The following is a 144,179-nucleotide window of genomic DNA, read 5'->3' on the forward strand; positions in this document are numbered from 1 at the left end:
TCATTTGCTCTCTTTCTCTCTCGCTCACTCTTTCACACACACTCACACACACACACAGACCATGAGTCTCTGAAAGCTGAGCGGTGATAATAGAGGCATTCAGACGTACTGAATGGGGTGAAGGGGAGGAGAAAAGGGGCTGTAAACTGGCTGTAATGTGCAGAGTTCAAGGCTGTTCTCAACTTTCCCCGACTCACGTGTGAGAGTTAGTGGAGGTGTGTGTGTGTGTGTGTGTGTGTGTGTGTGTGTGTGTGTTGTGTGTGTGTGTGTGTGTGTGTGTGTGTGTGTGTGTGTGTGTGTGTGTGTGTGTGTGTGTGTGTGTGTGTGTGTGTATGTGTATGTGTATGTGGTCCTCATACATGCACACTGACGCACGTGAACTCCATGTACTCATGTGGCTTCGCACTGAAACAGATCAGGTCAGCCGCTCTCACTGCTCCGGTTTATTTTGGTGATCTACACAGTTACTACTACTCTCTCTTTGTCATGTAACTTCACACACACATTATATTCATAAAGACAAGTGCATGAGACACATTTAACACCCAATATGGTTTTATCGAACAAAGTGAAACTTGACTTTACTGCCAGTAACCTTTAACACTGATTTCAGATGGACAGCGTTGAGCGAAATGACCTTCCTCACTACAGGCAGCCTTATCTTGCTATTGCCCTGGACGAGGTCCAGCTGGATGTCCTCGGACAGCGGGTAGAAAAGAAGTCCCTTTCATTTCTGGAGAGAGTGAAGGCACAATGTTGGTAAGTCAATGGGCAGGTTAAGTTTTTGGCTTTTTGTGTACCAATGTGGGCCTTCAGATAGTTTTTTTTTATGTCTAACAGATAATCAAGGCCCTTTATCTAAAGCTCTATTACTGTGTTTGTGTGTGTGTGTGTGTGTGTGTGTGTGTGTGTCTGTGTGTGTGTGTGTGTGTGTGTGTGTGTGTGTGTTGTGTGTGTGTGTGTTTTTTTTTTTTTCCCCAGGTGTTCTGGTCCCAGGTTGAAGAGCTTCCTGCTGGGCTTTTTTCCTGTCCTGTCATGGCTGCCTTGCTACTCCATCAGAGAAAACGCCATTGGAGACTGGTGTCTGGAGTCAGTGTCGGCATCATGCAGCTGCCACAGGGTGAGGATGCTGCAAAAGATTATAATCACATCTTACAGGTTCCATAGTGTCTTTATTAAACTTTTGTATGAGGTGAGGTGGTAGTTTTTCTTCTTAACAGGTTTTAAACAACTCCACACCAACTTTAACTTAAAATTTAACTGCGGGTTAGAGGGTCCAAGGTGGGAATGCAGTCATAAATTAAGGTCTACTTCTGGATAAATACATTATTCAGGTTACAACTTCAGCTGCAAAGATGATAATGATGATAATTAGCAACTCTCCAAGTGATAGTTTTATTTAGTCCTTTAACACCTGGATCCACATCACTTTTCTTGTGCTGCATTCAGATGCATTTTACAAGCACGCAAACCTCTAAAACTTGAGAAAACTGCTTATATTTCTTTCAAAAACATGGGACAAAAAACATAAGAGGCAAATTGGCAAGAAATGTCCTGCAAATGTTCTGCAAAAAATAGTAAAAGGTGACAAGGATTTTTATGACTGTCTTAATTATATACTTATATATACATATATATATATATATATGTAATGTAATGTATATATGTAAGAAGAGAAAGGTTTGCAAAAAACTAGTTTTCTCAAAATTCTGTCTCAGTAATTCAAAATAATGAATAAGTATAGTTGTTATATGTTTTCTCAAAATACTTAGTATCTTGAAATAATGACTTGCTATCTGAAAACAATAACTTTGTATTGGGAAAAAAAAGAGTTTTCTCAAGTGAATTATCTCAAAATGATGGCATATAATCTGTATCTCCCTCCTCTTACCACGTCCTTTATGTGGCAGTTTCTGTGACGCTTGGTTGGAAGAAAATGTTTCATGAGTGTAGAGACCCTGGAAAAACCCATTGATAAAGAGGCTTTCTTAACATTCAAGTTTTTATTGGTTCTTGGTTTTCCTCCTACACTAGCTGCTCAAAACTGTTCTGTTCTTCTTTACCAGGTATGGCCAACGCCATGTTGGTGGGAGTTCCTCCAGCCTTTGGTCTCTATAACCTCTCTCTATCCTCTGATCATCTACTTCATCTTCGGCACCTCCAGACACCTCTCCATTGGTGACTGTCAACTTTTATTTTCTGGAAAGGCATTCTCTTTCTCAAAACTGCCTGCTGCACTAATATGGCACAAAACCTCTGTCTCTCTTTAGTTCTATCATTCGTCCCCTTTTTACTGTAACAGTTAAACCAAAGTTAAAATCTTCTGAAGTACTCACTGTAAAAGTTCATGTGATTACTCAATACTCTTAAACCTAACACTCTAGTGCTAAGGGAGTTAAGGTTTGTGTGTCTGCTTATGTGTGACAGGTACTTTTGCCGTCCTGGCCATCATGATCGGGTCTGTGACAGCCAACGTGGAGTTGCTTAGCAACAGTGTTGAAGGGAGTCAGATTGATGTGGAAGCGGCCAAAGTGAACGTGGCTGTACAAGTCACCTTCCTCTGTGGCCTCATACAGGTAAACACACACACACACACACACACACACACACACACATTTAGAAATACGTGGACAAATAGGCTTACACTGACCCCTGATCTCTGGCCCATTAAGGAGATGAGCAGGAGAAAAGAGAATTTCCCTGCAGACATCAGCCAAAATATCAAATTGTTTTTGTCATTTTATCTTTTGTTTCATATACACAACCTGCTGCATTCTCTGAAACCCACTTTTCATTACAGGTCAAATCAGATATTACAGGAAATATCTCCCCCGAACTTTTAAAGCAGTAAAAATGTTGTGTAATTCTCTTTAAATCACAGAGGAAGCATTTTACGCAGATATTCAGCAATTTATTGAGATGATGGAGGAGATATAAAGTCAAAACTAATGCTGTGTGTATGTCTGTCTGTGTGTATGTGTGTGTGTTTCCCTCAGCTCCTGGTGTACCTGCTGCGTGGAGGCGGTGTGTGTCGCTGGCTTTCTGATCCTGTAATCAGAGGCTACACCACAGCAGCAGGTCTGCATGTGATTGTCCTGCAGCTGCCACTGATGACTGGAATATCTGCACAGAGATATACAGGACTGCTGGCTTCAGCTTGGGTCAGTTAAAACACACACACACACACACACACACGCGCACACACACACACACACACACACACACACACACACACACTCACTCACTGATGTTGGCAAGCTCAGCACAGTTGACGTAGCTTGAGGCGAGACTTTGAAGCCGTGCGAGGTCCTGTAATGCTGTTATACGACTGATCCCTGACCTCTGATGTCCTCCCTTAGCTGGTCTCTGTGGGTTTTTTTCATTTGTGTTTAACCCTTTGAAACCTGGAGCGACATCACCTTTCTTTTGCTGCTTTAGGACACCTTTCAAAAGTATTTAAACCTTTGAACCTTGGCAAATTGGTGCGATTTCTTTCAAAACCATGGGAAAAAAGGCAATAAGCAACTTAGTAAAATGGTTACAAAAATTGCGAGAAATTGTTAGACTTGGAAGATGATTTTTCTTTTCAAATAGCTATGGGAAAAATGTCTAGGGATGAAAAAAGAAAAAATAGGGGGAAAAACATTTTTTTATTATTATTAGAGTATTACATATATAAATTTATGTTACATAATATTAGAAATTTCTGAGCACTTTCTCTGAGTCTTGTTGTGTGTGTGTATTACTTTATTTTTCTTTATGTTTCATTCTCATGGGGGGGTGTTTTGTTTTGTTTTATTTATTTATTCATTGCTTTGGTTTGGGGTTTTTTTAACAAATTTTCAGGTAATACATACATTTATTATTATTAATTTCTTGTTACTGTCTGCATCATTTCCTCTTTTGTTATTCATTGCCTTCTTACAATATTTTCTGAAAGAAATCAAGCCAATTTGCTCATGTTTCATAGAGTTAATTCATTAGTTTGCCCATAAAGCTGGATCATGGTCCTACAAGCTACATGCACATTGCAGGCCAGAGGTTGACCATAATGATGACTTGTGTTGTGGCGTCCGACTGGAGGTCATATCCTACCTCCTGCACCGGTCCTGGCAGACCCTAACCGTGTCTCTACACCTCACCTTAACCTCAGAGAACCTGAATAATTTAATCATCTTGGCACAGTGTTGTCTTGGCAGGAAAAATGCTTCTGACTGCTCCAGGCGCTGCTGCTGTGAGTGAGTGATAGTGTTGTTTTTATTTTTGGCACTACAGAGGGCAAATTCAAGGTTGGCTTCAACCTCCTCCAAGGATGCACCCTGTCACCTCTACATAGGCAAGATTTCAAGGTGTAGGCTGAGTTTGGCTGCTTATCAGCTGCTTGCAGGTGCTGGTTTTCCTCAGGCTTTGCTGGACCGTAACTACCAGTATGCACTGGAGCAGTTTACCCCCAAGAAAATCTCGCTGTCTAAGGTGATAGGTCTCCTCCTAAAAAATAATGATAAAAAGAAATATCCACGTAGAAATCAGTATCTGCAAAGTAGTAGTTATTTTGTTTAAGGCGAGGCAGCTTTATTTATATTGCTCATTTCATACAACAGGGCAATACAAAGTGCTTTGCAGAACAAAAAAATTAAAAAAAACATTAAGGGATAATAAAAAGCAAAAAAATTATTTAAACAATCATTCAAACATTTGATAGATGAGTTAGCTTTTGTCATATGTTTGTTTTATAAAGGTCCAGTGTGTAGGATTTAGAAGGATATATTGCCAGAAATTGAATATAATACCTGAAACTAAGAATTGTTGTGTTTTCGTCACATCGATGCATTTTTGCAAAAAATACCGTAGTCACCAGCACCTCTGTGAAGAGCATTATCCAAAAAAATATAGATAATTTTACCCAGAACTGCTTTATTTAGTGTTTTTACCGGTTTTAATTACCTGATCTATTTGTTTGAGAGGACACCTCTGCGAATAATTCAGGTCTCAGTAAAAACGTCCTGAACAATGAACAATCAAGGATTTCTAACCGGGATTTTACCCTGTGTGTGTGTGTGTGTCTGCTTCCAGACGTTAAAGGATGTTCTGCTTGGAGTGACCAGTGCTGTACCAGGAGTGCTGTCAGTCTCAGCGGTTTCCATGACGATACTCATCACAGGCAAGATGCTGAATGAGCGCTTTAAGAACAAGCTGCCTGTCGCCATACCGTGGGAACTTATACTGGTGAGGGATAGACACACACACACACACACACGCACACACACACACACACACACACACACAGAGTCTCTCACACACACGCTCTCTCAGTAGAGTCATGCCCAGATGGACACATGCCACAGTGATGAACTGATGAATGACTCACAGTTATATAAAAAATCAGTTTTTATCACCAAAACCACAAATCCCCACATACAATACATTTCTGCACCTGGCCGCTAATAAGTCATCATTCTGTCTTCTGATGGTGCTTTGTTTTATTTAAATGTTTTTTAAAACCTATGTTTAAGCTTAACATTGATTTTAGTCGGTGCAACTTATTAATATTCACAGCATACTGTTGTAACTAAAACCCTAAAACGTAAATGTAATGTCACAATGAAAACTAAAAATATTTAGGTAAGTTAAAAAAAAAATAACAGTCAAAAAAACTTTTATCATGTTGAAATTTGATGACTCTCATTTAACGTTAAGGTTTGGTAAACTGTATCAGTGGACTGACAGTATCTCATCGTAACACTGTGTGTGCTGGTATACCTCAGTGTGCATGTGTGTTAACAGACTGATTGATTTGACATTTAGATGTAGAATACTGTATATTGTTGTTTTCCAAACGGGACATTTTGTGCAGAAAATGTCACGTCCATTGTTTCTCTCCCACAGATTGTCCTGGGCACCATCCTGTCAGTGCAGATGGATCTGGTTGGACAGCACACAGTCCAGGTGGTGGGACACATACCCAGTGGGTCAGTAGAACTGTGTCATGTTTTTCCTTGTCCTTCAATTTGTTATATTTTTTAAGACTTGTGTTGATTTTTCTCTTTGTAGAGGACTTCAAGCAATATATCTTTACCAATATGCTATAACAAATATATCTGTTAGTTAATATACCTCTACTATAATATAATTTAAAACTCTATGATGCTTTTCTTTTCGCCTTTCTGATACTGTGACCTTCTTCTAGCCTCCCACTCTTCATACTTCTGTTGTCATCATACAAAATAAGCCGGTTAGCTTCATTGTGGGTTATTATTGTGTTATCCTCGATCACTTTAAGAGAATCATTGCAATTCATGAGGTGACTCATCTTAAACTGGTGATCATAATTCTTTATACTACTGTGTATGTCTTTTTTCTGTGAAGAATGAATTAGTCATACAGTTGATCAAGCAGCCATCTCTTTTCCTCCCCCTCCTCTTCCTCCTCCTCTTCTCTAGCCTGTCTTTCCCGGTCCTCCCGTCTCTCTCTCAGGCCAGAGAGCTGTTCATTCCAGCACTGTCTGTAGCTCTGGTCGGCTTCAGTTTCCTCTCAGCCATGGGCTCAGTGTTCGCCCACAAACACGGCTACCGTGTGGACTCCAGTCAGGTATACTCTTGCCAGTTGTAACTCTTACATATTTAAGATTTTTTTTGTAGGTCTGCATTTTAGAAAATTGCAAAACAAACACACACACAAAAAATAACAGGCTACATAGTCATGCATAATCACAAAGAAATCACTTGATGGCCAATTCCGATCATGTGTAGAGAAATGGAGAGAAACTTTTTAAAGTTTAGGGGTTTTTTTCCACACAAGAAGAATTGGTCTTGTACCTTTTTTAATATTAAGAAGTAATATTGTGTGCTGATGTTGTAAGACACTCCCGAGGCCCTGGTGAAATTACAGTTAACTTTTCAGGACAATAAACTGTTAGCTTACAGTGTTGCTAGTGTAATATATAATAGATGTCAAAATTCAAGTTAAAGTTGATTCACAAAGCATGCCTCAAAGGGCTGTGCAGATCATTTTTAAAAAGTGGCTTGATCTGCAGCCAAAATTGTAAGGCAGCAAACTTAAAGTGTTTTGCAGATTTGTCCTTTCACCGGACTCCTATCTTGAATCCATACTCCAAGTATCCAGCTTACTCATGTCTTATTAGCTAAAGGGCACTGAAGCTCAAGGGAATTAAAAAGTGAGCTCTATTGAGGTTATCTCAGTTCTTATTGATTACCAATACAGATTAAAGTGGTGTCTGCAGATTTCTGCAAAGGAAGACATGCAGGAAGACACACAGTTCAGAAATAACGTGAAGCAGGAGCATTACTTGGTGCCCAGCAGTGATTTTGACTGATGCAAAGCCTCATGGTTTGAAGCAGGTCTGACTCTCCTCACTAAAGCTTCTTTAATCCAAATACAGCTAACATCATGCACATACTCCCTGGCCTTTAGTGTAATGAGCAACAAATTCACCAGTGCACCATCAGATCTGTAAACTTCTCATTATACCTTAAAGGACAACCCTCAAACCATGAAACAATGTTTTTTTTGAAGGATTATCCCAGCACAAGATATTAATTCAGGGTCTGGACAGAACCAGTAGGGAGTTCTCTCCAGCAGTATCCCTGAGATGTGCTGCAGACTCTCAAATGTGCGTACTTCTCAAATTGCTGTCTCTACCTCAGGACCTGCTGGCTCTGGGTCTGTGCAACACCATCGGAGGAATCTTTCAGTGCTTCGCGGTGAGCTGCTCCTTTTCTCGCAGTATGGTCCAGGACAGCATTGGAGTCAAATCACAGGTAATTCTATTCCAAAAGACATAACTAGAGTTACTGCCACACAGTTGTATGCCTCTGCACATCAGTCTAGTTTACACTGATGTCTTTTAAAACGTGGATGCTTCAGACACATCTTAACCCCGTCAGCACAGAAAACCATATGACAGTACAGTGTCAGGGTGGGCACCAAAAGGTTCTTTAGTTATGGCCAAAATCGTGTTTTGTGAGGTCACCATGACCTTGACCTTTGACCTTTAACCCTCAGTTCACTCTTGAGTCCAAGTGGACATTTGTGCCAAATTTGAGAAAACTCCCTTGAGGCCATCTTCAGATATTGCATTTGTGAAAATGAGGCAGATTCCATTCACAGTGACCTTGACCTTTGAACACATAATTCTAATTAGCTCATAGTTGAGTGAATGTTTGTGTCAAATCTGAAGACATTTCCCAAAGGTAATCTTGAGATATTGCTTTCACAAGCATGAGATGCATGCAAGGTTACCGTGACCTTGACCTTTGATCACCAAAATTGAATCAGTTCATCCTTGAGTCCAAATGAACATTTGTGTCAAATTTGAAAAAAAAAAACCCTCAAAGTTTCTTGAGGTATTGTGTTGAAAAGAACGAGACAAACAAGGCCACAGGGACCTTGACCTTTGACATATGACCACCAAAAACTAATCAGCTCTTTGTAGAGTCCAAGTGAATGTTTGTGTCAAATTTAAAGAAATTCACTCAGGGTCTTCTTGATATATCACTTTCACGAGAATGTGCTGGATGGACAACCAAAAAACATAATGCATCCAACCTCAGCTATCACCCATGTGGAGGCATAAAAACCACACCCACCTTTGTCTTTTGTGTTAAAAATGGGGGAGCATCTCTTTTTATAGAGAGTTTATAGAGAGTTTTATAGAGAGTTATACGTTGTATAACTCTTTGTCTAATTCCTTTTCATTTCGAGTTTGGTTTACTGTTGTGTTTTAATTTCATATCTTAGATGGCTGGTTTGGTATCAGCTCTGGTGATTCTAACCATCCTGTTGAAGATTGGTCACCTCTTTGAGCAGCTGCCAAAGGTAAAGTGCATATGAGATAACACATATCATATATGTTACTAAGCAAGTGCACAAAAAGTTTGTTTTGACAGTTTTCTCCAGCCAGCATGGCTTCCCATAAACCATCACAGAATAATGATAGAATAATAGAGCATATCAGTGAAGATGTTTTAAGAAATGTCAAGTCATGCTCCATCTGGATAAGACTCACTGTCAGGATGACTCACTCATCTCAGGCAGAGTTCAGTAATGCCTTGCTGTGTGTTCCAGGCGGTGTTGGCAGTGATCATCGTGGTGAACCTGCAAGGGATACTGGCTCAGTTCAAAGATGTGTGTGTGCTCTGGAAATCTGACAGACTAGACCTGGTGGGCTACATAAACATCCATACCTACAAACATACACAGACACACATACACACACATATCATTATTCAAGCTCATAGCATAGAAGTATGATTACAAGCAGTACTGATCCCGCTCTGATCCTGGTTCTCTCTTCACTCTCCTCTCCTTCAGCTTGTGTGGGTCGCATCGCTGATTTCCACGCTGGTCTTTAACCTGGATCTTGGTCTGGCTGTGGCTGTCATCTTTTCTCTGCTCACACTAATCTACAGGACACAACAGTCAGTAAATATCATTTTACAGGCACTGCATGGAGGAGTTTACATCAATTAAACTTAACTTAATGTGTGCGCACCTTTTTTTCTGATCCGGACGTTCATGAGGTTTTTTACCAGGAGCTGAATTATCCGCAGAGGTCTCTCCTTAACAAACAGACCCAGTAATTTAAACCAGTGAAACAGTTTAACATTGAATGTAACAAACCCAGTGTTTTTACAAATTGATTGCTAACTACAGTGGCCAATGCAATAACACAAATGCCACATGTACAGCCAGTTTTTGGTTTGACCACTCTGGGCTCCTGTAGAAAAATGGCAGTGCAACATGGTGGACTCCATTGACAAGGACCCACTCTCTACGTAGATATAAAGAACTCATTCTAAGGTAACAAAAACACAGTGACTCTTATTTTCAGGTGAAAATATATTAAAGAAACCATACTTATTATATTACATAGCTTCTCTGCTAATATTTCCCCCTAAATCTCCTTAAATATCACAATAACATAGGAGGAAGTGTGTTTTTGACATTTTATCATTGTGATATGAATCTTGTCTTCACTCATTTATTCATTTGACTCATTTCATAATTTTCACATACATCTTAAAAGTTTTGTATTCCTTCCCTCCCCTCTCGTCTCCCAGTCAGACGCACTCTCTCATTAATATTCCCGTTTCTCTCCTGTCTTTCATCTTGTCCTCGTCCTCCAGCTCTTCCACTGTTGTTTTAGGTCGTATTCCTGGTACAGACTGTTACAGGGACGTGGGACTCTACACTGAGGTAAGCTCAATCTGTCTCACAGGTCCCACGACAATAAGCTTTAAAAAAAAAAAACACATAGTTTGAAAAAAAAAACTGTTTGATTAAAGTTTCTATGTTGTTCAAGATAAGTTAAGTAAAGTTAAGCCCATGGGTAATTAGAAAAGGACATGAAACATGAAAACACAGTGCTTTGAATGTCTTCTCTGTATTGTCACATGCTGTTATTTCCCTGTTCTGTGTTATGCTTTGGGTGAGGAACATGGTCTTACAGCTTTTGAAATGCTTTTAAAACTCTTCCTAGCATTCAGAAGATGCATGACATTACACCTGCCAGCAGCTATTTTTTCTCACTCAATTGATTACAATTAATAACTCCATAGGGCTCAATAAGTTTTATCAGTACTAATCTCTGACTTTCCTTGTTCCTCCCCAAACTTTATTTGGAGTTCATCCCAATCACTTTTTCAAAGTGATGGACCCCCAGTGCTGCCACAGAAGGGTACATTATGTCATATTCATAGAGCAAATGATACAATCATCTACAGACATTGGAGTTTACTGCTTGTTGTGATCTTTGTTAGTTATTAAAGCATGGAAATCCATATTTGGGCAGTGTGCTAGAAAGTAGATATAGCTGAGCTGACTGACACCTGTCAACTGAGGAATCCATCCCTTTTTTAGACTAACCTTTTCATCAGGAAAGGATACATTTTAAAAACAGCAAACAAAACACACCTACCCAAGAGGTGAAATCGCTTTTTCTCCAAAATAATGATTGACTCTGTAGCTCTGGTGCCATTTTTACTGACCTAAACAGACTTGGTGTTTTGTTGGAGCCAGCATCTAGTGGTCACCAGAGGAACTGCAGCTCAAAGCACTTTTTCTTGTACGTACTGTATATTTACAGCTCATATTTAAAGTACAGAAGAGTGGTGTAGATCCTCAAACTCTTGGGGGAAAAAAAGCCAAGAATCGCCTTTTTCAAAATGTCGCAGTATTCCTTCTCACTTTGTTAAACCTTTTATTTCATAGTGAGTTGTTAAGACTTCATCTTTGTCACAAATCCAAAACACCCACTTTCCTACTTGAATCCATTTGTTATATATATATGGTCCTTAAAATAAACACCATAGTCAACACAAAAACAAAAATAAATTCTTGGATAAAACCAGTCTGTTGGTTCGATTTTTTTCTCCTATATCACTATGAACCTTTACTGTTTCTACTCAGCTGAGTCACAAAAACATTTTACCAAACCTGTTTTGTACCAAATGAAGTCAGCATTCAGTTTCACAGAAGTTGATCTAGATATTTCACATTTTATTAAGTGTCCTCTACAGTGCCCTTCTAGTTGAGTTGTGGAGAAAATGTGAGAAAGTGCCCATCGGGGCATCCCTCAAGTAGAGAATATGTGCTAAAGTGTCCCTTAGAGTGTCCTTGCAGTAAAGAAAACATGATGCAGTGCTATATTGCTGCCCTACATGAAAACGTTTTGCAAACTGATGCCCCACTTGCAAATGAAACACACCCCGTATTTCTACTGGATCACAGCATCTGTGATGCAAATATACACCAACACATCAAGCATTTGATGGCTAAAAATGAGCAGGATATACATCAACATCAGTCTGAATGAATGTCAGTCTTTAAAAAAAAAATGTTTATGTTAAATTGGATGCTAAAACATTTTTGGTAATTAGTTATAGAAGTATTTATGTAGCAGATCATTAAATGAAGGTGTCCCCAATGTGTTAAATTACACCAAAAAACACTCAAAATCCTTCAGTGAAGGTCAGTCTTTTATAAAGTTAATGAAGCACTCTGACTATGCGACTGTCACACAGCCAAAACACACTAAAAATATGTCCCTGGCTGAAACCACCATCTGTCACACATCAAAACACCAAACTGTCACCAAAGGCAATCTGTCTGCGCTCTGAGCATCAGTGGATTTCTGTCAACTTCTCGTTCTCTGTTCGCTCTACTTGATTCTCTCCTCAATCTGTTACACTGCTGGCTGCTGCACCGCTCTCCTCTGTGTACTTTGTCAAGTATCTATCATGCATTAGTGATGGTGTGTGCAGTGGCTGTCTTTGTACAAGTTCCCCTTCATGAATTCACTCTGTACATATTCTTTTTTCTTTTTTTGGATCCTTCTCTGAGCCACAATAGTTAAATAGAAGATCTGTTGTGTCTCTGAACTAGATGTTTGTCAAGCTGGGCCAAACATTTAAACCTTTTTTGTTTGCCAAATGCAGTGAGTCATTTTAGGGTTTGTGCCAATCAAAAGGCATATACATTCTTAACTTTCCTGAAAAAGAAAAAGCATATACATTCTTAACTTTACTGAAAAACATAGTTAAAAAGCTGATTATTAATTACCTATTTTTTAAAAATCTACTTTGAAAGTGTTTTATAAGTCTCAAGAATACACACATTGCATTTAGATAATTAACTCTTAACATTTACCTTTAAATAGCTGTAATAAATCTGAATGAAGTATTGGGCAACATCTCAGAGACTTTTTTTTTTTTGCATGGATGGAGTTTGGCCTAATTTATTGTCTCCAGAGTGAAGGTCTTACTGCATCCAGGTCATTGTTCGAAGAAAAGTTGGGGGAAAAAGTACTTATTGAAACAATAAAACACATTGACACAGACATCTGGAACCAAGAGCATATTTATACAGACAGGACCAATGAAAATACTGTTTTTCAACTATATATTTGCCTCTAATTCTCTTATGATCATTATGTCCAAATAAATATGATAAAAAAAGACCCTGAAAAGGATAAGCAGTTACAGATAAGCGGTTATCTTGTTGTACATACTGTGTCTGTTGGTTTATTTCTTATGTCCTGTCATGTAGAACTGTCATATTTTCACATGCATGTTTTCATTCATGCTTTTAATTGTTTGCATGCCCGTCTTTCTATTTTAGTGGTTATCTTAATACTTGGCCCAGGGACAACAGTTGAAAGTTTGCTTTTGGTTAACACAGCACATTTACAGCAATGTTTTTAATGTGCACTGTCCCTGTAAAAATGAAAACATAAATAGATAATGAACAAATAATATGGCCTTTAGGTTCCATCCAAGACAAAGGAAATACAACCACAGGCAAAGGGAAAGTGTCCCTTCAAAATAGCATCCCATCTTGAGACCTCTGATAATGTTTTCGTTTCAGAATGTGATGAAATTGTTTAATAAAATACTGTAATAATTACTGTTACACTAAAAATATTGTTATAAAATATAGCCACAAAAATAAGAAAGAAACTGTAAATGGTACATCTTTTAAGATTCAACACTTTGAAACTGGAGCAAATACGCTTGATTTCTCTCAAAAACATAGGAGGACAGCTATGAAAAATGAAACAAGAAAATTACCTTAGAATTAAAATAATAATACTAATAATGCAAACAAACAAGCAAAACAGTTTCAGCAAAACGCGCTTAAAATATATAATTCTGTAAGATCATTTTAAATATGGAATTATGATAACTATAAATGTAGTTTTTTTTGCCCTAGCTTTTTTCTTGATCCACCATGAACTGCAAGCTCACACATTTGCCAGTCTAATGTCAGTTACAATAAGCCACAAGATTGGTGTTGAAAATTCTGACCAAAGGTATTACACAATGTTTAATGTGTGTGTGTGTGTGTGTGTGTGTGTGTGTGTGTGTGTGTGTGTGTTTTGTTGTTGTTGTTTTTTTTAAACAGGCAAAGCAAATCCCCGGGGTGACTATACTCTCCTATTCCAGTCCTATTTACTTCGCCAATTCTGAAGTGGTCTTCACACAGATCAGACAGGTGGCAACACACACACACACACACACACACACACACACACACACACACACACACACAAAGCAGAATGAATATGGCAGGAAAAAGAGAAAGAAGAGGGGAGCATTAGCATCAGTAAAATAAGACCAGATGTTGAGTGAAAGTGTTATAGATTGAGTGATGGGGTCATAATTGTAATTAGGAGAATGAATGAATCCAGATGAGCATCGGTCCCACAGCTCATCTTCTCCACATGTAGGCGGAAGCATTCCCACCTCATGAAAACCATCAATATGTGGACATTACTTCACAAGATTCAGTACCAGCACCAGCTCGAGGCAGTATAAGAGATGTGTGTATGCAGCTGGAGTGTGTGCGCGCTCGTCTTTGAACCCTCTGGTTGGAATTTTAAAAACTGCATAATTATATTTGAAGAAATTCTCCAATACACCACGGGTTACACAGCAACGAAAACGTTACGAACCGATTTTCCACATGTAACTTTTCCTCACCACATCCAGACAGTGAGTCGTGATCAGAAGGAGAACCCAGCTGGAGTCCACACCTCCTCTTCCTCCTCCTCCTCAGCCCAGACGTCAACACACACTCACTGGTTGCTTCTGGATCTCAGCTCAGTCACCTTTATGGATTCTGTGGCCGTGCCAGCACTTTGCAAGGTGAGGAAAGAAACCTGACTAGAGTGTAATGTTTAAACTCAGCTTCAGTTTCATTTTCTAATAAATGATTGATTTTCTTTTATTACTTTGCTGCATGACACTTGTGTTGGCAGTTCTGCAATAAACTGCCCAAAGACCATCTGTGAGTCAAACAGTGTGTGTGGCGCTGTGGCATCTTTACCTGGAATTAACTTTGAGTTTCTGTAGGTGGTGCTCTTTTCTTTGTCTAAGATGTCTGTCACTCACTACTCACACTGACTCTTTGTTTTTAACACACACAATAGCTCATGCAACATTGAAAACATACTATGGAAGTCCTTTTTACTGGGAAAAAAGAGTAAAATGTATGTTGAATTTAGATAAAAACATTACTTAATATCCACAAGTAGTTCTATTTTTATGAAGCCTACTTTTTCAGATTTTTTTATGCATTCATGTTTAGGGCAAAAAATGAAGAAGCCTCCATTACCTGACACCAGAAAGTAGCAAAGCAGATGTTTATTTATTTTAAGTAATAGGTTATTGCTTTGTATACTGGCTCTAGTGCATGTGCAGATTCTAAAGATTTAAAGTTCTGTATTAGAAATGTGCATATTCTTTAGTAATATTAAATATACTGTAATCTGCTTTTATGTGTATAGCACAGAGCCTGAAAAAAGCAATGCAGCACGCTAGTTGTAAATTAATTTTAGCCTTTGCTGAATGTTGCAGCATAATTTGATCTGTTAAGATGGGGACATCAGCGTAGGTTGGTTTGGATATCAATCCTCTGCTGCCAGCTTTGAACCTGCCAATTCTGCACTTTTTTCTAATCAGTAAAACTGCTGTAGTGGTTGGCTGTTCTTCTTCCTGCTGATCAAAGACATTCACTAGAAATTATTAATTAAGGCGAGACTACATGTTTAGTAATTGCATGTTAGATAACGAAAATTTGAGGCACACCCTCCTGGTTGCACACACACCTCATTCATATCCTTTGACTAAAAGATAAGTTACAAGTTGTACTGATAAGAATTTGTTATCTCATCCTCCTCTTTGACCTTAATGATAAAAGAAAATTTATTCATCAGCCGCACAGAGTAACACGTGCTTAAATATGACTATATGTTAAGACGATGTTTTCATGACGTATGTGTGTGTGTGTGTGTGTGTGTGTGTGTGTGTGTGTGTGTATTGACCAGGTTGTAGAAGACTTAGAGGTCCAAGGTGTCTCTGTGTTTCTGGCGGCGTGTCCAGGTCAGCTTCATGTTTTATACTCACTTATCTTCTTATGTTAAAATTCTATTTCTTTCTCACACATTCACTCACTCACATTCACACACACACACACACACACACACACACACACAAACACAGCCAAATGTAGCTACCCTGGTCTTTTGTTAATATTTCTCTGAATTGTAGAATTGCTTATTGTGCAGCGTGCTTTTAAAAAATACTTTAAACTTTAAAATGAAAACATAAAGTGTGCTTTCCTAATGCTGTCTGTATGTCAACAGAGAGAGTTTTATCCCAGCTCCAGACTCACGGTTGCGTACCAGACTGCCTGCCCAGCTCATGTCTTTTCCCTTCAGTCCATCATGCTGTCCAGCGCTGCCTCAGCATCCTGCCCAAACCTCTGGAGGTACACATGGTCTCACTTCCAAGTTCATGTGTAGACATACTGAAAAAAAACAACAAAATCAGATTTAGCAATGGAGATGTATTTCCTACAAGACGGTCTGTAGAATATTTTTAATGCATCTGTTTTGCTGAACTGGTCAAAGAGTTTTCTGGTGTTTCTGGAGGCCAAGGAGAACTCCACCAATTTTACTCACCAAAGTATTCTTAGGTGTTGGAGAATACTAATGCATAAGAAAAACAAAGGTGTGTAAAGCCTATTGTTGCTCCTAAGGGAGCTGCCCAAAATCTAAATATCCTCAGGGGATGTCAGTTAAGTCGCTGTCGGTTGGAGCTGAAGACTACATGTTTGAAAATGACACACATTTGGAGGTGTGGAGTTAAAAAGGCATGATCTCACCAGACAACTGTGGCATATCTCTGCTTGAGGCTTGCAGCTAGTAGAATAACACACATGAATCCCTGACCGAACTGACTTGCATTGTGGGTAATGTGAGCACATGGTTTTATCAAGGGAGCAAAAACTGTGGAATAAAAAGACAGTATCTCTGGCTCTGCCTTATCGAGTTTGATGCTCCTTTTAAATGGTCTGTCATTAGTTCAACAGGGTCATAGGAGTGCTGTGCAAAATCAATACGTTCCTCCACTGATGCTTTTATCTGATATCCTGTTGAAAAGCATGTTGAGATGTTGTATAATAATGTTTGTTTGTTTCTGTTTCTTCTAAGGAAATCAATCCAGATGCAAGTGAATGTTGAACCTACATGACTGCTGCTTTTGAATGTGCTACAGGACAGTGAAGTCATCTGACTGTAATGGAGACGGAAAGAAAAATCCTGGGGTCATAGTTTCAGGGCTTAAAGATGACAGAAACAACATAAAAAAAACCAAACTTCTTCTTTATTTTGAAAAAGAGCCATTAACACCTTTCACAATATGTATATGTGTACACTTCTCAACCATTTCTAGACAATAAATGTTACTATTTCTCAATTTCCATTGACCTCTTTGTCATGAAGTATTTGAAATACACTGATGACTATATAGTTGCTCAAACAGGAGGGGAAATGTAAACAACCGTATCTCTGTAAGCAAGCACAGGATAATACAAGACAAATATTTCCAAATTAATTCACCCCCTCTCCCACTATAGTAATACAGATAAATCTGTGTTGTGTAATAACTTTGTAAATATACAATAACTTTGAATCTGAAACACTTTATGTTTTGCTTAGTCTCCAGAGCAACAGCTGCTTACAGTTACAACATAGCAAAACACACAACAAAATATATCCACGCACCTGTAGCTACATACCAAAGATGGGAGTTAACTTTGTTTTCATAGGTGTGTCAGTCTCCCACTTTCCTGTTCTGTAGTGAACTGTGTTCTGGATGATGAGACGGTGCCAATGTTGGTTTACTTTAGGTCATAGAGGCAGACAGTGACAATGACAGAAAATTTGCAGTGGATTTATTGGGGAAATTTCATCAGTATGAATCAGCAACACCTTATCTCTTTCAGTTACAATCCATGATAAAACACCAGCTGGGTCACCAGCGGGTCAGTCCTTACAAGGTCATGGTGTGCAGCCAAATTTTGTTCAAACTGTAACACATAACTTTATTTTACATTCCATAGGTGATCTCAAAGTTCCAGTTAATCCATTTGAGGAAATCTGATTAAATGATCTAGCCATAACAATATGGGGTCTGTGGTTTGTCACACAGTGCAACACATAGTGCAACATAATGGAGCAGCAATTTATAATAGTGATACTGTCAGTGGGGAATAACTTTAACAAAAGGGAAACAAAAGGGGAAAACGTATTTATGTTAAAAGGTTTATGTGTATGACCTGTAATATAATACAAACCAAACAATAACTTCAACAAATCAAACAGTTCTCCATTTGTGTCATTTGTTGGGATGGACAGTGTAGTTTCAAGCATATTTATGAAGGCTGATCAACCACTGTGATTTGTTGTGAGTTATTTTCTTACAATAATAGGAAGTGGGAATTGAAAATGTTTTAATGCAAAATTTTAGTTTTACTGCAAACTTGTAATTTCAGTTTCAATTTTAAATGTCTTTTCTGTTTCCTCTGTTTCTTTTATTCATGTATTTCAATGCGCTATATGTTTTCCTTCTTTCCTCAGTATTGTTCCCTCAGCAGGCTCAAACATAACCGTGCTCTCATCTATGTCGGAAATGTTTGACAGATTTAGATATCAAGGAAACAATAGGGTTAAGTAAATGTTGAAAAAAAGAAGAAAAAAGAAAGGATAATTTAATGCACAATAAATCTTTTAAAAATGTATTGGGTACTGTATGTTCTAGAAATTCAATATTGCAACAGAGTCATTACTGATAAGAGGGATTTGGAGACTAATTAAATGAATATTAAAGATTCATAATTGATTCCTCTCTCTCACTGATAAGACACAATCATAAATAATAGATGGTTATATGATGCCAGCCGTCTGTGTCATTGTACGAACGCGACGTTCAAAGTTCATAAAAGTCCACTGCCTGTCCACTGCTTATAATCTGTCCTTTTTAATAGAAGTTTTGTTTCACTGGCAGGAAGCTGCCTCCCCCTAGTTAAAACACACAGAAAAAGTACTATGAAGAACTTTAGAGGTTAAGAGGCTTTTTTTTGTGACTTCAGAAAATACTGAAAACAAGTGCCCATCTTAAATTAAAAAAATATCTATATTTACTAATTAAAAACAAAAGCTAGAAGGAAAAAAACATGTTGGATGTTGTGTTGAAAAGTTTCTGTGAAATAAGAAAATGTACGTCCATTACATAGTAAAGTGTCAGATCTGTACATGAAGTACACATATAAAGGGACTATTTTACATGTATTTTTTAAACCTTTCTTATTCAGATTAGTTACAGACATTGCATTACTTATTTTGATGCTTCTAACAAACAACTTGTGAAAAGGTATGGTCTTTTAATTTCATTTCATTTTATTTATTCGCACCACTGAAAACAGGAACAGAAAAGAGGTCAAAAAGAAAACAGAAGAAAAAAGGTGCCAGAGGGGTGATAAACCCAGACAGGCTTAAAAAATACCTCACCAGAGGTAATACAATAAATGACAAGTAATACAATACATTACAATACATTGATAAAAACAATAAACAGTGGGGTCAGCAATAAATAACAAAAAAATCAAAACAAATTGAGCGTGAGTGTGTGTGAAATACTGTGTTCCTTGATTGCAAAACGGGATCTTTTCCTAAATATAATGCCCAAAAAATTCTGTCTGTTTGATTTTAAATTAATAAATCCAGAGTGTTTGGTTCCAAACCCAATGTTCGTTTAGTTTTTGTTTAAGCTATGTGATACTTTCTCTTTAACTAAAATGACTTCTAGCAACAACAACAAAAAAGTAATTTTAACATAAAGTGACCGGCTTGAGTAGAGTGCTTGAACTGCTGACCATAGAGACACTTGGTTCACTCATTTAGAGACCTTCCTAAGCAACGAAGACTATTCGGTCACAGCCCGAGGCTAGTTCAAAAGCAGTCGGAGAAATTACCCCGAAGTACGAAAACCTTAGCAGAGGATGGTTTCGATCCATCGACCTCTGGGTTATGGGCCCAGCACGCTTCCGCTGCGCCACTCTGCTCATATAAGTCTTTGATGTTACGCGTTATTATATACTTTCTTTCTCTAAACATATTATTTGTGGTTTTGATGATTAGCTTGTTAATTTTTGTACCCTAAATTACGGATGCCCCCTGAACGCCACGCAGGCACAAACGGCGACGGCGTCCAACCACAGTGTCCACCGTAACCGGGCCAGGTGTGAGACAGAAGCTAAATTTGGTGTAGAAAAATGAGGTTTCTCATGTAAATTAAGCTTTACAACAAGTGTAACTGCATGGAGCTGTCAGTATTTCCCGGGCAGAGAAAACTAATTAACTGCTGAGTTAAAGTGACCGTCGAAAGAGAAGTTATATCAACAGGAGGAACTCCCTCTGGCCTTTCTGTGCAATTAACAAGTGGCTAATCCTGGTGAGTTAACGTTAGCTACCGAAAGTTGCATGGTTAGCATACACATTTCATCGTAGTGCAGTGGAGTTGTGTTTTATCTTTGTTATCCATTTGGCAAAGTGAATAGCGTTAGTGCGTAGAATTTTTAGTGTGATGTGTTGCAAATATGGTTGTTTGCAATGGGTTGTTAAGCCGCTCACCCCTACAAGCTAACGTGCTAACTTAAGCTAAGTCCAACATGTTGTGTTAGCTAACGAGGGAATTTGTGTGTCTGAAGTTTAAGCCAGTGTCTTACATGCTGAAAAAAATGTAAAAGGCGAAAATTTGTGTTGTTTTCAAAATGAGATTATTATAAAACAGATAATTTATCGCAGAAATATTTGTGATAATTACTTTAAATGACAGTTTATGTAAATATAAAGCACAGGGAATCAAAAATCTGTTGTTTTTTTCTGTAAAGGGGGAATTGTTCTGTTAACCATGTGGAGCTGCTTCGTCTGCTGTCTGAATTGTCCTGTCTTCTTATGGAGGTCCTCATCTTGTCTGGAGACTGACATCTGGATGTTGTGCTGTTTGAAGAGGGGCGGTAAGAACCAAAGCAAAGAAAAAAAATGTCACTGTAGAGGATTATATGTTATTAGATATTTTTTGGGCCCAAGACTAACTGAAAAACTTTAAAGTAAAATTCATAGCAAAAAAACTCAACTCAAGAGTCATTTAAAACTAATACCTAACCGAACCAATTTGGTCACACAGGGGAGACATGTAACTGAATCACAAAAGCGGTACACTATTGATACTTGAGTTATACAAGGAAGTGTACCAGAGAAATTAAGCTGGATAGAAGACCTTTATTAATGTATATTTTATGTATAGTATACATAAAATATACATTGACATGTATTTAGTGGTCATGTGTGTGTTTGTCAGCTGGAGGTCTCTTATATTTATTATCTTGAGTCTGTTGTTGGCACTATCCTTGCCAAGCCTAAATTAATTTAGTGAGCATGGGGAACCAAGTAAGCTTGTAGCCAAACAAAACTGTAAGAACTTGGATGTTAGGAGAACCCCAGATATTGATACCTTTGATACTCAGGCTTAGAGCAGGGCCATGTGGCTTTAAAATAATATCACAATATCTTTAGGCTATGTCCCAATATTTTGAAATCTCTTCTAAACTACTGTAAACTACTAAAATACAAATTGATTAACTGAACTCCTTTTACAAAAATAAAGTACCCAATGCAGTGTTTCCCCTGCCATTATATTGCATGCATGTCTATGGTTCACAGTCCTAACCATCAGGTCCTTTGTGTTATACTGAACATCAAACATGCAGGAGCAGGTTAAAGAGTTAATCCTGAAAATGCTCGAAATTGTTAGGCTATTGTTTTGTTTTTATGAAACTTGCCTGAATACAGACTATGTGCCAGGTGTGTGTGCAGTTGGATGATAGAGTGCGGGCCGCACTTCGCCCAAGAGATTAATTTTATTATTTTCAACCACTGGCAAAAATGTGTTGGCACAACACATTTTGCTGATCACACAGCTGATCGATAGATCACAGCAATGTGACAGAGCAGCGCAGTGACAAAGGCAGACAAACAGCAGAGTGTCTCCTCACAGCGAGTGAACACTGAAATATTCAGCAGTGGAAAGTGACTTCTTCAGACTACTACAGCTCTGCTGCTTTCGTTCTCATCAGGGACGGATTTAGTAATTTGGGGGCCTGGCGCCCCAGACTAACTGCCCTACGTTGATCTACATCCTCAGTGTAACTAAGTTAGACTAGTGCAGGTGAGTTAAAAAAAATTAAATTACATTTAAACACAGGACACACCATAGGATAACAGACTTTAATCCAACTTGGCAGTCGAAGAGGAATTACTCTTCCTGGCTCCACAAGACTTAACTTGTTAAATAAATAAACAAAATAAATGTATAAATGAATAAGCTATAGATGAAAAAAGTACATGAAAAAATGAATGGGAAATTATTTAAGTTTTAGTAGTAGTAGTAGTAATAGTCAGTGACTTGTGCTGAGTCCGCATGTTGAGTATAGCGTTCCAGCTCCAACATGTTTGTTTGTTTTGGTGCCATGCATTGTGTAGACGCCCCCTCAGCCACGCGAATCGACAAAAAGCATTATCAGATGACGTAAAAGATATAGATATAGCATGAAATGAAGCAATGGACGTTTTTTTATCATCAGACAATATACTTTGTCATATCACACAGCCCTAGTCGCTGTTAAAAGGTGTAAAACCTTGCCCTGAAATAATGCTGTTTTCCTGACATGTACATTAGTGGGCTTATATCCCTAATTCATGTGACTAAGTGACTGAGTTTTGAGTGATGCATTTCCAGCACTAAATAGATAAGTAATATGTATCAAAAACGAGACCACAACAAGCAAGCTGTCTTTAGGCTATGTTCAGTCTTACAGTCTCACTCTTAACTGGTTTAGATCACTGTGTTTACCTATTCTGCATAGCTAACCTGGCTAACCTGGCTAACCTAGTGACATGACCTGAAAGTAATAGTTCCTACAGGATCTTAAACACAATTAGCAGAGGATGGTTTCGATCCATCGACCTCTGGGTTATGGGCCCAGCACGCTTCCGCTGCGCCACTCTGCTGTTAATCACTCTCTATGAGACTTGAATGTACAATCCCTGGCTTAGGTGGCCAGTGCCTTATCGATTAGGCCACTGGGGCTTTGCCAGTTAACATTATGACCAGTTCTATTGTCAAACAGTGAGTTCCACTTATTAAGCATTAACACATATGGGAAAATTAAGATAAAAATGGCCCATGATGCTACTGCTTCAATAACGTAGAGAAAACAAAGACAGAAAGAGAAACAAATAGGAGGGAGAGACACAGTAAATCTCTGACAGGATAGAGAAAAGAAGAACAGGGGAAAACTAGAACTATAAAATAGTTTCTGAAGAAATCTTTAGTCATCTCATTTAAGCTCAAAGATGATACTTCAGTACATCCCTGAGGGGACCACATTAATGACTCGCACACTGGTACCAGTTTTTCAGCCATGTCCTGAACTTATGCTGTTTTTCCGACACATCTAATAAGTGGCTAATTTCCCAAATTCGTAGGAGTGGAGAGTGACTGTATTGCATTTCAGTCATTTTTTACAATTTTTTCACTTGAAGTTTCTGTATATATATTCATATTCATATTTGGTTTATTTGCTCATGTCAGTGTATGATTTCCAAAACAAAAACAAAATAATAATAATGATGCTGAAAGTTTCAGTTTTGATTAAACATTTACAAAAGGCATTTAAACAAAGTTTTGTGTTGGAGTTTGTTATATTCCAAATTTTAGATATTGAAAGAAAGATTTTCATCTTTATTGTAAATGCATATTGGTTCTAATTAACAGTTATTGGTCTCATTAACTACTAATTATCGGTATCGGCCCTGAAAAACCAATATCTTCCGATCACTAAAGAGAGCCAGACTTACCCGAACTCTCTTAGTGATTTCTTTCCGATTATTAAGTTTGGTTGAATTACACCGTTGTGTTGACAAATTCAGAGAGACCTAGATAATAGACCTAGATAATCCAAATAACAGTGGCATCATGCCACTGCAGTGTAAGATTTTAGATAGCTTACTGGCATCCTGGAAGCAAAAGATGATAGGTGTGACATGTAACACAACAACGTAGGCATCTGGTGTGACATATAACATATCTGTCGGAAGCGATTTATAAGCAAAAACAATGGCATAAGGTGGCAATAACAATCATTTACCATCACTAAAACATGGTGGCTTTTGGAGGGTAAGGAGCTCCTGAACCTTTTTGTTTTCCCAAATTGCGGACATTTTTGGCTGCTGATTTTCTTCTTTAAATTACTGCTAACTGGTGTTTGGCGCTTTTTAAATCTCCTGGCGGTGAGTTGCACACAACAAAATGTCACACACAACAAATGTCACACCCATCCCATCTCTCTTCCCATCTCGCTGGCAGTCCCTTGTAAACAGACACTAAATTGACGCTAAAACCGGCTTATAAACAAGACAACTCCATTTCCCCATTCTAGGTACCTTTTGTGTGTTGTGCCTTATCTTTCATATGTTTTATACCGAACAGAGTGGCAGCCTAACAGGGTATTGATCCCTCTTTGAACAGGCAGTGTTTAAGGAGCGTGGGTCACACAGAATGCACTGGAAGAACTTTCTCTATGTAAAACTCTGTTAGCAGAGGATGGTTTCGATCCATCGACCTCTGGGTTATGGGCCCAGCACGCTTCCGCTGCGCCACTCTGCTCACTGTCATAAGTTAGACTCAAAATGAGAACACCTGGCGTAGGCATAAGGTCTTATCCATCAGGCCACTGAGAGAAACACAATGCAAGGTTTAAATTTAAATAATGATGATGATGAATAAGAAAGCATCTTTTTTTGTACTCACCCAGTTCCTCAGTGTGTGGATTACAGTCCCAGCACACAAAAGGAAATCCATGGAGATGTGTCATCGGGTTTAAGTTTGAGGGATTTGACCGCGTGAGTGCTCTGATTCACAGGGAGGAAAGAAACATGGAACTAAGTTGTGACTAAGCAATGAAAAGATCAGTGCCTGTTACCTATAAAACAGAAGAAAGCAAATTGTTGCCCTGCTTAGTTAAACAGTACCTGTTCTTCCAGTGATTAAACAAGCCATCCCATTCACTCTCCTGTGGTGCAATCATAAATTAACAACAACAACCCTGACTGAGCTGAAATGGCTGACTGATCTTATCACACACAGACACAAGATAAGCCAAAACACACACAAGACAGCATCTAAGACGTACCAAAGAACGTCTAGTGTGAAGTGAAGATATTATTGTATGTTTTGCAATTCTGTCTATACTCATCTAAAATCTCATTTGTTTAGTTTTCTTTGGTATGTTTAATATGCTGTATATACCTCTTAGTCAAATTCAAACAAATTTCTTTATTGGCAAAAGGTGATTGACACAATAAATTAAAAAGCCATGATTCTAACTACAACTAACTCTACTCTATAACTCTATAACTCTATAAATGATCATACATGAATTGACATCTCTATTTTCTACCGCTCTTCACAACAGCTGACCATACAGCTCGGAACTTTGCCCTCCCCTTTCAAAACATTGTCCAATTTAGATTAGATCTACGTATCTTCAAGGTCTCAAGGCAAAGCAGCAGAGCCACGACACTGACAGACTGTCTCGACCTCAGACAGGTCAGGAGACAGAGAAGGAAGAGGAAAATAATATCTGCAACGGTTTATCTCTTTATTTATTTGGCCAGAGAATCCTCTCTGTCGTGGATTTTAAAATAAAACCTTCCCTTCATCTGTTGTCGGCAACAAAAAGCAATCACAACTTGTCGTTTGGTACCACTTGGAGCCACTTTGATCTGATGGAAAACTCTACAGCAGATTCAATTTGAAGCCTGGGGACCACCACACACAGGGAGGATTAATTCTTCATAAAAGGGGATGTGCCGTCTTTTGATTGAAGAAGCCTTTTTTTAATGTCAGGTGGAAGATTTTCATTACAGCACTGACCAGAAACACATTTGGAGTTTGATCTGTTTCCTTTGAACTGGAAAAACGGATAAAAGACATTAGCATAAAAGACATAACAGTGCAACACTCCTCTGAAAACTCTTGCATGGTTCATCTCAGGGCATCAGCAGGTTCTGGGCTTTTGTAGAAGAAACATTTTTTTCTGATACAGCTATAACGCACAAGGTAATTAATATCAAACATTTCAAAAGGTTACAAAAGGATCTTGAACAAGACTTGAATGAAGATAAAACTAACAAATTGGATTTTTTTCCCAGCTGTCACTGCACCAAAATGATACTTAGATTAACATGTTACGGATGTGATAATATGGGATGCATTTTATTTTGTAGTTTTCGTGTCCTTTTCGTTAGAAACATAGAAAACATATCTGGAGCTTTTTGTGCATTAATGATTGAAAAACAGATTTTCTGCCAAAACAAACCCGGCATTTGGAAAGAAAGATGTTATTGTTTTGTTTATGTTTCAGCTAGTTTCAGCCATGGCAGAGAGGAGACGTATGGGCTACAGCGTGCAAAGGGAGATCCTGGACGAAGGAGCGGTGGATGAGATTGCCGAAAAGTCTTACTCAAAACCATCTCTGTCTGAGAAGGTCAAAAAGTCATTGAGGTAAATTTCCCCACATCTTATCTGCTGTGCATCACAACTAATCTCTCTCTAAATCTCAACTTGCTTTGCCCAGGGGCCTGTTTTGCAAAAGTATTTTATAGACACTGATATATTTGTCAGTATATATAATAAATTAATTGCCCAACGTCTACTGTCCTAACTCTTCTTTGCCACGGGGCAAATCCAGTTGCAGCAGCCCCGCACAGGTCAGACGTACGCAGAGTATTTCTCGGACCTCTGTCAGGCGGTCGGACAGACTGTCCCTGGCGCTTTTTGTGGTATTTTAATTAACAAGCTCTATTTTGATGAATTCTGGTAATTTATTTCCATTCAAAAAAATCCCAGTGTGAATCCACTAGTTTTCATTTTGAATTAGAAAGTAGCCTTTGGGCCACCATGCACCTTATTGCTGCTTGACAGATTCAGACATTTTCTCTCCCGTATGTTTTTGTTTTGTATAAAAGCATGTCGCAATTACACTAAATTACAATAAACTCATCTTCATATACCACATTTCTCAACAAATAAAATTGAATCCTTGAACTTTCATGACAGAAAACAAATGAAAAGAGTAAGAACAATTTTCACTCATAATTTTACAGCCAGCAATGTGAGCAGTAAGTCCAGCTTAATCTACTTGTTCTTACCCTCCTGCAAAAGCAGTACGGGGTTGAATGTCAAAACGTCTCTGGCCAGGGAGATAGATAAACATGCAATTAAATGAGGATACACTGCAGATACAAAATACCTGGAAATGACCCTAAAAGTGCATCTTGTAACAATAAAATTGTATTTCTCTATGACCCAAAATAATCACACTTAAAGATACATGCCGTAACTTGGCAAGTAAGTAAGTAAGCACTTCTTATAAATTCAAAAAATGTTAAAATATGTAGAGAGATAAAAACAGAGCTGCTCAAATAGAGTCAGAACCACCCAGTGAGACCAAAAGCAGCAAGTCATGTCTTTCCAAATGTCAGAATACTGTTTTGTGAGGCATTTAATGATTACAGGAGGAAACATGTAAACAAACGGTTGAAAGACAGTGAGGATGAAATATAATTTATTAACTTTTTGGTAGTTAGATATGAGATACAGTAAGTTAACATCGGATGTGTCAAAATTAGGGTCAAAAGGACACATCAGCCAAATGGAGTTCAGACGTGACATGTAAGCTGATACCACCCCCCCTTACTCTTCTTTTTCTTTGTCTGTCTCTCTCACAAACTCAGGTGTTCTGGTCCCAGGTTGAAGAGCTGCCTGCTGGGTAGCGTTCCTGTTATATCGTGGCTGCCTCGTTACTCCATCAGAGAAAATGCCCTGGGTGACCTGATCTCTGGGATCAGTGTTGGGATCATGCAGTTGCCGCAGGGTGAGGATGGAGGTTCAGGAGATCAGTTCAGTAGAGATGCAGTGAAGGGCGGATAGGTAGAAGAGATATTATAATAAGTTTATTTGAAATGTCAGTCTGCTTGTTGTGCATTACCATACTAATCGATATCTTCCTTATTATAGCTGTTTTCTAGTTATTACTGCTTTGTAGAAAATCATACTTCTTCTCTGCTCTTTCTGCAGGTATGGCATATGCCCTGTTAGCATCGGTTCCTCCAGTCTTTGGCCTTTACTCCTCCTTCTACCCAGTCCTTATCTACTTCATCTTCGGCACGTCCAAGCACATCTCAGTCGGTTTGTACTTCAACATTTCTGTATCTGCACATCTGTGGGTTGATCCACTGTGAAGTCCTGGTAATAATAATTTAAGGAAGAACAAGTGATATAGCAGGATTACTCACATTTCTTTCTAATCAGCAAGGTTCAGGTTTTTAAGTATAGACATTAAGTATAAGACCTTTAGTTGGAGCTCTGGGCTTTAAGGAAGCTACACTTCCTTATATTGTTTCCTAAAGGGAAGTCATTTTGTGATCAGTTCAAGACCTTTGACGTGCTTGTTTTTTAGGCATTTGAAAACTGTTCTCAAACCTTAAATATTTCTCTATAGTAAAAAACAAAACAACCTTTCCATTCAAAAACACAGCGCAGCTAATCTGATCTGTAAAGACTGTGGGAGTTTGGTCTTATCAGATTTGATTAACAGAGGCATTGCTCTGTCACCATGAGCTAAAAACCTGACGAGGAGCTGCAGGGTTGTAAAGTGTTTTCCCTGTTTTGCATTACCGTACAACGATCTATACGCTCATGCTGTGGCCACCAGTTTTTATTATTTGAACATAACTGAGCAGTTGTGTTTTTTCATTAGTTTTGTGTGGCAGATTGGTCGAAATACTACATACCCCTGAGCCTCTGCTGCTAGAGCCATAGAGAAGAAACCAGTCAAAATGGTAATGAGAGTGGTAGCATATTTAAAACACTTTGAATTTGTAAGCAACACAGCACTGTACTGAATAATCATCTTCTATGAATTTATTTTAAAAAATACCCAGTATCCAGAAGTAAAGAAATTTAAGATGCAAATTTGTTTTCAGTTTTATCAACATGGAAATCTTAAGCTTCCACGTGCTGCTAACAGAGCTGGATTTTAAGATAGTGATTTGATGTTTCTTTGTTGTTCCTTCTTAAAGTTTTTATCTACACAGACTTGTAGCTTTGTTTCTTTTTCATTAAAGAAGCAGTTATGTTCTAACACAGATGCTTATTTTATTTGTTGATGATTAATCAATAAAAAAAAGTTGCATGCCAGTTTAAGCCATACAAGTGCTCTAAGAGTGATTAATCTAACATTATCTATGGGAAAATAAAGGGCATGCTTAGTCCTGGAACCAGGATCGCCTAAAAAGAACTTGTGAAAGGAGCATTGACAAAACAATAATGTAAACTAATTCCAAAATGGTTATAAATATTTTCACTTTGGCAGAAAATAATGTATTCACGTAGGACCCCATCAGCCATTGCAAGAAGCTGAGGGGAATGGGTGGAAGGACAAAATATATCCAATATGTTGTTATATGGCCAACAAAAACATATGTATGTCTCGCTTATTCAGGAACATATGCTGTGATGAGTGTGATGATAGGCGGGGTGATAGAGCGAGTAGCACCTGACTCCAACTTCATGATGTGGGACAATGTGACCAACTCCAGTATAGTTGATGTCATCTCCCGGGATGCAGAGAGGGTCCGAGTCGCTGCAGCTGTCACCTTCATGTCGGGATTATTTCAGGTAATCGAGAGTTGCTGGATTATGTGATCTGGAAGTCAAATATTATTTTTTTTATTTTTTATAATTTAATTTTTAATTTGATTTATTTATTTAATTATTTATATTTATTTATTTATTTTTAAGGAGGTATTGAGGATGTATGCAGTGCGCATCACTTTCACTGGAGGTTACGCCCGGGCCACACTGCATGCATGAGCAGTTTGCGTGCACATTGGCAGCCTTTGTTGTTGCGGCACAGCTGCAGAGCTGCCTGCTGTTGTAACTACTGTATTTCCAAAGCAGATACTCCACTCATTTATGAAGCTATGCAAGCTCCTGCTTTGTCAACACCAAAGTCCTGCAAAAGTTTCACAGTAAAATGCCTTGTGTCAACAGCTGAAGGGATTTTGTTGACAGAGCCGTTGTCAGAGGGCTTTCACTTGAAACAGAAACAGGAAATCATGAGTGTGACAGATTTAGACATTGAAACTGTAGTAAAAGGCGATACAGAATCAATGTAATTATCAGAAGTCCTTGTCACTTTCTATTTTTTCTGTGGAAAAAAATTGACAAGACTGTGTTAGATGAGCTGCAGCTGAGCAGCGCTGCTCACGCCGGCAATGTGGCTGCTCTAACCTGCTAACATGTGGGCTGGAAAAAAAAAAAACAACAGGTTGTGTGACGCAGAAGTCTTAGTTTCGGTTAAAGAGAGAGAAACGTGTGTGTTGTGTATTTAGTAGACTGAAAATGGCAACAAAGCCTGCAGAACACAGTGAACTCACGAGTTGGTGGCGCCGGGATATACTGATACTGACATATACAGTATAGATATGAAAAAATAGATACCCACTCATACAAATACTCCAGATATTCTTTTGAAGCTATGAGAGCATGGCTACATTGTTCTTGTATGTCCTTGTCAATGTGAAGGTTCATGTGTTTTTAATTCTGTGTTATACATATGTAGATTGTGCTCGGTCTAGTCCAGTTTGGTTTCGTTGTGACCTACCTGTCTGAGCCGCTGGTCCGAGGTTACACCACAGGAGCTGCCATCCATGTCATCGTGTCCCAGCTCAAATACACCTTTGGCATCAGTCCTGTGAGATACAATGGACCCTTTTCGTTGATATATGTAAGAACGAACACAGTCATTATCACCTGCTTACTTCTACTTAAAAACTTTAAAAATTTCAGTCAGTAATGCTGAAATTCCTAATTATTTCCAAACAAATAACCCTCTAATTTCTTCACATGAGAGAACGCCAATTGTTAACTCTAAAACTTTGTCAAGCATCTTGTGCTGCAAAATATCTCAATCCATCTTATGTGCATGCTTTTATCTCCACAACATAAAAGCCAAGGTTGAGACTTTTGCTGCTTCCACCTCATGATTAAAAGCCAGTAGAGCTGACTGTCTCCTCACTAATGGACAAGAAATTGAGCATTGTATATTCTTGTATAAATGAGTTGTGTGTTGGTTCTATTAGTTTCTTTCATGCTTCCTTATATAAGCATTTAAGATAATAAATATAATTATATTATGTCTTTCTTTTCAGACTGTGTTGGAGATATGCTCTCTCATCCCACAGACAAATGTTGGAACTCTTGTGGTCAGCATTGTAGCTATAGTTGGACTCATCCTCACTAAGGAGCTTAATGCATACTTGAGTAAAAAACTGCCTGTTCCCATACCTGTGGAGCTGCTTGGTGTGAGTATTAGGAATACATTTAATATACTTTATGGACAGTTTGTTCCTCATAAAGTTAAACACGCACACTATTACACTTAACACCCACAAATACATCTCTTATTATCTGTTTCTCCAGGTTATTATTGCAACATTGGTGTCTTGGCAAGTTAACTTGGAAGACAAATATGGAGTGGATGTGGTCGGACTGATTCCCTCAGGGTGAGAAAAACACCTACAATCGCACAGAAATGTGTCTTTGCACATATGAAAGTTGAAGTATTTGTAAAAGGACGATGTTTTCCTCTTTGTCCATGTCTACTAGTCTCCAGCCTCCTGTTTTCCCAGCAGCCTCTCTGTTTGGTCAGGTGATTGGGGATGCCTTTGCTCTGGCCGTGGTTGGCTATGGCATTGCCATCTCACTAGGACGAATCTTTGCCCTGAAATATGGATACAAGGTGGACAGCAACCAGGTAGGGAGGTGGTGGCTGGAATCAAGGATGGACTGCTCTTTTCTTGACATCTTGAATTAAATAGTGTTTTTTTCCTGGATTAGGAATTAATTGCCCTGGGTCTGAGTAACTCCATTGGAGGGATTTTCCAGTGTTTTGCCATCAGCTGCTCCATGTCTCGTACAATGGTTCAGGAGAGCACAGGCGGGAAGACTCAGGTTGGTATGAGTGGACATTATTCTGGTCTAGAGTAATACATTGTAAGAGTACTCATATCTCTCTTGACAGAAAGCTTTTAGTACGGAAAGCTTTTAGTACGGAAATCAACACATATGTTTTATTTTGTTTGTTTGACAGAGTCTCTTTTTAACTCTGTATCTGATAAGTCTGTTTTCCTTTTTTTGGTTGCTTTGCAGTAGACCAGTGCTGGCAAAGCACCTTTCTCTGCAGGACTTTCCACCATTGAATCAGGCTTTCACCGATGGGCATTTATAGAACAGCAAATAGGAACGCCCTCTTTTTGAAATTACCCGTGGTTGGCCCAAGTCTCCTGTCATTGGTTAGATTTTCTAAAGCTTGAAAACAGGGACAAGAGGAGATGCAGAACTCTACTTTTCTCTCAGTCCACTTGAATTACAATATGCTGAAAGTTTATTATGGGACTTTTGATGAATGATACCAAAAAACTGCCTCCCCAGTTTTAACCAAGGTGATCACTATATATAAAAATGTCTTTTCAGGGGAAGAGCTTGTTTATGTTACATAAATCACCACAGAAAAAAATAAAAAACATAAAGGCACAACATTAAAAACCCACCACTGTTAATTCTGATTTTGTATCTTTTGTAGTACTATTACAGGCTGGCAGTACTTTCCCTAAAAATCAAAATTAACACATATTACAAAGTCATTGTCAGCACACCTGACATTAAAGCAAATTCAGCTCATCCGCTAAGCTGCTTTTATTTTCAACATACTGTAGTGCGCTATTAGGCCATTACCTAGTATTCATCCTGCACCTGATGCACTTTCAAAAGCTGGGTTTTCTTTATTTAGTTTATTTTGTATTTGTTGCTTTTCCCGTGTTTATTGCACACAGCTAAAAATCATTTAAACAACATTTAGAAAAAATGCTTATTGGTTTATATGCCTGGCATTTTTTAGACTTGACAAGGACGTTTCATGAGATCATTTTTCAGATCAGTATTTTCATTCCAACTCTTCGCCCTGCCTGTAGCTACAAAACTGGGCTAACTCAAAGGTTAAACGGAGTGAAAAAAGGTCATAATTAACGTTACTCTGATAAGTGGCATCATTAAAAAACACTTAGGGAATCGATCTTTGCTCACATTGTTGAAGTCCACCTACGCAAACACAGATTTGCTAAGAGGCTAAACCGATTTACTCTGACAACACATTAATCAGCAAAGGCCCATTACTGAGGAGAGGAGAGAAGAGGTTTTAATGATGATGCCTTGACTCCTCTCATAATCATGTACCAATTCACTCTAATAACCACTACATCATTCATCTTTTCTTCTTCTTCTTAAACTCTCTTCCTCTGATCTCTCTCCCCTGATTTCCATTCATCATGCCACTATCTGCCCTGTGTCTCTTCACTGCAGGTCGCTGGGGCTCTTTCAGCAATAGTCATCCTTGTCATCACACTCTGGATTGGAACTCTTTTTGAAGATTTGCCGAAGGTAGTGTGTGTGTGTGTGTGTGTGTGTGCGTGTGCGTGCGTTTGTGTTGTTTTTGTTGTGGGGGGGTGGGGTTCAACCGAAGCACTCCATATAAACTGTACGGCATCTGAATGACTTTGCAGGCAGTGCTGGCCGCCATCATTTATGTCAACCTCCATGGCATGATGAAGCAATTCATGGATATCCCTGCACTGTGGAGGAGCAACAAAGTAGATATGGTGAGTGTATTAAAAGTAGACAGGATATCGTTAATGTTTTGCTACATTTAATGGTCACTAGACTTGTTTGGCTTTTGCACCCATTCTTACTCATCATCACTCTCTTTCTATTTCTCTATCTCCAGGTGATCTGGGTGGCCACCTTCATCTTCACTGTACTGTTTAACCCTGACCTGGGACTGGCTGCTTCCATTGGTTTCTCTATGCTCACTGTTATCTTCAGGACACAGCTGTAGGAATACACTCTCACACACACACATTATACACAATTATACATATATCACAGCAAACAAATTCATGCAATCCTTTCTTTGCAGACCATACCTAGACACAAAGTATTTTTCATATTTTTCCTAAAATTTTTTGTTTTGTGTGTATTCCAGACCTAAATACTCCATATTAGGGCAGGTCCCGGACACAGATATTTACAGGCCACTGGAGGACTACAATCAGGTATGACACATTATATTGATATATTATGTTTTTGTTTTGTATTTATTTTATATACAGAATGCCCACGGATCTTTAAAAAGTCCTAACATTTATGAATTAATTAATCTAAAAATGAGGCTTTAATTGGTATTAAAATGTCTTAAATAAATCTGTCAAAACTTTGGTTTGTAACCAACTGCAAAACATTCCCATCAGCATCAGCTGTATGGTAGGTTTAGGGCTAAAAAGCAAATGTAGCATGCTAAACACACCACAGCAAGCTGGTGAACATATCAGAAATTATACCTGCTTAAAATTAGCATGTTAGCACTGACATTGTTAGCATGCTCACAAAAAGACTATTAAACCTTCTAAAATCTGAGCATATTGGTCTGATTTCCTTTAAAAACATGGGAAGAGGGCAACAAGTATATGGCCCAACATTAGCAAGAAATTAGTAAAATAGTTACAAGAAAATTACCTGAAAATAAGGCAACAAAAAAAACAAAACAAGTAAATGACCTAAAAAGTGCTGAAAATTTAAAAAGCAATTATGTCTATCTGTCTGTCTATCTATATTATATATGTATATATCTATCTATGCATAGGTGTGTGTGTGTGTGTGTGTGTGTGTGTGTGTGTGTGTGTGTGTTTTTATATGTATATATCTATATAAATGTGTATATGTATGTTTGTGTGTCTATGTATGTATGTATGTATATATATATATATATATATATATTTCCTGGTTTCCTGTTTATATATTTTTTTGTATTTTTTTCCTAATAATTCTCCCCTCTTTTTTAAAATTAATTTTTAAGTAATTTTTTTTAATCACCTTTTTACTAATTTCTTGCAATTTGTGGAATGTTTTTGGCCAAATTGGTCATTGTCTTTCGTGGTCAGTATTTTAAAATCAAAACAGTTTGCTCAGGTTTTAAATTGGTCAAATAGCTTGTGAAAGGCATCTGAACGCAGCACACAAAAAGTGATGTTAATCCAGGTTTCACAGGGTAATCGATTAACTCATGAACTGATCGATTGATTTCAGGTGAGGCAGGTGCCAGGGATTTTGATCTTCCGCTCCTCTGCCACCCTCTACTTCGCCAATGCTGAGATGTGTACCAAGAAACCCTTGGAGAGAAGGTGGACACACACACACACACACACACACACACACACACACATACTTTACTGTTAACATTATCCTATCCATTAAACGAGGAACAACTCTTTAAAGGACTGGCAAAATGTCCTCACACACTTAAGCTCTAAAAATAAAATGTGTCCTCATAAAAGATAGTGTAGGCACCAGAACACAAACAAACACGGAAACATTAATATGTATTCACAGATTAATGTGGACGCCCACTAAAAAACAGTATCACATATACAAACACACCATGATGGACACACAAGCCCAGATTTATATGAGCAGACACACCACAGCTACACACACACACACACACACACACACACACACACACACAAACACAGAGGAAAGAAACCATCACCAGCAACAATCCCCCTTGTCACAATTTCCGTGCAATTAACTCCTCTCATACAAACGTTATTTCTGACAGACTAATAAGCGACCCGACATTTCACCAATTCACACATCACGACCGTGACAGACATTGTTGAAAATGTCATCCCACCATTTTCTCCTCTCCGTTCTTCCGTTAAACTTTTGTTTAAACACCCCCCCACCCCCCTTCTTCCTCCTCCTCTTCTGTCATGTCTCTTTAGGGCACACAGGAAGACAGATTGAAGGAAGGTAGAAAAAAGATGACAAAAGATGGAGGGAGGGTGAGAAGCAGAGACTGAATAAGGCAGGGAGATAATGGAACGTCTCATTCATTAAAATGTCAGCATGTCAAAGCCACAGGGTCGCCCTTTTCTTTCTAATCTTTGATGCACAAATAAGCTTTCATAGAGCTGTTGTGGACGGGCAAAGGGAGCACAGGTCAGAAATTGCCACCAGAGGAATTCTGGTCATTTTTGGAATTTGATGAGTGAGTGAGTTTACTCCACCGTTCACTGTGGTGTGCAGATGAAATGTGCAGGTGAAATTTGGGATCACTTACTGCTCTTACTGGCAGCAACTAAGCTGATAGAGTGCACCTGTGTAGGGGATTCTAATGTTGCAAGTGCATGAACTAGTTATGTCACATAACAAGAAAAATGTTCACAGGTAAATCATGCATTGTTTAGGCAAAATAATCTTTCCTGTCATACTATTACATTGTCTGGATGTGTTCAAATGTCCAACAAACCTTTTTTAGATGCTAATTGCTGTCAGTTTTGTATTAGGGAAGCAGTAAGGCTTGAATGGCTGTCACTGAATTCTGATCCACTTTGCAGTTGCCAGGCAGACATTTTAAAAATGGAACAAAAATCACAAAAACAACCAATGAAAATGTGATTGGCTGTTTATGACTGATTACGTGACGTTTTTTTCTTGTGATATCCATTTCCTGGTTGCCCATAAGTCGTTAACTCATTGCAAATAGTGTTTTCTGCAAACAAGGTACAGAAACTACTTTATGTGAAGACTGGTTTATTTCTACTGCATGTCTGCTTGTGGCAGCCAATTAGAAAATGAGAATATCAGCTGACTGATGCTCGTGGTATTTGCCTATGCCAACATGAAAACTGGTTTTTGCTTGCCATTGAGTATAGGTTCACAGTTTATCAAGTCTGTCATGAATCAACAGTCAGGTGCCCTGCCCATACGAACAGGTGAAACACAAAACAGGCCTTATTTGCTGTACTCATTCCTCCATTGGCCATTAAAAGATCACTTTCTGAGGTGATTTCGATGTGAGTGATGGGGAACAATGTCCAAACCCCCTCTTATGTGCAAAAATGTTTGCAAAAATTGAATTAATGTTTATATGAGTCTCTCTTAGGTTGCATCAAGTTTGCTGTAAGACAGACTAAATTTTTTTTTTTTTTTTTAGAGCTATACGTAATGATGTATTTGCATATTGTGGAGGAAATTTCACTGTGGATTACATCCTTTTAATAATTAAACACTTTGAAACTAAAAATACACAGAATTAACCTAACCAAGTTTCCATGCTGAACAGTACTGTAAAAAAGAAAATGATTTTTATTCTTTGGCTTAAGTTACGTACTTTGGGTGAACATTTGTGTCTTGCTTCAACAAAGGTAAATGGGTCATGACAACTTGGAGTCCGAGCAAGTTTTCTTCATTTGTGTTTTGTAGTGGTTGAATGCAAGTAAACCAACTGTCATGGTTCATTTAATATGTACAAACAAAAACACCAAGCTTTCTGAGCAAGTAAGACTTTACTTTAAGTTACTTTAGTTTTCTGCCATGCCCTGTTGTGTTTGTGTTTCATGTAGTTGAAAGTTGAATACACAAGCAAGACTTGCTCTGCTGGTTTATGATTGTTCAGTTCAGAGGATTAATTAGTTGTATAGGCTTAACTGGCTGAGATAGATAAACATTTGTCTTCCTATGAATGGTAATGGGCTTCATGTTATTAATGGCTTAATAACATTTTCCATGTTTCGCTCTTACAGGAGGTTGTCTGTTGTACTTTCTTTTTTCCAGAATGTTTTCAGAATAATTGATGGAAATGTTTGTGCACGTGAAAAGGAAATGCAATAGACAGTCCTCTTCTTGACTACTGATTAAACTTCTTCTTCTTTTTTTTTTAAGTAGTAAAAACAACTTTTATATATAAACACAGCCAGAAAGTTGGTTGAGGTCTCTTGGGAAGATAAAATATTAAAACAATCCCCATTACAGGATGCATTTACATAGTTTATTTTAATGAGCTTTAATGTTATTTGTTGCAGAGTAAGTACAGGACATCCTTTTATCCCAACTGAACTAAATGCTGTTGTTCTGAGGCGTTGGTGCAATATAAAGTATAGGGTGTTTTTGGCTTTAGATAAAAAATATAATAGTAAGAATGTTATGCATTGCAGTCATAATGAATACCTTGCTGGTAGCAAGATTTGAAAATGTATGTAAACTCAACTATCCCCATGTGTGACTTTCTTTTGCTTTTCCTTTTAGTCTGGCATTGACATTATCAAGATCCTGTCAGCAAAGAAGAAACTAGAGGACAAAAGAAAGAGACATGAAAAGAAAAATGCCAAGAAAGCTGCCAAGAAAAACACAGTGGACATGGTGAGCATGGCTATAGACATGACACTCAATTCAAATAAAGCAATGATTTGTTCCCCCTTTTTTTCTGCATCTTACCAAATAGCTGCTTAAATCTTGACATATAGCAAGAAGAACTGTCTTTTTATACAAATACTTTTTTTGTTAAATATAGAGAAATAAGTATTTCAAAACTTCTTGACCCCAAACCTTGATGTTCATTTAGGTTCCTCATGATACAATTGCCTTTTATGGTGATTTATCATCAAATGCACAACATTTTGCTTTGATGAACCTCTCATGAATACTTTTGCACTGTATCATGTCTCCTCCTGTACAGAAGGGGGAGCCAGAGAGCGAGGAGCAGAAGGACATGGCCATCATCGAGGTGGATTTTGTGCCCGACCCCTCACTGCCCAGAGCCATCGTCCTCGACCTCAGCCCTGTCAACTTCCTGGATACTGTGGGAGTCAAGGCGATACGCAGTGTACGAATATAGTTGTCACATTTACACATGCACACACACATATAACATACACAGACTCAACCAAGGTTTAAGTAACTTGTATATTTTACTACTACTACTACTACTTTTAAAAGCCTCCTCCTGTGGACAAGTGTTAGCGAATTAGCACATGTGCTAAAACTCTCACACAACACATCTTGTATTGTCCAATGTAGTTGTGATGTCCACATCAAATAAACAGAAATAATAATAATAATAATAATAATATATATGCTTTTTTTCATGCATTTTTTTAATTAACTGTTTGCAGAACATTTGGTATTAATATTTCATGAAGAACAGGTTACCATGAAGAACTGAAGTGTCAGTCTCAAAGATTTCCGGCCTGGTTGATGTGGCAACACCTGTGACAACAGAAAATGTGGTTCAATACTACAGGTCACAGAGGGCAGAAAAACAGCTATTGCCATTTTAATAGAAACGTCAGGCAATAGTCAGCCATTTCCCCATCATTTTTTTAGCAACTATGATCTGATTTTATGCTGCAGACATCATGAGTCTGCGGGCAGCAGGGCACAGGGAAAGGAGTTGGTTACCACGCTTAGCTGGAGGTGTGCAGCCTGTTGCCTGCAGCTCTTCATCTAACAGCTCATGTGGCTCCTCCTTGTTGTTCCATTACTCAGTGCAATATTTCAAACTGATCCACTGTCAAATATGACGGTTTTGTAGTCGCATTTTTGATAGTGGTAGTGCTAAGCTCACTGAAAAACACTTTATACTGTAACTCAATCTTGTGTTTTGCCAGTTGAATGCTTTTAATGTGGAGCTACAGCAGAAAGACATGCTCTGTTTGCATTAGCAGTAACTAATACGGCTTTTTTTTCCACACAATTGTCACCCTAGACACCCTTTTCAAAATACTGCAAATATATAAATACTGCCAAACTTTCATCATTGAGCTATAGGCTCAGTCACCTTTGTGTTACCTGATTCGGCGAGATATAGTGTCTTAGCGGACATTTGATAAGGAAATCACAAAGAAAGTCAATCAGGTGGCACGAGGAGAATAAGGCATATACTGATCCTTTTATGTTTGCCCTCATATTTCTTTCTGTTTAGCCAACTCTTGTAACTCTGCTTTTCTTATCTCTTCAACTAGAACTTTTCTCCATTCACACCCCCTCACCCCCCACCCCTTAACATTTAGCTCCTCGGGCATCACATTACTGTAAATTGAATTGTCGAGCTAATGAAATGATCCCCGGTTTGATGTTTGCTCTGTGCTTTTGTGTCTCTTTCAGATCCGGAGAGACTATGGGGAAATTGGTATAGAGGTGGTTCTCGCAGGCTGCCAAAGTAAGTCCCTCAACATCACTAGAAAAAAATAATAAGTAGAGACCAGCACTAGAGCAGCTCCACTACTGTCGACAGCTATTAGTATGACAGATCTGCTTTCTGTATGTATCAGTGATACAAAGAAAATATATTTTCTTTAATCTGTGCGTTGATTCTCTTAAAGCTCCATATCCCTTTCGATGATAAAAAATAGTAGATCCTTCATCATAGACATTGGTCAGTTTATCAAAAAAATACCAAAATCCCAGCACAATTTGTCCCACATGCTTTAACTCACACATGGATGTATTTTTACTTTCATGTTCAAGACCCGCTCACACAATTTAAATTCATTCAACAACACCAGATGTTATTTTAGCTGTTTGCTCATGTTATTGTAACATTTTTTGTGAAGGAAGTGGCTCAGCAAACACTTCCAAATTTGCTATGTCTGTTATGATGTGCAATACTGGGTCATGAGAAGATTATAATGAATCCTCGGGAAAACTAAAAAAAAAACTTGTGAAATCTGTTGGGGATGCTTGTGTTTTCACTGTATTAAAACATCCATTCGCTATGTTTGTTTTTAGTTCACAAATGTAGGTCTGACTTGCTGGATGGGGGGGGGAAAAAAGATCTTACAACCACAGTGTGAGGAGCCGTCTAATTTGTTTCAGAGCATCAGCAGCTCTAATAAGCCTGCGCTAAGTTTATAGCCTGTGATGAGGAAAATAGTCATTAAGTGTGTTAAGGCTTGTAAAGGGACTGCAAAGAATATTTATGTAGCCAGGAATCACAACGAGGTTCAGTTAAAACAAGGAACAACTCACCTCTGTCTCTCTCTATCTCTCTCTCACTTTTCATTTTGCTCAATTTTATCTCTCTTACACTGACATGCTCACTGTCTCCTTCTACCTTCCCAAAACTTTTCATTCATGACTCTGCCTGTGGGTCTATTATTAACTCAGTTTTTTTCTCTCTCTCTTACTAGCTGTTGTTGTGGATAACCTGCAGAGACTGGAGGTTTCTTTAACGACAAAGTGACAAAGTCCTGTCTCTTCTCTACTGTCCATGACGCCGTTTTGCACTTACAGTCTGCCAGAATGCACAGCCAAGATAAGGTAAAGTACTGTGTGAGCACACACACATGCACTCAAACAGACACATCATCATAAATCACACAAAATAGAGTGATGAAGCATGCAAAGACAGGTTGCATGTTTACTTTAAGGGATGACCTCAGCGTTACTTAACGCATTAGTTTGGAATGCACAAAATACAGCAGTACCCACGAGCATCATGACCTGTTACAATCCCGTTTCTGTTGTAGGAACAAAAGTAGTAAAAGTAGTAAATGTGGTGAGTGTCTTAAGTGAGTTATAAAAAGCCTGACCTTTAACTGGCCATTAATGGCGCAGAATTTTTAACTCAGTGATTTGTTGTTTCTTACTGCTGTGGAGCTCAAAGTTTACTTCTCTCCCTAAAATAAAAAAATTAAAGGGGCTTTTGGCCTCATGGGGACAGTGCAACAAGAGGGACACACAACACTGACATATTATCATCCTCTAAAGGTGATATGGTTAATGTGTTAGCAAATGTTTGCTTGTATACATATCAGATGGACACAGACTGCATTATCATTCATTTGAAGTTTTCAAGAGTTACAGTCCAATGTTCGCTCTCTTTTTAGCTGTTTGTGGTCTCTACCAACTCATGGCTTTTCAGCTTCTAAACGCTACACTATCTGGTTAGTTCTAACTAACTACTTTCCTGTCTGCCGTTTGCTGCTGGACAGGCAGTGTTCAGTTGTTTTTTATTGCTCTTCAAATGAAAACAGCTGCCTGCTGCAGAAATAAGAGCATTAGTGACTTGAAACAGTAAAAGCAAAGGTTGCAGTAATACCAAAACAAGGAGCTGAAAGATGTTTTAAAGGGTGTACAATGCAGGATGGGCTTGTAGCCCCCTGCCAAAATCAGCACGCAGGTGAGGTCAGGGACTTTATAAAAAGGTAGCAACCAGGTAGCAAGAACACACATCCAAAAGGAAAGCTGCAAAAATCACGGACACAGCACTAGAAACAGTCAAAGCTTGTATGAAAACAGGAGTGAATCTGGGGTGAGCTTTCACTTTGGCTGCAGAGCACTGAAGGAGAGGATGGGGATGATGGCGATGCAGAGTTGGCCTGTTTGCTGTTGGACAGACAGGTGGCAAGAGTTAGCTGACTTTAGTTAGCTTGCTAAAGTATCGGCTTTTTGATAACAACAAATGTAACGTTCCTACAATAGCAGCCCGCAGTGCACATATAAGCAGGTGAGACTGTGGTACACAAGGGGAATTGATTAAATCTTATTATATATATATAAAAAAAAGTAAATATCACATTTTAATGAACCCACCTCATCCCTGAAGAGACTGTAATAATGGCTTGGTTCGCTCAGCAGCCTGGACTGTGTGGGAATGACATATGAAGCTCTCAATACGTTAATGGACAGTGATTAAAATGTTTCCGGATGGTTCATTGATCATTACTATGCAGTGTGACCTGGACTGCAGACTGATTGCACACAATGAGATGGTGGTTGGAAATGTTATTTAAGGTATTACAGTAAAATACAAAATTACAAACATTTTAATATGTTTTAATGCAAAACCCCTATGTCTTTTTTATAGACTTTCTAAACAGAAATACCAGAAAACAGCATTTTGTATTTCTTATATGCATCATTTTAAACATGGACATTGTGTATGTGTGTGTGTTTTAATCTCCTTACATATACCTGTGCTTTCATGGATGTCTGCATATCGTTGGTGTGCTTTTGTTCCTGCCTGTTCTGTTTTAGTGTTTAGTTGGGTGCGTGACTTTATGTTTGCGCTCCCATAGGAGAAATCTAACAAGAACAAAGACGTGGCAGTGATCCATGAAATACAGTGCACAGGAGCAGAGGCTTTTCATGGAAGAGATAGAGTGCTCACACACGTAAATACAATCACTGGCACACACACAAACGGATACAAAAATACAGAGGATGTAAGCAAGTGGATGTAAGAGAAGCGTGAGGTTGGTCAAGGGAGGTGTGAAAGAAAAAGGACCCAGCAACATGCATGCAGGCATGTGCAAATTAATGAATACATGGATGCATAAGTATTCATATATGCAGTCTTTACTGTATGAATATATTTCGTATGGAAAGGATTTACCATAAGAGAAGCAAGAGGTTGCCTTGGAAATCCATCAGCCTGTAGTGTATCTCCACTCACAGAAGCATTTCATTGTGTCAGACAGCCATAAGAGCCTTGCATTCAGCTGGGACGCCCATCAGAAAAATAATACATGCAATTTAACATAATGCAGAAAATGCACGAGTCCACACGGTGCAAAGTGAAGACATCAGATTGAAAATAGCTCGACTCAAAACCATTTTTTCTGAGATTGCAGCATGCTGAGCGAATGTTTCAGGCAACATGTTCACAATCCTCTTCTGTTCTTCCTCATTAACCTCTACTGAGACTTTCATGCCACTGGAGAGCAAGGAAAGAAAAATCTGGAACATGTTTGGAAAATCTTCCCCCTTCGTCCCACTTGCTTCCTCTCTCCTTCACTCTGGTTCTTCTTCTCTGTTTTGATCTCCCCTGTACTTCTGTTTCACAGGTGATCATAGCGACACATTTTTGAGTCCTGAGAGAAACGGTGGAGGATAATATGAAGAAGTCCCAGACACTCTGTCTTTATGAGGATTTTATCTAGTGAGGGGATTCCTGTCTGTCACAAACACAGACACTCAAACCTGCAGAGACACACACATTGTAAGAAAACACAATACCTGAAGACAAAAACAGTGCAAATAAATCAAAGGTATGTGTAGTTAAAGCATATTAATATGGATTTACATTATTCTGCGATGTGTTTTTGGAAAACTTTGCTTGCCATTTTTAAAAATGAAGTCATGAGATTGCCTTTAATTAGAACAAATACAAAATAAATGCCTGCATGCATGGTTCATTAATGAAAATCTAAAACAAATCTGCCAATGTACATGCACTTACTTGAAAAATAAATATTGCACTTAGCCAAAAGCTTCTCATGAAATGGGACTGTTTATTTCCTGTCCAAAAACAGAAAGTTTTGATTTGAATTTTTCAAGAAAGAAATTTTGATTTGGTGACGCAACGTCAGGAAATCTCTAAATACTTCTGAAAAGACGACTGATGAAAACTGATGCCTGAAATGTGGATGCAGGGTGTTCTCCTTTCTTGTCTCACTGAGACTGTTTTATTCACACTCAGACTCCTGTCTAAACCTTGTTTATCCACAGATGTGTTCAGTGAATTTGTTTATACTGTGAGGAGGTGTTCTTCTGCCAGATGTTGCATGTTTATTATAGTTGCTCAAGCACAGAGAATGTAGCAGTAAGTAGAAATCAAACCCATAACCACAACACATGTTCCCATGTTGTAGCTTACAGTACATCATTTTTTCACCTGTTCTTAACCCTGTTTCACTTATGTAACAACATATATAAAGATACAGATACATTTGTCCCAGTTAAAAGTCAAAATATGAGTCATTTCAGTTAGTCACTTTCATGTTTGTTTTTTGTGTAATTTTTTGAGAAAGGAAATGCCTGTGAGCAGTCACAGAGGTGGGAAGACACTCATTTCCACCACAAAGAAAGATATGCAGCCACAGCATTCAACTGTTAACTAAAACAAGGTATAATGAGTCATTGTTTTTTGGAACAGGAACACTGAATCATATTTAGTCAAAATGAAACAAAGAAGAATTTCCCATAATGACTTGCCTTTTATTGTCCTTGGAACACAAACGGACTTTCCTCCATGAAAAACAAGAAAATTAAAATCTGTTCCCCAAAGACAGCATGCTGATTGCTCAAACACCTAAATGTACTTTTTCCTGACAAGGACCTCTTGTGGCCATGTGAAAAATATTGATGCACAAAAGCAATATTTCAAAGTTCTCTTGGGGCAAAAATTGAGTGTTGCTAATGTATCAACGACCAAAAGTGATGGTGAACTGACCATTTTCAGTAGTACACTTTTACTTAAGATGAGAAGTTAAACCACTAGAGGTCACCAAAAACAAGAATTTCATCTGCTGTGAAGATGCTCTTAAACCGTTATTGTCTCATCTACCACAGTAATTAGACTGAACTGCCATTTCCCCTCATTGTTCAGTGTGACATTGACATAGAGTAGCTTTTCTGGTCAGGTCTGCTACCAGGACAGCACCTTCCTTAACCTTACATTAAGCCGCATTTATCAATATTTTTATAAGCATAGTGCATCAAATGACTATGTAATGTGAAGTGGTTGTTCTTTGTGACAAATCAACAGAAATGAATCACCAACTCTGCAGTATAAGGTGCATTTTAGAGACTGTGGGTTCATTACTGTTTTGGTCCACTCTCTCATGAACCTCATTAACAGATGTGACTGAGTGTAGAAGCTCTGATGAACCAGAGGGCAAAACAGAGCCAAAGGGGTAAATACTGGATTTGTCAGTTCTCCAGAAGCACATGAATGCTAAAATTGTTCTGTCTTTGTGTAATTTGTAAAAAGGCAACTGTTTGCTAACAAGGTCACCACACCCACTTAAAGGTGCCCTGTGGATTATTTTTGAACAAACAATGAATGTGTTTACATTAACTGTTTATCACCAAAAGCATTTTGTGTATCTGTGTGCTCTAAAAAAACATTTTACACGTGGGACCAGAGCAGTGGTCTCCTGGGTTAAAGTCCTGTGTTTGTTTCACCCATTCATCAAAGGTTGGGCAGTGAACATGATAATACCACAAACTTGAAGTGCAAATAGTTACTACGTAAAGTAGTTCTATGTAAAAATGCCAAGAAGGCATGAAGAGGGGAAAGAGGGCTAGTACCTCTGTGTTTATTAGCCTGCAATACTTGTCTTATTCCCGTCCTTGGCTGTGTGTAAAGATAATTATAAAACACATTCACCATAAGGTCATATAATGTCAGTGTGGTGTTTACAGCTTTTTCTTCTGTCCCCAAGTGGCAAAAAAAAAAAAAAAAAATCAATGAGTGCTGCTTTAACCTAAACCTAACCAAACATGAATAGAGGTGGCAGATCACAAAAAGCAGTCATATTAATCATTTTTTTAGAGGTGGTTTGTGAGGATGAATAATGTCCTGCAATGACCTGTCAGAAGGACTGGATCATAAAAGATGGGTCAAGATAACAACATCATGTCCTTTAGGTTAGAGTAATGTAATCTGTCATCACATTAAATAAGGACAGAGAGAGTGACCGATCCCCACATGATACTATTAATACATAAGTATCAGTGGCTCTGGTGTGTGGGCTACAATACCTTTAAATTAAATTCTGTAAATTCTTTACATTAAATGAGGCTATACAGAGGGGGCGAAAGAGGAGCTGGATCTCCGCCTCTGGGGAAAATGTGTATGCTAGTGTGTGTGTGTGTGTGTGTGTGGGGGGGGGGGGGATACTTATTTAGTTTCAACCCAAACGTCGCTGACTGCATTCTTGTCTTGGCGGGTGGCGCGAGCAGAGCATCGGAGAAAGAGAGAGAGACATACGTGTGAAGAGAGAGAAAAGGGATATTAGAGAGTCGAGAGAAGAAGCTGAAACTTCACTGCAGACGCTCCTGCACAGGTCGGTTTGATCTCTGTAATATTCTTGTGATGTTTCTGCACTCACGGTGCGTCTTGGGCACTCCGTTTTGTCTAAATGCGTCTAATCTCCAGCATCAGCGTAATATTCCTGTCGCTTTTGGTATGAAATCAGTGCAACTTGTAGTTTTGTAGTGATGTTCGCACACAGGCTACCGCATCTTCTCTTCCCCCATTCATCTTTTTCACATCAAATCCGCACACCAAAATATTGATGTCAACGCGCGTATTCCACTACTACAGGCGCACTGACATGGGTATGAGCAGTCCAACCACAGGAATCGATTCTTCACAAGGCTACAATGTCAGCTTCATAAGAGACCCTTGCATTGCAATGGGTTTCTGGAAGCATGCAGGCAATAATCTTCCTACTGCCCAGTTCTGTAGTCTTCCCCATGTGCATGATGATTGCAGCAGAGATGAAAACAAAAGGGAGGTTTTGCGCACACGTCAAGAGAGCAGTTTCCAATTCTGAGGCACTCACATATAGAAGTTAAGTGATATCTATCATTTCCACATGCGCGACGGACACACTTTTCGCTGTTATTCATGTGTTTTGTTACTAAATTGTGTTCGCACTTTCAAGCAAGGCACATGACTTAAAGCTTACCAACAGGCAGCCACTTATTTTATCAATTGCTGTCTGTATTGACTAATTGCCACTGGCTATAACCTCTTAAATATTGAAGGTCAGGTTGGCAGGTGACTAAACCTGAAAGACGACACCCGATCACCTTAGAAAATAGCTTCACACCACAGGCTATTTTTAACTCCGGGCGGTACACACACTGTTCTCCTCATTGTAATGCTGCACATGCCATTAACATGATGCAGCTATATACCCAGACGGACCTGATGCCAGGCAGGCAAAATCATGTGCAGTTGTAGAGAGAGAGAGACTGGAGAAGGAGCTTCAGGGGGAAAAGAAGATTTCACAGAGATTGTGTGTGTCTGTGCAGCTTTGCGATGTCTGACAGAGGTAGAGAAATATTTGTTTATTTTCAATTCAAATGTGGTGATATCGTATTGTTAGTTAGTCAGCCAGTGGTGGTATGCAGCGGACAGGTGTTCGTGCACAGGTGTGGGAGAATATTTTTTTTTATAAAGAAATAGCTCGTGAAAATGAAAGAAAAATATATATATATATATATATATATATATATATATATATATATATATATATATATATATATATATATATAAAATTTTTAAAGATCTCGTTCAAATGAAATCTTCTCTTGGGCTAGTGGTTTATCTTTTTTTAATCTCTTTTATTGTTTCTAAATAGCATACGCTAAGTTGTTGAATCTTGTCTTATCATAAGTTAGGCAATGTTATGTTAATGTATCGTCATAATATTTTATTCTTTAGTAGTTTTATCATGTCTTTTCTTACAGTGTCGTAATGCGGTTGTAGTGTTGCATGGTGGATGTTGACATCTAATGTGCAAACTGTTGTTCTTTTCTTATTGTAAGCATCATAGGCGACAACATTTGGCAACAATGCACTTTTAAGTGTCGTTATTATAAGAATGGTGAAGTTGATAAAGATAATTTGAATGACAGAGAGAGAAAGAGGGAGAGAGAGAGAGGTTGAGAGCAGAGCATATGGTCTCGTGACGTAACGCCTGTCGTTGCGAACGCACTAACAACATTGCCTCACTATGTGTGTGTGTGTGTGTGCGCGCGCGTGTGTGCGTGCGTGTGTGTAGTGCAGCTCGGGCTTACATCCGGCAAAGCCTAACCCACAAACCGTGTCATCTCCGACGCGTGCCTAAAACACGCACTAAAAATAAATAAAGAGCGGGTTCAAACAATGAACGCTTTGACCGCCGCCACCTGCCTGCTTGTCGCCGTTTTCAGCTACCTCTACGGCAGCGATGTGTTATCGCTGCTCCGTGTCTCTCTTGCAGACCCCTCCATGCCCGAGCCGGGAGCTGCTCCGCGGCGGAGCCCGCAGGGAGTCCCCTACACCGACCTGAAGCACATCGTGAACGCCGACGGACTGCACCTGTTCTGCCGCTACTGGGAGCCCGCCGGCCCGCCAAGGTCAGTGAAACACGCAGCGGGAAAACTAGCGGCAAGTGTGTCTCTGCTGTTCTGTATCGTCCCCTCTGTAGGCTGTGTGTGTGCAGTGAGCTGTATGTGTGAGATGGAGTGACATACGACTTGGTTTATTTTAAGTGTTTTAAAGACAATTGAGACTCAGTTCACATGGTTGCTTTCAGTCCTGGAGTCACATGAGGGCTTTAACTTCCTTATGAGGTCCTGCCTGTTAATCTTTAGTGTGTGTGTCCAGTTGTAACAAAAGTGCACAGTTATGTAGTGAGTTGTGGTCTCTAACTCTGCCTTCTCAGTGCTAATGTTTGAGTTTTCAAACAGCCAGCCAGGAGTCATATCAGCTCTGTGACTGGTCACACTCCTCTCCAATCAGCACTCCTCATCTTCCATAGTCTGTCAGTAAAAATCAGCACCACAAAATGTGTTGTTTTAAGCAGTTACTCATTATTTTTATCTTTGTATGGGTTGCATAACAGGCTGTTTTACTGGATGGTTTGTCAAATGGACTGCTCAGGACTGCGGACAGCAGGAAAAAAATCATGGACTATGGTTACATGGACACGAATAACCTGTTTATGGGGCTTATCCTGGCTGTGATCATATTTTGGATATGGTGTGTACTCGAGCACAGAGAAATCAGGTCATTCACGTTCCATGTATACACCCTAGAGTGCTTTCTTATAAATGGAATATGCTGTTTACATGCTCAAATACATAAACAGAATATTCCCAAACCCTGATCCTAAATGGATTATTCATGTTTATGTAAATGCACTTCAGGCACAGACCTACCACAACATCATGACATCTCATTGCAAAAGAAAAGTCCAAAACATCATTAAGAACACCTGCCATTCTATTTATGCTCTGTTCTTGCTCCTTCCACTGAAGAAACCTGACCGGAGCATCAAATCGCACACCTGTCCTCTCAGCAGCATTCTCTTGTTTTTGGCAGTTAGATTGCTGAACCATTGACGCACCCATATACACTGCACATTGTTACTTATAGGTTAGCCGAATGTTGTGGGTCATGTTTATTTTTTGTTCTTGTCTGGGGATGTATGACCCTTGTGTAGAGGCAGAGAGTGCAAATGAGCACAGGCATTTCATTATCATTATTTTTTTCTTACACATGACATTAACCTTGATCTTGAACATTGCGAGCAGTAATACTGGCTGAAAAGTAGCCTCCTTGGTTGAGCAGTAACTCAACAGTAATTAATACAAATGTCAAAAGCTGTCCGAGCCCATGATGATAATAATACATCATCCCCACATCCTTATTCTAAGTCATATTGAAGATCAGTCTGGCCCCTTATTTAAGCATCCAGTTTACTTCTTAACCATATGCAACATAAAACATCCCCAGGTCAAAATGAGAAAACAAAATGACATCATAAAGAGAAAACCCAAGCTGACCCAAGCTCGTTAAAAACATTATAATTATGTTAATCTCCTCATAGAGGCCACTGACTACCAGATGCACCAGTGACTCATACTGGGCCATGACCCCGTTTTCTAAAAAAAGACCCAGGAGCAGTTACTGGTCTAACCACCTAAAAAAAAAGTTAACACATTCTGTTAATAAATCAAACATTTACCGTGGGTGGAGATCCACAGTACAAGTTGTCACTGTGAAATATTAATCAACTTTTGGAGGCATCTGTTAAAAAAGAACTAGCTTTGTTGGACTTTGTGGCTCACTTAGATCCATGAAATCATTGACACATCAACACACGTTTGGCTGGGTTTTAGAAAAACACAAAGGAAATAAATGAGGACAGGCTGTGGTTTTCACGCATGAGGAAGTTTTGGGCATGACATGGTTACACCTGTCACCTCTTCATACTAGTGTCTTTTGAAGTCTTTCTCTCCGCCCTGATGAACAGCATCAAAGTTTATTTAGCAAAAGTCATGAGATCCTGACTCATCAGGCATTCTGGTGAGTGAAAAAGTGTAAATGACAATGTAGTCTCTTAGCCAAAAAGATATCAAACAAAACAAATAGATGATTTATGAAACCAGTTTTTTTAAAAAGGACACGGTAGTGATATATAGCCTGCTCTTAAAGGGCCCCCTCACTGTGCATTCTCGGCTGCAGCGGTGCATGAAACAGGACACAGATGTCATGTTTAAGCTCACTCACAAACCACACATTTGCTTGCAGTGTGAGAGCACAGGAGGAAATGGATGTGACAGAAATGCCTACAAAACATCTGGAGTCAAGACATAACTGATCTCTCTGTCTCTCTCTCACACACTCACATACACAGGCGAGGCTTGCACATCTCAGTAGAGCAGTGACTCATTAACTCTGACACTTGTGTCTGTGCCTCTGCTGCATCATTGCTTCATAAAACGCAGCTCATAGTTTACAATTAGCATGCGTATATGCATGTGTGTTTACCTTGCTGCCATCCATGATTTATCTGTATTTGTACATGTGGGTGTTTGTATACCTGTGTGCGGATATCTTTGAATATTACTCCTCGGGACGATGTATTTGTGGTTGGGTTGTTGCCTGATGCGCTCTGGAAGCTCTCGTTAAAATGTAAATGTGCATGATTGTGTTCAGGCAGTGGGACAAATATATGACCTCACAATTGCCCGCAATTCCTCAGTGTACTGTGGCCGTACTGTGGTCACTCAGAAGACCTTTCCCAGACCCATGTCTACTCTAAAATACATCCATGATGCCTACACTACCACGTGAACAGAAATCTACTGCCTACTCTTAGATTTCAAGCTTGTCAGGAATCTTGGAAATGATTAACCAACTCTGAAAACATTTCCAGCCAAAAGCATCAATAAACCAAATAACAAATTTGATTGGCTTACCATAACAGCTTTATTTTTCTCCTGCAAATCATGTCCTTTGGAAGTAAAAATCAGAGTCACTGCAGGCTTAAAATAGCTGCAGATCTCTCTGCGTTGTAACTGTTTTAGAGCCGAGGCTTTGGATGGCTTACATAAGAGCTTTCTCACTGGAGGCCAGCCAGTGACCACGCTAAAAAGGCATGCAATCATGGTACAAAGAGACCTGTAAGACTCAGTGAAATGCTGTATATCATAGCGCTGTATGATTACGGCCAAAATGGTAATCACAATTATTTAGATCAAAATTGAGATCACAGTTATTCATCAAGATTATTCATTGTTTTTAGGGACTTAACATTTTTTTATGGCATGTTCACGTTTAAATGAACAGAGCACTGCTTTCACTTTCACTTTGTGTGACATTCTGATAATTAAAAAATCTTGGATCTATTGATACGTAACTATTTTTTAAAAAAAATATTATTTATATACAGCTGTCACAGTACTGTGACACGCTGCAGCATCACTGTTATAGATGTTTGAGTTGATGCTAGACAAGGACAGGGATTCAGTGAGGCTGAGTTAGCAGTGTGACTCTTCTACCACTTTTCCACCAAATTAGTTTTGGTTCTCGGTCATGGCTCCATCAGGATTCTTTGTGGAATCAAGTGAAGCAGTCTGCGTTTCCACCTGTTTTTTAGCTGGCTTAACAGGTTAGTTCTGTTACTTTCTGGCACAGACACAAGTTTCATGCTGTTTTTTTTGCGGATTATTTGCTCTCTCCTAAATCCAAAACTCTTCCAAACAACAAATGATGATGGTTGATGATGAAAGAATTTTATTTTGCCCGTCTACAGTTGCAACATTCAGGGTAATTTTTCACAGGCTGCAGCTGCAGGGTGCTTTTGTAGCGGCATGACAGCTCATCAAAAGTGGAGGCTGGGTGTTAGTTTAGGAAGTGCTTGATCTGACATGCAGCAGAGCTTTCTATGATCGAAGCACGCATTTTAAACGCGTGTCACAGCTGATCATGTTCATGTAACTGTCGAAAGCCAAAATTGTGATTAATATTCGATTACTGTGCAGCCCTAGTGCATCACGATGTGTATACCCATCGACAGGTGTTAATAGCTGATAGTAGCGGATATTTTGTGTCTGATTTGTGTGCATTTTACTCAAATTTGACAGTTTCATTCAAAAAAAGAAAAGTTTTTTCAATTCCTCAAAAATTGTACACATACTGCTGTGAAAAAGCTCTCAAGGCCGCATTTAAACTTTCACAGAACACTTAAATTCTTCGCTGAAGACCAGACTTATTAAATTATTTTAGCTGAGCTAGCAGCTCCTGGGAGCTGTGTCAGGTCGTTTTACGGCGCATTTTACAAGCTGACAAAACAGAAGCCATTTAGAAGACCACCCTCAGTGCACCCACATACTGATTTACTGGTCTTAATATGCTGCTGTGTGTGTGTTTATCTCAGTATAATCATTGGTAGTTGTGAGTGAAATCAGCATCTCCGGGACATGCCGGCATCTGAATCCCTTAATGCAGTTACACACAGGATGTCATCATTGAGTAAAACTGCTGAGCAAGTGTCACAAAACACTCCAGCCTGTTGTCTGTCGTGCAGCCTACACTTAACCATGAAAGAAATACTCTGATGCACACACCTCCTGTTTTAACACAAGCTGCCCCTGCACGCTGATGTTTCACAGTGAAGGAGCTCTCTGTGGTCTGACTGGATGGATGCAGCCTCCAGACTCACAGCAACCCACTCGCTGCAGCAGTCAGATTAGTAATTTAACACAACGTGACACAGTGTGTCAGAAACACATTCAGGAAATCTCTGTCGATGCAGCTTAGCCAGCAGCTAAGAGCATTTAGAAGTATTTAAGTTAAAAAGTGACTATAGCCATCGGCATGAATGGGGAAAAGGAATTAAAAGTTGTATGCATTCACTTTGGCTGCTTTTAAAATAAATGTTTTGTCATACAACTCGAAAATGGTATACTTTATGGAAGGATGGATGGTTTTCGGTTTGTGGATTATTCCTGAAAACAGCAAGAACATTTATCGTTTTTGTGTGTTAGACAAGAATATTTTGATATCAGCCACAGCAGCAGCTGGTGCAGTGATAAGCTTTGATGATGAAAGGAATTTCCCGACAACAGATTTGCTGTTTGACACTTTGTTCAAACAGCAGCCAAAAGTCTCTAAGACTTCATTGCAAAATGCTTCATAGTGTTGCATGATTTGGAGTTGAATTTATGCATGACTGTGGGAAAGTGTGATTATATAGAGACTTCTGATAATATGCTACTGTTGGCAATTAGTCTTCTGGTTTACTCAAAAACAAACCAATTATTTAATTTTTCATCTGTTTATCAGATGATTATTTCCTATTTTCACTGATTAATCTTTTCATCACTAAATGCCAGAAAAAGCAAAAAATAACAGTTTCCTAAAGTCCAAAGTGATGTCTTTTTAGTGCTTTATCAAAACCCAAAGATTTTCAGTTTTCTATCATTTTAAACAAAGAAAGGCAGCACGTCCTTACAGCTGAGATGCTAGAAGTTGGGAATAAATGCTTGAAAAAACTGCTTAACCCATGTATTGACTATTCAATGCATCGTCAGAAACATTAAAGTTGAGATGTCATGTGCTGTAACCATGGTGACACGCAGCAGTTTGAGAGGGCCATGCCTACTTTTATTAACTCAGCTATCTGGACCAATAAAAGGCCAGCCAGAGAGGTAATCACATGGAGTGTTTGTTTAGCAAAGAAGCGGAAATTAAGCAGACCCGTGCAACATGCGTCCTTTGTGTCAAGAGGCGGAGGTGGAGACACCTTAGTGAAGTTTGATGAACTGATTGTGAGCAAAAAATGTGTACAGATTAGGAGATAGTTATTTTGTTTGTTGACCATCAGCCAGCGAACTCGTTTGTTTCAGAAAGCATGTTTGCAGTTTAATAGGAAAATTGTCTGATTAATTTGGGAACCAATGAATGTGATGCTGCTGGACCAACATGTGGATGGCTGAATGAGAAAACGCTGCAGTAACAGCAGGTCAATGCAGGTGATGGCTTAAAAAACACATCACATGTTGTTCTTTGGCAGCAGTCATGAAGAAACAGTTTTTGGATTGAATATGGACTGGTTGTGAAAGGTTGTAAATGTGTTTCAAGGACAGTATTCATATCAACAAAGAGCAGTTTGTGAACATAGCTTAAACGGCTGAATGGAAAGAACATCAGCATAACATTCCTGATATTGATTTTTGTTGCTACACTCACTTTCTGTACAGTTAAGATCATTGATGGTTCTCTTTCACAGCCAAACTGTTCAAAGTTGTTTTGTTAAGCTTGTGCTTAAATTGAGAAGTTATTTATCGGAGATTGTGTTTTTCTGTGGTGATATTATTATTTTTTTGGATAGTAGCTGGGTATTACTGTCAAGCGGCTAATCTGTACAGCACAACTTTATTTTCTATAGTTTCTCTCATGTTTTTAAATTTTCTTAGTCGATTGTGAAACAAAATGAAGCCTTAAATAGATAAATGAGCATAAAACTGCAGGCAGGGAACTGGCTTTTCATGCCAGCAACATGCTGTATATTGTTTATGAATCACATGACAAAAAGATGATTGAAAAGTCTGAAAGATACAGCAATAAAACCTCCAAAAATATGCAGATCTTTATTTGAAATGTTTCTCGTTGGGATGTGAATGACATGGGGTCAAAGGTCATGAGCGCCTGAAAAGCCCTTTCACTAGAACCAGGAAGTAGGTGAAAGGTGAAGGGGAGGGGCATCTACAATATTTGACAAATCTGCAATAGACGTCCAACAGGGGCTTTGACTCCACATGGGGACCAACATACGTGCACTGCACACCTGTATTTTCACATAACAAACATCTTTGCATACCACAGTTTGTCATAAACACAAACACACACACACAAATTGTATAAATAGGTCAATCTGTAATCGAAGTTTTCGCTGATGGTGTCTGGATGAGTTTCCTTCCCTGTCTGCGTTTCTGCTTTCAGAACATTTCATTTTCCTGCTGCTCGCTGCCAATGTTACGCTCGTCAGCGGAGGATACTTCACAAAGATAAAAGCTCTATAATGATTCTCTTCATGTTTGTGCTCGGGGGCAAATTTTGGCTGAGTAATGCAGTGTATGAAATATTAGGGCCACTTGTATTCCCATAAAATTCAGCGTTGGTGATCAAAAGTGCCAGCTGTGATCATTTAGTGTAAATTAATTTGAAAAAGATACAGAGAAGAAGTCAATTTTTCAGTTTTCTTTCCACTGTTGCTCACATTCACAGTGACTTCATGATTTCATTTAGACCGTTACAGTGAATTAAAATTACTGCAACGGTAACATCACAGGATTTACCATTAAAGTAAGATGAAACATTAATTGTGCGAATATATAACTAGTTATCAAAGCATTCCACACAACTACTATGATTTCCATAAATAAGATTAGGTTCTGCTGCCATACAGATGTATTCATTATATATCTTTTATCATTTCTTATATATAAAATGCAATTTGATCATTGGGAAAGGGGAACTTTGAAACAGCAACTTGTGATAAGATACATCAAAGAATAATACAATTACATAAGAAGAAAGATAATCATCAATCATGAAACATGGGGGGGGGTTAAAGGAACATAGAAAGAAAGTTATTCAATCATAAACACAGGAGACAAACCAATTCATAAAAACACCATTCAAAAACTTTTTTTAATTCTGCTCCATCTCTGCAGGTACACAGTTTGGGTGTATTTGTCCATCTATCCATATGACAACATGTACGTTTAAATTGAAGTCGTTTGTTTGCAGCATCAGTCAGATTCATACAAATCCCCACAACACAGTTTGAACCTTCCACAGCAAGTAGGTGATTACATGTAATTATTACTGGAAACAGACAGTAACTGTTGAGCTTATAGGTCTTTTTTTTGCCCCTTAGCTCCACCATCTGCACTGTGCGAGAAGAGAGTTAGGCTGATAAAAAGAGAGAAGTCTTTAGCTGTGCAGTGGAATATATTTAATATCATGGTGGCCTCTCTGGTTTACCTCTTGTATCACTGGCGTAAAATCTCCTGCTGTCTGTCTGCCTTCATTTCTAACCATCACACAGCAGTTTCTCCGTCTCTCTCTCTGTTGTGTTTTTTTCTGTGCAGCACATGCGTGCATGCACACACACACACGCACACACACACGCACACTTTCTTTTCTGTACCGGTTTGTCACACTTCATCCCTTCTCATTTTCCACTTGTCTCGTTGTTCTTCTCTGTCATATCCATTTTGCTTTTGCTTCAGCTGCATTAAATGTCACTGTCACCTGGTAAACCATGGCTTAAAATGTCAGAAAAACTATTAAAACTTTTGAACTGAGCAGAATACAGTTACAGTGAAGCTACTACTTTCAGGGCTTTATGTTGAACCGCTGCTTCTAAAAATTGGCCATTTTATATATTGGTGTGACCTGACCTATAATTAAATATATACAGTCACTATACTTTACCTGGGAATTAGTGTATAATTTGGCAGGCTGGTCATGTGGTTTCTTTATTTTAGCTTTACTGTCCCAAAAACGTTCTAAGTTTGGCTTTTCAAAAGCTGATGATGTCCTGTTTCCTCCCTGTCTCACATATATCTTCTCTTTTTCTCTCTGATCCTCTCGTCTTTCTCTTTTCCTTTAATCTTTGCCTCTAAATTTCAATACACACCCCTAAAACTGTACATTTACAGAGTCTGCATTTAACAGCACTGATGTGGTCTCACACACACACACACACCCACACACACACACACACACAGACACACACGCACACACACACGCTGTACATCATTTCCTTTGGGCAGCTCTTCAAAGAAAGCTCAGCAATTTGTGGTTCTCTTTCTAACATTCACACTGTGGTACACACAAGATTAGAGTAAAGGGACACACACACACACACACACACATACACACACATACACACACACACACACCATTAGGTTCTGAGCAGTCTAAGTCTATTAATCGTATTAACATGCCAGTGTTCGGTCGTTACGTCTCGTCCTCTGGCTCCTGTCCAGTCTGGACACACAGACGCCAAAACATTCAGCGTTAATTTAACACCACAGTATGTTTACATAAGAGCACACCAGCAAAAGCAAATTCAACACATTAACATGATGTTGGACTGTCGCCCCAGAGACATGTCACACTCAACATTTTTAATCTCAGATATGTCTGTGAACTTATTCTGCCTGATTAAACTTGGTCTTGCACAATCAGGTGCAAAGCAACAGGATAGTCAGGGTGGTATAACCCTTTTTCCTGCATTTTGAGTTGACATACTCAGAAAAATGATTGCTCCTTTCTATTCAAGTAAGTCATGGCAGTGTGACCGTGAGCCAGAGCACACTACTGGGATCCTGAAACTAAAGTATCTAAATGAAATTCAGCTTTCACTCATTTTGTTTACACCTGTTATTTACCTGTAGACACATGGCAAAATAGTTTTGCTGAAAAAGGCTTATTATTTTAGCCTGCACATGCTAACACATTCTAATGCTGCGTTCACTTCAGTCAACGCTCAGTAGACATTTCGTGATCCAGATTACTAAATTTGTGCTCTTTGGCATTGTGTCAGAGGTACCAGCAGAGCTGAAATGTACAGGTTTTATATGATGGTGAAGAGTTGTAAGTAAAATAAAGAATGTAAGCACAATAGTGTAGCTATAATGAGTGACTGTCCCCTGTGTTGGCTAGCCCAGAGAAATAGAAGACATTTCCCATCTCTCTCCCAAGTCTTTGCCTCATTGCTCCCTATCACCAAGTAAATGAAATGATATAAACATAATAACTGTACCTTGAGTGTAATTTACTCCCTGAATGAGTGGTTATCTGCTGCTATGAGTCACCAGAGTACCATTACGTCTGTTAATTTAATTGTAGTATACTCAGCTACACGTTAGGGAGACTTTAACTGATGTCAGACACATTTCCCACTATTTAGCTTCCATACTATTTTTCTTTTAAATAATGAAACTCCTCATTATTGGTTTCTTGTAAGTCTTGTGATTAAAGACAGGACATTTAGTGTGTCTCCTTGCAGCGGAATGAACTTTCACAGCTCTCCTTGTTTACTGCTCTGAATGGTGGTTATAATTTCTCATTAGTGAACTGTGGTGAGAACCAGATTGTTTTTTTCTTATAGAAAATAGATCAACAAATTACATTAGAACAAGATGTTAAGATATTTTGAGTACATGCTCTATATTGTGGAAAATTATGGAAAAGTCACAGAATTTCATAACACGGCATTCGTAGAAACCCGGCATGATTTTGTCATTCCTTCTTGTAACTGTCAGCCTCTGTGAGCATCAGATGCCTAAAATGCCTAAGATTTTTGCTTTTTGGTGTTAAAATTATGGTTAAAGGGTGGAGAAGGGTTTGAGTTGGACGGTTTGTGAGTTCCTAAATAATCTTGGAGCAGCCAGTCAGCATCGCATTAAGGGGATTAGGGTCTTGGCTTTGTTTTGGGCCTGTGGTTGTTTGGAGTAGCTCTGAGTCGAGCCAGGGGGAGGACTAAACTCTCTCTCTCACTCTCTCTGAGTGTTTTAATAAAGCTGGTTATAAGCCATGTTGGTCCAGCAACTAAAACTGGTGTGGGAGACAAGTCGGTCTCCAGTTCCCATGAGACATGACAGGGCAAGACAGAGAGGGTGAAGAGAGATAAAGAGAGAGAACTAAAAGCTCCTTTCTTGTTACTGGGAGATTAACGTACTTAAGCTACACACAAAAGAATCAAAACATTTCTAATCAGAGAATAATCAGGCAGGTGATAATACACAGTTAGATTTAAAGTTTAGTGCTGATGTGAAGCCGCTCCCACTTTCAGGTTTCAAGGCAACAACATCTGAATATCATTGTGTGAGGCGGGTTACAAATTAGAGATTTATCGATATTTGAAATAATCGTTATTTGTCTAAATATATAACATCCCTGTACAATCAAAGGCAAAGACACTTTGTGTTAGTTGAAATATCATCTTTAAATGTTTCCCCAAAAAGTCCTACCCCTGCTTAATCATGATCGGTCCTTCCTACCCCACCTTTAAATGGAAGTTAGCATTAGCTTCACAATACTCGGGGCTGTATTCACAAAACATCCAAAGCCTTAAAGTTTCTCCTAAATCTCTGAGTTCAGAGGAACTCCTAATAATAAGAGGCATTTCAGTCCAACGTTTGTTTGTTTGTTGTTTTCTCCTGTTCATATTGTTGTTTGCTTCATCTGTTATGGTATTTTGTTCCCAGTCAGCTCTTTGGTCAACTGCAGTTTTTAACTATGCTCCAAAAATAAAATCAACTTGACTTAGTAGCCTGCCCTTACCCAAAATAACAACCCAGAAGTTAATTGGTGGGCCGAAAGCTCGAGTGGCCGCAGTAATTGTAACGGGAGCGAAGGAGGAACTCGGGCAATGTAGTGTAGGGAGAGACACAGTCTCGGTAGGGACGAAGGTCAGGGTAGATGGCCGGGTCAAACAAACACAGGATTTTCACCCAAGAGACAAGGACAAGTGTGTGTCCTGTGTGAAACCAAAAGTCAACGAAACAAATGTACTTATTTTAACCCAAGCCATGATCTTTTTTTTTTTTTTGGAAACTCAACTAAGCATTTTTGTTACCTAAACCTTACCATTTCATTTTGGTTTAGGTGATAAAAACTATGCTGGCTTCACAATGTTAACCACATGTTTAACTGTGGCTGTTGCAGAGACTCCCCAACAGTCGTATATCGTTTTAGAAGTCATTGGCAAGCAACCTATTCTTTTGTTTAGATTTGACGATGTGTTGAACTTAGTGTTAAAAGCAGTCAGAGGTCCCCTAAATCACTAAAACCTAATCTCAATCAGTTGAATGCTGCTGGTAATTTGCCTGAGCATTTATTTAAAGTACCTTAGGTATCCAATATACAAAGTAAAGCACAATCCTGCAACAGTGTGGCCAATTTCTAGCCTAAAATGTATCCAGAAACACATTTTGTTGCTGTCATGTTGATAAGTATTTTTACACAACTGGGCAACTGAGAGCCTTGTGGTGCATTTGTCCACCCAGGTGAAGAGAGGATTCAGGTTGATGTCTAAGTAAAGAAGTACAATACCAAAATGTCACAGCATTTTGAAATAACACTTGTCCCTAGTGAATGCCTCTTGAGTTTTGCCAGACCACTTTTAGCAAAGTGGAAACAGTGATCTGCTCTGCACGGCTGAACGACACACTGATGATGCCTGAATATTGTCACTTGTCTGCAGATGCCTGGGTCTGAATGAATGCAGACATCTGTTAAGATTCTGGGTAATTAAATCCTTCAAGAAAAAGCAGACTTTACATCTCCCACTGTTAGCTGTCACCAGACATATTGCTTTTATTTGATTTTTTTCCTGGCAACTCAGGCGTACTTAAAACTGAAATTGACGAAGAAGAAGCAAAGATGGAGAAAAAAAGTTAGACGGAAGAAGAAAGAAAGATTAAGGCAGACCAAAGAGGGTTTTTAAAGATTGATGGATGGAGAGCATGGTGGAAAAAGAAAGAGCAAATTAAAAATGTCACATTACAGCTGAGGTTTTCAGTGGAGTGTGCAGTGTGTTGTTCACTGTACAGTCGTCTTTACAATGAACCCAGATTAGCCCCATTAATCCCCGCTGCCCCTCAGCATGTGTGTTACAGAACATTGTGCCCATACAAAGCCCCTCATTCACACACATGCTCACCAAAGCACACACACATGCATGTATACACACACTCGCTCTGAGCCAGAAAGTGCAGAGGAAGTCTCAGCCCGAGGCAATGGCTTTTCTAAAAGAAGGGAAGGAGCAGCAAGTGGAATCAGAGTGATTTTGCTAATGAAGCCTGATGAACAGCTACTCTTATTCCACTCTTTTACCCGCCTCATGCTCTCGCTCACTTTCTCCCTGTTTCACTCCCTTTCCTTTTTCTCTGTCGCTGAATACATTTGGGCTAATTGTCTGCCGCTGATTGAAGCTCTCGCAGGCTTCTCAGCACTGCTGCTGCTTAGAGAGAGAACACTGCAGCGTTTCAGTGCTGCTGCGCTGCTTAATATGCACTGATAGAAGAAACACAACCTCAGAAAACCTTCTCTCACAGCCGGAGCGTCAATAACCAAAAGGTCTTTCTTTCTGAGTAAACTTAAAGTCTTGAAAAGAATATTCTTTACATGATATCTTCTCTCTGTCATCACCTCTCAGCCTTGACTGAAATGCATTAATAGGTGAAATGAACAACAGATTATCCTGTTAGCTTTTACATAATGAGTCCATTTTGCGAAAAGAGCATGTTTTTGACATTTCGTGCTGGCTTTGGCTTTGGGGCATGTTTGACAAGTTGCTAATTGCTTTGTGTGTAGTGAGCCTGTTGAGTTGCCTCAAAGGAAAGGTAGACAAAGACTTAACTGTCCCACTAGCCTGGGGCTGCTTGGATGTCATGGTTATTTGAACACACATTTGCATTTTAGAAATATTAAAAGACTTTCATAATTAGTGTAAGGCAAAAAGAGAGCAGTAAATAGTATATACACAGTCAGAATTCGACCTCAATAATTTGCACTTAGACATGCCTCAGAGATGTCTGTCTTCTCTCAGTGTAATGTAACTAGATGGCACCTGGCTTATGGTGCTCCGAGCCACAAAAAATAAGTCTGATAAACTCAACAGCAATGTCTCTTTCCAGAAATCATGACACGCTCACTCAATTTGCTCAGATTTCAAAGGGTTAATCTCCATCTCATCATCTCCTTCATCTCACTGCCCTCCTCCCCTTTCAGTCAATAAAGTCCTGTACTGAAGGAGAGAAATCAAGATCTCCCTGCCTGTACAAGGCAGATCTACAGTTTGATAAATAAAGGAAGGATGGCACTCCCATGAAGAAAAATGTAAACATTTGCTGTTTGTTTGTCTCTGCTCGTGAGAGATTAAAATAGGAGATAAAAGGAGGACAAGTAAATTAACTATCCTCTCCTCTTCTTAGGGCTCTTGTGTTAATTGTCCATGGGGCCGGGGAGCATTCTGGACCGTATGAAGAGATTGCGCAGAGACTGAAGGAATTGTCCCTGATGGTATTTGCACATGATCACGGTGAGTAACAAGCACATTACATTACATGAATACACCTACTCTCATGGCTGCCCTCGTGTTCAGCGGAGTTCAAACACAGAATAGCTCGTGCAAAGCTTCAAAGAAAGCCCATCTTCCCCCTCTCTGCAGTAACAGGCCTCGCTAATTGTTGAGTGAAGGAAGCCTGTTAGAGAAAATTAATTAGGCTCGGTGGTACATTGGTCTATTGTTCTGCCGCAGTGCCTCTGTGTGTGTAAGTGTGTAGGTGGTGCGCTTTTAATGCACTGTCGAGGAAAATTTCACAAGTGTTGATCTGAAGTGTGAATGAAACTTCTGGCTCTGTTCAGGTTTCAGTGAAACTCTCACGCTAACACTTCAGCACTTGGAGAACTGGTTCTGAGCTGATACATGGACCAGTCATACAGTTAAGTTCAGCTTAGATGTTTAGCTGGTTCTCATGGCCAGAGTGAATGACCTTAAGCAAGTCACCATTTAGCACCTTGTTCAAGGTTATGTTAAGAAAAACACCCCAATAACCTTTAACACATTAAGAAAACAGTCAATAAAAGCTCAGGTGAAGCAAGTAATAGAGAGATCCGCCTTCCTCTGAAGGCTGAAGTTGCCATAGTACCCGTAGGGTTGCATTCACACCATGTCAGGCGTTGCAGTGAAAATACCAGTCTTACCAGTTATTTGAATGTGGGAAGTGTATCTAGGCTGTGATGGTGAAGCTGCAGGGCAAGTTGATACCGGAGTGGCCTGCGGCAGAAAGTTGAGATGGAATCAACTTTTGGAGAAAAGCATTCTGACGGCATGTTGCAGTGACCGTTAACGTAACCGGTGATCAGTACGTAAGATGCCCGCAGTTCATGGGAACAAGTAACACAGCCCCTTTTGATTTAATATTTTAGTGAGTAAAAAAAAATAAAGTATATTTTAACAGCTCCTGTGTACTTTACAATAAAGACGAGCACTCCCTTTGTTTTTTGTGTGTGCACGTGTGTCTTTGTGACAGTAAAGATGCTACAGTGATAATAATCAAAAGGAATTCAACACATGTTTTAAGCCAACATAAACAAGCTTACCAAAGACAAATACTCAGTCGCTGAGATTGGCTTTCTATAGTTGTTCTCCACCCTCCACTCCCCCACATATGGGCCAATTATTTTGCACTCCCACACAGCCTCACAACCCTGTGGCAAATTTCTGCAACACCTGATTTGGTGTGAATGCAGCCTAAGAAGCAGAAAGTTGTAGCAATTAATATGATTTCAAAAACAACAAAAGTATGATTAGCAGACAGCCAATATGCATTGTGACAGTTGTTGATGATTTTATGATGGATTTTTTGCTGTCATAAGGTTGATTTTTAGCTACACTAGCAGCATGGCTGTTTCGGTCACTATGACCCAGACTTAAATATCTCCACTGGCTGGACTGCTGTGATGTTCATGATCCTCAGAGAATGAATCTCTCGCACACCATCATCATGAGTTTGGCATTTTTGGTTTTGATTGAAATATCTGCACAACTTTGGATAGATAATATTCAGCACATTCAAGTGGTTCAGTAAGACAAGGCTACGTATGTTCACTTCAATAGAAAATGTGAAATTGGCTAAAAAAAAGAAGGTTTAGAAAACAGAAAAGTGCATAAAAGTTTTGGTTTGATGGTAATCAGGTGATAACATCTCAAAAGCAATATTAACTCTTCTTATAAACCCCCCCACCAAGGTGCTCTCAGGCAAGACTGTTTGGTTGTACTGCTCTTAGGTACAGCAGGAATGTGTGAACTCATGTGACTGTGCAGTACAGCCTCGCAGCAATAACAGCAGTATGTGTGTTCAGTACACTCATCGACAGACAAACAGCAGAGAGAGACAGAGAAATAAAGTCCCAGCTGTAGATGTGAAAATATTTACAGAGGTAGACATTTCAATAAAGAGCTGGCAGAGATGTGAACGATGAGGATGACTGTGGCAGCTCACACAGGAGCAGTTTGCTCAGTGGCTCGCGATAAAATGTCACACTGTTAAATGGAAAATACTGAACTGGAACAAGTCCCTGTAGACACTAGTTTTCCATCTATCACACACACACACACACACACGCGCGCCTCGGGCCACCCCTGATGAGTTCAGCAGTTGAGATCTTTCTCTTGTTCTTCCTCTGTCATACTTTATTCTCTCTTTCATTTGTTTCTTTCTAATTATAGGACTTTTAGGTCTTTTCCATTCACAGTCTGCGCAGTCTGGAGGCTTGTTCCATCTGTCACACACTTCAGCTACACTGAACAACGATATACAAGCAACACTTTCGTTTTTGCTCCCACTTTTCACAGGTTTAAGATAAAGATCATAGACTTCTTTTGCACACAAAAGACTTGTTTCTCTCATTTTTTCTCAAAATTGTTAAAATCAGTGTTAGTGAGTGCTTCTCCTTTTCCAAGATACTGTGCTTTGGGCTACTCACATGAAAAGGTTATTTTAAAATGTGCAGTTTTATCACACAATCAATACAATGCTGCAGATGTCACAAGTTTTGAGAGGGCGTGCCATCAGCATGCTGACCACAGGAGGTTCCACCAAAGCTGCTGTCCATAAACTGAATGTTCATTTTATTACCATAAGGCATCTCCAGTGTTGTTAGTCTTAATTTGGCACTATATTCAACCTCACAGCTGCACACCACATGTAAACTCCCACCACCCCAGGACCTTCACATCCAGTGTCTTCACCTCAAGATCATCTGAGACCAGCCACTCAAACAGCTGAGGCAACATACTGCTTAAACAATCAAAGACTTGAAAAGGAAAAAAAGTGTCATAAATCGCCTCAGTGGCTGGTCACAATTAATTATTGAGGTGACGAAGCTGGATGTGGAGGTCCTGGGCTGGCTCACCAGAGTGGCTGGATGTACTGCCAAATTCTGGGAAAATTTGTTGTTTTGTCACATAATACAATGCCACAAATGTTGCAAGTTTTGAGGTTGGGTGTTATTGGCACGATGACTGCAGGAATGTCTACCCAAGCATTTGACTGTGAATTGAATTTCCTCTTTAAGAAATTCACTTAACTTCTTTAAGCTGTCTCAGAATTTGGCAGTACATCCAAGTGGACACACATGAAACATTTTGGCTTTTGTAGAATGATGACACAAAGGTTGTAGCTTGATATGTAAAAAAAACACTTATACTACACAAGCACTGACTTTCAAGCAGTAGTGAAATATTGATAATGGATTGTTTATAATAGGCACAGATAACAGTAAACAGGACCACTCTAATGCTGTTTGTTGATGCTCAAATTGTGTTCGTCCTCTCATTACATTATAGGAAAATAATGGAATTTCAACATTTAATGAGATCCGTGCTTGCAATGTTTCTGATTTCATCAGTCTGTGCAAAGATTGTTTTTTCCTACAACTCCGACTGGATTAGAGTAACTTCTCCCAAATGCCATTATCAGGAAAATATATTTGTTTTTTGTTTGATTTGAGATTATTTGAAAAAAATGATTTCACACCCCATAAAACAGCCATCATTTCTACCACTATATACACCAAGCACTCAACACATCATGAAATTCACATTCATGAAAAACAATGTTTGTCAGCATCCTGTAGCATCACGATACATAGAATGAATCTGAATGTTTTTTATTTTTTTTTTTTATATTTTATATCATTTTTAGTTTTACTATATTATTATTCCTTATCTGTTTATACATCAGACTCTACTTACGAGTGCCAAAAGGAGTTGTTAATGTAGTTGCTGACAAATATATTAATAAACACTTATATCTTCAAACAACCACATTATAGTGTGTTAGTCAATGTTTACCTACTGCTTGCAAGTGCTAAATAGGGGTCATATTTCTGTTTTATATAATTATTGACGATGTCGCCTTAGGCTAAAATTAAAACCTGGTGATATTTCAGAGACCAAATCAATGAATCAACTAATCAGTTAATCAAAGAACAATCAAACACTCATGGATAATGAAAATGATCATTAGTCAGGCTGTTCTTATATACTGTTTGTACATAAAGTTAGAAAGGGTAATACTCCAGAATTCATATATAATCCACATAAAGATTAGTCATTCATGTATAACCTACGCAAGTGGGAAGGCTGAGATCATGTGACCAATCTGTTGACGGGAGCAAAGAAGGAAGTATTATGAAACATGAAAGTCTGCATAAGGAGACAGATTGGGGTGGTGGATTGGTCAAATAAACATAGGGCTTTCCTATAGAAGACAGGTGTTTGTGTCCCATGTGAAACCAAGTGAACTCTGAGATTTTCAAGATATGTTGTCACCATGTTTCTTTTCCTCAACCCAACCTATCTTACTTTACTTGCTTGAACCTAACTACATGTCAGTGACAGAGTTGTTCAAATTTAAAGTTTCAGCATACCTGCAAAAAATTAACTTAAAAATGCAATGAATCAGTGGTTTGCAGAAACATACAATGCCAACATTTTTCTGGTGATTGTGTTGCATGTGCCCTCAATTATGCCTCCTCAGAGATATTTCTTTACTCCTCAGAGCAGAAATAAGGGCTTTGGAAGGGCCTTTATGATGGTAGACTGAGACGACTTCTTAGTCAAGCAAGGAGCGAGGAATGATCAAATAAGGGCATTGGCATAAACCCCTGGATGAGGATGAGAGCAAGAAGAAAGGGACAGGAAAGAGCAGGACTCAGGACAGAAAAAGAGTTGCTGAAGAGAACAGGAAGAGGAAGAAGAATAAGATATATAAAGAAGTAAAAAGAAGACACAGGTTGAGTGGGGAGAAAAGATGAATGAAAAGTGAAGTCAAGAGAAAATGGAGGGGGTGCAGGAGTTGAAGAGGAGGGAGAGGACGAGAAACAGACAAGAGGAGACAAAGAGGAGAGAGAAATTTGAGTGACGGATGGAGAAGAGGAAATAAATCTGAATATGTATGTGTGTTTGCATGTATAGATTAAGTGTGCGTCTTCACATTGAGCTTTCTGCAGCAGTGGGTGAGAGGTGAGGCGGGTTGCCATGGCAACCATTGAACCAATAACACCAGAGAGCCCCTAAACATTCACAACATGTGCAACTCACACCTTCCTGCTCTCGCTCTGTAATCTTACGTGCGTTTGTGTATTTATAAATGCTGTGTATGTGCTCCATATATACAAGGATGTCTTGACGCTTTGTGTTTTTCTCCTCGTCAATACGGACGCAATTATCGCAGCGTGGAAATCAATGTCCAGTCACGGCAGCAATACGTGATGGAGCACTGCAAACTTCAGATCGATGCACACTATGTCCCCTCCCACGTCAGATCAATGACCTCACACTCTGCTGAATCCACAGCTTTTGTTACTACTGGAACACACACAGATGTTCACACATGAGCACACATCAGACACACAGAGACATGTAACCACTGCAGAATACGGATCTACTGCTGTATGACTGGAAGAGCTGCAACATGCAAACAACAGTCGTGATGTGAATGTTTCTAGCTGATACCAGCAGCTCTTTAGCTCACTCTGTCGATTGGTTGGTTGGTCAGTGGTTCCACAAAAAATTTCAAACCGTTTGAATACTCAGTTTTTGCCCAAAGATGCTGAAATATGACATGGAGGCTTTTGCAAAAGCACCCTTGTTTTTCAGATTTGTTTGGTAATACATTAACTAAATCTGACAGATTTCACAGATGGAGAAGAAGGAAGAATTATGAATATGTATGTGTGTTTACATATATGGGTTGTGTGTGTGTGTGTGTGTGTGTGTGTGTGTGTGTTGACATTGAGCTTTCTGCAGCAATCATCTTACAGAGCCAGAGCAACAGCTGTCATCATGTCTCCTAGAAGCATTGAGGTGTGACCATGGGGTCCACATGTCAGGTGGTGATAAAGACTTATATGGTGTAACAGAATGTGGGTAGCAACTAATGCAGCGTATCCTCATTAAGCAGCTTGTATGATATTTAACGAATTAGGGCCCCATGAATGGCATTGTCACATTATGTATTTAACGTAAAGTTACATACTTCACGTAAACTACATTTAAAAAATGACCAAAAAATCTACCTTGTACCTTATAAAGGTGCGTAGGTTAAGCTCAGGCAAATAAAGTTAGGTAGGATAGGTTTTGATTAGGTTCTGTTAATAGTAGGGCTGCCCTTTGAAAGTTGGAGATTTAAATCATCAGCTTGAGAGACAAGATCGACTGAAATTGATTCAAGTCGAGCAGTCAAGCTTGACAGTGTGCTTGTGGGGATGTTTTGGTCCCCAGACTTTGCTGCGTGAGTAAGTGCTCTTGACTTCATGCTGCTTTTTGGTACAATAAAAAATATCCATGCCTATGCCAAGATGCAATTTTAAGTAAGACATTTTCCACTTTTCCCAGTAGCCTGCTAAGTAAGTGTCTGTGATTCTCACTTTACCCCCTGAAGAAAGTGTTCATAACAAATCTTTTTCTTCTTTTTGAGGTATTAAAAAGGTCCAATAAAATGTCTTGTATCAGTATCAGTTTCTTCACACCAGTCTCCTCTTCTTTTTCATTTTTTTTCTCCTCACAGTTGGCCATGGTCAGAGTGAAGGAGAAAGGATGAACATCAAAGATTTCCAGATTTACATCAGAGACTCCCTTCAGCATGTTGACCTGATGAAGTCCAGCCACCCAGATCTCCCTGTCTTCATCGTGGGTCACTCCATGGTAGGACACTTTCCATGCAGTGTTTTGCTGTTAATAAGAGATTGAACTGTGGGCCAGTCTTTGGGTTGTATTTTTATTTTAATCACATTATTTCTTTTTTTTTTTCAAATAATAGCTCAGAGGAAATTAACACTCTTGCCATCGTCTGGGTTTGTTTCTATGTTTTGTTTGGTGTGAAATTACATAATATTGTTTCGGAGCTCCCGGTACAGTGTGCTCGATACAGAGAGACAGCTGCATGAAATTGAAGGGCAAGCCTGGTTCAAGCACGGAAAAGAAATACTGAGATCAGTGTTGAGAGGTTTCCTGCAACAACGTGACATTCAAATGAAAGAAATGGCGCACGCTCTTCTCTCAGTATGAAGTGGTTTTATGTCCCAAAAAAGGCAGCCATAAGAAACCAGAGTGCATGGTGTTCTGCATGAAATGTGACAGCAGAATAACAACAGAATCAGGGTGTTTCATTATTTCTGGCACATGCAATTAGGAACACTATAATGCCATAAATACTTTGACACCCTGCTTTATTGATGATATCTTATATGGTTTGGCTTGCTATTACCACCAGATACATAATTTCTGTATGATGAACAGATTCTGGTTCAGGGTTTGCGTAGTTGATCCTTTTCAGTAAAGGTACCTTTTACACAGTGACACAGATTCACACAACCTACAGCAGCTGTTGCTGGTCTCTGTAAACCTCCAACAGAGCAGTTACAGGTTCAGTGACCTGCTGAAGGGCAATGTGGGTGTTTTTGTTGACGGAGAAGAGACAGTTTGCCAGTCCAGGAATCTAGGTAATATTTTATTTACTGTACTGTGATGTTCTCCTGACCTTCTGTGACGGTGACCGCGCGATCACCTTTATCTGCAAATTCAGGCTTTCACAAGTATAAACTAAGGGATTTGCAGCAGTATTTGTCCTTATATTTTCTACGTACAAAGGTTGTCTTCAGTGGGAATAACCTAGAATTATTCTTCAGTGAATGGATGATTATTTAATTTGGTCTCGTATTTTGGGAACATCTGTCTTGAGTGACACAAGAAGATCACTCTTATATCTGTTTGATATGAAGCTGCAGCTGGTTAGCTTAGCTCAGCATAAGGACTGGAAACAGTTAGCTGGGCTCTGTCCATTGAACAAAAATTAACTTCCCAGCACCTCTAAAGCACAAATTAATTAGAGAGCTTTATAGGCACTGTTAGGTAGTTTGTTACCTGCCAGATATTCCCCCCTTTATATAGTCTTTGTGCTAAGCTAAGCTAACAGGTTGCTGGCTGTAGCTGTACATTCAATGCATGAGAGTGATATTAATTGTTTCATTTAACTCTCCACTAAAAGTCAGTATTTCCCAAAATGTCAAGCCTTTTTTTTTAAAATGTGTGTCCCTTTCTATCATCCTGTGTCCCCTCTCCAAATTCTGAGGGTTTTTTTGAATCAGTGAAAGTGGCACAGGCAGAGATCTCCATGAGTTCTTTTTAACCTCAACAGCAGTTTGTGACTGGTGGGGTTGGATAACTGATTCTTCAGTCCATTCAGAGCTGATCAGAGCGATGGATGAAAGGAGCAGCTGCTGCGAGTGAATGCAAGCTTTTAGACCCAGCAGAATGCACAGTAAAGTTCCACTTTCAATACACCTGACGTTCTACTGCTCCATCTGTGCTCAGATTGCACTCTGTGCTCCGACAGTTTGGTGTAATAAAAAAACCCAAAGGTGTATATTTTCAACAGGGCCTCTAATGAACAGTCCAGCTCCAAAAGTAGAAAATATATTTGTGATGGCAGATGTTTTGATCATGCCGGGCCGCCACAAATAAATGAATGTGTGAGAAACCCTTGATTTTGGACTTTGAACAGAGCCGGGTTAACTGGTTCCCCTTGTTTCCAGTCTTTATTCTAAGCTAAGCTAATTGCCTCCTGACTCTACTGACATACAGTAAAATGTAGGTATATGTAGTGTGCTGTATACTGTTTTGTACAGTGAACATATTCGATTATTTTTTTTTTTTATATTTGAGCATCCTATCAACTAAGTTAAATCTGGGGAATTAAAAGTGTGTTTAATTTAATGCAGACTGCATCAGACAGCCTTTGAAGACTTTAAAATGTGTCTTTCTGAAATCGACAGACACAGAGCCAAGCCAGAATTCTCATTGAGAAAAATTACATAACACTTGGACACAAAAAGCATCAAGGCTGGCCAGGGCACTATTTTTAACTGATCAGTTTATTCAGTCTTTCACAGAGCTGCATTCAGCGCCATAGCCTCTCACTGTTGTGCTCAGTGACCCACTAACTCTCAGTACAGTTAACACAACACAAACGGTATTGATGAGTTATATAATAAATGATTGCTCTCAGTGTTTGTAGGTCCAGTCAGATCGTACTCCCATTAACTTGCTTGTGTTTCAGATGAACAAGCTGCTCAGATTCTGTATTCACATGAATGCTTTTATGCATGCAGTTTTATCTGGAGAGCAGTATCTCATGTTGTATAAGAAAGATGCCAATTTAACTCTCACAGAACATGATGCTCGGGGATCTTTAAACAGAGTGCAGTCCGCACCATCTTCCTAAATCTGAAACATTTCAGGCCAAAACACATACACAATTTTATTATTTTTCTTGTATTTTTGCTCACAGCTGGTAGACTCTTTTTAAGCAGTGAACACAGAGGATAAATGCAAATTCATTACAGAACTATTCTTCCATGAGACGCTCAGAGCCTTGTTATCTCGCTGCGCAGCAGTGATTCAGTGGGCTTGTTGGATTTTACAAAAACAAAAGGGATTTTACAGCAGACATGACGAGCTTTGAGGAAAAATTACATCTACATTGTTTGAAAATAAATAAGTTTATTGGAAAAGTTTCCAGGAAAAGTGTTTAAAGGGAAATCTAAATCCTACACACTGGACCTTTAAGAGTCCTGTGTATGTTTCAGACATTGACATTTTAACTTCAAGGCAACCCTTGTTAGTTAGTAATGCACTTTAATTTGTATGTAATTTGTGTAATTGTGAGCAAGGAGGCTGTAATCATGTGACCTACAGTATGCGCTCAGTCCATCATATGACAGGAGCAAAGTAGTCAGGTCAAGTAGTCATAATGGCAGACAGGTCAAACAAACACAGAACTTTGACCCAGGACACTGGGGTTCTGAATTGTGTGAAATCAAAAGTCAAGGTTGAGTTTTTTTTTAAGTCAGGTAACATCACGTCATGTTATGACGCCCAACATTCATACTTTTCCTGAACCTAACCTAACAAACATAGGACTTTGATCAGAAGAGATCAGTCTCGTAACAGCTTGTTGGCTCAGAAACTCATGATCTTGCAATCACACGAAAGAAGGATATTCCTGTTTTCTTAAATCCCCACAAAAAATGTTCAAAGTGGAAGAAGATGTGAAATTGTACTTATCACAGAACTACTCCTGCATAAAAATAATCTGTCAGAACCGTTTAATAATGACTTGCTAACACTTCTATTTCCAGCCCTGATGGGCTGTAGAAAGCGAGAAATCCATTAGATTTCATCAATTAATGGATTATTAGAAAGTGAGAAAAGCGTGGGTGCCTAATGGATTGTTTAATGATTTGTGTGCATATGGGACCGTTCACTTTCACAGCATCTCCTTTCATGATAGAAATATATTTTTCCAGTCTCCAAACCAATGTTGAATATCTTTTTACCACCCAAATATGGTTTTCTTCGATGGAGCCTTTAGTCTGAGTGTTTTACATCAAACTGTCTTCCATCCAAGACACTCACATTAAATTTGTGAGTCTGTTTTTGCAAACCTTTTACTGCTCGTGCTTTAGTGTGCAGCAGCAGCACTGTATTTATATGAAGACTGATGCTGTGTTCAAAACAGTTTAAGGTTCCAGGAGCACAGACTCAAATGGTTTTGTGTAAATTAAACTGTTGAATACCAGATGGAAGCTGAGAGTCTGTTTAGACACCAGAGCCTGGAAATATTAAGGCTGAGCTGACCAAAGTCACAGCACCTTCCTCCTCATCTCTTCCTTCTTCCCTCAGCTTTTTCTCATCCCCTCCTCTCTCTTTTCTCTCTGCTCATTCCATCCCTCCATCTGTGTCATTTCATCAGATGGTTTGTTTTGTGCTGTCGTCTAAGCCGGTCCACCTGTCCTGTTGTCACCTGCTTCATTTCCTGTCTTCTCTCTCCTCCACATCCCGTCAGTTGTTGTGCTTTAATTTCGTTTTCTCATTTTGTTTGTTTGTCCTCCTTTAATCCTACTTCATTTTCTCCTCCTCGTACTTCCTCTCTCAGAGCCCTTTTTTTTCCCCTTTTCATCTCATTTTCTTGGAAACAAATGAAACCCAGACCTAAAGGTTTGGGAAACCCAACCCAAATCAAACGTTGCATTGCTGTGTTTTTACAGGCTTCATTTTCCCAGCTCCCCTGTGTTGTGACTCCTCATCCTGTTTCTCGTAGCGCTTTCCTCCGTTTCTCTGCTTGTATGAATCTTTGTTTAACAGAGCCAGCATGACGCAAAAACTACAAGACTAGCACAAACAAACACCCTGTGGATTCTACAGTGTGTGCAGAGAAGCTGCTCTAATGATAACATCCTGAGGAGACTGTGGAGCAGTGAGCAGAGCCCAGCAGCAGAGTAGATTTAGTGACGAAAGATGTCCAACACTCTTCAAACATCACCTGCACCACCACCAGTAGCTGTTCTTTTTATCAAAAAAAGTTTAATCTTGAGCTTTGATTTATTAGCTGTTAAGTTAGGTTCCTAATGAGAACTGAAACAAATACATCCTGTCCCAGGGAAACATACAGTAAGTGAAGATTTAAATGGGTGTCTTTAGTATTTTGTTATTTTTAGCCAGGCAAGGGGCATGACTAATGTTGGTCTGTCCGTCCATCTGTCTGTTGACCCACCACTTTGGTCCAGAGTGAACTATTTGATGGATTAGTGTAAATTCTGTACAGACAGTCATTGTACCCAGAGGATTAATCCTAACGACTGTGGTGATTATATACATTTTTATCTTGAACCACTAGCAGGTTAAAATTTTCACAAATATGGTGAAATATCTCACATCTACCTAATGGACTGGCTCAAAATTCTGTACACATATTGCTGCCATCAACAGGTCAAAACATTTAAGTTTCTTATACTGATTCTACAAATTACCAAACGACTGCACTGCAATATTCACAGCAGTTAGTAGTTTACAACCCATTGATGCAACTTCATTCATTCCATTGTGGACTTTTTGAGGGCACCATGTAGTGGATACATGAAAGTAACACTCATTAAAGCCAAGCAATAAATATATTCTATTATATAGTACATAGGAAGTGACTTCGGACACAGTCTATACTTGCTAAACATCAGGAATTCTTTTATGCAGTTTAAAAGTTTGAAACCTGATGAAAATGGATTAATTTCAAGGACATGTGAAGAATGCAGTGAACAGTGACAGAAGAAATTACCCAAAAATTAGCGAGAAATCATAAAGGAGTTAAAAGAAAATGACTGAATGAATGAAAAGAATGAAAGGAGCAGCTTAAAAATAAAACAATTAAAAATGACTGAAGAGTGCAAAAACCAAGATAATGACTAGGTATAATGAGGAGATTCAAGGTCAGAGTAACTTTTTGGCATGAGGCCTTGACTAGCTGCACCTTCCTGTGTGAGGAAAAGAGGAGAGGTGAAAAGTTCAACGACACGCAAACATTCTTTTAAGGTAGCTGAATATGATTTTCACATAAGTAAGTTAAATATAGATTTTGTGTTTATCTATTGAGTGGTCTATTATGCTGTAGTTTGAAACAGGGTGAACATTTAACGAGTATGAATAAGCAGTTTGTAACCTGTGTGTTGCATTATTTTTAAAAATACAGAAATAATGGTGTCACGAGAGAGATAAGTCTGGGGTGTGGAAAAGTACCTAGAACCCAAGCGAAGGCTGACACTATTAAAATCAGAGCCAGAAGATAGGAGCATGAGAGGGAGGAGATTCCTGGGTCCCCAAGAGAAGGGGGAGTGACCCCAGAATCTCCATAAGAGTATGAAAATGAGTGTTTCGAAAGTAATTTTTAGTCTAATCCCAGGATTGGCTTGAGTTTGTTGTTGTTCTGTCAAAGACTGCAATAAGCCCTCCTTCGCAGCTGACTTTGCTCATCTCCAGTGTTCCTTGACTGAAGTGTCTACTCCAACTTGAAGAAAGCTTGCAAGAGTTAGATAAATTAGATGCAACTTAAGGTTAATTATAGAAAGATCATCAGAGGTGTCTTTTACACGACAGGTGATCAGGCTTCAAGGCTTAAATACTTGCCAAAGGTGTCTGAAAGCAGCACTTATCCTTTGGTTTCTTATTTTACCTTTAATATTACTAAATATATGACTAATACTGGTGCAGTTAACATTCTGAGTTCCAAAATGATCCTGTTTTAATGCGTTACGTATCTGTATGTGTTAGGCCATTGATTGTTCTTTTTTGGGTTGTCCTTTTGCTTAAGGGGACAAAGAAACAACTTTATTTTGAAGGAGTACATTGATTGTAAGGAACAAAACATTTACTGGGAACAAGTCCTCTCAGGTTTAGGGGAGACTCATGAATGATTACTTGTATCAGAGTGGCCCATCTTTTGAGGCACCACTGGTTGTGTCTAAGTAGAAAGGTGATAGCATGACTGTAAACTCTCATTAAAACATACTTCTGCAGTCATTTTCTGTTTAAAATAAGTCAATAATTACAGTGGAACATTGAAAGCACTGCAAGCTGATGTAAGAATTGGTTTATCATTGCCCAGACAAGAATCACAGCTCTCACAAAACATCTAAACATGGTCATGAGAATAAGAAATGTGAAATGATTCAAACTGAAAAAATAAATAGCAGTTCCAAGTTTGTAGCTTCTGTGTCTGATACACCACATTGACTAATTCCCAGTTTCCTCTGCATCTTATTTGTTTAAGCAGTAATTCAAGAATTGGAGCAGTGTTTATCGTCTTTGTATCAGCCCATGGGAATGCTGACAAATGCCTTCAGCTCTGGCTCCTCACTCTTCCTCATTTCTCTCCTTTTCCATTAGTGTTTCTGGCCGAGGCTCATTTGTCCCACTTCCTTAGAGCCAGAGTTTTATGTAATGCTTTGTCACTGTTTAGGGCCTTCAGTGTATTCACTCAATTTGTCAGCCCTCCATCTCTCTCTGTGTATATTACTCCATCAGTTTCTTGTTATGCTAAACCGTATTTGTGTAATCTCATCACTCTCCCAATTTGTCCTGTCTATCAATGTTTACTTTATACTGAATAGTTTGATCTTGTTTAATCGGAGAGCGATGATTCCAAATTATTGGACTTTTTATTGAACATAACTGCTGTTTAACAAAAAGTTACCTTTCATTTTTTCTGACGGTTATGATGAAACTGATGATTTTGTAACAGTGCAATGTCAGAATTCGAGCTGTGTAGTCCACATAATGTCAGTATATTAGCTCCTCAGGGAATTTTTGACAGTTCAAGTCCACCCACTGTCAGCAGACAGACATACAATACAAGTATTCATCCTCTCAACCAGAGTTCAGAGAGAGAACGTGTCGTTAGACCTCAAATTGGCTTCTTAAAGAGCTTCTCTGTCCCAATCTGTAGTCTCTCTGTCTCTGTCTCTGTCTCTTCCCTATTTACACTTATCTTTTTCTCTATCACTGAAGCCCACTAGACTAAATGTACAGTGTGTGGCTTTTGTACCACATTGTATCAAGTCATCTCATTATAATCAACCATAATCAGATGTGTTGAACCGATCAGCCTGTTTGGGCAGCGTAAATCATCCAGGAGAAATTTTGCTGTTTGAATAGGAAACATTTCATTGAATGTGTGTTACGGCTGCAGGATATGAGAAAAATATACAACACGCAATAACGTCTAAAATTACGATAACGTTATTACTCGCAATAAATAAATGATTATTAAAGTTGGCCCAGTTCTTGACTCAGACTTGTAAAGTACACATGCTTGTGCCACATCGTCTCTCCTGTATCCAAAATACTGCCAGACAGACGATGTGTTATTCTTTTAGGCACCAGTTCTTCTCTGGCATTCAAACTTTCATCTGCACTCATCTTGTTACACTTTCCTGCTCCAACAGTGCAGCACTAGTCTAATAAACATCACTCATATGTGTGCATATTCTGACCAATCAGAAGGTGCCTAACAGTGAGGGCTCTGTCTGATTGGCCAAAGAGTTAACTACAGCGAAAATAGTGTGTAGAGCCAGACTGTAATATACGTGCAATACATTGTCACTGTATTCAAAGGGCAATATCGCAGTCTTTCATGATTATCCCGATGATGATAAAAAATTATATATTGTGCAGTCATAGTGTGTGTTTGTTACCTAGTGTTCACACGTGGATATTTCAATGTGAGTTTGTTTGTGAGTGTGTGTTGGAATGTGTGTGTAAAGGAGAAACAAGAGATTGAGCTAACCAGCCTCTTTCTCTTACTGTGTGTGTTTGTGTGGGCATATGCAGCAAGTGAGTGTGCTTTAGAAAGTGAGATTTTCTGGTGGGAAATGTTTTGTCTTTTAGTGCCTCTTTTCGTGAAGTGAGCCTGTCATTGGCCCCAGCCTGATGAATATTCACACAAGTGACAAAGAACACTCACATAAACAAAATTGAAGCCAATTAGTCTCCAGAGAGAGAGAGAGAGAGAGAGAGAGAGAGAGAGACAGATTCACCCATGCAGAATCACTGTGCTCATGCATGTGTGTGTGGCTGTTTGCACCCACACAGACACTTGTTGCATACGAGAAGAGAGCCCACGACAAAATGAACCATGGCGAATTGATTTGAGTCTTGGCCGCCACAGAGCTGCTAATTATCATGGCCTTACATCACAGGATTTAAATCACAATCCCAAATGTCAGCATCAGTGCCAAGGTGTGGCCTCGCGCTGCTGTTCACTGCAGCTACACAGTGCACGCTGTGCCCCGCGGGCTGTGAGTTCACAGTCGCATCTCTTCCCCAGTCTGTGTAGAGCGACAGCAACAAAAGAGCTGAGTGGAAATTCACGCCCGTCTGAACAAAAGACAGATTGTTTTATGTTCGTCTTGACCTCTGAGGAGTTTTCCCACTGCTCCTCGCATCACAACCTCTCACCTACTTTGCACAAAAGACACTCCCTGTCTTCTGTTACAGGCTGAAGACGGAGCTCATATCATCTTACCCTCATTCAAACATGTTCCCCGTTCTACCATTGCCCTCATTTCAAGCTGCTCTGTTTCAGATTAATTCCCATCATGCAATAATGTGTACTTTGTTTTATGAGCTAATTAACTGAAAGGCTGCCTACGATTCCTAACTTTAAAGGGGGAGTTTGGTATTTTTCAATCTGGATCTTTTTTTCTGATGTTTTGTGTTTAATGGGAACAGCTGTTGTGGACATTGGTCAAGTATTGAGCGAAACCGCTGCAGACTGAAGCTGCAAAACAGGCTGCAATGTAACCACTCTGGGAAAGTTCCCGACGTCACTCTACATCCACTGAAAGTGCTTGTTTTTGCCACCGACAGGCTCAGATTATTATTCTCTCTGACAATTTATTGAAAGGATCCTTACAGAGACAGACTTATTTTTCAAGAGTAAAATCCTTTTTATTTTAACCAGAAAGAGCCTCAAAATTGCAATCGCCAAAATCACAAGACTCTTTTCAGAAAATGTAATTTTAGCATGTAAAGAGCCATTGTATTTTTGCATCTATCTGGGTGAATTTAGGGTTTATTTTCAACCAAAACAGAGTTGGTGGTTGGTACATGGAACAGTGGAAAGATAAAGACAGTTTTTGTGAGTTTTAATTTGTTTCTGCTGACTTTGAATGAAGTGTGATCATAAAATTTACGATCATAAAATGTTTGTTTATGTGAATTTATGATGTGATGTGTTTTGGAGAGCTGCCTCATAGTTGGAACCATGTCTTCTGTCTATATACAGTATGTGCTCTCTGTTAGTGAAAAAAACACCTAGTTCGTCTGCACGTCACCTCTGACTCCGGCCTCTTGAATTGATTAAAGCACAACTTTAAACAATGGAAAACTTTTAATATATTATTAAATAATAATAATATTTTTAATAATATATTATTAAATCTTATATTATTAAATACATACATACTATATATAAATTTACCATACATATTGTGCTTTTTCTTTCTCAGGGGGGTGCAATCTCTATCCTGACAGCCTGTGAGAGGCCCAATGATTTTGCTGGAGTGGTTCTGATAGCTCCGATGGTCCAGATGAACCCAGAGTCAGCCACACCATTCAAGGTACAGCATCATTTTTCATCCAGTCATTCTCTCCACATCACTTTTTACTCTCTCTTTTCCTCTCGTCTTTCTTTCATAATTGAGACTCCATATTCAGTCAAGTACTCGGATAACCCAGGAGTCATTTATCTTACTCCACTCAGCCCTGCTGTGGGTGACCACTATAATACTGACACCTCGTATTTTGTGTGTTTCAAGGGCAACAATCAGTGTTAGTGCCACTTGAGCAGCAGTAGTTGTCACCTACTGAAACACACACACAAGTCTGTCCAATTGTCAAGGCCAAACACAGACAAGAATGCATGGAAGAGACTTGTTTTTCTAATTATGGGCATGTTTTAACAAGATGAAGCATGTGTTTTTAAAGGGGACAGTTAACCCCCAAATCAAAATTGCAGAAAATAGTTTTGATATGGAATTGCTCAAAAGTAGGTCTGTGGATTATCTTCAGTAACCAGCTCATGATTTCAGGAGTTTATAAAAAGGATTTTTTGGCACTTTGAGCACCACAAGCCGTGTGCTATCTAATTCCATTATATTTATGAGAAGGCAGACATCTTTATAACCAGTATCTGCAACACTCTAAGACTGACACCTAAACAGTCTAGACTAATAAATAGCACTACAGGTAAAAGAAATAAATGTGTTTTTTTTATTTTATTTTGGAGTGAACTTCCCCTTTTATCCTGCACAAAGATTCTGTAAACATACAGTAGAAATACAAGCAAACAAGTGAATTATACAGTACGTATTCTAACACTCATTAGATGGCGAGAAAAAAAATAAGAGATGGAAACGCTCATCATGGAGGTGTTGATGTGTGAAAATAAACTGAAACGCTTGGCGTGATTTATTTTTGTCATTGTTTGCAGGTTTTTATGGCGAAGGTCCTGAACCAAGTGTTGCCCAGTCTCAGCCTCGGCTCCATCGAGTCCAAATGGGTGTCACGGGACAAGAAGCAGGTGAGAGACACATGCTGATGTGTGTCTGTGGGTGGGAGAGCCGTGTTGTTATCTGAGATTGAAATATCAGGTATGGATGTTGCAGAAAATAGAACTTACAATGTCTCAAGGAGTCCCAGGAGGAAAGCCCACCCACAATACGTGCTTTGAATCCTTTCCAAACGGCAAGTAGTCCGTCTTATCTAGCCAAGTGTGTGTAGTATTTTGGGTTACTTGCATTGTGTTATTTGTAATTACAAAAACAGGTGCACGTACTGTGTCACCTACAGGACAAGGACACAAAATTGTTTGGTGCTTGTTGTGTTTAGTTGTGTGTTTGTGTATTTTGAATAAAACACAGGAGAGACAAAAACACACATGCAGTCACGTCTGCACACCTCTATTTGCACGAATTTGCGCCTGTGGACGTGTTGAGTGGTTTTTGTAGGTATTGACACACCAAAGATGGCCTTTCAGAAACAGTGTTTGGTAACAATAGAATCCCACATCCTCCTACTTCTGCTTCCCACAGTCTGTTGGAGGAAGTAAACCTACATGAATCATTGAAAGAAAAGAGAACTTAAAAGATTCTCATGCCTCCGCATCAGCAGCATTCACAGCCGAAGGCATAATGTTTTCTTGAATGCGATATCTCAGGAATGTCTTGAGGAAATTTCTTCAGATTTAGTACAAATGTAAAAATACAAGAATGACCTGATTACATTTTGGTTTTCAAAGCTCAGAGGTCAAGGTCATTGTGACCTCACAAAACACGTTTTTGGCCATAACTCATAAATTTATTTGCTAATTATGACAGAATGTCACACAAATGTCTGATATGATAAAATGATGAAGTGATGACATTTTATAACAAAAACACTGTGCTAATTGCACAGATCTTCAGTGCTGCCAGGTTGAAGATGTGTGTGAAGCATCCATGTTTCACAATACGTAGCGTCTCTGCAACAACTGTCATAGTTACAACTCTCCTATAACACACATCAAGAATTTGCCTCAAGAGGCTTCACAGTCTGTACAGCAAAGGACATTATCTGTCATTGCACCATGTGACGAAGCTCTCTATCAGTCCTCTGCACTCCTCCATAAAAATAGACCCTGAGTTAAGACAGCATGTTTCTTTCTGGAAATTATCATGGATGGAGGGGGTCTAGTGTCAGGAGGCTTTAACCTGCAAAATGTCACTCAACTTAACAGGTACCGACCAGCAAGGGACTTAAAATGACTGCAGACAGATGCATGAATTTACTATAAAAAGGGCAAAACAACCACAAAATGACCTCAAAGACACACAAAATACTACAAGAGACACAAAACAAATACATGGAGACACTTAATGTCTACACAGAGTCAAAAAATAACAGAAAAGACACAAATTGACAACAACTGAAGTTTTCTCATGAGATAGTTAACAGCCACAAAGATTCCTGGTCAAATCAAAACTACTAACTACTGTGTATGTGTTATATATATATGTTTGTGTGTGTGTGTGTGTGTGTGTGTGTGTGTGTGTGTATATGTATGTATGTATGTATGTATGTAAATATGGTTAACACACATTACATACAAACAAGAAAATATGTTGCCTTGGTCCAGACCTCTGAATCCTCCCACTCCACTGAGTTTTGAGATGACTGATTTTGAAGATGGAAGCGGAAAGTAACAAGTTGGCAATTCTGTCTGATATCACGCCAGCCAATATGGCTTATCATTAAGATTTTTATAAGAAACCTCAAAGCCCACTCTCTGTATATTTACTATCACTTTACCTTTTTCACAGCGAGATAAAGTGTGTACTGTCAGTCCAGCAAACAAGTCTAATGATTTTTGTTATGTAATTTATTCCTTTTTGTGACACAATGTTATCTCAGTTTCAAAGGGAAACTTTCACCTTCAAGACAGTGTTTCTGAGTGTCGCTGAGTCCTCTGAGCTGCCGCTCGTGTGTTGTGTCACAGCTCAGCTTACAGTCATTCGTTATTCAAAGCAGCAGAGCATGTGGCCCGAGAGAAGCTGCTTCTGTTAGAGTGGGCCTTCAGCTGTGTTTATGTAGGATAAATAGCAATGGGTGTGTGACTTATGTGAGAGCAAGTACAGACCTTGAAAGTATTCATATTTAATGTAAGAAAAACAGGGTGTGTCGTCTGCTGTTCCACTGTGATTTATACGAATGTTTAAGTGTCATATATAATTTATATGTCTCTCCCTTCCTCTGACTTTTATTTTTCTTTCCATAAAAGCTCCCTATCCATTCATTTATCATCCTTACTCCAATTTGCATACTTGAATGGTTTCCCCAGGAGTCTTATCATTTTCATGGCCCACTTTTCTCCCATGCAGGCACTTATTCTCCTGACTTTCTTCCATATTTGGATTAAACTACATAATGTATGGTGTTTATTAAATATAGATGTTTAATACAAACATCCACGCCATACATTACCATACATTACTGCTCACTAAATGTACAACAAAATATGTTGTGCCAAAATTTAGTTTCTATAATTACACCGAGAGTTAAATGAGTGCTGCATCAAAGCGATGCATGATAAACATTGTCTACTCATGCCGTTTAACTCTTTCCCTTTCCCTCGTCAGGTGGAGGCATATGATAATGATGAGCTGAATTTCCACGGTGGCATGCGGGTGTCGTTCGGCATGCAGCTGATGGGAGCAGCAGCTCGCATCGAGAAGGAGATCTCGTCCATAAGCTGGCCCTTCCTGCTCCTGCACGGCGACGCTGACAGGCTCTGTGACATCAGAGGCTCTAAAATGATGCACGAGAACGCTCCCAGCTCAGACAAGAAAATTAAGGTTGGTATGGGCTTTTCAGAAGAAATGATTTTGAGATTTTTCTTTTTGTGTTTTGTTTCCTTTTTATCTTTATTTGAAATGATCTTTTGCTTGCTGCATACAATACCAAAGCATAAGGGCCGATGTACCAAACTGCCCTCGGACATCTAAAAAAAAACACACTGTATTGTTTGATACAGTTAGCAAAACAAGATTTTTTTGTAGCTGACTGATAGAAAAAGTGCAACTTCAAGCAATGTAAAAATGCTTGCTGTTGCGGTTGATACCTGAAAGCCAGTTCATTATATGCTGGTTATGGGCAGGTCAGTGCCTAAAAGAAGCCGTGTTGTGAGGTAGTTTAAATCATCTGTTGTGTGGTTGAAGGTCGTGTATTTGTGAAGGAGGAGGTTCACAGTTTTTTTTGGTTAATCACGTGGGATGACAGATAATACTGAAATTTGAGGTGAGAGAAGTGAAAAGAGAGAAGAGACAGAAAGAGGGTTCCTGTCACTTCTTATCTTTGTGGATGTTATTCTTTTCCTTTGAATCAGGTAGTTTTCGTGAGGACAGAGACTGTTTATCACATGTCTTATCAAAGAAATATTTACCAAATGAAGATTTGTTTATCACAGAAAAAACATCTATTTCACTTCTTTTGTAGCATTTTACTGTAGGCAAAGGTAAACTAGATGAATTTATCTGAACTGTGACTCTTTACAGTCTGGACTGCAGATTGTTTAACCCTTTGAAACCTGGATCGATATCACTTTTCTTGTGCTGCATTCAGACACCTGTCATAAGTGTTTAAATCTTTGAACCCTCAGCAAATTGGTGATTTCTTTTGAAAACATGGAAAAAAGGCAGTTAGCAACTTGGCAAGAGGTGTTCCGCAAATGTTTAGAAAAAAAATGTATATTAAGATTTTTATTTTTATTTTTTTTAAAAGCCAGGGAAAAATATAAACCCTCTATGTATAATTATGTTAATTATAAATTTTAAAATATTTTACAGAATTATTAGAATTCTAATTTTTAAGTGCATTTTTCCAGGTCATTCCCTTGATGTTGTTATTGTTGTTGGGTTTTTTTAACTGTGTTTTCATGTTTGTTTTTTGTTTGTATGCTTTTATTTTGCTTATTTTTATATATATTTTTTGTACATTTTACTTTCTAAAATGTACTCTACTTTCTCTTCCTAGGTTGCTAATTGCCTTCTTCCCATGTTTTTGAAAGAAATCAAGCCAATTTGCTTAGGTTTCAAAGGGTTAAAGAGGCTGGACATTTTATTTGCAGGTTTTTAGATTTCAAAGAAATGTGTTTAACAGCTTCCTTGTTACTCGCATTTCATCTCACTGACTCTCGCTCTCCGCTCCTGTTCAGGTCTACGAGGGAGGCTACCACGCCCTGCACCACGACCTCCCAGAGGTGGCCGAGTCCGTGCTGAAGGAGGTGACCGGCTGGATCACAGAACACCTCCCCGCTATGACGTCGCCCCAACCGCAATCCTAGAATTGTGAAAACCGGGTCAACACTCCAAGGCGACTGCCAACCTCGTCTCAAGAGGCCTGCTCACCTTCCAGCAGTCTGTCAGGCATAACAAAACTACTACTACACTCTCTGGGTCTGGGAAATAAGTTTGGGTTTATAGACTGACATTATTTTCTCAGTTTAACAAGTTAACTGACTTTATCCTCTTGGCAAGTTACACTGATTTTAATTGGATGATGGGGTCATAAACCACTTTTTATTGTAGATATTAAGAAGCAGTGGTCAGTTTTCCTGCTCAACATATGATCAGGGATGTGTTTCACATATTGTGGGCGGTAGGTTTATATGGTTGCAATTTCATCATCTTTTTCCTGAGGTGCAGCTCGAGTTTAAGATATAGCATGCTGGGGATTCAAGTGCAATAATAATGAAGTTTCCTCGATATCTATACACACAAGCCGGATATTTTTAAGGAGTAATTACAACCGTAATGTCATACATTGTTCATCTGCACCAGCACATTTGCTTTTAGCTCATCCACCTTTCCCAGATAGGTCATAGCATCCCTAGAGCTCAGTAGCCAGGTCCTCACACTGCTTCACTGTCTTCACAGTGTCAGCAGATGTGTGTTAGACAAAATCAGTGAAAACAATACAGCTTTTCAGCTAGAGGTTTTTTTAGTGCTTTCTTGGAAGCAGTTCCCATTCCTGGTTCAGACTTGGTGGCTCAGGACTATCTGTCATCTTCTTAGAAAGCATCCACAAACTCTCTCTGCCTCCTCCTCTATTGCACTGCTTTACAAATTACCTGAAATACCACTTTTTACCCTTGTAAAGACAGTCAGAAACATATAATGTAAGCACACGTGACTGTGTGTATATATAACAGATCCTCTCTTCTCCAGACTTCCTCTGCATGTCCCTTTTCTTTGGCCCATAGAGTACATGATACATTACATATGAAGATTGGTGCAATCCATCCAAATCCTGTGGCCTTAAGTCAACATTTAAATCTAGTCATAATAATTATTTGTTATTACAGCCAAACAATTACTTTACCATGAAATCCATTTACTGACTGAGTGGTCAATAGAGAACCCCATTAATGAATTAGCGTTTCAGCACCTTCAGCTCCCTCGTCTCAAAGTCAATGGATTTTTTGAATTGATTTTTGGTTAGAGGCCTTAAAATAAGGTCTGTGGTTAACACAAGCTTAAGACTTTCACATTTTGTTTTACAACATAAAATTTGTCAGTTAATACACAAAAATGAAGAAAATGCAAAATGAGACTACAGAACGTCATCACGCCGAGACGCCCTGTGCCGTGTGCCGTGCCAAACACGGTTTTTACAGCCCTGTAGCAGTGGCAACACGACCATAGTGCAGTTCATTTTAGCCTAACATTAGCTTTTTACTTCTGGCGATTAAATTTAGGCTTCAAAGATCCTGAAAGTGGTACTCATTAGTGAAGACAATCTTGCTGTACAAAACGTGTATAAGTATCATATCAAGTACCAGAGAGCTTATTTTCTGCAACGATCCAAAATCCAATGGAAAAATCCCATAGGCTTTTTGACGAGGTAAACAGGGTGACGTTAGCTTCCAGGCTGGCCTACAGAAGAACATCATCCCCGGGTCACTCTACAGATACAATTACTTTATATAAAGCACCACTTTTAGTGAGCCAAGTCAAGATTATAGGGATACAAAGATGGTGTAGATTAACCAGGTGATGCTGCTATGACTCTCTGCAGGTGGGAATTAGAGGGCAAAGATCAAAAGGTCAGCCCTCTATGTGACCTTTGACCTTTAAGGTCACAGTTGATTTCACTGTTTGGGTTAGCTCAAACTGCAGACTAGAGCCCAGCTGGAAAACGAAAGGCAACCATCGCTCTGTTACTGTGGACAAAAGAGTTGATCCTTGTCCACACAGCATCTGTCAGTTGGTGGACACTTTTATCCAGTCCACCTTGAAGTGATGTGGAAGCGTGCATTTCTTGCATGGATGGCCACAGCGGGAATCCAACCCCTCAGAACAATAGCTTAGTCAATAGATTCCAGATGTGGAGGGACAGGAAGTGATATTACTGAGAATTAAACTTCTGGCCTCAAAAAACAGTATTGAAAATTGCACCTAAACACCACAGCAATCTAGTACATACACATATTCCAAATTAAAAGTCATCCAATTTTAATGGATTTTTAGCAACTTTAGGGAAATTTACCTTAAATGAAAATCTTAACACATTATGGACACTTTATAGTATAAATTCAGTATTTGTAGATTCAGTATATTTAAATCGGACTATTAGATTATGCATATATATATACATATATTGTTTTTTTCAGTACTTCTCTAACAGAATTTTATCTCTGGCATTGTGGAACCTGTCACTTCTCAAAGTGTTGCAGTGCATGGAGTCAGCCCTGGCTTCAAATAGGCTTTCAAAAATCCCATAGCAATAATGTCACAGTAGCATATATTTTTGGTAGCCGTTAATTATAAGCTAGACAAATGCACACTGAGCTCATTGTTTTATATCGTCATGTAGACTGTAATTAGCAGGTATTACTTCCCACCTTTTCATTGAGCATGAGAATGTTTTAACAGCACGAGTCAAAAGTTTTAAAGTTGTTCGTCACCAAAATCAAACATGCAAAGGGATCAAACAGTATGTGGGAGTTCAGGCAGCATGTCCTGTAGAAAATACAAAAGAGACTCGACTGCATAACTCTGGCTTTTTAGGAGTTTTTTTCTTTATCACTTAGAGTTCAAAAGGACTCATGCAGAGAGTGTAGGGGAGGTGCTGTGCAGTATCCACGGTGACCGTTACTCACATGTAACCACAGCAGCAGGCAGGCGGGCAAGGTAGAAATTTTTTATTCCATTTTACATGTGTTGTAACCACGGTGATCACTACAAGACTCATAGAACGAGATGAGTTTCTGGCTTCATGCCCGCTCTGTCACTTTCTCTCTCCAACTTTCTGTTTCCTCTCTCTGTCTCTCCCTGCCTCACCCCGTGTCACCGGGTTTCACCACCTCCCTTTATTTTTTTGTTGCTGTGGTGACCAGCGCTCTTTGTTCTGTCATCACAGAGCCCCTTGTTCTAACTCAAACATCTTGTCCTGTCAGCCACCCACACTGTCCCCAGTGGTCAATTATCAGAACAGCACGGGTTACATGACATTTGGGATTTTTGCAGCTGTTTTTTTTTTCTTCTTTTTTTGGCCAGAGAGCTGCCACTCATTTAACACGAGACACTTTGCTTAACCTGCCACTGTCTCTGCTCAGTGTACTGCTGTATCAAACCCACTAAATGGCTTCAGGGACACAAAAACCTGACATTTCTGAGTCTGTATGCGAGAGTGTGACCTGAAATTGCTCACTTGCCCTGCCGTCTCAACTTTGATCTGTTTTGCTAATTTTTTTAATCTCTGTTGTCTCTGATGTTTACAAACTGTTCCCTGATTTGGGGATGAAATCACTGAGTTGCACTGAAAAAATAGACTTGCAATCAGTAGGAAAAGTAAGGCAAGATGAGTTTATATTAAATATTTTCTGCAAAATTCTAAGTGCTGTACAGATATGCTAAAATGCATCAAACAATAAATCACAAGATGCTAAAAATACATAAGAGTATAGAAAGAAAAGTAAACAAAAAGAAAGGATGCAAGTGCATCCTTTCTTCAATTTCCTCAGGCGTCAGAAGACATTTTTCCAGGCTAAATGTCAGGTTTCACTGCCATGGGTGCACACAGAGATTGATAGTGTAATGTATTCATCAGTCCCAGTGGGAGTCAGACCCTTAACCTCATCCTCATATCACAAGCACTTCAAACACAATCTACTCCTGATTGGGCTGCAGCAGGCACATTGCACACAAAAGGCTGCACAGTCCCAGTTGTATTCAATCCATAATAGCACCCCCGCTGCACAATGGATTCAGACTCACGGGATCCTGTGTAACAGTAAATTTAAAAAGATCTACCTGTCAGACTACATGAGTGCATATTACCGCTGTCGTTAGCTATGGGGGCGGAGAGGGATGGAGTTGGAGTGAGAGGAGAAGAGAGAGGAGAAAAGAGAGAAGCTGTCAGTAACCATGGCAGCAGGCTTCTTTTTTTCTTTTGAGCGAAATCGCCCAGTAAAAAATGTGTATTTCTTAATGATGCTGGATGTAAAGCAGACGTTGCCACGCTTTCAGAGCTGGTTGTCCATTTTGGTGCTCTGAGGATTCCCTTTTGTGTGAGCGTCGAGATAAGAGAGCAAACAATTAGTGATAGGCTTGCAGTGAATAATAAGAGCTGCACACACACTGAATTCAAATCAAGCTGCTCTACTGTACTGACAACACACTCTTCATTTTTGCACAGAATGTTTCGGGGAATATAAGACCAATATTTTTTTTTCCCAAGGTAGTTAGTGTGTTTTTACTTCCACATATCACTTTTCTTGATTAAAAAGTGGTGGATGAAGCTCTGTGAGTGAAATTTTCACTCCATTTCACTCCCAAAATGACAGGATAACACGTGTTAAAGGTGTTTAACCTCTGACACAATCCTATCACCCCCCCCCCCCCCCATCCCAATATCCTTTTGTACTGGCATGTACACAGGCATGAATTGTATGCAGGTTTGCCATACTGACAAATAGCCATGTACAGATGTATTGCTCTGTTAATATGTAATAATCCACTCGACTGTTAATGTCTTTTTTTATTTAGAACAGAAGTTCTATGTAAGAGAGAGAAAATAGCAAATGCAGTAAACCACTGAATCTAATTGGCCTGCGGCTTTTCTGACAAAGCAAAGTCCAACAAGCCTGCTGGTATGTGAATGGGGCCATTGTTTTATTTTTATTTAATTTTTTTATCGACTTAATGACTGTTTCTAAGAAAAAAAGGCTGTTATATATTATGAAAGACTAAAGGGCACAGGCCAGTCTTTCTGTAACTGTATGAGATTCAAGTGCAGAGTTTGCATGAATGGAGTTAGCAGCAAGAACTGAAGAGGTCTTTTTCAAAATGCTGTAAAAGCATGAAAAAAGTTCTATCTTAAAGGTCCAGTGTGCAGGATTTAGTGGCATCTAGTGGTAAAGTTGCAGAAGTGCAATTTAAGAAGGAGAACTACAGTGGCTGTTGCAAAAATGCAAAAACGGGAAAATGCAAATGGCCCTATATAGAGCTAGTGTTTGGTTTGTCCATTCAGGGCTACTGTAGAAACAGCATGGCAGACTCCGCAGGAGAGAACCTGCTCTGTATGTAGATATAAACGGCTCTAAGGTAACAAAAACACAACAGATCTAATTAATAGGTGATTATACACTAATTAAAAATGTTAAAAAAAAACATATATACCATTTCTGCTAATAGATGCTCCTAAGGCCTACACACCGGACCTTTAATAACTGAATAATTTACTTGCCTGAGAACTAAAGTTGCACACTAATCTATAAAAATGTATCTCTGAAAATGCTATTTTCAAACGGCTTGTATTGCATTTTGGAACAAAACCGTCACTCAGATCTTGCTGGTTTTGATTTAGGTTTAGTGGCCAGACTGCTTAAATACTGAACATAATTGTAATACACTGTATAATAGCATAGCACTGCTAACAACACTTGAGGGAAATACAGAAATCAGGACCGCAATTTGATTATATTTATCTAGAGTATTTATAGGAATTAATTTTATGTATAGGCTACTTATTATATATTGATTACACATCATGACAAGGCACTTTTTATACCATAAACCAGTCACATATAACATATCATGTCATTTTTTTACTGTCGATGCTCAGCTATATGAAGCTCCATAATACTTTTTGAGATGGAAACTGGTTCAAGGTATATACAGTATATATACACGTAAATGTATATGTATGTACAGTCAGCAATCCCAAAATGTATGACCATGTTTCTGATATGATTTTGCATAGAGAGTATTTTACTACTACGTGTTGAGGTCGGCATTGTAATGACGAAAGAGAAAAACATCTTGTCTTTGTGCAGTTTGTCACAAAACTATAACCGTTTAAGCCATCTGACATTCAAATGTTTTTGGTTTTGTAACAAAATCTTAGCAACAGGGTTTTATTGCTACAGGTATGGGGAAATCTTAATAGTAATTTCCCCAAAATTGCTTTTCAGGAACTTAACTTTCACTTTGAGGTATCTCCTCTTCGAAAAAAAAAAACAATTTTCAATAAAATGGACATGAGTGTAGCTCTCTGTATTCACAAACCTTCTGTTACATCTCAGATCAAAGACAATTTGGTCAAAACATGTTGGAATAAATTGCAGGTATCAGATTTTCCGGGAAAAATAAGCATTCCACACAATTTCGGAGATTTTTAGGGGAATATGTACCGTACGTCTATTTTTGGATTGTGGTCTAGTGTTGTTTGTGCCTTATTACTATGATGATTGTGCATCTGAGTGTGTTTTTGCGTGTGTGTGTGAGTCAATGAGTGTGTGTGTTTTGATATAGATGGAGTGTACAGAGCTGCAGACCAGTTTCTCTGTTATTGTGGTTTTCTGGTTGTCACATCTGTTTCTGTTTCAGTAATTGTGTCCGTCTGCTTGTCTTCCTCCTGTCTGTCTGTCTCTTTCTATTTACATCAGTGGTCGAAGCAGATTTGGGTCAAAAAAAAGTTTCTGAATCTTTAAGTGTGGGCTGAGACACAGCTCCTAAATACCCTCCAGCTCCTTTTAACACCTGTTTTGTTTTAGTATCCCTAGAGACGCCGGCATTATGACAAAACGCAATACATCAGTAAAGATTTTGCCCTTCATGGGTTGCTGTAATGACTTTACAACATTTGAAATGTATTCAACTGAAAACAGGAAGTCCTGTCCATCACATGATAACAACATAAGCAAATGTGTTTTTTCCTTTTCTGTCGTCCTGCATCAACTGATTTCATCATTGGTCCACAAACATCAAACAAACACTTCTGGCCATGGAGATCTATATCTTAAGTGTCTGAAACATTTCTAAATGCATTGTCACCTATGGATTTTCAATCAGCTGTAGCAGAAAACTCAGCTGTAAAAACTAGGAAGATGGAGTGTAAATTGTTGTTTTTTTAAAAAGCGATGGTCAGCCAATCGAGACATGAAGTATGTAGAAACAAACCATGTTAATCGAACCCCTGACGTAAAGTATCAAGTCAATTGGAGCTTGTTTTTACAGGCAGCACATGATGGAGCACAACTTTAAGTTGAAGTGTCACATTCTTGAGTCTTCCTTGTAAAGTAACGTGTTATTTGTTTTACTAAATACTGGATGACACTTTATTTGAATAGCCCGGTGCTTATACTTAACTTTCGTTCTCTACTCCCCTAAAGACAATTTACTCCCAAACTTTAACTCAAATCCATATGTTAGAAATGTTTCACTGATGTGTTGTAGTCACTTCATCGTGAGTTGAGTATCAGCACTAGACAGTTAAATTCAAGTGTGACCAAATATTGTATATAAAATGTAATAATCAAAGTACTTCTGATTCACTGAACTACTTGTTACTAGAATGTTCATAATGTCCATACTCTCTTACAGAATAAACTATATGACTGTTTAACCGTGCAGCCTGACTGGAATACTTTCACAGCTTCTCTGGATTCAATGCGAAGGTAAATGTTTTCATCAAGCTTCCAAATCCGGTTAATTATTAAGCTATATTTGGACAGTAAACACTGCACTGTAAATTTTGTAAGACAGAAAAAAGCATCCTGTGTGAGGAACTTTTGTGGTTCTGTCTTCTAAGCAATTATCTTAAAATTACCCTTAACTCAAACATATGTTTCTCTTCTTGTTCCTACAGTTGAATGTTTGAGCTCACTGTACAGAGTGACGCATGGCAGAGTTTGACAATAGAGGGATTATTTTCTCTGCTGAAAGGGAAACCTTTCTGTTTGATCATTAAAAATTCCCAATTTTTGGAAACCAATCCATGTCCAATATTGGACTTGAAAAAGTGTGATGTGGAAACTTGAAGCCACAAGAGTGACACATGTACACTGACAATGGACTTTGCAGGAAAGTAGGAAACACAACAGCAATTCCACTTATATTTATACTGTATATTCTGGTGTTTATGATGGAGAAGGTGTAGATGCCCTTTCAAATATTTCAAAGGTAAATTATGCTGGAATTTCTGGAAGAAAAAACAACAATAAACAATGCATAGACTCATACAAATGACAACCCCTCTCAATTTTAACTCTGCCTATATTTTTCTCTTTTTCTTCTTCTTTTTTTTTTTTTGCCGTGCTCAGTACGTGCCTGGGTAGAGTGCAAGTGAGGTCAGGACTTTCTAAGAATGTAGCAACCAGGTGCTAGAGTATAAGTGCATGCATCCAATAGGAAGCAAAATGAAAATGTAGTAAGCGGCTGGCTTTCACTTTCAATGGTGAAACTGTAGCCGACAATTCCCACATAGTGTACCTTTAACAAAACAGCTGAATTGTTTTGTGAAGAGAACATATCAGATATAAATCATCATTTAAACCGGAGCAATATTTATTATAATGATGTTAAACATATCTGGAAGGGACCTTTATGAAGCTGTCATAAAAAAAAGGTTTAAAGTTAGAGCAAACAGTTATCACTTGTGGGCCTGGGCAACATATGACAATTAAATATCACATTATTTTTTGATCAAATAGCTAAATTATCAAAAGTGCAACTGTGTTGTTGACTGTTGATGCTTTTTACAAAATATTTACACCATAAGATTTTTGATAAGTAATCATCAGAAATGAGGATATAATGACTAATTAAAGGCAAATAACAGAACAGCTAGAACAGTCTGGTGAGTTTAGGAAATTACATCACTGTACTGTAATGTAGCCTCTGAAAACAGGAAAAGACATTTTAGATTTCCAAATTCCCACACATCACAATATTGATATAATACAATATATTGCCTGATCACTGACATACTTTTGGAACTAATGCAGACCAGCTACTCAATGATTCACCTCCAACTGCAGATAAAAAAAAGTCTAAATAGTTTGTTTTCATGCTTTAATGCATGCAGCAGAGTGAGGTTAGGCGTAACACAGGTCAGTATGCCTGTTGACCTGGTCTCTGTGGTGTTTCATGTGCAAAACTCTAGGACAATGCAGGATAACTTTATCCAGATGGCGCTAATACTACCAGCAGTTGACTTTTCTTTTTTTGGGAGATTAAAAAGCACACATCATCCAGGAGGTGGCGGCATTGCATCACAAAACTCATTGCAGACAGCCTCGGTTGTATGAATGTACTGTTTCCAGATCCGTGCATATGCACACAAGGCATGAATGAACCAAGGATTTGTTTGAAGATTTAAATACAGAGATTAATCTTGTGTATTTTATTTGGTTTTGGAACTCGACTTGACATTTCAATCCACCCTGATCTTACAGTTATATAAATACTGAGGTCCAAGTGTATGGAAGGGCGCACACTTGTTTTTTCTGAATCAACGAGATTGTTATATCACAATTCTGAGAAAGGTTTTCATTTTTAAAAAGTCTGCTCCTGTTTTTCGGAACATACAAGATAATCTCATTAATTCAGAAAAAAATAGGGCAGATTTTTTTCTCACTTGAATGCAGTATGATTGCGTACTAGTGAATTAAAACCTGACTATAGGCCTACTTGACATCATTCCTTTAGAACAATGCTCTGTACATCTGATTATGTTAGGCTGAAATTTTACTTTTTCTCACAATCTTCAGTTATAATCTCCAGAAATTAGACAGTTGTAACATTTAAGATAATCATTTTTTTTTTTTAGCTATTTCTGCTTTATTTAGCTGTATACATTGAACAGTGATGAGTGAAGTACAACAAGTTTTCTAAGCTAGGAGACCTGTATCAGTGCAAGCATACTGGTACTTCATCACAGTTTCCTCTTAGTAAATCTCTTTTCTCTCATCCTCCTCCCCTTCATTCATCCTTGTGTCACTACCTGATAACAACCACAGAGAAAACTGGCTTTACGTCAGCAGTCCAAGATGGATTTGTGGAGAGAGGATTGATACTAAAACACACACACACACACACTTTCTGATACACTGCACTCTATCTTTTTCACTCTCCTTTTCTTTTTTCTCTGCCCCATTTTCTCTCTCCTCCCTGCCTTTCTCTCTCTCTCTCTCTCTGAAAATGTAGGCTAACAGCTCTCCTTGAGACATTTTTGGAGTTTGCTGAAACCACATTAGAAATAACTCCCAACGGATGGCACTTCTAGGAAAGCCAAGACCACGACTGTATGTGTGAATATTCATCTGTCATGTTCAGTATAGGTTGTGCTGCCACTTTTTTCATGCTCCTGTGGGTCCAGTGGGAAATCTTTCCACAGAAAATGTGCTCCCATGGGACATGTACAGGCAGGAGTCTTTAGGCAGGCCAATTGCCGTAGAGCACATCCAGCGGTGATTAAGGGAGAACATTATGGTCCACAAGCTAATTGATCTCGGCAGTGTAATCAACCTTCATCATCTGCCCTGAGAGACTGAGAAATGTCATACTGGTGATGTGCTTTATTTTGAAAAGTCAGTTTGGAATTGGTTGCAAACTCTGTGTAAACATTTTTCAAACATGTAAACTTTTAAGAATATGTTATTTGCAATGTTTATTCTCCCAGCAGAGGGAGCCTGAAGGTCTGTTTTTCCTCTGTGTTTGTTGAAAAACAAAGACCTAAGCCAATCAGAAACCGGTTCGAGGAATTAAATCCGGGCTCGCTGTGACCATGGCAACGGCTTTACCTCTGTGACAGCTAAGAAATGGAAATGGAAAAGAGGAGATGCTACATGGACTGTGGTGATGCTTAAAGACTTCTCAGAATAGGTAGATCACCCCTCACGGTGACAATGCCCCACTTCAACTGTCTCACCTCTGCAGGGGAAAACTGATTCAAACAAAGTAAACAAGAGCAGGAAGGTGGAAACAGGAAACATCAGTAGTAATGCACTGAGCCTGTGTGTACAAAAATAGAAAGCAAAACAGGACTGGTTGATTTACTCCGATGAAATGCAATTTTGGAGGGTTACATTAGGATTTGATATTTGCATTTAGGGGATAAAACAGAGTGTGCTGTCTTATCTGAACAGACCTGCAAAGAGCCTTGATAATCTGGAAAGAAGGAAAGGATGATGGTCGGATGGCGGGTTAGAGAATGAGTGAGGGATGGGAGCAAGTAAGGGAACTGGGACATGAGAAAATCTCTGAGGTCTTCTTATATGTAATACCAGAGAGAGGATTTAGGCTTTTCAAGAAAAGCATTCTGTTGCAGATTTGCCACTGTATCATTGTGAAAGGATGTGTGTTATGAATGTTATTCAGTCAAACCACATTTATTGAATCAATACCTGTTCCTCAGGTTAACCCTTTGAGACCTGAGCAAATTGGCTTGATTTCTGTCAAAAACATAGGAAGAATGCAATGAGCAATGAAAGAAGAAATGACCCCAACATAGTGGGAATTTTGGAAAAAGTACAAGGAATTAACTGAAAATTGGAAGAAAAATTAATAAAATAAAAACAAACAACAAAATAAAAATGACGCTGGAAAAGGTGCTTAAAATTTATAATAATTTTGTTACATAATGTTATATATGTAAGTATGATATTTAGAAACATTGTTTTCCTCTTTTTTCCCCCAGACATTTTTGTTCTTAACTTATTTTAATTTTTTTTCATTTACTAATGTCGTTCTATTTGTGAAACATTTCTTCAAAGGTTTAATTACTTGTGAAAGGCATCTGAAAGCAGCACAAAGAAAGTGATGTCGCTCCAGATTTCAAAGGGTTAAACTGCAACAAAGGTGAGCGTCTTTATTTGAGATACCTGTTTGGAATGTTTTCTTTTTCCCTATCACATCACGAATAGATTTTCAAGGAGTCATCCCACTGTTTGCAGCACATCATCTTATCATCTCACTCCAACTATAATAATAATAATAACAATTATTATTATTATTATTATTATTATTTATTATTATTATTATCATTTTTACTACTTGCCTGCCCATCAAAGCTGATTTTGACTTACATGCAGGTATTTTGAACACGTTAGACCACACATTAAAACAGTAAAACACAGCCTTTACAGATGCTGACATGTTGGCTGGAATTTGCTCGAGCAAATTTTTTTACTTAATATTTTTCTTCAAAATTGTCAAGGCCACCTCTGTGGGTGTGGTCCTGTTCTGACTGTGAAATATGGTTCAGCCTCTGATTCCGCCTCTTTTTAAATAACTACATCCAATTGGCGTGGGTATTCCAAACTTGTACTCTGATTGGTCATGGTTTCTGTCAATCAATGTCAAACGCTTTCTCGATAACCACGCCTACTCACGCTTGCTAGCGGCAACGGTTCATTCGTGCGTGTAGGACTGAAGAGTGCCTCGCCGGGAGGGAGGAAACGTGTGTTCAGTCATCTTTTGCAACCGTCTCCTGGTGTCTTTAACCGAAATATTACGAGAATAACGTTAAAAGGTTTGTCGTTGATACGTCGGTTTTGTACTTATAACGTCCGAGTGGCGCAACGCTGTAAACGCCGAGCTTAGGATTTGTCGCCCGGCTGTAGCAGTACTTTAGTCTTGAGGAGAGTGGGGTCGCTAGGCAGTTGCCAAACGAAAGCAGGCAGTTGCTAACAAGTAGTTAGCAGCCAGTTAGCCTGCCAGCTAGCCAGCGCTCTCCCTGCTGCTTCAGCAAGTCCCACCCTCACCAAGTGCGTGGACGTCGTAAGAGGCTGCAGCGGTGAAGTCGAGTGCTTTCTCCTCTCAACTTAGCCAGCATCGCTGTTCAGCTGGCTGGCAAGCTAAAATAGCCCCCTAAACGTTAGCTAGGCGTCGCCAACGGCAAATAGTTGGCTTTACCGTCGGACAAGTGTCTTCTGTGGAGGGATACGGTCGCTACACTGGCAAAGAGACTGGCTAAAAAGAAGAGACGAAATAAGAGAGAACAAGGAAGACACTGAGAAGGAGGGGACTGGCTAGTTTAGCCGGGGAGACAGATTCTCACGTAAGTCACACACAGTTGGTAAGTTAGCTTACCAAACGGCTTACCGGTTCTGTACAACTTGCTGTGCTTGCACAGCAGCGTTTATCCAGCCAGCCACTTATCTGTGGCTTAGCTCCTACAGCCAGTGCGCCATACTTCAGCGTAGGCTAACGGTAAAGGCTCCCTTGAAGGTGGTACACTAGCTAGCAAGATAGCTAATGCTTCATGGGTTGAAAGTGAGACTGCGCTTGAATTTTAGCTCCTCTACCTTTGCTGCAGTCATTCATTTGTTAGTTAAGTTAGATGGGTTCTGGTAGTTAAGTCTATCTGTGCATCGAAAAGGGCAGTAAACCAGTTGTCATGAGTGTTAGCTAATTAGCTGCTCTGCTAGCTAGTTCCAGCCGGCCACCCACCCAAGTTGACAGTTCAGTTTCTGACGATGCAAAGAAGTAATGTTACTCAAACCCTGCAAATGTCACTGGTTATCTATTCTCTCAGGGGTAAATGTTCGGCTCATATCTGTTGGGTGCAGCTGTGGGAACTGTGTGTTCCTGGGTTCAACCCTGATAAAGTGGCCGTGCACTGACAATGTCACAGCAGCACTTCATGTACGTCATTACACCAGTTTCTAAATTGCAGTGTAGTATCTGTTCAGCTGACAAACCTCATGGTTATTTATTCAGTTACCCAGGCTGTCCCAGTACATTCCTGTTGCCATGTAGAGCTGTCATCAGCCACTTAACATTCACAGGCCACACAGGGCACATAGTGTACTGGCATAGTAAAAGTCAAAGTTAGCTGTTGAAATCAGCAACAGTGCAACCCATATCCACATCACAACCCAGTACTGAAACACAAGTATGACTCTGTAGCACAACAAATTCTGACTCATTTTCACTCCTTCTGTAGATAGATAGCAAACGCCACCACCGAGCTACACACAGCCATGAGTATTGAGATCCCGGTGGGGTTGACAGAACTGCTGCAAGGCTACACTGTGGAGGTGCTGCGACAAAGGCCGACAGACCTGGTGGATTTTGCAGTACAGTACTTCACCCGTTTGCGGGACACCAGAAGCCAGGATGGGTCCGGCGCCGGAGGCAAGACGGGGAAAGGAGTGATGTTTGATGGGGAGCCGATGCAAACAGAGTCCAATGGAGATGATGATGAAGATGATGATTCTGACTTTGAGCGTAAGTTGTTGTCTTTTTGTCATGATTGTCAGCTGTTTCGTCGAACATGTCTGAGTGAGTGGAACGTGACAGAATGAAAGGTAATGTAAGTGTCACCAATTTAGTCAGAATCTATCTCATCTCCTCCTTTTGAGACAGATTTCTCAAGTGTCTTAGACCTGCCACATTTGCATACACATACTTGCACCAAGAAAATCCCATTGAGCAGACAGTTCAGCTAGAGCCCTCATCTGCCACTCATCTAATCTAGGTCCTCTCCATGCTCATTATCTATCTGGCTGTCAGGATCTAAAATAGCACTCAACATATTTTGAATTGAACCGTAAAGTTTCAAGGCCTTTAAAGGTGTCCTTTATTAAATATACCAGCTTTTCAGTCAAATCTTTTTAGAAAGTGTTCAAATATTAAACTTTAAATCTGCAGACTCTCAAGCCTTGACTGCATAGACCTTTACGAATGACGCTTGTATTACATTTTATCAAGTGCTTAAAAATAACAAAAGCCAACCTACAGATACACTGTAAGCTATAGTAAAGAAGAAAAACAAAAAAGAAATATATTTTTTTTAATTCAGGGACTGTAGGCCAACATCCTATTTTAGAGTATTCCGGGAATGAGTCCTAAAACCTGGAAATTCATTACCATATCAGCAACTCCATTTCCCTATTCACAAAGTCAGTGTTTTTTTAAAAAAAAATTTTTTTTGGGGTTAGAAGCCTGAAATAAGATTGGTGGTTAACACTAGTAAGAGACTTAAAATAACATAAAAATGCATCAGTAAATACCCCGCTTGTGAACTTTGAAGCTTTTATGTGTCTTAAAAAAAGGCAGTTGCTAACAAGTTACTAAATGACTTCAGAGCATCACCAAGCCGAATTGCGCCGATCACAACTTTACAGCCTTGTCATAGTGGTGCTTGACAGTAGTGTATTCCACTTAGAACCTAACATACATTTTTTACTTCTGGCTACTGCATTTAGGCTTCAAAAATCCTGAAAATGGTATTTGTGAAGATTATTTTACTGAACAAAATGTTAAAGTATCAGAGCTTATTTTCTGCAATGATCTAAAATCCATGGAAAAATGCCATGGGCTTTTTGACTAGGTAACCAGGGCACATTAGCTTCCCGGTTGGTCTACAGAAAAACATAATTTCTGGGGCACTCTATAGCTACTTTAAAATTTCAATGTAAATTGATACTTATAGCATTTAAAAGGAGTTGCTCTAAAAGTTCAATTCACACAGAAAATTGGAAAAGACCCATGTGTACAACTTCACATTTAAAGAAGAGTTTATGAAATAAATAAATGTATATGATGAAATGACAAAACGAGTTCATGAACTGTATAACCTTTGCTTTGTAGCTTTAACTATCAAGGTAGCACACATGCTATCTTCAGCAGAAGCTATGCCATGCCTCTTTCGCATCACTCCCCTGTGTTTGTCAGACTGGCAGAAGATGTAAGCTACTCCCTAGCTCAGCTCTCCTCTGTGCTGCTCAGAGCAGCGTGGCCTAGATCACATCAGTGTGCTGCGGAGCCCGGGGCTGTTACCTTGTGAATGGGGGTTCTGTTTTCTCAATGAGTTCATCCATTGTGATGATCAGCTGGGATGATCTGTGAATGTATCGTAGGTGTATCTTTTAAAATTCTCAGATGTTAAAGCATTTTTTAAGCTAGAGACAGAGTTTCTCAATGCACCATGTGTGTGTAAAACTAAATGCTTCTCAAGTTTGATAATGGATCGCACAGTTTCTCTCCTGCCAGTATCATTGGCAGTTACTAAAGCACTGGCGGAGTGTAGTTGCTGGATAAAAAACAAAAGAATTTATCAGACTTGTTTACTGCAATTTGGGTGGTATATTTTTTGGTTTAAACTTTGGTTCTAGTTTTACTCAGTTGCATTTATAGGATAACTATATTTGTCGTGCCCCATATGAAAATGTTCATCTCTGCTGAAAGCATTATTGACCAACCTTGGAGATTGGTACAAGCTGGCTCAGGGTAAAAGGGGGATTACAGGTCCTGTTTCTATGCTCACACAAGTGGGGTTTGGCTGCTGTCAAACAGCTGTGACCTCAGCTGAGGCAGCAGTGTGTATGTGCACGCACATGTTGCATCTGTGAGTGCGTGTGTGTGTGTGTGTGTGAAGGCGAGCAGATGTGTTAGGACTTGATTTCACGCCCGTTCAAATTCCAGCCTGGTGACGCCATGAAGTAATTCTTTCTTGTACATTTTGATTAGCAATCAGTTGTTAAGCATTTTCCACACCTCATCCAAGGTGGCAATAAATGGACAGGGAGCTGACGTCGTCATGCTCAAGGGAGAAGCTTTTGGATGCTGTGGGTTACACACATGACATCCATGACAGTAGATTATCCACCCAGGCTTGTGTATACTACCCCCTGGGGACACTAATTTCTGAAGGGAACAACACAGGCCTGTATAATGAAAAACATCATGTGCTTTCCCTGACCACTTCTGTAGCCCATAGGTATATAGAGTACTATAGTGCTACTGGTTCAACAGCACATGCTCCAAAACAGGTCTTGTGACAAAAACACCAAAATAACTTTTTAAATTCGGGATGCAAAAGAGGGATGGAAACTCTTCTGTATTTCCAAAGGTGACGCATACCCAACCTGATTGTGTTAGTTACAACCCTTGCAGCCCTGAGCAATCTACAGACAATATAGCCTCATTCCCACTACAAAAAACCCCAGTAACACATGCTAACAAATGGCTTTTTAATGCAATGACAATGCATATGATCAGCATTAACAACCGGGTCGAATGAATCTGCTGTAGACAAAGGTATCTATCGCCTCTGGCTCCCATTGGCATCAATAAATGTGGCTATTTCAGCTCCGCAATTGGAGAGATGCAATGATGTGCCACCACAAATTACCGTCCATCTCCTCCCAAGCTGTTCTCCGGCCTGTCTGTGACAGGCACAACAAGCAAACACCCCCCAAGAAGGCAGACTCGTGTGTAGGAGCGGTGTGTTCACTGGCAATGGGAATACAGGAAATCGCTCATATTGAGCGGGTTTACCTGTGTTTGAAAAACTGACGTTCAGGCGCCAATTTTGGTGGGAAAGGGGTATAAGACAGTCGCAGTAAACTGTAAAAACAAGGGAATTTTTGTAAAAGAACTCTAAAAACACTTACCTTAAGAAAAAAAAAGTAAATGTAACTATTGGTGTTAATTTATGTTGACTCTATATCTAATTGTTAAGATTACTTAAGATTTAGTTATATTTACTTAATTTTATGAAGTTGTTGAAACTTAAATATGACAAGTTTAATTAAATCAGTCTTTCTAAGTTTTAGCAACATCAGTAAATCAAGTTTATTGTGCTATATATCTGTATTCTGCGGGTTGCAAACTAATAATAATTATATTGATAATGACTTTATAAGGACAGAAAAAAAGTAGGTCATATTCGCATATTCTTAAACATGTTAAAAAAAAACCTTGCAGATCTCCAAACTTCGTCATTGGCTAAATCCTCTTTGTCATGATCAAGGTAAATCTGACTCACTAATAACGACTCTAACACTTAGACAGAACAAGACAATTTCACTTGTCATTTTCAAGTTCCAACAATTTCACAAAATTGAGTAAATACAGCCACATTTAAAGCCAACTTAACAATTAGATACGAAGTAAACATACATTAAGATCAGGTGGTGACCCACCAGAAGTAGGCCAATGACTCATTTTGGGTTTTGACCCCTTGATTAAGAAATACGGTCGTTGTGAAATACTATATTGAGCTGTGACGGCATGGAACAGCTCTCTGTACGGGAGGAGTAGTTTTATTGGACCCATGAATAAAACGATTTGTTAAAAAAATTCTAAAGAGCTTCAAGGTTAAATGCTAGTTGTGTTGCATGAACATGATCTGTAACTGGTGTGTTTGTTGTATGTAAAAAAAATCCTGACAGTCTTTTTATTCCCTTTTTAAGCTATTTACAGCTACAATGATTCACCAGTGTGCCCTTAACCTTTCATTTGTGCTGCAGGAAATCGCTGTGTATGAGTGCGTCAGCTAAACGCCTAAAATGTAAATGAGATAAATAGCTGGTAATGTACTCCCATGGACAGTACTGTAAACTCCTAAAGCATGATGTCCTATTTTACATGCTTTATTTTTTCAACTCTTGTTGCCTTAATCCACCACAGGATCACTACACAGGTCTAAGCCGCTTAACAAAAGGAGATATTGTTTTGGACACAAACTGTTGTACCTCCATCATATCAAGTGATGTTGAGCCAAAGATTTTTAAGTAAACCTTTCTGTATTCAGGTTGAACTTTAGTTTGAAATAAGCCTTTAATCCAGAGCTTTTCTACTTGCTGAAAAGTTGAGTTTAAAGTCCCCTTCCACTGAAAAATGTGTTTTCTTATGTTTATGTCCCCTAAAATGTCTGACCGTAACCTTACTGGCTTTTGTTTGATCAAATTTATCACTAGAGAGGTGATTTTACATTCCTCCACTGAAGGGGGAAATGTCTGTGCACTTTCCTTAAATCTGAGACTCAAATGTAAGCCAGGAATGCCAGAAAAGGTACGTCACAATTTGGAAAGCCAGGGGCTGTCTAATGCTGTCTAATACGGGAGACGCATATCTACAGACTTTGACACAACACCAGCAAAAAAAAAATTTCAGGCTCAAACTGGTAAGATCTTACCAATACAGTAGCCATGTTTACCTATACTTTCATCGAAATTGGATCCCAGACCGCCTTGTGCTTTCTGTATTAGCCAATCAGAACGTTTTACTCATGAATATCAGTAAGTAGTGGGTGGTTACTTCTGCTTATTAGCAAATCTGATTGTTTGTCGGAGGGACAAAAAGAGGCCCTCAGAAAAGCAGTGGAAAGTCAAACCCACATTTTGTTGTAAACACCATTATAGACGCGTTATTAAAACCATATATATGGTACAGAAAAACCCTAGTGTTAAAATATTGGCCCTTCAAAACGAATTTGGAACTTTCAGAATAAATGGAGCTGCATTAAAACAGAGTTTTCTGGATCAGAGTCATCTGTTGTTGCCTTTAAATAGACTTACCTGGTTAATCCAGGTGAAATGTGTGATTTCCATTTTACTCAGTATTCACTTGAGTTACAAAGGGCAGTTGCAGATGAAAGGAAGTACATATTTAATGCAATAAAGCATATACAAAGGAGATTTTCCTAATATGTGCATGTTTTTCCCCTTCTGTCTAGTGGCCTGGCCTGTCTAGTGTCAGTCTGGCAGTACGTGTTCACCAAGAGAAACAGAAGTGATGAATTGATGCATCTGTGACTGAAATAAGTGAGGCTTTTTATTAAAAGATGGATGGAGGGACAGATGAGTCCCAGGGATGATGATAGAAATAAATTAAATGTGTTTTTATAAGAAAGACAGCCAGGATAAAGCAGATGCTATATGAAAAAGTGATTGAGCAAGGAGTGAGGCTGGAATCTATCAGCACATGCTAACTCTCAAAAGAATATAACGTAGCTTTGTAGTTAGATGACAAGTCACCTGGATACATAACAGACTTTCAGCTTGGCTCTTATTCGTCTTGGACAGGGCATTGTTTACCACAGATGACTAGGAAATTTCAGCTAGCTTTATCAAGGAAAATTGGAAGATTTCCCTCCAAGATGTCGTAATCTGTTTGGGGGGAGTGTCTTTTTCCTGAAAAGCATAAGTCAGTATTTCCAAAATCCTACCTAGGTGCGTTTTGTTGATAATATGAGTGCTGGTGTTTTGAAAGCAGAAGTCTTGGGAAGACTCATAACATCAACAGAAGCGGGTGAAGTGTTTCATTTTCACAGCAGCAGTCCTCTTGCACCAGTAAATGCAAATTATCCCAGATGACTACTTTTCATTTTGAACTGATGGTCTGAAATTATATGACATAAGGCCAATTGCTTTGTAAATACAAACGATACCAATAACTTTGAAAGTGGCCATGTCTGGAACTCCTGAAGAAGCTTAAATGTGTCTGAAATTTTGTCAGCTAGATTTTAGGGCTTACATGATCTGAAATTCAGTATGGAATAGGGTTTTACACCTTAAGTTATGCGGCAGTGGTTTTCAGGTTTAGCATTCTTCTGGTAAGAGATTGTGTGCTGCCAGTTGCTCTTATTCATTTGATCTTATTCTTTTAGGGGAAAAAAAACCAATTTGTTTTCTAAGTAAATTCATTTAACCCATTAAAGCTGAAATTATAATACATACACTCAGGCTTAATGTTGGTGTATGTCGACCGCAATGTGTTTGTCTGTGGAGCATATAGATGTTTCCTGCATGTTTGGTTGTTGTTGAGTCTGGAGTTAATGTAGTTAGGGGCATGATCACACACAACATGGTGAAATTCTGCCTCCCTGACCTCTTTCTGTCACATCCCTCGTTCTGTCACCTCCTCCTCATTCCTAACTTTGTTTCTGACACCCTGACTTCCTCTCCCTTTACCCCCTACTTTTCTGCCTTTGTTTCTAAGTCCTCTTCCTTTCTCCTGCCCCCCCCCTCCGTTTTTCACCAAATCGTATTGATCAGTCTTTTTATTAGATACTGAGTAACTCCTGACTGTCATAGCATACACACTATAGGAAGGGCAGGGAAAGGTCTAAATTTTTCTTTAGTATGTGCTACTTTCCCTTTTCTGATCTGTTCTCATTGTATCCTGTTCTGCTGTAATTGACACATTTGTTGTTTTTTGTTTGTTTGTTTTTTTATTCAAGTTTGTTTTGTGACATTTTCCTTTCATTAGTGTGTGGTGACATTATACTGAGCCCCTATAGGCGTTGATAAGTAGTGCAATAAGCAGAGCTGAGATGTCCGTATTCATTAGGCTGCAGAGACTGTGTGTGTGTGTGTGTGTGTGTGTGTGTGTGTGTGTGTGTGTGTGTTTTTTTCATGGTTGTATGAGTGATTAAAAGGGAGAGTGAGTGCCTGCGTTCACAAATGCCCCTGCACCTTAGTGTGTCTGTATATGTGTGTGTGTGTGTGTGTGTGTGTGTGTGTAGCTGGTCTCCGTGCAGTGTTGTGCAACAGGTGACCTGATTAGCAGGCTGCAGTATGTGTCCAGTGTGCTTTTAGCCCGCAGGCAAATCTAATTCAGCCTAGCATCCCTATAGAGACCTGCCGGACTGGCTGACTGACAGCGCTAAGTGGAAAAGCCCTCAGACGGCTCATGCTACTCAGTCTGTCTTTCTGACTGTTTTTTAATACAGTACCTGTCTGTCTCACTGACTTGTCCTTTCATGTCTTCATGTCATGTTCTTTTCTCTTCACTAACTGGATGTCTGTTAAACTTGCTCTCTGTCTTGCTCTGTGCTCATGTCTTTTTTCTTTAGATTTTTTCCCCTCTGTTAATCAAATTGCAGGAATGTTTGTTTTTCTTTTTTGTCTCTATGTTTTTGCATCAATCATTCTTTTGAATGCCAGTCTGTTGGTTTGTCTACCTTCCTGCCTACCTGCCCGCTGTCATCCTTCTTTGTCTTTTTTCATCGTTTGGAGTCTTTTTCTTTGAATCTGTGTCGCCATGTCTCTGTACATCTTCATGTACCTATTTGTACAACCCCACTACTTGTCTTTTTTTTCTCATTTTTCTACATCTACATGTTTATGTCCTTTGGATCACTTACCTTTGTATCCCTTTCTGTGTCTATGTCAGAAATAAGGAGCATGTTTGGAAACATTGACAGTGATGGTGAAAGACACACTGTATTATACAGCTGAGATACCAAGATAAAGCAAAACAACTTGAAACAGTGCAACATAACAGGAAATGTATGTGTCAATTCTTAGGCCTCTGTTCAAGTCACAAAGACACACTTTTAAATCATGCGCAAATGTGGCAATGAAAGTCTGTGTCAGCCTTTAGCCATCTTTATCTAATCTTCATGTAAGGCAACGTGTCTTGGCATCCACTAGGACACTTTGTGGTTGACAGTGGGACATAAACAGAGCAGCGCATTTATTTGTTTATTATTTAGATCCTATTAGAATACCATAGTGGAAAACTAGTCTTCCTTTGCAAGAGCACAGAGGAATAAAAGAGACAAAACATACCGACATCTGAACCAGGGAAAGAACTAATTGAAATAGACCAACAACAACAAAAAAAATGACCAATTATGAAAAAGGAGAAAAGACAGATGAGGCAGTGGCAGAGCAGGCTGTGGTACAATCTGGCTAGCTTTCATTAACTGATAGACATTATTTGAACTTTGGTACTTCCTCATTCTCTGCCCTCAAGCTATCTTTAGTGGCACTGCAGAAAAATGAGGAAATAGAGGGGGGTTGGCAGGCCTTTAGCCAGTGGCTTCACATCCTCCTCCACTGCTCCTGTTTGGAGTTCACACACTCTCTTTGTTCCAACACACCGTCCCTGTAGGTTATGATGTTGTCTGACTACTGCCTCAAAATAGTTTCAGTAATTGACCACAATCATCTGACATGGCACAGATCCAAGTGGGATAGAAATGTGGTCTTTATAAGACTTTTATGACACTGTGCAGACATTGCTTTTCTTTGTTTATGCTTTTTTTCTGTATGCCTTGCACCCATGTTATGTGCATTTAATTACCCTCTTCCATCTAGTAAATTAACTTATACCATAACATTTAGAACCTCTTACTCTAGGTCATCTAGATTAGAGAGGATGTGTTACGCTTACTTTCACACTTTATGTTGTTATTGTGAATTTACAAGCTGTTACAAACTCACCTCTCACCGCAGACTGCATTGCATAATGACAACAACATGGACAGATGAAAGCAATGTCCCACTCATGGAGACAATCACATCTGCATTTCTTAATGTGTTTAGTTCCTTTACAAGTAAAAAATTACTAAATGTGAGAATCCGAAGTGCCAATTATTTGAGGAGAATCCTGTATTATAAAGAAAATATGCTTTTCCAATACGACATTCAGATGGAGATCTGCAACTTTGAGGTCCGTTGTTAAACAAGATGCAGCAAAGAGTTTTCCATCAAAGCCTTGTACAAGTTGGTGCTGTTTAAAGAGAAACATTCAATAGCCATGGACCCAGAGTGACCCTTGTTTCTCCCTGTACAGAGCGAGGGAGAGGAGGGAGTGGAAAAACAGAGGGACATTACTGGATGGGGGATTAGGGAGATAGGAGGGAGCAGGAAGGGTCTCAGTTGGAGATGTTCTTTTGAAGAAGAAGAAGATGTAAACATTTTTAATCTGAATAAGAGCCCATTGACTAATTGACAAGTTGAACAAAAACAGTATTTACAGCTAGAAGTGAATATGCCTACATATAGAAGATAATAGCTGCAAATATGCTAAATCCACAGTGCTATCGTCTGTAAAGCTAACCTTGAGCTGATATAATACTTCAACACTGGCACTGGAACTATGCCCATGTATTGATGTTTCTCTTGGGAGGGAAGTGGGAGTACAGAGGGGAAGAAGAGAGAAGGGCATGGGATAGGAACAAAGTTAGGGAGGGAGATGTGGAGAGAAAGAAACACAAGAAACATGACAAAGAATAAGTCTGAGGGGAGAGGATGAGCTGGACAGAGAGTGGTCAAATTACAGCATGAGGATGTGGGGAATCAGTCCTCCAGCGATCAATTTTGTGTGACTGACTCCACTCTCAGAGGGCTGTAACCGGGACTTCAAGAGAATCCTTCCTGAGAAGCAAACAGATGCTGTTTCCTCTAAGCTATTCTGTTTGGCATCTTTTGCAATAAAAGTAATTTCAGTTGCGTTTTCAACTCCACAAGCCTCAACAATATTCTAGTGTTAATACAGTTGGGACGAGTAAGTAAAACATTCAGAGTCAATTTCTGTGCTATGATTTACAGCATTTTGTCAGATCCGGCAATATAACTGTTTTACATTGCATGTCAAAGATGTTCCCTTGCGAAAACACATCCCTCTATATATCTTCCATTGTTTTGTCATTTACAAGCACTCTTTGCCACTATTTAATTCTCTACAAACATGCTTCCTCTGGAGCCATTTTCCAAGTACTGTGTCTTTCCTTCGGGCAGCCATCTTTGAGCACCAGCTCCCATTTAAATCTACTTATCTATTGTCTGTTTTTTTTAAAAAAGGATCTTTGAGCTGTGTTTTTTTGCATAATTTGCTCAAAAGATAAGCCATAGTGGAATGATGGCAACATAAGGTTTGACACTAAATTATGGAGGGAAGCTGAGATGTTGTAATGTGGAGATGGTGGCCTCAATTATCAGGCTTTGTTCATGAGCCTGAATATGGAATAGTCCAATAAGAAAACCACACAGCTTACAAATAGGCTTATTTAGAATAAGATCAATCATCGCAGGCCATGTAAATAAAGTCAGTGATTGGATTCAAAACTTAATCAGCTCTATATCCTACTTTATCAGGCCACAGGATCTTTTTAAATGAAACATTGGCTGGTTAGATACACTTACCACCCACAGTTTTTGTTTGTCAGAGTTTCCCAACCGAGCAATGTGAGATAAGAGAGAATTGACCGAGCTTTGGGGACTAGTGGGTTACCTAGCATTTCTTTTTATCATTTTCTACCCTACACTTGCACAAGAAAAGCTTGTGAAAACAGGTCACACTAACACGTTCAATTTTTCCTCCATTGTGAGGTTTATTGCATGGGTCTTAATCATGGTCGAAGTGACAAAACGACAGCGTGCAATCTGTCACAGTCTTGCACATACCTGGTTGCTTTTTTTTACTTTTCTTTACTTACTAGTGTCACCCAGGATCACTGCAATGATAAATGTTTGGTTGCTTTGAATATTTAAATATAGCCACAGTGGTACTATTTGAAACACTTATCCAAATGCACAATTTTTTTTTTCATATTCTGTAAATTTGGGTATTTTTAGTTTCATAGCGTAAGAGAAGCTTTTCAGCTTTATAGTCTATTGTGGCCTTTTGCCTTTTGGGAAAATGTTTAATACAGTGTAACACAGAGGTATTTTAAATGGGCCTTATTTTTGGAATGAAAATAGTTAATCAAAGTTGCCAGTGACCAAAATGTTACCTCAGTCCCCAACAAGAGGACTGTCTCTGTCTTTGACACTTTCTCTACTGTCTGTTCAAAATAAATGAAAAGAATGGCCTATTTATTTCCCCAGGTGTACAGAAGTAGCATTAAACCTTGACACCTAAACATAAGTATAAACTGAACCATGACTTTTGTGTACCATTACACCCGTGTCAGGCATCACTCTCTCATCCTATTTCTGCTACACCCACGCTGTCGGTTTCTCTATCCCCCTGTCTCCCTCGCTCTGCAGGCCCAATCTCATTAGACAAGATGGCTTAGAGAAGAGAAGGGGTTATAAGGGCGGGTTAGCAGAGCCGTCTTTGGCACAGTAAGAAAGAGAGAATTAAGGGAGGGGGGGGGGGGTGTAGAAAGAGAGGGTAAACATGAATGAGAAGAGACTGAATGAGAGAAACCAGTGGGTTAGAGCCAACATGATATACCAGCCAAATGCAGTTAACTTTTGACTGTGACTGCTGGCTTTGTCTAACCTTTCAGACACCTTGGCAGGCAGGATCTAGACATTGTTCAGAGGTATTCCCTAAAAATGTGGTTGTCTTGTAAACTGTGAAAAGTAGCTTTTGATTCTTGGAATCATTTCAGCTGGCTTTGAAACCCACCTGTTAACTTGAAAGAGAGACATGCAGACAGACAGGTGAGAGACAGGCCTCAGGTGGATAGTTTGGTTGGAGACTTGTCAAATCTGCAGGCACTGAGAATTAAACAGACACCCAGTCACCCCAGCATACTGAGGTTATCCATGTCCCTCAGGTGTCATCACAGCAAAACATGACCATGCATTAAATTTCTGTGTGTAGAGTAATGTGATTGATCAATTTAAATTGAGTTTAGAGCTTTCTAGGAACCAGACTGGATCACAGCTTTTTGGAGTATGGGTCAGGGTGGAAAAATGAATTGCGTAAAAGTAATAATGGCCTAGTTCAGGTGTGGCATGTAGTAAAAACTCATTAAAAAGATGTTTTTAGATGTGTCTACATGTGTGCAGATGTTTGTCTTGGAAGTATAGGGACTCATTTTGAAAAATGGATTCCATTAAAAGAAGATTGCAATATGCTGCAATGTGTTACATAATTTCCTTTATGGGGAATGCTGATTATTGTGTTGTTTGACCTAACCTGTTTAGAGTAACCTTAGACAAGGCCAGTAGATCAACATTTGTTCACTCAACACAGTCACAGGTGAACATAGGAGTTTCTTAGCCTCCAGCTAGTACAAGTTTTATGAAAGGGTTGATGGTTGGTTTTCTGCCAAACTGGCTGTTGGAACAGACAGCTGAACAGACAAAGACCAGCATGTCGCTGACTCGTCAACTGAACAGTCGAGTGCACTTGTGAAAATGGGATATAAATTATAAATTCTGCACCGTAGCTGTAATTTCTTTGTTGCTTTCATATAACACTACACATGGTTTGCCACAGAATGAGTGTATGTGTTGCGGTAGCTGACCACCGTGGGGAAAAGCTACCAGTCTGCCTTTTTTAAAATCATTATCATATAGTTATATCATTCTGTGGACTCTAAAATCTTGAACTTTAATCTGTACATAGGTTTTGCACCACGGTGATGTAGTGGTTAGCACTGACACCTCACAGCAGGAGGGTTCTGGTTTTTCGCTGGCTTGGGCAGTTCAGGCTGGAGTTTGCATTTGTGTTTCTTCCTGTGTTCTCCAGCTTCCTCCCACAGTTCAAAGACATGCAGGTTATTTTAACTGGTGACTTCAAATCACCTGTAGATATGAACGTGAGCATGAGTGGTTGTCTTTCTCTGTACAGGGAGGACAGAGTTTTGGCCTTTAAGCCTGCAGTGGAGGTAGTAATGGCACCAAAACTGTGTCCTTGTTAACAGGACAGCTGGCAGGACGGGATCATGGGCGTGACGGGTGTGACGTTTGACGTGTTATGTGTGCAACCCACCAAGGGATTTAAAAAGCAGTTAGCAGCAGTTGGTGGCTCTCTCAAAGAAGAACAACAGCGGCCATAATGTCCGCAAATAAGTAAAACAATGAGATCTGGAAGGTCCTTACCCTCTGAGCAGAGGATGAGATCAGCCACTGTATAACAGAGATGGTAAATTATTGTTATTGCCATGATATATTATTGTTATTGTTTAGAAAGTGCTGCAGATGAATATGTCATATGTCACACTAGAGGCAGACGCTATGTTAATCGTCATGCCGTCTTTGTTTCTGGGATACTGGTTTGCTGTCTAAAATCACACATTGGAGCCGGTATTGTTTGGTTCTGTGTAAAAATGCAAAATGGCGTGAAGAAGGCACTTTTCAGCAGCCCTGTAGCGTGGTCTCTGTGTAAAAGGGCTTATATGTAAGCTTTGTGATTGTCTGGTGACCTGTCCAGGGTGTACCCTGCCTCTTGCCCAATTTCAGATGGTATCGGCTCCAGATCCCTGCAACCCTTAAGAAAATAAGCATTTATAGAAAATGGATGGATTGATGTTACCGAAATTTGTAAGCTTTTGAGATATCCTGCCAGTACGCAAACATGATTGTAAACATAACCTCCTTGTTGGGGGCAATGACAGATTCCACATTCTAACATTTAACATTGTATAATGTCAGCTGTGTTCGGACTGGACATAGCAGAGAAAACTCTTTTCCTGACAGATTCCAAAACCCACCTGCTGCCTTCACTGTTTACAAGCAGTGACGAGGCCAAATAACATTACCTTAAAAAAAAAAAAAAAAAAAAAAAAAAAGATTCATTTGAGGGGCATTAAATACTGCGTAGACTGTGGGTCTAACAGCGTGCCCTAAATTGGCACTGTCATGGTCACCATAGAAACCACTGGCCTTGGCACTGCTCTCAGCCATTTGCTGCTGGAAATGACAGTGATAGGCAGCAGCCTCGCTGAATCGTGATTCAGATAAAGAAAATTGGGAGGTCACTGGTAGTTCACAGCCCTCCTCTCTTCAACAAGCATCTGTATCAGTATATTTGCATAGCCTTCATATGACAGACTTTCATACTGCTGTCTTTGTATTGCAATTCTGATAATGTGTGTTTGTATAACCCTCTTATTATTTATCTTCTTAAAGGGCATCTGCACTGTTTACTGTCCGTCAGTGAGCAATAAAGTTGATTTTAAGAGAGAAGGATGAAAACAGGAAGAGCACAAGTCGTCACTTTTTTTCTGTATAACCTGCCTTACTTCATGTACTAGCCTTCGTTACTTAAAACCTTATTAATGCCTCACACACACACACACACACACACACACACACACACACACACACACACACACACACACACACAGATTGACCAGTTCACCACACTCAAGTACCTGCTCAAATGTTATTGTCTAGTCTCTGTAGTCTCTTTATGGCTGCAGTGATAGTCACATTTAATGTAAGCATACAAGTATACATTGTCAGTTTCCATGGCACAATAAACAGTATCCACAAGCTCCAAGTCAAATGGTACTGCATTTAATGACCTAACTCTAAACATAGGCTTGAGAATGTGGACGTTTAGAGTTCTTTTGTGGCTGTAAATGGTCACGTAATGGAAGACCAGATTGGCCCTGTTTACGTTACACCCCAGTGGTTTGATGAGAAAGTGTTGCACTCTCCTACCCGCAGGCTGGCTGCTAATGTTATTCTACAGTTTGATGTTTTACCACCACACAGGACTTCTTGAGGCCAGATATTGTTCTGCGCTTGTGTGTTATGCCATTATGTATCTGGCTCGCATGTTTGTGAACTTTTTTCACCCTGGGAACCAAAATGAATAAACTGAGCATCATCCCGGGGACATGAAAACATATTGCTGTGCTTGTCATGTGGAGAATTGATGCTTCAGACCAAGATGTTGGGGCCTGAGTCATTGTAATTATTAATGTCTTTCAGCTTGCCTTTGCCACACACAGGATTTACCAGGCTACTGGGACAGTACTGGTCCATGTAGTGTCTCCAGGGTCTCATCTCTTAAACTGTGTCAGGACCCCAAAATAATCACAGGGCCATCTCTTGTGGGTTCTCCTTATGGCAAAAGAGGCAATATGTTTTAATGGAAAAAGCTCCTGGGTTTGGAGGCTATAAATTATTTGTTGTTTGTCCGCGACTGTAAATGTTGCAGAAAACCTGTGGCAGCTAGGATCTTAAACTCACTGACAGATAAGGTCAGAAAAAGGATTCCTTTCACCTACATTCTGCAACGTCACATTCTACAGGCGATGGGTAACGTTCCCCAGGTTCTGCAGGTTCATAATCATACAGGCTATCACTGATAACATGGTGGACTTTGTGAACAGGGCAAAGATGGAAACTCAAGAGTGCACACATACTAGACTCTTACTGCTTAGATTTAAGGTATTTTCAGATATTTCATTTCATATCTTCATATTTACAATGTGAGTTTTATTTGCCCCCCCTTTTGGAGAAAAGTAGATCAGGAAAAGACAATCTACAGTTAGTTTTTTTATGTTGGTCTCTTCTATAATTCTTCTCCTCATTTACACAAGTCATAATTAAAGGTTAGTGATTTGTAAATGATTATTTTATGTTTTATTTATTTCATCTCACAAAACGTGAAATTCTGTTGCTGCTGTCAGAAGAATAAATACTGTAGTCTTGAAATACTCGAATTGGCAGTAAGATCTGCACTCGTTAATGAGCTGTGACCACTTGTTAACTCTCAAAGCAGCACGTACTGTAGGGAAGTGGAACGGGCAGGTCAGAAATAAGGGGCTAAGTAACGGCTAGTGAATTAAGTTGACATTAAAAGCTGTTTAGTCTCACTTCCATGCAGCATAGATTATCTCTATGTACCATCTTATTTGATTGATGTGTCCGGTAATTGAAAAATATCACATTTGTGCTATTTGTAAAGCTGAAATTTTCTTCTTCTTGCACTGTAACTGCTGCTGGCCTGTGTAACTTGCATAGCATAGTATTAACACTATCAGGGTCATGGAGGGATTTCCATGTACACTAAATAAGCACTTTACCGTGGTGCTCTAAGATACTTTGAAAAAGCCCCTGCTAAATGGCATATGCATATGTGCACTGTCAGTACTGCTGCTGCCAAAGCATAAAACGGTAAATTTGTGTTTGAGTACTGTGATAACTTTGATTTCTCATGTAAACACCTTAATCAGATTATGTTATTCACAAAGGGAGTAATCAAATTTAAAGATAAAATGGCATGAAAATGTCATATCATGATCACAGCGACCAAAATTATCACAGTATTATCATGGTGCTGTTAAAATGTCCAAAAAGTACTGATACACACAAATAAATAATTTCACCAAGCTTTATATTGAAAACCACGAATACAATTATCAGCACTTTTGTTTGCATAAACATTAAAATGATAACACAGCCAACACCATATGTAAACATATGAAATCCCTATCAAATGTGCATTAACATTTAAGATAGAGACAAGAAATGCTTGTTTAAGTGTCTGTGTCATCGTAGATGAGGACAAGGTATCATTAGTATGAATGGGTTTTCAAAACAAACCTAGGTTGCATGCTTAGCCTGCATCTGCAGGACTCTCGCTTAATTTGCTTGAGTGTTCACTGCAAGTTTTTCCACAGTGCAGTAATCAAACATGATTTTAATGTAATTTTACTGCTATTTATTGTTTTATTTATAAGGGCTGCCCGTTGAAAGTTAGAGAGTTGAATCATCAGTCGGAGACCTTTCAGTTCACTGAGAATGCTTCAAGTAGAGCAGTTCTTTTTTCTTTGTTTTTTATTGCTAATCAGTTTGCTGTGCAGTGTGCTTCATGGGGATGTTTTGGTCACCAGATTTTTGCTGCGGAGTGAGTGCTCCTGACTCTCACACAACTCTTTGTTTTAAGCAGCTGCATGCATGATGCAGCAGCACAGAAGAGAAGAGACTCTGCACCTTGGGCTCTGAGATAACATTATCTTCTCTCTTCTGCTTAAAAGTTGTGAATTTAAGGCTCACAGCAACTTAATATGACAAAGGCTCTGGCTTTTGTGTGATGTCTAGTGTCAGCAAAAAATGTTGCGCATATCCCATCTGCCACTTGTTACATAAATGCCGCTGTCACACTGAACATCCTGCTTGACCCGTTCAAACTTAAAAACTTTATATGGAGTAATAAGAAATTGCTGGATATTCGTATTGAACGGCCAAATCTGATTTGACTGACATAATTCTGAGTCGCACTGTTATTTATTCATTCCTACTTATATTTAATTTCATTAAGTAATACTTTTAACTTAAAATACTGCCTGTTATGTACAAGGGTTGCTAGTAATGCAGATGCCACAGAGGGTCAACACCAAAATTAACAGTTTGATGTAGCTTTCAGCTTACTGTTTTGGTTATCTTACCCACAAAACTGTTGGCAGCTACTTCAGCATAGGAACTCGTGAGCTGACTATCAAAGCCAAATATTTATAAAGAAGTAATTAAAAAATTTAAATGTTTTTTGTGACTGGGTATTCAGAGCAAATGAATAAGTACTGCAAGTTCATTTTGGAGTGGTTCATAATTTTACAATGAGTGATGTTGGTGGGGGCCTCTGGGCCTTATAAATATGGCAAAGTTTATCAGGCTACGTCAGGCATAAAGGGGTTAACTTCAGTTGCATCAGTTAACCCTGTGCTGCTGGGAAAGAGTTAACACCAATGCAGCTACAGTATGAGCAGGACAGGGCCACTTCCTTTTAAGGGCTTAAGTTTTGTGGAGAGTGCAGTGGGAGGGGGAGAGAGAGAGAGCAGAGATACTGGGAAAGGGAGGGAGTCAGATGTGGGGCAAGGGGAGGGAGAGAGAATAAGAGAGTTTTGTGGGAGGGAAAAGGACAGCATTAGATAATGGGAAAGGTAAAGAGAGTGAGAAGGGAGTTGCATGGTGGGAAACAGACTGAAGCACAGAGCGCAGAGCGTGAGAATAATGGTGGAAGCTTGATGACATGGGAGGAGGAAGGTATAGGCTGTGAAAGTTGATAAGAGTAACTGCTTTCTTGGCAAGGATGAAGAGAAAGAATGAAGAAAGATGTTCAGTTGTCACAGCAAACAAGTACAGACATAAGAATAAGAGGGAAGGGTCATATGAGGAAGGGGTTTACTGCAAGAGAAACATAAAAATAGGGACTATGAGAAAAATGTGTTTTTGTGAATAAATTAACAAAAAAGTGCTCCATTAGAAAGACAAGCTATTATTTGAGTAATCTAATGGACTCGTGCTGCACGTCTGTCACAGAGGAAACCCCAATTTCTCCACTGTTGTTGATATCTTGTAACCTCGTATCTCCGTCTGTTTACAACTTCTGTGTAATAAATTCTAACACGTTCTCACAAACATAAATCACAGAGCTGAGAAAGTGTAGCTTTGTACAGCGAGCTTGCTAATTTAACCATCATGTTTTTGCTCCATATATCAGGCTTCTGCCTGCAGGTTCAGCCGCAAGTGTCTGCATGTGTGTGTCACAGCGAGGGAGTGAGAGATCTCCACTCCTGTTAATTTAAGTGATCGTACAGGAGAGAGAGTGTAGGGTATAACTTAATAACATGTAAATCTGCTCTGCTGCATGACACTACCAGTTCATCCTGTTGGCCATCCATAAAATGGAAAGGTGTCACTATGGGAGACATACTGTGATGTGTTGTCACAAGTTTCTCTTGGACACACGTTTGTAGTTGTAAAATATCAGCACTTGTCAAAAGCCTCTAGCTTCACAGTTGTGTCTCTGTCTCAAGGCCATGCAGTCCACTAAATCCTGCCCAGAGACACGTTAAAATGATTTTTTTCACCAATATTCTACGTATAGTAGAGTCAACCTCTACTTTTATCCAGTCTGTACTACACCTGTCATCACATACACCTGCTTTTCAGTGTGATTTCTCCTTATTTATGCTTCTGTGCTCCCAAAACATTGTTTCTTAAAATCTGTCAAATGCCAAAATAGTGTTGATTTATGTTTTAAATGGGGGTCTTCTTCTTATGCAGGCCTCCAGAGTTACAAGAGCTTTTTTTTGTTTTCAACAGTCAATATGGCTGTTAATATTCCAGAATTTCCACCTCATATGGTTGCAGTGGATAAAATGTCAGTTATAAAAATCCCCAAATCTGGTCTGCATAATATAAGTTTATATTTATGTCATCTTGGCAACATGTTCCATGGGTCACACAGTATTGGGCTATTTAATATGCTATTAATGAATTTATTTATTTGGCATATTTCCTTGTGGGCATATTGTGTGATATTTTAGTTTCCCGGATAACTAAACGTGATAATGGCAAAATGCCGACATATGCTGGCTAATGTAAACCTTACCCCCAGCTAACAAAACAACCCAGGGCGTAAACCTGCTATAGTTTAAAAATTAGTCCTTGTTAATGTGGGTGTGAACAGTTGTTGACACAAGGTTGTCAAAAAACTACTTAGTATAACCACAGGAGGTTAGGTCTCGGAGCTCCACCCACCTGTTGCCTTACTCCAAGTTGTCTCAGAGGTAGTTGTCATAAGGTTCCCTATTTGTTTTAGGATTTGAACTTTTAAGAAAAATATCAGACGTTCGCTCTCTTTAACCTCCTTTCTGCTGCCACCCACTTTACCATGAAGCATTTCTTAACCGTCTACTCTAATATGTCATCTGTTTTCCTACTGTAGCTGACTCTCATATGAGACAAACAGCCGCCAGCATGAAACATCCAGCACTGATGACACACACTGATTCCCTATGATTATAATAAAGGACAATTCCACAGGAAAACATATTTCTATGGATATGATCCAAAATCCAGTTTTAATATTCAGTACTTGCAGTGTGTGGTTCATCCGTTTCATAAGGCCCCAATTTGCTGGAGGCAATAATTGACATGTTGTTTGTCACCAATAATTTGACTGTGGTATGACGCACAACAGCCAGCAGACATGATACGTCAGCAGACCTGATACCTGCATTGCACTGCATATTTTACCTAGATTGACACAAAAGATTTCACCACGTTCATTATCTACTGTCTGCTGCAGGAATTGATCTTTCAGGGTGATTTTCCAAGCCACGTGATGCATTTATTGTAAGCTTTGACAAAGAAAACATTTTTAGTTTTGAGACACTGTCAGTTTTTTGCATAGAGGAAAAATTTTGAATGATACCTGAACTAATTATTCATACATTCATTCATTCAGTTGTGGGCTGCTACACCTACATTTTCATTTCTAAAGATGTATTTTAGTCAAATCTACCTTGCAGTTCAATAATGTAATAATTATTTTGTTCATATAGCCCACACCCAATTTCAGTCATAGAAATGCATGTAAAATCTGTTTTGGGATGGAAAGTCCTCCTTTAACGAAAGCAATAATAGATTTTAGTTGTATTGTCTGTGTGTGTGTGTGTGTGTGTGTGTGTTTTGTGTACCTACTTTGAGCCTCTGCTTTTTGTTATGTGTCTCTCAGTGTATACTGCAATTTCATAGCCTGCATGTGTAATTTTGCAATTGTGTGCAAATGTATATAATTTATACAGTGAGAACATTATGTGATTAGATTTCCACATTAGCCTGATATTGTAGGGAAAGCTGTAGAGCCTGGAGTTAGTGCTGCTTAGGTCAGCACTTCAGCACGCATTGACATATAGAGCCAGATTACATATATCCTCCCTGGGGAGGTGGACTTGCAGGGCTAGGATTTATGTTTGTTCCCCTCTGCATGGGTCTTGGCAGATTAAAGAGGGTGGAGGGAAAAAATGAGGCGACAGACTTGGAATGATAAAAGATATATTGATAACAGATCATGATGATAAAGAGTGACTCCAGGTTCATAGATGGTACGGTATTGATCAGATTGCTAGCAATTGTTAATTATCTTCTTGTTTATCACATTTAGTTCACATTCAGCCACTGTCAACATAGTCGAGGAAACACTGCCACAGAATCCTCTCTCCTCTCTATGAAGGAGTTGCACGTGTGCATTTTGAAGGCAAGATTCTGGAGGGATTTCTATGCATACGTGGGTGTGCAGTAGGAGACTGGAGCTGATGATGTGCTTTACTGAGTCTGCTATCAAACTATTGTTGTGCGTGTCCTCCACCTCCTCTGTGTGTGTCTATGAGTTTGCACATCTATCTTTTACTGTATGGATGTGTTTGGCTCTGCCTGCCTTACTGATTGCCCAAGTGCAAGATTAAGCCGCTGTGTGTGTATGTGTGCATGTGCGTATAGTTTGTGTGAATGCCTGCCAGCAGAGGCTGACAGTGATGTCTGAGGCTCTGGAGGAGAGGCTACACGTGAGGGAAGCTCCCTGCTCCACATCTGACCCTGCTGTTATCAATCAGGCCTTGAGAGGAGCAGGAGAAGGAGGAGGGGGTGACATAAGGAGGGAGCAGAGAGGAAGGGAGATGAAGCGACAGAGTGGGAGGATAGTAGAGGAGGAACAGATGGCAGGAGCTGTTGTTGAGGAGGAAATGTGGGGGAAAATGGGGAGATACTGTTGATGAGGGGAGTGAAAGGGGAATCGATGGAGGATGGAAGAGCAATAAGTGTACTTGTGTGTTAATATAACTTTAAAATCATTTAGTTTTTAAAATGAAAGTAATGTCTTAAAATTACACTCTTCATCACACAGCAGCCGTAAAAGTAAAAGCTTTTCATTTGTAAAACTAAAACCAGCAACTTTTTCAGGAAAAATCACTACAGTGGTTATTGATAGGGTTGGGTGATATGACAGTATATACTATGCATAAAAATGCAAAAATGTGTCCACCAGTAAAGATTGGGCAATATTGTTTTTCCCAGGGTAGCTAATCAGGGCAGGCTGAACAGCAGGGTCTGGATTCTTGTGTGATATTGTAATTCTCGCGTGGTCTTGTGATCTCATGATCTTGCAAATCCAGCCTCACAAGGTAACGTGATTTTTGCAGACATGGAGGAGGAGAGAGAGGTTTTGAATACAGAAATTGTAATGAAATTATTGTTTGCAGGGACTAGGGGTGTGAATCTTTCAGTATCTCATGATCCGATTCCATTTCGTTTCATGGGGTCATGATTAGATTCTCGATTCAAAGCGATTTCCGATTCGAAATCGATTCCCGATTCAAAATATAGGAGGTGTAATTTCAGGATCTCCTCTAGTCTGTTTTGCCAGTGACATGTTATGAAAGCAAAGTGTGAATGAAATTATGGAGGTTTTATTATTACAAGCTTTTTTTGTTGTAGAAAACCTTTCTCCCAAGTGTTTGGAATCAGAAAGTGAAAAAATAAACATTGTAAATAATATAGTTAAAAAAATGGACACACTTTTCCAAAAAAAAGTCCCATCGTTTTTTTGCAGTTGATCCCATTATCTGAGTCTTTCTGCAAAGCAGCTCCTCTCTGTGATGCTGCAGAGGGCCACATCACTCTCCTGACACTTCAGAGAGGGGCCTGATTCTCCTGCCTGCTCTGCCTGCAGTGAGCACAGAGTTTACATCCATATGAGGCATTCCCCCACCCCTAGCAGGGACCTTAATAAAATGTGGTAAAATACGATTCAGTTATTCAAAACTATTTCTGAATTGAATTGACAGAGCAATTAATGTATCGTGACGTGACATATACCCTTACCATAATATAAAAAACAAATAGCGTATATTTTGGCCATATCACTGAAACTTAGTGATTGATTACAAAAAGGATGTGTATGAAATTGATTGTTTGTCAACCTTTTAAATGGACATTTCAGTATCTAACATTAAGCTATTCCAAAAGGCATCCTCTATGTTGTAATTTGCTATGAAACATAAATTCATTCTGTCCAGCCAAATGAATAAAAAAATAAAACCACAGGCATAAAATTATGAATTGGTATTATATTTTCCCATTATGGCTTATTAGTAAGCACAAGCCTTTTAAATGGCTCCGTAGGGAAATGTTGCCACAGTGCCCTGGGCTTTCTTAGAGTTAGGGCTGCACCTGACTCAGAATTTTGTCAATTGAATCACAGTTAGCTAATCACTATGTATGACTTATTTGTTCCTTTTTCGCATATAGAGTTTTAGAGTTCGGGGTTTGGGTCTGAGTCTGCAGCTGCCTTTACTGCAAATCAGTATAAAAAGTGAGGAGTGCTCACTCTGCACTCTGCAGTTAAATCTTTGGACTGAGATGTCACTGCACACTGACTGACAAAAAACCAACTTCGACAAAATAAGTCGGCTAAGAAATCACAGTCGGCTGAAGGGTCTCCGACTGAAGCTTTGACTTTCAGGTGGCAGGCCTGCTGAGAATCAGTGAAAGATGAAAGGACAATAAATGAGAACTTGTCAGCATCCCCCGATGCTTAAAGTGGACAAAGATTGGCCATTTAGGTTTCAGAAATGTCACAGAGTCGACTGCTGAAGTGATAGAAGAGCGCCTCCACTCTACACAGGCTTGTGTGAATGATATTTGCAATCTAAAATGAATTATTCATCCAAGGGTGTGCGTATTCAAATTTAAGAATTGGGAAGTCAGACAGCTTAATCTTATGCATATAATGTAACAAATGAATAGTCAAGCACCATTCATAGTCCACATGACTATTTTCAGTGAAGGGCTGAAAAAGCGCCAGCAGCACACCCATCCCCAAACAAGATCCAACCCCTGTCACTATTTTACTCTGCCAAAGTCATTCTGTTGAATAGATTAAAGGCTCCAAATGGTGGTTGACTCTCTGCCAAAGTGGCTAATGTAATGGACAGACTTGTCCTTTTGAAAGCCAAATATTTTCCTGCGTTTCACTGTTTCTATTCCAGGAAGCAGAGTGGTAAAAGGGAAACCAGGAGGTGTGAGCAGCAACAGGTGGGCGGACAAATAACAGACCTGTCCAAACTTAGTTTATGTGTCCTATTTGCCTTTAACTCACCCACTTGAAAGCCAGCCGCTGCTTCCGCAGTTTAGGTTAGGGTTCATTTAATCCATACTAAATGTTTCGCCGGATCTGTGTCTCTGTCTGTTTTTTCCCCCTCCATCTCATCCAGCTTGCCAGTGTAACCACTCTGTAGCCATTTTGTTAAAGCGAAAGTAGCAAAATGTAAGATATTGAAATACGGAGTGTCTGAGGCGCAGTGACAACATTCATGCTTTGGTCTCCCCTCCAGCTAACTGGCTGATGTATTGACGGGCTGAACAGACAGACACTAGCATACAGAGAACGGCTATAAGAGAAATCAATGGAATACACCAGTCAGGGACGAATGAATTGCTCCCTTTTTTCCCCCCCATATTCACCTATTCACCCAGGAGACTTTATCTCTCTTTTTCTCTCTCTCTATTAATTTGTGTTTGTTTCTCTACATTTTTTCTGAATCACCTGTTATCGCATGCAGTAGTCATCCTCTTGTCAGGTTTCTGACTATTTCTACGCCTCTTTCTGTATACATACAAACAAATCTCTAGCTAGTTGTCTCTCTGTCCATCTGTATATAACAGACAAAACTGTAGCTTATTGCTATCATAATAATATTTGCCATCATGTCCTCTTTTTTTCTCACTATTTCTATTTCCTTTTTTATATTACACTCCTCACCCCTTTTTGGGCTCTCTCTTTTTGTTTCCCCCTCTCCCCCCCACCCCCTCTCTCCCCCCCCCCCCTCTCTCCATCTGTTAATGCTGTTATGGCAGTGAGTGGGTGTGTAGATAGAAAGAGAACGTGAGGGGGGATGATCTGCCACTTGTTACAAGCTGGGTAGAGAAGGGGCTGGATGGCAGCCGAGAAGGGGGAGGAGGAGGGAGGCTGAAGGGGGTTGCGTTGTTATGGCAATGAGATCTTCTTTGTGTTAGTGGTTGCCAAGGCAACTTCAGCCGTACACTTGATACAGCCACCATCATCACCACCACCAGCCCCCAACCACCCCCCCCCCCCCCCCCCAGCCACATGACTGTAGGGAGAGCACTTCACACATAGCACACTCAGGCTCACGCACCCACACATCAAAACACACAAAAGCATGTGCACACACACATTTTTTTTTTATTATGTCCACCTGCTGCTGCCAGACAAAACTGTATTTTATGTGATTGATGGAAACAATACATGATTCATTTTCAAATGGTCCAAAACACTGAGACCAAACACGTGCTGATCAAGCTGGTGTAGTTCTGCTTTTGGTTCAAAATGCTCCCAAAAAACATCTTGTGCAAGGGAAACTGCTTACCAGTTTTTTTCCTATTCTCTAGATTTTTTGAAAATTTCCACACAAACAAGGAGTGAATGTGTTCAGGTGATACACTACTTGTATATGTGCTTAGGTAGAGTTTCAGAGCTGCAGCCTGTTGAGAACTGTAACCTGAACCTTGAGTCTAAACGGGGAAAAATTTGGAACCAAAGCAAATATAGCCCAACAACTGCTTTATACTTCGACTGTAATGTAGAGCACATAACAATATAAAGAGTCTAACAAACAATAACAGCGATACAAAGATGTACACGCAGCAAAATATTGACTAGAATCATACTGGGATTTGCACCTTTTCACGCACAAAACAACAAATCAGTGCTCCCTGCTTTGTTTGGATCTATGTATAGATCTTCAATCTTGTGTGTGTATGCATTTTTGTTGGTCTTTGTGCCTCTGTGTTGTGGTTCCTGCAGTGATTTGACCCTGTTCATGAAGTTGACTCGGATCATAACAAATCATTTTGAGCAGTTCGGAATGTGTTCTCCTGGCGGGTGGTTATGTTGCAGATAATAGAGTTTTGGAGGGGGGATTTTGTTCAATGAACAAGACAGTAGAATTGGGAGAGGGATAAAATGAGGTCACTGAAATGATCATACACAGAAATCATGTTAACATCACATGTGGGAATACTAAGAATGAACCTCTTTAAAGGACCCTGCTGACGTTATGTTTCATTTTACACATTGTGAATACTCTACTTACTTCTAACCAAGATATAAAAGTGATAAATGTATGTTTATACCTTTTAGGAAGTCATTGTTTTCAGCTAATATCATTGATGTGTGACAAATCAATTTTCAGTTCTGTGACTTAATTAATCACACTGAACAGCATGCAGCTTTTCATCAGGCCCCCATTTTCTTTGAGAGATGAGGCAATGAGAGAGAAACATAATGTTGAGCTCACATGATCAGGATGGTTTTACCAGGCTAAATGGCCAGTCTTCTTAAACTGTGATTTTTATCATTGCTCCAGTGTTTGCTTATTACATCCACGAAGGGTGGGAATCACCAGAGGCCTTTACAATATGATATGATCACAATGCTTAAGCCAGGATAGAATATTATTGTGATTTGTGATGTGCTTAGTGATGTGCTGAGCATTGTAATATAATGAATTACGCAATATGGCAATTTATTACCTTTTTTCAATTGCAAAATTTGTCATGAAAGGGAAACTTTTTTGGATAAAACATCTGTTTTATCTAATAAGACAACGTTTTCACTCTGTTCATTTTCATCTCTGTCATTTCTATTGCAGAAAAATGTTTCTTAAATTGAAAAAAGAAATTTATTTTATTATTCTAGTAGTCTACCAGCAGTGGTTTGTTCTTAATATTAATGATTTCTATATTTAAAAAATAAAGACTTGATGTCTGTGTATTGCTCCCATTCGAAATATATCAATATTATGCAGTATCAACATTTTACCCCAACCACAAGCATCCACCAGTACTCACCAGATGTTTTCATTCTCGTGTCAGAAGGGATGCAACTCAAGGGAAGAAAAGCAGAAACTGAAAGATGTTGGAATGGAAAGCTTAAGGTCATGGGAGGAGGGTGGATGAACTTTACACAGGAAAAAGAGAGACAAATTGAAAATAAAAGAAACGTTTAATTTGTCCATGTGAAAGAATGCACACTGTAAATTTACAGCAGGGAAAAGGAAGAGGTTTAGGTTTGAATGGGAGTAATGGGGAATAGACACCAGGGAATAGATACAGTAACTCATAACTAATGGGTGGAGGGTTTAGTGATGTTAAATGATAATGCTGTAAATGAACACGACTCATTCATTTTCCCATGCCAGAATTAGCCATATCCATGTTTAGGTTTGGGCTTAGTTTTAGTTTATTTAAAAAGGGACAGCGCAAATTGATAAATACACAAGGTATAAAAATGCCAGAATTAGCCAGGAGGCTATTTTTCATACGTAATCCCTTGGCTGAGGTGTCACACAAAGCTTCCAGAAAGCAACAAAGCAAAAGAACAAAGAAAATAAGGGCATACAGTTTAAAAAACTTCTTTAAACACAACCACAAGAGAAGGGAAAAAACAAACAAACAAACCAAGAAACAGAATAAATAAACAAACAAACCAAAGAGAAAAAAAGGGGAATTTAAAGACTGGAATTGAGTATAGCAATTTAAAAGCACCATTGGCGGTAGTGACATACTAGAATGACATTGCAAAGCAAGCAGGACATATAGATAACAGCATCAAAAAGAGTTTAGTGCTGACAAGTGTAGGTATCAATCATCCATTGTTTTAACTGGTTACTCAAAGATCTGAAAGTGTTAAGTTCTCTGATGTGAATTGGAATTACATTCCACTCTCTTGAGCCTCTGACAGACCAGGCTGACTGGCTAAAAGCACTTTTCCGCAATGGGATAATACAGTCTCCTCTTGAGGACCCCAGAGTAATACGCATGTTATTCTGCTTATGAAGACAGATGATCAGATTGTTTTTTCGTTCCGAACTCGTATCAAGTCAAACACAAGACATTTGAGGAGTTTTCATTTTTCTGTCATTATCTTTTCTTTCTGTACGATTATTTTTCTTTTCACTTGTGCCAGGGATATTAGGGACTTGGAGATCAACAATCAGAGTCTGGTCAAGAGCTGTAATCTGGTTGTGGAGGCTCTGGCTGATTCCCATTTGTCTTTCAGTGAAGACATGCAAATATAATGTGACATAATGGTCCGGCATTTAATATTTTTGGCACCACACAGCTTGGTTGCGCTGGCATGAGCATAGAGTACAAGATGACACATGGGAGGAAAGCTGTATAAAAATAGCTGATTTTGATTGGTATTTGGGAAAAAGCCTCAGTTCAGTCAAAGATGAACCATCATTGGACATTAAAAAATAAAAGCAGAGGTGTATCTCTACTTGTTGCTCTAGTCACTGCTTTGATATTGTTATTCATTCATTTTGGCATTTACCTACATCCTCACATAAGTAAACAAAAAACAGTCACCCAAGATAATTCAGTATAAGACTTGTAGTGTAAACAATGCTAGTTGCCAAGTGTTTTTGGCTAGGCCTTACGGTGCACCAGCTGTAAACCTGAGGCTGTTTAATTTATGCTTAGACTTTCATCTTGGTAATAAAGTGGCTAAGACACTGAAACAGATATTGTTTTAGGCTATGCACAGAAAGTGAACAACAAAAGTCTCTGTCCTCTTGTTACAATCCTCGGCAACCAACTCAAAGGACCGGTCTATGTCTTCAGGTTAAGGAGATAAAGTAAGAAACCAGACTGAGATGCAAAAGAGAAGATGGAGGGAGGGAGAGGAGTCATTAAGCTCTGGGAGCAACACGGGGGAGGAAGGTCTGTTCCTTTGAGACAGCTGAGGGGGCGAGGTATACAATAAATGACAGAGAGGGGGGGTGCTGGAGTAACCCAGAATAGTGTTGGAGTCGTGTATTACTACTACTTTCCCTATATTTCTCTTGCAGAAAGAAGGCAGAAATTGACACCTTAATGGAAAGAAAAAGCTCTATATGCATAAGAAGAATCATGCTGATGGAAAATAAGTAATAAATATTTGTTAAGTTTTTGTTTTAGTGACTTGTGATGTTATCCAAATCATGCATGTATTTTATGGTCTTTGCTGTGAAACCGGCAACAATATTTTGGCATATTTTGAGAAAAGTTGCATAGTGATAGGAATAGCCAGGGGGGACTCTGGTTGCATTGCCACAGTGTGGGCTATACCCTGGATGCACTTGGAAGAGGTTTAGGTAGAAGCAAGAGATAAAAAGAGACATAGACTTGCAGGTCAAAGAATTGACTCATTTCCTACTCTGTTTTGGCTGTGGCTTGTAGGTTTGTCTGCCAGTCTTGTTGGCAGGCAACCAGACTTGGTTTGGAGTTTGTTACTATCCTTAAAAATCAATTGTGTTGTGAAAAGTAAAGGTCTATAAGTTCGGCCCTGAGACAAGACCTACCGATGCATAGTTACCGACATGATGCAGATGAATGGACTGTTCTGAATGAAAATTTCTAGAAAGAGACCAGAGCTTTTGTAAGTAGACACAGTCAAGAAAAGGAGAAACTAACACGTAAACAGTACTTTTTGTACTTTTTGGATTAAGGCTTGTTAGTGTTAGTGTACGGCTGATAAATCAAAATTTCTTCCTTGATATTTGTGGTGTAATTTTAGTTGTGTCCTATACTTTTTTTATGTATAGAGTTAAGTACACGTTAATTTTTAGATTTCTTGCTCAAACAATGGAGCAACTTTATTTCGTGATGCAACTCATCACATGGAGATGTGACATCTGAGCCGCAGGACGGGGAAGACCCACAACTTTTCATTTCTTCAAAAGAACCATTGAGTTATTAGTGCCCTTTAGCAATGTTATGTTCCAACTAGTGAAAAGAGTCAAGCAGGGAAAGGCACCACTTTTACTTTGAACCTGTGTATTTTTACAATTTAGGTATATATTCTGTATCTGTAAGATTCTATGGAATGCATAAATTGTCATTCTTAACATACTGCTTACAACATTTTCCTGATTCAGCAACTAACTAATGCTTACTGGACATCAGCAATCTTCTAAAATGTGCCTGGAAGATTAAATGGATATCAGTACATAAATGGCCATTAGATACAAGCACATTATTTGAACAAACGGGTAATGTTTAATCATGGAAACAATGCTGTTTTTCAGAATAATTTGAACTGTGTATTGTATCAATAAGACATCTGCCTTTTTCCCAGATATTGTCTTTATATCATTTTCATCAACCGTAACTCATTGTGCATTACCGGTACCCAGTGCTGACAGAATTTGAATAGATCCTCTTCCTGTTTCAGCTAATACTATCCAGTATTCTCAGAAAGTGAGAGATTACATGCCACTGCTATGTGTAGAAACTTGCTTGATGATGCCAAGGTTTTGCTTTGTTTTGATTGGTTAATGGGCAAAATGTACCTTGGCCTGCAGGGAAATCGTTATCTGCCAAGGACAAGTTAAGTTGGCACGTTTTTGGTTGTTACTCATTTGACAGTTGAAGATTCTGACCCTGTGTTAAAACAAGGCTAATATGTGGGCAGGCAGAGTGAGAGTTCACGTAAAGCAGCTGCCAAAAGAGTCTGAATGTGTGGTATATATGTGAGAGTTAACACATGCGTACAAATAAGAGTTGAAATGCAGAAATCACTCTTCATGCATTTTTCTGTGTGTAATTCCTTAGAACCAGTAACTAGACTGCTTTTTTAAAGATTTTTTTGGCAGATAGGACATAGGACTGATGGTGTGAAAGGGGGAGGGAGAGGGGATGACATGCAGCAAAGGGCCGTGAGCTGGATTCGAACAAGGACACTGCCTTCATACACTACTTTATCCAATGAGCCACCGGATGCCCAATAACTATACTGTTTTAAGGCAATTCCTTAAAAAGAAGCTTTTTTGTAACGATATCCCTTGTGGATGCTGCAGATGTCAGTGCAGCAGTAGCTGTGACCATCCTGTTCCCAGATCTGCGTTGAGTGATACTGTAAGAGGGATTTCCACGGAGAGTAGAGTGTTAAACTCTGTCCATCTCCCCAGGTGACCGGGGGAAAGTGGTGTGTATGTGTGAGTTTCCCCCAGGCTCCCATCTTCACAGTCTAGATCTAATGGGCTCTGACAGGATGGTAATAAGGTAGCAATGGACACACACTGTGTGTGTTTGTGTGTATGTATGTATGTGTGTGCAGCAGTGATCTATGTCCATGCCGGCAAGTAACAGCCCAGCGTTAGAAAGCAGGTGTTTAGGACCCTGACCTCACTCACTTTGTGTGTAAATTAACACCCGAGTACACACATTCACAAGGTCAGGATGCTCCTATAGCGACACACAAGTGCTTCTCAAGGCTATAATACATAACAGAATTCAAACATGTTGACTGTGCAACCATACGAACTGTGTGTGCATATGTACAGACACACACAAAAGCCTTGTTTCCATCAAGCAGTCCGGTTTGGTTTGGTTTGGTTCAATTCAGTTTGTTACATAATTGATGAGTAATGTTATTTTTGAGTTTTTAGTGTCAAAAGTTTTAGATGGTACCAGTAGAACCGTTCCATTAAGTTTTTTTATTCGTCACCTCTCTGTGGAGGTGCCTAGCCACTGATACCAAAAGGTGGAGCTAGAAACACTGCGAAACATTGAATTGGTCAAGAGAGAATAGTCACTCTTGCGGGCCTTTTCTGTTTGGAACTTTTGGCCGCACTGAATCAAACCATGTCAGACTCAACAGACTCTAAACAGTCCAGCTTGTTTTTTGTTCTGGAAATGTCAGCAAGTAACCCTGTTCTGTGGACATCTGGCGAGATGCAGCCTCTCCTCTGCATCGAACGTGAAATGGATGGAGCAGTGATATGGCTTTCACTATCCAGTAACAACTCCACTTACATTTAAGAAATGCTAAACAGATGAAGAGTTTAGGTTCATGTCCGATGGGTTACATATCGGTACTAAGGGTACTTTACCAAAAGTGTTTGGTGGTAACGCATCTATAAATAGCCCTTTTTATTTCTCCCTCTTGCACACAGTTCTTGTTCACTCTTGACTTGCCACTTTATTAGCCCTGAAGCATGTTCATCCACTGGTGTCCTTCCAGGCTGCCTCTTCTCTGATAAATACTGTCTAGTGTCAACTGCACAGCGCTGAAATCATGACCAGCAATTAAACTTGATTACAGCTGCAGTTAAGACGTTTCCAGGAAGCATCAACCTTGCACAGGATGTTTATCCTCTTTGGTATGACATTGTCACAATCATTTGGTAAAACCAGGTTCTGTATCATCATCTGTCAAAATGATGCACGGGTGTTTTATTACAGAATGAGAGCGCCACTATTTAAAATAATTGCTGAAATGTTAAAAGCACTCTTGGTGTGTTTCAAGCAAACTACCCTTGTGAATCGGCCAAGATGGGAAAGGGTCAGCTCACCCCAGGGTTTCCCAGCCCCTGAGCAAGATGCTGGTATCTTGGCCTGTACTCATGGGGCTCAGTTTGGCAAAGCCTGAAAAACAAAGTAGGGCAGGAAGTGGTTGCTCTGTATAAGCCTGGATAAGCAGCAGAAAATGGATGGAAGTAGACTTTCTGACACCATAGGACTGGTTACCCACAGACCTAAATTATGCAAATGCATACATTAGTATGCATTTATTTGCAATTGAGTGCTGGTATTTTTAACTTAATACTTGGTGGTATTATTGTTAGGGATAGATTTGGGTTAAGCTGTTAATTAGCTTAATATCCTGATCCCTCTGTCGTGGTATATTCTGTAGATTTCCATAGACCCATATCTGGAAACAGGATAATAAATTTAGGATATATGCTATTCTTTCCTGGCTAATATCAGTCTTTCACCATATTTGGATGTCTCATAAACAGTGTATGAGCTCCTGGTCTAATGTAAGAGCCACGTGGTGTTCTCATGGGCCAACACTTAAGTAGGTTAGTATCTCAGATACTATGTGACCACTTATGTGAACACATTCATTGACATAATGCATTCACAAGCTAAAACGTGTGATTGATTATCTGTGGGATAAAACATTTAATTTTTCAATTATAGGGTGTGACCTAGATGCAAGGTCTGAAAGAGCATGCAAACATATTTATCGTCCATAAATCTACAGGGGAGCAGAGATTGGGGTCAGCTACTCAAAAACATTCGCGGTTCTCTGTTTTGCTTAAAGAAACACCTCAGCTGGGCAGGTGCCTGCTGTTGTAAGTCCTTGAATGTTGAATTTTAAATCAGAGAGACATCAGATGTGCAATGCTGGTGGCTCAGGAACATTAACAGTGTCCCAGCAGCATCTGTGCATCAAAACAGTGCATGGCAACAGCTTGAGGCTGGCTACATTGCCACAGATAAGTCTGCTTGTCATGTCAAAACGTAAACAAACCTCACTGACCATTTGTAACTAACACTGACACTGGCATTAGTTGTCACCAGCATTAAAATAAAGGTAGTCCACTTCAGTATTTCAGCGAAGAAATGTGTTGGTAGTTCAGACAGACTAATTGATTATATTTAATGAGAGCCTATAGGACATGGTGTAATGAAGCCACAATGTAACAGATTCGATACCAACATAACCGTCATTACCCTTTCATCCTTTAACACGTAGCTATGAGGGCTCTTATTAAGTTATTTGTTAATCCACTCACATATTGCCCAGCTTCAGGCAATCAGTATTTGATTATTGCTGCTGAGTTTGATCATGCTTTGTTTTATGAGTTGCATGTGTGTGTGTGTGTGTGTGTTTGTATGTCTGCGATGACAATGCTGGAGGCTGTAGCCACTGCTCACAACGGCATTCATGTGTACGAAGAAAATATTAACTTTGCAACACGGAAAATACTTTCTTTTTTCCCTTTCTCAGTTCATGTCTCAGCTCATATTTTCCTTCCTGGTTACGCTCTGTCTCTCTCTGTTCTTCTTCACGTCTGCCTGTATCTTTGAGCGTGTCCTACTTTTTATCTCTTCACCTCTTGTCGCCTTTATCTGTCTGACTGTCTGTATCTTTCTCTCTCCAATGCTGGCTGTCACTCTGACTCACTGTCTGCCTTTTTGTCCCTCTTCCCTTTACAAAATCTTCTTTTGCTTCAATTATTGTTGTGAACACCTTCTGTTCAGAGCAGATAATGGTAATGAGGATTTCAAAGCAATCACAAAATCGTATTAAATGTCATTATGTAAAAACAATGATGTTAATTTCACCTCTCCCTCTGTTCTCTCTCTCTCTCTCTCCCTCCACAGCTCCACCACCCAGCAGATTCAACCGGAGAGTGTCAGGTAAGATGAGTGTGTGTTCACCTCACCAGCATGTCTGTGTATATGCATATGTTTGACGTCATGTCCCTTAAGTGTAATCCACACCAGGGACGACATTGCATACATCACTGCCCAAGTGGCTCAGCATCTGCGTTCTTGTGTGAGCCACCTTCGAGTGGTAGACTTACTGATTTGTATGTCTCTGTCATTGTTTTGATGATGAGTGCATTTGCGTATGTTGTGAATCTAAAACACAGCATTAAGAAGCATCACTGTGGTGTGTTTTGGGTTTTGTGTGTCTGTGCTGAGTCTGTTTGTGTGTTGGTGTCTGTGGTCTTGTGTGTACAGTGCTCTTGTTTTCTCACGCTCTGTCATGCCCGTCTAGTGTGTACACATGAGTAATTGAATGTCGTCAGCCGTCACAGCGCACTGCACTTTGATTAGGCTCTGGGTGTGTCTGCTGATGTTTATCTTTACTGCTGTCCTACTGTCATTGTTCAACCTGCTGTCTGTACCATAGCATCATAAAGGTTTATTGTAGAGTATGTGGTGTTAATTTGTTGTTGGGCTTGTTACTATTTTGTAGATGTAACATCCAGCTGTATTGAGTTCCTTGTCTTTATAATGTAATGAACAACGTTTCTCTGTTGGCAGAAGTGTAGTGTGGTACAATGGGTAGACGTTTGTAGTGGTAATGTACTAAGAGGTAATGATCCTTTTGGAGCCCTGAGGAAAAATTGTGTGAATACAACAACAAAGTGTAAGTGAAGTGTTAGTGTGATGCTTCTCATGTTTCCAAGAGATGTTACTACAAAGGTCCCTTTTTAGTTGTACAAAGTAGTTTTATTCGGCAGGTGTTTGTGTGTGTGTGTGTGTGTGTGTGTGTGTGTGTGTGTGTGTGTGTGTGTGTGTGTGTGTGTGTGTGTGTGTGTGTTTGTGTGTGTGTGTCGTGTTTTCTCAGTGAGACACATTTAATCTCTCCCAAGGGAGGTAGATTCACCAAATCTATCGTGGATAACTTTTATTAAAATACTTTTGTCATATTTGTTGAATCTGTCACTCTATGCAAACAATGAATTGAACAACTGCATCTAATGACATTGCTGCACATGAACTAAACCAACCATTTAGAGCAGAGGAGTCACTTACACAGCTGTCCGTCATGTCAATCACTGCTGGTAAGCTATGGTCAAACTGTCAAACTGAGTAGTGCTGATCGAATATGAATCAATATTCTGTCACTGCATTGCCCATTTGTGCCTTAAATGTTGTCATAAACATATTTTAGTGTACTGTTTAGTGAGAATTTTGATGAGAAAATTTGTGACCCGGCAGCCATATTGAAAACAGTCAACCAAAGTACCAAGCCACTTCATTTGACAGCTAAACCATGCGCTAAAGTAGTCTGAAAACATTTGACACAAGAAATTGGCAATGCAGTAACAGAATATTTATTTATATTTAATCAGCATATTTTCAGATTATTTTAGTGTACGACTGAGCTGTTAAATGAGAATGTTGGTCTTGCCAGTGGGTGGTGCTTGCTACTAAGGTTGACTGTTTTCAACATGGCTGCCATGCCACAAACTTTCTCATTTTACATCTAAACAGTACGCTAAAGCTAATATTTGATCAGTGCTGCCTAATTTGACAGTTTGACCACAGTTCATAAACAGTGATTGACATTTTTGACAGCTCCATTGGAGACTCCTTGACAGCTTCTGTAGATTTTCATTACCAAATGCCATTAGAGGCAACAGGAAGACAGGCATGGACATTGTTTTTTACAGACTATCTTTCACATAGGATGCTGTGTATGTAGTGTCAATTTCAGCTAATCTGACAAAAAATGTCACATTCATAAAAGTTACCAACTGTAGCTTTAAAGCTTAAAAGAAAAAACTATCCTTTTATCATTACAATGTTGTTTTTTTTTGAGAAAAGAGAGACAAATGCTTTGTGGGATTTCCCATGCTGTCCTGGACGCATGCAGTTTGGTGTTAGTTTTTTTAAATAACTGGTAAAATGTGCAAAATTTTACAGCGAGGCCCTATGAAATCCAAGATAATAAGTTCTGTCGATCATCCTAAAGGGAAGTTCCCTTTTAATTTGTGCTGACGTTGTCCAAGAAGTGTTTATTCAACAAGTTCAAATTAAGTGGTCAAATATTGTAGACTCCGTTCAATACAATAAATGATATGCTACAACCACCAACTGTAGGTAGAATAAATTAATCAGCAGTTTAAAGCGGTTCTTTCTTAACGAGCGATTTTACATCCGGCTGAGAGGCAGTTTTCATTGCCCTCTCGGTTTGATTGTATCAAACCTGTTTCACTTCTGACCACAGCCAGCATCACGGGGTGTGTCAAAATTGTGCTTTGTTGTTCCTGTTAACTACACCCAGCAGTTCTTAAGAACCTTATTAGCTTTTGCAGCAGCTAGTCTTTCTGGGGTCTACACACAACTTGTTCTGATTTTACAGCAACAGTTCAGTAACGTATGTTTCCGGAACCAGCTATGCAGTAACAGAATCTTGACATTTGATCAGCGCTGACTTGTTTGAGATTTTTAGGGCTCTTTACAGTGGGTTAGTACTTAATACTGAGCTTCAGTGTTTTGAATTAATTCGTCCAGTTGTTTCTGTCTTGTAATGGAGGCAGAGGGAACAAACATTCAGCCAAATATTCAGTAACTTTTAAAACCAACAAACACAGTAAATATATTTGGATCTTCCAAAGTACTTCTTAGGTTTTAGAGATTACATTTTCTATTAAGAAAACGATCAGTTAATCAGCTTGCTGAACTAGAGATTTCAATATAGAAAGATTGTCTCTAATACCACATAAATTCAGTATTAAAGTTATTTATTTTACAGTGATCAAAAATACAATCAGTAATATTCTTTACTTGGTTACTTTGGCAGTCATTCACTGTATAGGTACGTGTATTCACAGAATAATTTTCATCCCAGCACAAGCACATTTTTGGTTACAGTTAATAAAATGTGTTTGCACCTCTCTATAAGCATTTTAAGAACTGTTGAAAAGCAGTCACTAAATTTTACATAAGAAATGTTAAGGGGACCTGATTGCTCCCAATAAAACAGGTGGTAATAACAACTACGAATAGCTACTGAAAAACATTTAAATTCACATGTTTATGGTGTCTTAAAACATTAGTATATTCCTACTCTTGTAATGCTGTGACCCAGTGGCGCAGTTGAGATACTGACCAGGAGTTGGAATCAATTCAGCTTAAGATGTTGTCAACATTACACTGGATGGTGGTTTCACTATGTTGAGGAGACTGTACTAAGAAGTAAAATGTGATAAAACTTAAGAAGGTAACACAGGACTAATGAATTATTCCCTAGATGAAGAAAAGGAATCTGTTTTACAATCATCTGAAGGTACACAGAGAAGCAGCAAGCTTAGGAATCTTGTTTTTCTCACATAAGAAACATAAGGCCACAATCACATCTACAATTTATTTATTTTGGCCCGAAAACAGGTTGGACATGATGAATTAAATACATATTTGCATTAGATTCAATCACACTGCCCTGTGACAAGTGAACTTGTAAACAAAACACACATAGACTCACAAGTAGCGTGTTTATTGGCCGGTGTTTTGGTATCCTGTCATCTTGCCAGGGATAGATGGAGGCTTTGGCAGCTTTGGGGAAACAAAACGCATTTGATTCCTTCATCTAACCATGATGAGCCTGCCTGCACTCTCTGCCATATCTTATTTTTTATGACTTTCATGAAGAACAAACAGAGCAGATTATTTATACTAACATCTGTGTCTTCGTACTCATAAAACCCATGTGTTTTGGGATCGTATCTTGTTGCTGGCTCAGATTATGTTCCCACGCGTAATTAGCTACATCACATTCTAGTCAGCAGAGCACCGAGGCTCACATTTTAACTGCTTTTTATTTGGTTCATTATATTTACCTGCCCGATTAAGCTGAACTAAGGGAGTTAACACGCCGACACTCCAGTGGTCACACTGCTCCAAACATGACTGGTATGAACGCTAAGAGATAAGACATTAGCACTTGTGACTGCACAAACACTCCTGCAGACTTCTATGTGTTTTGAGGTAAATGTCATGTGAGAAGTGGAGTGAGTATCAGAGTTGGAGGAAACACAGATACATAGTGACAATTTGAAAATGACCTTGTCAGTGTTTGTCATCCAGTGTGGTAAAACATGTCGCTGTGCATGTGTCATTTCCTCACTTCTGGGCTCCTTCTGTGTCCTGCAGTAATGATGTCCTCTCTTCCCTTCTCCTGCAGGCTGTCGCCTCATTTTGTGTTATACAATATCCTCCTCTCTGCATGTGTGTGTGCTTGTGTAACAGCTTACCTTTCCCTGTACTCTTCAGTGTGTATGTGTGAGAGAGAGAGAGTGTGTGTGTGTGTGTGTGTGTGTGTGTGTGTGTGTGTGTGTGTGCGCGCGCGCATTTCAGTTTTATTCAGTACAGTGTCTGTTAAAACATCTTTGTGGTTTTCTTTGCTCATCTTGTGTGTATTTATTTGTTAGTGTGTAAACATTAAAATACATTCTTATGTCTAGATTGTGTCCAGATAAAAATTAACTGTAACATTTGTTTTTCTTCACTAGTAGGGTTTGGCAATGTGTTAAGATTTTTTAACATGCCACAATCAGCCTAACAACAGGCGATTTTGTTTGTGCAGGTGTGTGTGCATTCCTCTCTATCAATTGGCTGATGAGCAGCAAGTTTTCTATGTTCCACAAGCTCTTGTTTTTAGTTCAATAAATTAAAAAAAGCCCCGCAAAATATCAAAAACACTGACAGAAATAGAAAAATACAACTTTGCACCATCTGAATTCAAGTTTCTTGCTTTTACAGATCTAAAGCCCTTTTCCCAGTGCATAAAAAAAACAAGCAACTGCTAACATCTGTTTTTTACTTAATGGTAAAGGTAGCAATCAGTGTTCACCCCCAGGTCAAAAGACTCTGCAGCAGTCACAGGTATTTATCGGCTCCTGCTCTGATCAGCTCCGATAGGCACTGATGGCAATACAACATCCAGGTGTATGAACTACTTTTAGCCCCTTTTTCTGCGAGATACAATGATGGGCTGCCAAAAATTCTGCCCACTCTGCCTAAAAAGAAGTTGAACATCACTTCAAATTACTCAAGAGTCTAAGAGAGAGACTGAATAAGTAAGAGAAATGGAAAAAAAAGATACTTTCACTGGCCTCCATGCTGCTTTCTGTTGTTAACTAACCTGTTTTCAGGGCTGTCTGTGACAGTGAACGTGACACACCAGTAAGAAAAATAACAAAGCGGACTAGCTCTGGTCTTCTGGCAAAGGGAAAGTGGTCTATAGTGTTTTAAAAAAATGCGTACACACACTACTTTCTGCCAAAAAATGGGATAACACTATCTTAATTGCCTTGCTAACTTATCTTAAAACACACTTCATGCAAACAAACAGAGAGAAATAAAAACTCACTAAAACCGTCTAGTTAGTCCTTCCACTGTTCCAATAGTCACCAGCTCTGGTTTGGTCAAACTAAACCCTTAATTCACAGTTAGATTTGAAAATATGCTGATTTTACACACTGTTTATTCCTGCTGTCTCTCTCTGCCTTCAGCTACCTGCTGAACGGGGCTCTCAGGTGTTCTTCAGAAGCAGACTTTAAATTGGCAAAATAAAATGACAAAAATCACTTCAAAATAAGAAACAAAGATTTATCCAGCCACTTGCAGAGAGCTAATGCATTCATCCATTGCCCAACTCAAAACTCCAAGCTGTTTTGTTACTATGATGAATATCTGTCGTGTGGAGTCTTCGAGCATTGTATTGTGATCAATGTAGAATTAAAATATGCATAAATTACTTTGCACCTCTGCTAAAATGCTCAGCATTTATAGCAATTTAGTAAGAAGATAAAATGATAAAATCAGCGATTATTTACAAACTAGTTTGTGATGACAAAAATAGATTGTAAACTGGTAGCTAATGTTCGTTCTGAAGTCATTACTGATCCCACAGCCATGTGTGCCTAATGTGCAGGTTCGAGAAAAAAAAACAAACTGCCAAACTTCAGCTATACCAGTTATGATTTGTTATGATAGCACAGGAAATTAATGTCAGTCTGTCCTTCAAGATCAACACTAAACATTTTGCAGGACTTGTTCCCTATCCACAAGTATAGTTAAAGTGGATTTTTGACAAGTTTGTCACCACTTGAATTTCCTGCAAGCTGCCAGTTTGTTGTTATCTGTTTTTGTTTTTTTTTTTTAATTCCCGCTTGTCAAGTTTTTGTTTGAAGCTTATCACATTTAAACTTAGTTGTTACTGTGGCTTATGAGTTTCTGAACATGTCTATACATTACTTTCTCACCTGGATTGTTTGCTCAGTCTCATTACAATGTAATCACTCACGGCATATTAATGCAGTGTGTAAAGTGGACTTACATGTCTTCCCTCCAGTGTGTGCGGAGGCGTTCAATCCAGACGAGGACGACGAAGACTCGGAGCCCAGAGTGGTTCACCCAAAAACAGATGAACAGCGCTGCAGACTCCAGGAGGCCTGCCGAGACATCCTACTCTTCAAAACACTAGATCAGGTAAAAGTTACATACACTGGAAGTGACACACACTGACACATTACTAACTTACAGCGTCAGTAACTCCTAGTGCCGTGTATGAAAGCATCTGCATTTATTATGCTTTTCCATTTAGCTTTCAGCCTTTAATTAGACACCTGTATGTAGACCCAAAAACTGAAGTCACATGACATTTAATAACCTTTACTCAGTAAACAGGAAAATGAAAACACCTGTACAAGTTAATGGAATACAAAGGAGTATAGCAACCCTACAGTAAATACACAATATTCTCTGTTATCACAGTGGAGCTCTTATTAATTATTTGTTATGAAGAATAAACAGAAAATCCTACATAATGACAGTAACATTTATGAACACTTTGAAGTATATGTTTGCTCAATCAGGAAAATCTAACTGAAATAGTCTTTATTTTCCATTTCGTGTGACTATGAAAACAATGAAGTATCATATTTAAATGACTCATTAAAGCGTCTGTGATATCATTCCTTCAGTTGCATGTTTAGGTGTATTTAATGAAAATGGAAATAAACTGCTTTTAGCCTGACAGAACTTGCTTCATCCTCCAGACTGGTCTTTGGAGTTAACCCTGTCACTATGAGCTGCTGGTAAACAAAACTCATGAATTCTGCTTAGTTCTTAGAGGGCTGCGGCATTTATTTTTGCAACAACCTGTAGCTCATACTGAACTTTCACTGTTATATTCATGGTTTACTGCTAAACCGATTAGCATTCTTGGTTCCCTGCTCTCTCCCGCACACTCACCACATACACAGACACACACTTGAGCGCTTAGTGCACTGCACTACTCTGCTTTTCTTTTTTTTACAGTATTTAGCTTTATTTTGTCTTGTATCATGCATACTGAAGTCATGAGAGACATCTGTTTCTATACCTTTTGTTCTCATCTGCAACTGCACGTCTGCATTTTCTCCTGTGTTGAGGTTGTCTTTGCTGTCAGAGTTAGACTGGACACGCATTATTCCATCAGCTAAAAACAGCTAGATCTGACAATGTCAACTTGACATTTAAAAAAAGAACAACCAGTCTAACTCTGATGGGTTGTGTTTTCATGCATACAGGATCTCATTGTTGCACTTTCCAATATATTATGGAGTAGGTTTCAAGCTAATGTGAAGGAATGCAGCCATTGACAAAATTAAGTTCGGAAATTAGAGTCATGAGGTTGGTTAGGGTTATTTTTAGGTTAATTGCCCAGCCCTACCCTTCATTATATACTACATGCTTTGAGTGTTCCTTTGAGGCAGCGGTTTAATGGGCTACATTACACAGACTGTGCTTCCAGTAATTTGTCACTTCATCTACATATGATGGAGCAAAAATATTTAAAACAAAAAATAAAATAATGTAATCTATTACAACATAATCATGAACTACAGCTGCAACAGCAAGGAAACATTATACGTTTCATAAGAGTTATATTAATAGAAGAACTGTTGCATTGGATTTACTTAAAATTTACAGGCGCTTTCTCGTCTGGTCATTTGATCTATAACATCACTTTACTCTCCTCAGCAACCACACTTAGAAGCTTGCTTAGAAGCGAACAAGAGAGGAAACAAGTGCTTCTGAACATGTTCATATTTGCACGTGTACAATGTATCACGAACCAGTACCATCCCTTCTCATTTGCTTATCTTATTGCCTAGAAACTTAAATTCATAGAAGCCCATGTGATGATGTCCCTGTAATGTGCTTTATTTTTGTTGGCATCGTAAAACTACTCAACTTAAACCTTCCTATATCTAGGAATGAGATGATTGTCTTGCCTTTTTTCTGAAACGCAATTTTAAAAATCATACCTGTGTGTTGTTGCTATACTTGTTTTATCCGTGTTCGTTTTGGCTGAAATTCATGTGATTTTTAAAAAAAAACTTTTTCAATTTCTCTTGTGAACCATGTAGCACCTGGCATCTACCGTGATACATCTGTGACATTGTGAGGGACTCAAACCCCAGAGACAACATTTTTTCCTGAAATTGCATACCCTTGTTAAACATTCAGAAAGTGTCACGATATGAAGAAAATGTCCATTCTTCTGCCTCTCATTTACTTTCTCCCACAGTTTCCCTACTGGGATAATTAACTTTCTTCTCATGTGGGAGCAGCGCTCACAGGCGCTAGATGCCATTTTGGGCTGCTGATTGAGCTCCACTTACACGTTTCCATTGTTGGGTCTGACATCCTTCCCTGTTGTCCTCCAACCAGGAGCAGTTCTCTGAGGTGCTGGACGCCATGTTTGAGTTACGGGTTCAGCCCCAGGAGCACGTCATTGACCAGGGAGACGATGGAGACAACTTTTACGTCATAGAGAGGTAGGAGGCTGATACTTGTATTGGGTCATGAAAGCTGACACAATTTGATTATTCTGTCTGTTTGTTTTTGCAAGTTTGGAAGAAAGAGAGGCTAAACAGTTGCTATGAAAAAACTGACAAAAGCAAAGCTGGAGAGGAGTTAAAATATTAGACACACCTTAAACAAACACAACACCATCAGTTTACAGACTCAAAAAATGTTGTATCATCAAATCTAACAGTGTAAATAATTTTTTAAAGTATGTCTCTAAAAGGCAGTTTTGATTACAAGACTTTGTTTTTAATGCAATAAATAACAGTAGAATTATGGCGTGGTCCTCTAAAAATCTTTTACAGCAGTGCAGCCATTTTGCTCATCTTAACAGTTGTGCTTGTGTTTACATTGCACTGTTTATGGTATGTATGTCACCGTTGCAGGCTGTATGCAATTTTCCTGCCATATTGCTAATGTAAACTGTGACTGCATACACACAGGCCTTTATAGGACTGTTTTTTTTGCCCAGGCTGGAATACAGTGTTAAAGGGAAAATTCACCACCTTTTATGTGGATGTGCAATTAGTGTTGATGATAAATTTAGTATCAGTAAATAGAAGCAATAAATTCCTCAGTCCAAGCTATATCAACAGTTTGCAGGTACAAAATCAATTGTTCTTCCTGCATCCAGGCTCGTCATTTGACGGTAAAGTGATGTAGATGGAGGCAAGGAAGAGCTACAGGCTATTTAAGCTTCGACTCAGGGACACTCAAAAACAGATTTCTTTTATTTTCTTCACTTCCATTCCAAACTAGCTGCATTCCCAACAGCGTAATGGCATGCCAAAATATGAGGATGTTAAAGACAAGGATACATTTTCACAGTGATTTTTCTGACTTGGATATTCAGCTAAGTTTATTAAAGCCATAGTGTACGATCAATCTGATGCAGCAGAGAGAGGCTGCGGCGGCATTATCCGTGGAGGAGGATATGGCCGGCAGGGATCCTTCAGAACCTGAACTGCCGAGAGAAAACACTGACTGGTGGTGCCTTTGCTCAATTTGCCCTCCGATGCCAACAAAAACTGAATCATTCTGCTGCAATGAATTCCAGGGTGGGCGGTTTTTGTTGGATGTGGTTGCTGACGCTGACCCCGAGAGAGCCTGCCCTGTGCATTTTGGTACATGTAGCCACTGCGTGCCTGGCTCCATGAGCAGGATAACTCTGCTTTCTTTTGTCAATATAGCACGTGCTGAGGAATTTTTTGCTTTCATTGACTACAGTTACCATAAACACTCATTGGACAGCCACATAAAAGTTGGCGAATTTTCTTTAAAAGTTACAGTACCATTGAAATAAGTATCTTGTCTTATTCTTATCATTACTGAATGTAATGAATAATACCTTATGGTCTGAAAACTCAAATTATGCATCAACCTGCAGGCGGTTCTGTAAATTACAACAATATCTCAGGTCCTTTTTGTGTAAAACAGAGGTTTAAAAGTTGAATATATTATATTTAAATAATGGAGGCAACTTTGACAAACTTCCACAATAATCCCTGAGACTTCTCTGCATGGAGAGGAATTTACATTTCTTTGTCCACCAGCTACATTCATTTGCATTACTTTACCAGCTCAAGTGATTACTTAACATAGAAAAAAAATTAACCTCTGCTACCAAAGAGACAATGACCAATGTTTGGCTGGTGCCTGGTTATTGTTTATCCCAGTATGGCCTCTACACATTCTTGGCGTAACACATATCAGTTCAGCACAGTGGTTTAGTTCCACTTGTTGTGCGCTATCATTCAATCTGCATACATGCTTTCTAACAGCGGGTTCCCTGTTCAAGAGATCTGCGATGACCTTTAAAAGCAGCACGCTTGCCTGGTCATACACTATCCTGGGATTTTCCCGGGCCTGTAAAAGGCATAGGTTGTAGCTAATGTCACCAGCAGGGTGGGGTGTGAGCATGGACACACACGGAGATGGAGGGATAAACAGAAACAGAAAAGAAAAGCAGGAAAGAAAACAGTACAGAGAAACACATTGTTTAAAAAAAGTGTTTCGTAATTC

At 39.2% G+C, this 144,179-nt stretch overlaps 4 protein-coding genes and 3 non-coding genes across 10 annotated transcripts in view; 4 read left to right on the forward strand and 3 right to left on the reverse strand.

Annotated features, from left to right (window-relative positions):
* Positions 1-613: 613 nt before the first annotated feature.
* Positions 614-17,181, forward strand: LOC121947489 (solute carrier family 26 member 6). The gene is given in 20 exon segments (XM_042492567.1): positions 614-759; positions 982-1,076; positions 1,079-1,120; positions 2,067-2,116; positions 2,118-2,178; positions 2,428-2,576; positions 2,997-3,161; positions 5,074-5,226; positions 5,887-5,969; positions 6,441-6,588; positions 7,665-7,778; positions 8,758-8,835; positions 9,085-9,180; positions 9,331-9,437; positions 10,146-10,215; positions 13,921-14,010; positions 14,508-14,663; positions 15,845-15,899; positions 16,163-16,287; positions 17,012-17,181. Coding segments are annotated over 20 exon segments (2,013 nt in total). The 3' UTR covers positions 17,042-17,181.
* Positions 17,182-19,851: 2,670 nt separating this feature from the next.
* On the reverse strand, positions 19,852-19,923 carry trnam-cau. The gene has a single exon. It is a non-coding gene; the product is annotated as a tRNA-Met (tRNA).
* A 2,935-nt stretch (positions 19,924-22,858) lies between these two features.
* On the reverse strand, positions 22,859-22,930 carry trnam-cau. The gene has a single exon. It is a non-coding gene; the product is annotated as a tRNA-Met (tRNA).
* A 1,585-nt stretch (positions 22,931-24,515) lies between these two features.
* trnam-cau lies at positions 24,516-24,587 on the reverse strand. The gene has a single exon. It is a non-coding gene; the product is annotated as a tRNA-Met (tRNA).
* A 1,371-nt stretch (positions 24,588-25,958) lies between these two features.
* Positions 25,959-43,876, forward strand: slc26a6 (solute carrier family 26 member 6). The gene is given in 22 exon segments (XM_042492572.1): positions 25,959-26,042; positions 26,347-26,486; positions 27,719-27,858; positions 28,062-28,172; positions 29,488-29,663; positions 30,610-30,774; positions 31,199-31,351; positions 31,470-31,552; positions 31,656-31,803; positions 31,887-32,000; positions 33,408-33,485; positions 33,608-33,703; positions 33,829-33,935; positions 34,087-34,156; positions 35,187-35,255; positions 35,258-35,281; positions 38,190-38,303; positions 38,620-38,766; positions 40,047-40,101; positions 41,072-41,094; positions 41,097-41,201; positions 43,730-43,876. Coding segments are annotated over 21 exon segments (2,130 nt in total). The 5' UTR covers positions 25,959-26,042; positions 26,347-26,358; the 3' UTR covers positions 43,754-43,876.
* Positions 43,877-46,649: 2,773 nt separating this feature from the next.
* mgll (monoglyceride lipase) lies at positions 46,650-86,211 on the forward strand. Of its 3 annotated transcripts, none has more exons than XM_042491905.1 (8): positions 46,650-46,735; positions 48,665-48,800; positions 62,691-62,797; positions 69,336-69,472; positions 79,666-79,776; positions 80,649-80,738; positions 83,332-83,547; positions 84,906-86,211. In XM_042491905.1, exons 2-8 carry the CDS (start codon positions 48,673-48,675, stop codon positions 85,032-85,034), a joined length of 918 nt encoding a protein of 305 aa, XP_042347839.1. In that variant the 5' UTR covers positions 46,650-46,735; positions 48,665-48,672; the 3' UTR covers positions 85,035-86,211. The 3 variants fall into 3 exon arrangements, with proteins under 3 accessions (XP_042347839.1, XP_042347838.1, XP_042347837.1); XM_042491904.1 differs by lacking the exon at positions 46,650-46,735 and adding an exon at positions 47,645-47,731; XM_042491903.1 differs by lacking the exon at positions 46,650-46,735 and having other exon boundaries at positions 48,478-48,800.
* An 11,191-nt stretch (positions 86,212-97,402) lies between these two features.
* prkar2aa (protein kinase, cAMP-dependent, regulatory, type II, alpha A) overlaps positions 97,403-144,179 on the forward strand; it is a 55,986-nt gene continuing 9,209 nt past the window's right edge. The window contains exons 1-5 of one of the 2 annotated variants that reach the window (XM_042492589.1): positions 97,403-98,035; positions 98,924-99,207; positions 133,164-133,199; positions 139,654-139,790; positions 142,020-142,126. In XM_042492589.1, the coding sequence (XP_042348523.1) occupies positions 98,961-99,207; positions 133,164-133,199; positions 139,654-139,790; positions 142,020-142,126 (527 nt within the window). In that variant the 5' untranslated portion in view covers positions 97,403-98,035; positions 98,924-98,960. The remainder of the gene's footprint in view (positions 98,036-98,923; positions 99,208-133,163; positions 133,200-139,653; positions 139,791-142,019; positions 142,127-144,179) is intronic. The other variant, XM_042492590.1, reaches the window with a different exon arrangement.

Source organism: Plectropomus leopardus, chromosome 8 (genome assembly GCF_008729295.1).
Source record: "Plectropomus leopardus isolate mb chromosome 8, YSFRI_Pleo_2.0, whole genome shotgun sequence".
NCBI classification, from domain to species: domain Eukaryota; kingdom Metazoa; phylum Chordata; class Actinopteri; order Perciformes; family Serranidae; genus Plectropomus; species Plectropomus leopardus.

Bases quoted from the DNA above. Each gene is read 5' to 3' on its own strand.
- mgll (XM_042491903.1), top strand. From the start codon at position 48,568: ATGAACGCTTTGACCGCCGCCACCTGCCTGCTTGTCGCCGTTTTCAGC. The intron at 62,798-69,335 runs GTGAGTAACAAG...TTCTCCTCACAG, and splicing joins GGTATTTGCACATGATCACG to TTGGCCATGGTCAGAGTGAA. The intron at 80,739-83,331 runs GTGAGAGACACA...TTCCCTCGTCAG, and splicing joins TGTCACGGGACAAGAAGCAG to GTGGAGGCATATGATAATGA.